Genomic DNA, 110,747 nt, shown 5'->3' on the forward strand with positions numbered 1-110,747 from the left:
GGCCAGGGGAAGCTGCAGGAGCGCGTCCCGACAGCGCCCGGCCGCGGGGCTCAGGCGATCCTGCTGCAGAACTCGTCGAAGTCCCTCTCCATGAAGAGCTCGCTCTCGATCACATCGTCCTCGGAGGGGAAGTACTGCTGGCTCTCCTCCTGCAGCGGGCCCGCGGCCACACCGGTCCCGGCGGGGCGCTGGGCGGACGGGCGGCAGGCGGGCCTGGCCTCCCCAGTACACTCCATCAGCGCCCCGCGGGCGTTCTCCAGCACCCCCAGATAGGAGTCCATGTCCAGCGGGTCCATCTCGCAGTCCGACCCGCCGCTCTCGGTACCCACCGAGTCCGAGCGCAGGTGCATGAGCTGGTACTTCTCCCGCATCAGGAACTGGTTGGTGTTGCGGGGCGCCCGCATGCCCGGCGCCCGCCGGCCCAGGACGTTGACGGGCCGCAGGGACAGCAGCACCCGGGGCCGCTGGCAGCGGCGGAAGGCGCGGCAGTGCTGCTGCAGCTGCTGCTGGTGCTGCCAGTGCTGGTAGTGGCTGTGCGTGCGGCTGCCCAGCAGCTTCCGCGACACGCCGGGGTGCCTCCCGCGCCGCCCAGGAGGCCATCGCGACCGGCTGCCGCCCCGCCGGGGCTCGCCGCCCTTCAGCGGCGGCGGGGAGGCTCCTCCGGGCACCCCCTGGCCGCGGGCGTGCTCCCAGGGCGGCCGCCGCGCCCCGCCGCACGCCGCCAGCTCCGCGCGTCGCAGCATCGCGGCTCTCACATGCTCCGGGCCGCCGGGACAGCCCCGCCGAGCACGTTCAGCGCCGCCGTCGCCCCGGTCCGCCTTCTCCCGCTTCTGCCCCCGGCTGAGCCGCCGGTTCCCAATAGCCCTGCTGCGTCCCCGCTCTCGGGGGCCTCCCGGAGCGCCTCTACCTCTTCACGATCCGCTCCGTTTTTTTCTTGAGCGGAGCCCGTTTACAGCGCATAGCCTGGCCGAAGGGCTGCGGGCTGAGGGGCAGCTTGAGCGGCTCCAAGCCGCTGCCGCGGAGAGATGGTCCCGGTACTCTCCGGCCGGCCGGCCGGCACCGGGCTGGGCTGTGCGCGCTCCGCCGGGGCACGGCGGCCCGAGGCGAGGCCCAGGGGCAGGAGTTGGGGGAGCGACCGCTGAGGGTGCGGGACACAGACCGGAACGCAACCGCCGCCCCTCGCCTAGCGGCGCGCACCCACACAGCCTACTTATACCCCCGGCACAATCCAACCGGCCGGGAGGGGGGCGCGAGGGGAGAACGGCACAGCCTCTGTTGAGCAAGCCAGTCCTCGCTAAACCTTGCCTGCCGTGCCCGGCGGGCGCGAGTGCTCTGCGGCACGACGAGTCGCGCCGGGCCGCGGGCTCGTGTCTCCCGGGCTCTCCCAGGGATTTTCCTCCCCCATCAGGCGTGTTTTGGTTTGGCTCAGCGCTGAGCGAGCGTTATTTTGTTCATCCCCTATTCACGAAGTCTGTTTACGCTCAGTGCCACGCGCCAGCGCGGTTGTTCTCCCTTTAGCGGCAGTGGCGGTACGTAAAATGCGTAAGCCGCCCATGAGATCCGGTGTGGCGTAATAGCCCGGAGTAGAGTCGCTTCTCGAGGGGGGTGTGGGGGGCATGTACGTGCCCGCCGCCGGCCGGTTGTGGCCCAGTGTGGTAGCGCCTGCTGCCCCACTTGCCCCGTGTCTCCCGCCTCAGCCTGCCGCCACCTCCGTGGAGCGGCGGTCTTTCGATGGTAGCCCACAAAATGGTGCCCGTGCCTGAGGGAGCGTGGCCGCTCCTTCCCCCTCAGCGAGCGGGGAGGGCAGGACGCGCCCGGCGGGCTGCCTCACGCCTCACGGGTTCCCTCGCATCTGCGCCGCTCCGGCGGCGGAGCGGGGAGCATCCCTTGGCCGCCGCCGATGACCGGCACAAGGCACCCCTTGAGGGACGAAGAGGCCGGTCCCCACGCGTGGCAGCCGCCGCGATAGAGGCGCTGAGGCCGGGCCGAAACGGAGAGAACAGCCAGGGTGCTAGGGCGTCTGGGGGCGCGTTTAGCTAGAGGGAAGGGGGAAGAAGGAGTGGAGTCCCCTCTTGGGGCTTTAAGGGGGTTTGTGTCTTCCCTTTAATCTTTCCAGATGCTCTTTCAAAAGTGTCTTGTGAAAAATAGAGCAGAGACATGCGTTCATACAGTTCAGGGATTGCCCCAGTTACTTGTGCTAGGCCTTGATCCCTCTGCGTGCAGCTACTGCACTACCAAATCTGACCGTGACTTCCCTATTTCCCTATGCGCCCCTTCTTCACGGTCAGTTTCTTTATGAAGAATGAGCTGAGTGTTGTGGCCCGAACAGTTTCAATTAACGGCCATGCGTAAGGACAGTAGGCTCTGATGTACTGTAATAAAGTACATGAAAAAACTCTTTACAAGTGCAAACTATTACAGGGGGGAACAGGATGGAAATCTGAATGTGTGGCAACTGCAGAGTCAACATTGTACACAACAGATTGTCAACATTTGCATTTTATTGCTTAAGAGTCCATATTTTTAAAGCAGTGTTTATGTTAAATTCCATTCAGAAATTATATGGTATTCCATTTTAAACTCCTAAAGGCCTTATCACCTGTATGTTTTATAAATTAAAGTCCAAAACTGAAGGACTTGGCACTGGAGCAAGCACAAGTCTGAAAACATGTAACCTCTGTGAAGGAGTGTGAAAGCAGGGGGAGGCTGCAGCTCTTCCAGAGTTGGTAAGTTGTATGTTTATAAATAAATAGCTCATAAAGTGCTCTGAAGCTGTTGGTGACTTTTTTCAAGTAAACTTACAGTACGGGGCGGGCATGCAGTGGGAGGGAGGGAATAAACTAAATTATCAGGAGGGATAAACTAAATTATCAGGAACTGCTGTTAAATTAAATCCACAGCTTCCTGAAGGTAATGCTCATCTGTCTGCATCGTGGAGAGAGCTTTCTGGGTATAGAAAAGGTCCATAATGTTAAGATGAGAAAAATCTCTGAATTATTTATTCTTTTCTGCATTTTGTTCCTCTCTTACCTACCTATCTTCATTACTGAATGACACTTACTAGATTTAAAAAGAACACACAACCCAGAAAACCTAAAACGTGACAGAATAAAGGTGTATAATCCAAGTCCTCCTTCTGGTTCTGAGTTGTCACAGAATATTCCTCCTTTTCCAGATATGCTTTTAGAAAGCAATATGGGTTAAAGAGATTTCTGCCACTTCAAACTTCTCTCCTGGATATAGATCATCCTGGATCCACACTGGCAGGAGTCTGCATCCTACTTATACTGGAGACCTTATGCTGACAGTCACATCCCCCAGTCTGCCCCCGTCCTGTTGGTCAGTCCTGCTTTATCTGGCCTCAGTTCACATGTTCTATGCTATTTCTCAGTTTGATTCATGGCGAGTTACTCTTTTAGGTGTTGTAGAGTGATGTATGAAATTCTGTGTAGAAAACACTCATGTGCTGCTTTGTGCAGGTGAGAATTCTGCTGAACATGACTCCCTTGTCTGCAGATGCTGCCCTATGCAGACTGCCGAGTCCTGAAAATCAGAAGTGAAAGCTAGTTTTTATCGATCCCCTACATTTGTATTGGTATAGAAGTTTTAAGAGCAATTGTAAATCGTTACACAGAGGCAGCTGAGCTGCTGAGGCTGTTGTTGATCCCAGTGCCATTCACTACACTGTGTTTGGTTAGGGGCTCAGGTGTACAGGCTGGGAAGAGAGCACATCTCACTTCACCACCTCCTGGGGCTCTCTCGCATTTTCCACTCGGAGCCTTATCCACAGCTGCTTTCAGTGCATTCTCCAGGTGGAAGGAGACGTTTTGTCATTTCACAGTGCTGTGGTTGCCAGCCAGCAGTAACATTTTTTCAACTTTTTACATTTCCTTTGACATATGGGAACCCATCTGCAAGTTTGGTTTTATTTTTCTAGTTAGGAAAGAAGGGGACTTGTGTTGCATTCACATCAGAACCAGTATCTCCAAGTCTTTCAGAGGCAAGGTGATGCTTCTGAGATATGTCCCATGAGACCCCCGTGGACCCTGGTGATGGAGAGCACCCCAGCAAAGCCGCCTGGGGTTTTGGTGTAAGCAGGTGGCTTGGGCTCCGGGCACACTTGTGGAAGGCTGTCCTGAGCTCCCACTTTATTTCACCCTCAGAATTCCAGAGGCCTGTCTTTGCGTTGTGCGCGGCGGGAACCCCGTGGCCGAGGATGTTTCACTGCCTGTGCTGCACACCCAGGGTTACCACAGCGGCCGCCCCTGCGGCTCTGCGGCCCGCGGCTCCCCTCCCCTCAGCCGGTGGCCGCCGCAGCGCCGCTCCCCTCGTAGCGGTGGCAACCACCAGACGTTCTGAGCAGCCATGTCACGGTGTGACAGGCACGCTGCCCGTTAACGCCGCAGCACAGCTCGTCCCCCACCCATACAGCCCGGCCTGCTCTGGCCAAGCAGACAGCGCAGGATGGGGGGGCGGAAACGCTTTCCGCTCTGCCCCACGCCGTCATGACTTCGCGTTCCCTGGACGTCTGCGTGCCCAATTGGAGGCCGCCTTATTGCAGCCGAAGTATGCAGCGCGCTGACTGGCCGACAGAGCCGGGTGTGCCCACCTGTGCTTCCGGTCATGCTTTCCCGGTCGCGGTTGCATCATTGTGGGACCGGCGGCGCTGAGGTGAGCGGGGATGGTCGGACCGGCTGCGGTGCGGTCCGGTCCGGTCCGGTCCGGTCCGGTCCGGTCCCTGGGCCTGCTCTCCTGGGCCCCCCGCACCTTCTGGCTGCCTCTCGCTGCCGAACGGGGTGCTAGTGAGGCTGGGAGTCCGCTCACAGGCATGAGGGCGGGGCGGTGTCGGCTACCGGGGGAGTTTTCGGGAGCGCTCCGTGCGGGCGCCGGTGCCGGGAGGCACTTTTTAGGGCGTCACAGAAAACCGGCGGCTCTTCCGTGGCTTGCCGGTCCTGCTGGCTCTCTGGTCTAAGCAGGCGGTTTGGGCTCTGGGTATGCTGCTGGTCCGCTCCCTTTCGGTGCAGCTGGTGCCTCTCTTCTCGCCGCCCGCAGCTGTGGAGCCCGTTAACGGGGAAGCGGCCGGGCTGGCTGTCCCCCTCCTGCGTTTCGGCGTTAGCGTCTTTTCAGGTGTTCCAAAATGTGTGTTGTACGTGTAACGTTGTATTTGCATATAATGTATTTTACTCCCCTGGGTGCTCTTCAGATTTGCCCCCCACCCCGGAGTTTAGTGATTACTTAAAATAGCTACTTACTAAAGGTTAACCAGCTGCCTTATTGCAGACATCAATACCCGTCGAGGTTTAATTTCATTAATTATTTGAACAAAGAATCTAAAATTCCTTGTAAGGTGTAATATGTCTTAAGCATTCCACTTCAGCATCCTTATAATAGAGGGGAAGTTTCTGAGGAAAGCACACTTTCGATTAGTGTAGCTGTGATGGGTGTGATGTTCTTGTCTTCAGCAAATGTTGCTCCCCCACCCTGGGAGCCTTCTGGGAGCTGGAGAAAGTGCGGATGTTTTCAGTTTGTTGGTGACATGCTTAGGAAGCAGCTGTCAGGTAAGGGCAGGGTTCGGCTGGCACACAGCAGCAGCGCTCGCTGAGTCAAATAGCACTAGTTTCTGTCTATTTTAAATATATAGTTCAAAGTTATTTCAGAATAACCTAGGTGGGTTTTTTTTTTTTTTACAATAATGAATTTTGCACTTTTGATCAAGGCAGTATGAAGACAAGAAGAAGAACTGCTTCACATATCATAAGACAGAGTAAAGTTGAGTTCTTGTGTAGTATGAAATATATTTGGGTCTGAACATAGTATTTATGAATCTACTCACTGTTTCAGCAAGTTTTTAATTAGTATTTCAGCATAAAAAGAAACCTTCTGTACTGGGTGACAGATGGGCTATGGTCCATCTTTGATGGTCTTTCATCTTGAGTGATATGTTGAGATGGATTAATCTTGATACACTTTCCCTAACCTGTCCTCAGGCTCATCCTGAGTAGAATTAATTTACCTGTTTAGAAATTTGAAGATGTAATTTTATAGTTTTCCCGTTTATTTTTCTGATCTGCTCACTTTGGTGTGTATTGTAAGAAAAATCTGTAATTCCTTAGTTTTGTGACCCATCAAATAGAACAGTGGAATAATCAGGCCAGGAATAATCAGTCTGCTGTGAATAGGGTGTAAATATAAATCTTCAATGTTACCATCAACCACCAAACTTCTGTGAAGAAAACCATGGTTCTGTCCTGAAGTAATTGCACTTACAAATTGCAGTACTGGGTAGACTGGCCATGAGGGTGGCAGCTTTGTATCCTTCTGGTGGTTTATATAAAGTTGTGGTTAGAGTAGGATGAGATGCCTCAGTTGAAGAGGTTTTAAAGCTATGTGTGCATGATTGGTTTGGTTTTTTCCTCACCCATTCTCAGGCCTTTGATTAGTGTTGGGAGGTTTATTCCACGTAGGGCATAGATAAGGCATTAGCCCAAGGTTTTTGGAAGCAAACCTTTGTTTGCTTAGTGTTCTGTTCCCATCTATTATTCCTTATATTTTAAACTTGGTTGTTTCCATCAGTTCTAGAAAATGAATGTTTCTGATTATCAGATGAACCGTTTACAAGATTGTTACCTCAGAAATTGCCTTGTCTCAGAGCTCAGTACCTGAAAAGGCAGAAATGGGGAGTCTGGTTCTGTGTGCATGTAGAACAGCATGCTATGTAACTCTGGGGAGGGCATCTGTAGGTGGGGAAAGAAGGCTTCTCATTTCTGAAGGGAAGTTGGTGCTTAGGTCTCTTAGGTCAAATAGTTTGTGCAAGAAGGTGCCTGGAACAAGGATTAGAGACTGCCCATAAACCCCTTGAAATTAGATTGTTTGTACACTCTTAGTTCATTCTGGTTCTCCTCTTTTCTGTTTTTCAGTTGACAAAATTAGCAATATCTTGAAATCCACTTCATTTTAACCATCTGTCTGAATGTGATGTGTGTTAAATCCAACGAATTCCTAAAATACTGGTTCACTTCAGCATTGTGACATCCTAATTGATTAAAAAAATGACTGATTAAAAAAAAATCTTACTATTGAAAATAAAACAGAAATCTGAGTTTTCTGATTTTAATGCTTGTTAATTTTTTTCTTCTAGATAAGAAGCCCAGCCTAAGTTTGAGACTGCTGTAGTACAATCTACAGAATTTGACACCTTTCCTATTGAATGTTATCTTTTAGAAAACGTGAGTGTACTTAAAAAAGTTCCCCAGTGGTGTATTGTTTCAAACTTTAATATTTCTTGTCAGCAGAAAATGAATAGAGAAGCAGGAAGACAAACCCTGCTTGTGTTTACTAATGTGTGTCCAAAGTGCTGTTTTATTAGATGCTTTTGTATAATGATTTCTGTAACATCACTTGTGATATTTTCACTCGGTCTGTGTTCTGAGTAATGAGTTGGCCTTGATTTTTTTTTTTTTTTTAAGTACCTAGATTGCTTATAGTAATGAACTATTTTGCTGTAGATATGTGGAGTTATTCATATCTCTGTCTATAAACTGATGATGCTTTTCTTGTACACAAAATTCTTTGCCTTTTTGCTCAGCTGAGGTTGAGCCTTAGACAGATTTTAGAAATGGTTTGTGTTTTAGGTCTATCTGTTTCAAATTCGGTTTTGTAACTTGAAAAAATTGACCTGTAGTGACTGTTGCATATTAATTCTCGTCAGTAATTTTTTTTTATTTCCCTAATTCTGACATAATAAACTTACGTAATATTGATCAGATTGTGTATGAATTTGTGCCCTGTGGTTACTGGACACTGGTTGGTGCGTACAGTGCTTCAGTTGGTAGGAATGGGCCGAAAGTGATGCTGTGATTTACGCATGGAGCCTGTGATATGTGAACAGCTTCCATAGCCTGGTCACAGTTACAGATCAAACCTGAAACCTGCATCCAATTTATTAGATTACAGGGACTTGACAGCTGGGCCAGTTGCCAAAACTTCTGCAGTTACCATTAGACTGCAAAGGCTGAGCTTGATAGAAGTAAAAAGTGCAGATCCTCAATCCTCAAGTCAAGTGGCTTGTAGGAAATAATGTTTAAGGCTGATTTTTGTGTTATCTCCATTGTTTCTGTGATCTTATTGCTGTGATCAAATTATTGAGAAATGGCATGGCCTCATTAGTGTTTTGAAATATGAAGAAAACTTTTGTACTGAAGAATAAGTTGTGTATGCTGTAATTTCATCTCCAGCTGCAGTGTCACGTGTGTACTAGGTTGTCCATTTCTCAATGAATTTCTTGTCTTATTTGGTAATTTGGGTTTATTAGCAGGGAGAATCACCTGTCATTTGTACAGAAAGTATGAATGGTGGGATTTGTCTGTTGGTTTCATTTTGGGGCATAGTTCATAAGTGTTCAAGCACTGAGGTAATGATTTCTCTGGTTGATGCTTATGGTTACTGTTTGAAAAAACTTAGTAAATCAGAAGACTGTCCATGTGCCATTGGTTGTAATTCTACAATGAAACCAAAACTTAAGGCTGTTCTATTGCTGAGCTCATTTTGGTGTAAGTGCCAAGGGGCAGCAGCAGTAAAGTTAGCGGTGGGCGTGCCTGTTTCTTCTCTGCTGTCATCTATTACAACCTCCTTAACTGATTTTCTTCTGTTATGGAACTCTGTCTTAAGTATCTTTATTCCCCAAAGGTTTTGCATAGTGTTTGCTGTAGCATTTTCTTGAAATGTGACCCTTTTGAATCTTTTAGCATGTCTGGAACACCAGGCAGCTCTATTGTGTGTTTCTAATGATGTTGAGAATTCTCTTCCTTATGTTGCTTATACATATTCCTTATGTTGCTTGTAGTGATTTTCGTTGACTTACCCAGAATTGAGGAATGGCTTTAGGCTCTAGTGGCCAAAATCCATCAAATAAAAAAAGACCTTCAGGAAATGGCCAGCAAGAAGTTTAGTTCTGATGTACTTGTAAAACTGAAGAAAACACCCAGAAGAGACCAGAAAGAGATTAGGAGTTTTGCCAGTTTTCTGGAAGTTAGAGCTTTTCAAGACTCAGAGCTGAGGCATTTGAACTTTTTCCAGTTCTGTTTGAATTCTTCTCATGTGCTTATCTGTCATGGCAGTGCTTTTCAACTGTGCTGTCTGAAGTCTAGCTGCTTTTAGGAGCATCTGAGAATGTTGGCTTGGCTAGATGGAAGAAACGAAAAAAGAAGCATAATAAAAAAAGTCTGTATTGAATCAAACTCTTTGGGGGGGTGGAGGGAAATGGGATGTGGTTTGGCGATATGGGTTTGGAAGACAATAAATTATGTCTGTAACTTTTTCTCACTTGTATTTTCTTTTCTCTGTTTGGTTGTTGCTGGGACAGAATGGTTCAGCAAGTTCCAGAAAACATAAACTTTCCAAAAGAGGAAGAGAAGATACTGGAACTATGGAAAAATCTGAATTGTTTCCAGGAATGCCTAAAGCAGTCAAAGAACAGACCTAGGTAAGAACCTGTTAGAAGCTGTCACAGCTGTGTGTGACAGTGCAAGGTTGGCTTAGCTGTAATTACTTTTTTATTGCCTCAGTTCTGTTAACAGCAGCTGCTCCCTTTGCAGATAGTCTTGGCTAATGCTGCTGTCGCTGTGTCAGTTACCATTTGTGCTTCACTTTGTAAAGTATCAACAGTTTTCAGGCAGTAGTAATAAAACTAATTTCCTATTTGGTGAGGTTATAAGAAAAATCTGCAGTGGCAACTCTTTCCTGTATCTGCTGGTTGTGGAGCAGCACACTGGTATTTTCAGTAGTAATCTTGGTAGAACTGGCAATCAGGAGGAACTCAATGAATTGTTCTCTTTAGTCCCACAGCCAATGTAGTACCTCTGCTGACTGATAATAGAAGAGGAAGAAATTGATGTTGTCCTATTAAGATGTAAGAAGCGTAAGCATACAGGTATCCTGTTTGAAGATTTGATGCTCAGTTTTTTAATTCAGTATGTTGTCTTGTGTTGTAGATTTAACTTCTACGATGGGCCTCCGTTTGCTACTGGGCTTCCACACTATGGCCATATTCTTGCAGGAACCATTAAAGACATAGTGACCAGATTTGCTCATCAGAGTGGTTTTCATGTTGACAGAAGATTTGGCTGGGATTGCCATGGCTTACCTGTGGTATGTGTAGTAAATCCGTCTGCAGATATTTCTGTTGGTTCCTATTTGCATGCTGTTACCTGCTTATCGATCACATTTCTGTTGCTTTCATGCCTGGTTTTTTTGATAGAAAAAAAAAAAAAGTTCTTTGTCCACTGTGTTGCTCTGGCTTTTTCCTGTGTGGTGATGTCTACTTGTGTGTGCTTCCTGTGAGTCACCTGCCCTTCTCCAGGCACCGTTAATTCCTATAAACATTTGTTCATTTGATATGTATGTGATTTTTCTGAAGATAGGAGAGAAACAATCACACCAGGGTTACCCTTTGAAGTATCTGCTTAGTTCAGGTGCAATACTCAAGAAATCTCAAAAGGATAAATGAGGCCTTTTAGCCTCTTTAGAATACACAAAGCGTGAATAAACTATCCAGGGAAATCCTGAAAGCTTTTGATGACAGCATGTTTTTTTTGTCTGGTTGTTTTCAATGCTCCCAGGAATACGAGATTGATAAGACCTTAGGCATTAAAGGGCCAGAGGATGTGGCAAAGATGGGGATTGAAGAATACAACAACCAGTGCAGAGGAATTGTGATGAGATACTCAAAGGAATGGGAGGTAAGTGAAGACTTGGTGTATATTCTGCTGTATGCTTCTAATTGTGTGTGTGCAGAAGATTTTCAGCTGGGGTGAGCTTCATTCTTCTGTCTATTTGATTACTCGCATAAATCTCATGCCTTTAGCTTCTGTCTTTTTCACTGGTGATCCTAAAAGGGGAACAGAAGGAGCATTATGGGCTCAGAACAGGGAGGCTGCTGTGATGTTCAGACAAGGTTACTTTAAGGTAACCTGAAGCTCAAAATGTCTAATTAGATATATCGAGCGTATTATAGATATCTTGAACAAGTTATTTCTTTCTTCATGTCTTCTCTGTTTGGAAAATTGAAAGTAAGATCTGAATTTGGTTTTCAAATGAGCTTCATAAAGAAAATGCAAGTTAACCTCCAGGCTTTTCTGCCTCCCTTCAGTCTTGTAATTGCTGAAGTGTAGAACTGTAGCTTGTATTTCTGGAACAGCAGAAGTTCTAGCCCTCAGTCTTCCAAGAAAATATTGGTCTAAATCTTGCATCCCATGAATATAGTGACAGGGAGAGCATTTCTCTGTGCAGGCTCTTGAGACTGAAGAGCTGTTCCAAGTAGATGGGTTAGATATTTTCTAGAGAGGCACAGGTTTGTTTTTTCCTAAGACTGAATAATATTAGTCTTATACAGAGAACCTAGTGCTTCTTAAATTTTTCCTTAGCACCGTGGCCAGAATAAAGAACATTTAGCCCAGTACTTTATTTATTGTCAGCCTAATATGTCTCTCGAGTGAAAGATGACTCTTTTCTATGGCTTTCTGGAGCTGAGGAGCGGCTCAGGTGCTTTCCCAGCTGTGCTGCTATATTGTAGTGGCAGTATGCAATAGCAAGTGCCAAAGGAAGGGTGGAAAAACAGACCGTATCTTTTCAGCCTTTGTGACATAAGGCCTTCCTAGGCCAAATAATTTTTTTTCTTTTTTTTCCCGAAGTTTATAATACCTAACAGATATTTTTATTTTCCCTCACTAATTTCTCTAGCTACATTTTTAATCTAGGTATATGCATCAAGGCATTCCTACATACAGTTTGAAGAGCATTTCTGTAATACAGTTTCCAGTAAATCTGTATCTTCACTATTGGTTGTTTCTTTTCCTAGCCAGGATAGCCCTAATTCTTTAGTTCTTCCTCATGCAGAAGCTGTTCTATGTCATCACAACCCTCTGTATGTTCTTTAGTCCTGCTGTATTTCTTTTGATTGAAATAGCGATTTCTTACTTCAGTATCACTTGCCTCTTGCCCTTGGGTGTATTCTGAAGTTGATGGCAGTATCCGAAGAAACTGCCACTGCCTTTTGCAGAATAGCTGCGGCTTAAATCTAAGCAAGTGGCTCGATGAAAAGCACAGAATTTGTTTTTTCATAAATACAACATTCGTGTATACTCTGAAATCTTGTATTTCAGAAACATCATCAATGATTCTTCGTTGCTTTTTTAAAATAGAAATAGAAAGATTAATTCTGGTTCATGTGTTGTTTTCCATAGTTGTTCCTTTTAACTTGCTGTGTCTTCAGCAACTGGTATTTTTGCAGTGCTGATTAGTCCAAATACTTAGGTCTTTTAGATGGTAAATAGATTTGTATTTTGGTTTGCGTGAAAACTTGTGCATGTTACATGTGTGTATTTTTACAGACGTATATTTTTTGATTAATAATGAAAATAATGAGATTTAAGTATCTTGTTTGTGATTTGGCTGGTAATAAATTCAGGTATTTTGGGATAGTGTTAGGCATTCCCAACATTCTTATTGGAGATAGTGTTTATTTTCTCTCTGGAGTCGCTAACGAATGTTTGAAGCTTATGAAATGTATGAAAGGTTCCTTGGATGTGTAAGACCTTTCAGAGAATCAACTTTGTGGATCCTTCTACTGATCAGTCCTAGGCTTTGGATCTTAATAGTGGGATGTCAGAGTGGCTTAAAGGTCAGAATCAAAACTGATATATTTCAGGTATTATATGAAAATATAGAGGTGAGAGACTTCATTTGCTTTGTTTTCACTTTACTGGTTTGACACTGAGCATGGTCTGTGTCTAACAGTATTGGAACAGGTGTCTGTGGTTATTTGCAGAGCGGGGGTTCTGATAGCTGTAACATTAGCAAGAGGGTACCACTTGTCCAAGTGAATCCCATAGCTAGCTTATTACTCATTAGTTTTCATACTCTGTGCCAACATATGTGACCATAATCTGTCCTGAGTCATGACTGACATCTGTCAGTCTTGTGGTTGTTGGCAGCCCTGTAATAGCTTTGTGTAGTTGGCTTTGAATAAGTTTTGATAACTTCTTGTGGCATACCAATTTCTTTCAGCATTTCTGTGTCTTCGAATTACATCATGTTTTCATATAACTGAAAGCTGATAGATTGTGTGGTCTGCATTTTGACTGTCTCTGCAGTGAGTAGCCTTAAAAATAGAAGCAAGACCACTGTAATCAAAAGCTGTTTTCAGGCACTTGAACCTCAGCTGAGCCTTGAATGATCCACCATTTCTGTCTGATGAATGACGCAAAGGATCCACCGTTCCTCTTCAGTAGCCTTGAACATGTTTGCCTGTTGTGTGACCTTGTATCTAAGCAGTTATGTTCATGGTTTCATTCTTTGCTTGTTTCATTCTTTGCCAGTGTAAATACACTCTTTGTTACTATTGCCAGGCTAAAATATTTCCTAGATGTGCTTCATTGGTATGGGACAAACATTACAGTTAATCAAGCTGTTTCACAGAATAAATATTGAAAGGTATCTTGAAAGATCACGATAAATTTCCAATTTGTGTGTTTGTTTCTTAACAGTTCAGTGTTACCAGATTAGGACGCTGGATTGATTTTGAAAATGACTATAAAACTCTTTATCCTGGGTTCATGGAGTCTGTGTGGTAAGTTAACTTACATACATTGCATATATATTTTATAAATTTGAAATGTTAAGGCTTCAATTACTGTAAAGATGTCAGTCCATATATCACTGGAACTTTGAAACATGCCAAATCCAGATAAACAGTGGACAGAGTAATTAAGGTGATGTGAAATCTCTTGATGTTGAAGTGACAGAATTAATTGCCGTGCTTTTTTTCTTCAAGATAGCAGGGTTCTTCACAATAAAATTCAACAGTAACGCTTCTACTGAGCCATGAAATCTTACTAATCTATGTCAACTTAAAAGCAATTCTGAAGATCTCCTGATATCTTCCTTGCTTGGTTTAGGAAATTACATTGTTTTTCTGCATTCTTGATGTTCTTCACACTGTCAGCTGCAGTTGCCAAACTATCCAAACTCGCTTTAGCACTAAACCTCTTCTTCAAGTCTGAATTTAGAGACTGGGAATCTGCTGTTATCTTTTTTCTTGGCAGCATAGTTTGATAACTGTCTTGGGCTCCTGGTGCAGAGCTAAGTAAAGTTTGGGTATTTTTGGCAATATATTCATGGTGACTGTTGGAATTCCAAAAGACAAGACTTACAGATTAAGGCTAATCAAATTGAGCTAACACTGAAGAGATGGCAACATTAAGTCGTTCGGGGGTAAAGTTGCAAGCTGAATAGCAGGGGAAAGTTTAGTAGAGCATATGCTGACAAAAAGCCATCGAAAAGCAAATTATGTACATATTAAAGTATTACTGATGTACTTCAATATTAGTTTTACTAATAACCTGTGATTGTATAGTTAATTACATATAGTTACATTAAAGGATTGACAGAACTTCTAGAAGTCTGTGAAACTGATGTAGAGGGCTGAAATGTCAGTGAGCATTGAAAAGACAGTGAGAAGGGAGCAGATGTTTAAGTTAGCCAAAGAAACCCTGCATATCTAAGCTAAAAAGCTGACTGACAATAAAACTTCTTTTTATAAGTTATAAAAATCCTTAGTGGCACCTAAATTCTGTTTAACTAGAATCTTCCAGGGATGGTTTAAAAAACATACTTGACTGGAACTAGCTGCAGGGTCTTTCTCAACAGCCCAAGCCTTTTGTGGTTGGTTGGTGTGCTTTTTCTGCCTTTGAAAGAAAATCTCCAGTCTTTCATCTGGCTTCCAGCAGTGACCTCCACTAATGCTTGCTCTGGATACAGACTTTAAAATACAAGGTTGGGATCTGAAATCTCTGTGGCGTGAGATTTTAGGAAATATGTAGGCAGTCAACTTCTTATTTTTTTGCTTCCTGATGCTGTTACGTTTCTGTGTAATAATGTGATGAAATACATGTTTTAAAAACAGGATTTTAAAAATGTGTTTTCTGGAAAGTCATCTCAGTCTCAAAGGGTCACATTATAGTGCTGTTGGCAGCTTGCTCTCTAGTAGAACAGGAGGTGGAACCACTGGTTTTTGCATGGAATGGCTGGAGGAGGGGCATGGGAAAGGAGCATGGGGTGCAGATTTCAAGGCTAAGGGAGCTAATGCTTAAAGAGAGCACTGTAGCTGAAGTTAGTGCTTTTGACAGGGTAATGTACAATTAAGAAATTATATTATTATCTAAGCAGTTCTAGTGCACCTCCCATACAAAGACAGGCTGAGAAAATTGGGGCTGTTCAGCCTGGAGAAGAGAAGCTACGTAGAGATCTCAGAGCAGCTTTCAGTATCTGAAGGGGGCCTACAAGGATGCTGGAGAGGGAGTCAGCTACTGTAGCAATAGGACAAGGGGTGATGGGTTTAAACTTTAAACGGGAGATTCAGATTGGATACAAGGAAGAAGCTCTTTACTGTGAGGGTGGTGAGGCACTGGCACAAGCTGTCCAAAGAAGTGGTGACTGCTCCATCCCTGGCAGTGTTCAAGGAGAGGTTTGGCTGAGTCTTGGGTGACATGGTTTAGTGGGAGGTATCCCTGCCTGTTGGCAGGCAATTGGAACTGGACAATCTGAAGGTCCTTTCCAACCCAAACCATCCTATGATTTGATATTTTTAATAGTTCTTTTTAAATATATATACAAAACCTCTTTGAGACCTTTTAGTGTCCAGCTAAGTATAAAAGAGAAACTGCAGATTAATTTCTGCACTGACTCTAACCTGGTGACCATATTGGCCTGTCGAATGGTTTTATCATTTTGTTTTGTTCTGCCTGTGGGAGTAGAATGCTGCAATTTGTGCCAGGAAAAAGTCATTGATGATAATAATGGTCGTGAGCATGGCAACCATGGATTTTTGTAGTTAAAATATGGTAAGGATTTTGTCTTTTTTTTTAATCAGCTGAACCTATCTGTTCAGGTAGAGTTTTTTGCCTCCCCCCCCCCAGCCTTTCCTGAGGCTTGCAGTTCTGGCGTGATTTCAAGTGGAATTTCTGGCTTTCTCTGAAATAGTGTTTCCAGTGGTGGCTGATTTTATTCAAATTATTTAGTCTTGAAGTAGTTAAGGACTCGGAAACCAAAGGTATCTTTGGTTTGCATAGATACTGTACAAGCTCAGGGTGCTAGAGAGTATTCTTCATTCTTTTTTCATTCGTTTCAATAATGGGTTTCTTGGAAACAACTGCTTTGTAGGCATTGTGCTGCTATGTCTTATGGTGGCTGGCAGTAGAACGCATTTGCAGGCTGGTAAATTTGAACTCAGAACAAAATTTCATCCAATGATAAAATTGTGGCATCTGTAGGTAGAGTTTTTCAGGAAATGCTGAAGGTTGGTGTCATTAGAAGGTGGTTCTGCAGAGGTTTCTCATATAAAGAAGACAGTCAGCTCTTCATGTCTGAAATAACTTTAATAGAACTTGTAAGTTCTCACTCTGCAGAATTTGTCTATCCATCCTGCAGCCAGCTTGAATCTCAATGGAAGTATGTCCTTCACTGAAAGCGGTGCAACAAGAAGGAAGTTTTTGAGCTAGCATCTAACAAACATGCAATGCAGTAATGGTTTTATTTTTTGTACAGCTCGTGAGAGTGAAATTGAGAGCAGTTTGTTGTGATCTTAAACTTTTTACTGGTCTACAGTTGGGCTGGAAGAAGCACATGAGCTTTGGGGAAAAACAGAACAAAACCAAAAAACAGCTAGTGAATTGTCTTACTGCTGCTTGCTTATTGCCAGCTCAGGCTGGCTGTGAGTTTGCATCTCGGGAGCAATTCTCCCTGGCTGCTGAGGAAACAGCCTGAGAAGTGCTGAGGAGAGGAGGAAGGGAATAGCTTTGAGGGCAGAGTGGTGACACATTGTGGGTCTGATGAGGAGTTTTTTATTTCCTCCTTGGCATGGCTTTAGGGTTAAACAGCTTCCTATCACCATCTAGTGTCTAAATTTAGCTATTGCACGTCGGGTGTAATTCAGTTCTAAAAACAGTGTTTTGATTTTCTGTGGGTTAATGATGGTGACTATAAGGTTGAGTGTTTATAGGTAAGAATCAGGGGGAAAGGCCAACAAGGCAGATATCATGCTGAGAGTCTCTCACAGACCACTCAAGCAGGATGAAGAAGGAGATGAAATATTCTGTAGGCAGCTGTGAAGTCTCACAGCCACTGCCATTGTTCCTGGGAGGTGCTTCAACTTGCCAGATATCTGCTGGAAGTATGTACAGCAGAGAGGAAACAGTCAAGGAGGTTCCTGGAGTGTGTGGAAGAGAACTTTTTGGCATAGCAGGTGAGGGAGCTAACTAGGGAAAGTGCCCTGCTGGACTTGTTGTGTGTCAGCAGTGAAGGACTTGTGGGTGATGTGATGGTTTGAGGCCATCTTGTGCACAACAGTCGTGAAATAAAGAGTTTTCAGTTCTCAGAAAAGTAAGGGGGGTGTGTGTGTGTCAGTGGAACTGATACCTTGGACTTCCAGAAGTCAGACTTTAGTCTGTGTAGGAGCCTGGTTGTTGTGGTTTAAGCCCAGCCGGTAACTCAGAACCACGCAGCCGCTCTCTCAATCCCCCTTCTTCCTCCCTCAGCTCCCAGAGGCATGGGGAGGAGAATCGAAAGAATGTAACTCCCACGGGTTGAGATAAGAACAGCCCAGTAACTAAGGTATAACACAAATCACTGCTGCTACCACCAATGATAATAATGATAAGGGAAATAACAACGGAAGGGATACAACTGCTCACCACCCTCTGACCGATACCCAGCCTGACTGAGCAGTGATCTAGCCCTTCCGGGTAACTGCCCCCAGTTTATGTAGTGGGCATGACGTGCTGTGGTATGGAATACCTCTTTGGCTAATTTGGGTCAGGTGTCCTGTCTCTGCTTCGTCCTGTCTTCCCCTCCTCCCTGGCAGAGCATGAGGCTCAGAAAGTCCTTGGTCAGACTAAACATTACTGAGTAGTAACTAAAACCATCGGTGTTATCAGCTCTGTTCCCAGGCTGAAAGTCAAAAACACAGCACTGCACCAGCTACTAAGAAGGAGAAAAAATGACTGCTGCTGCTGAACTCAGGACAGCGGTTGACAGAGTCCTTTGGGAGGCAGTCCTGGAAAGCAATGAAGCACAGGAAGGCTGGAAATAATTCAAGAAGGAAATCTTAAAGGTGCAGGAACAGGCTGTCCCCATGTGTGAAGAGGTGAACTGGTGGGGAAGATGACCAGCCTGGCTGAACAGAGAACTTTGGCTGGAACTTGGGGGAGAAAAAAGGGAGACTTTATGACCTTTGGAAGAAGGGGCAAGCAATTCAGGAGGACTACAAGGGTATCATGAGGTTATGCAGGGAGAAAATAAGGATGAAAGCCCAACTAGAGCTTAATCTGGCTACTATCATTAAAGACAATAACATAAAAAATGTTTCTATAAATGCATTGGCAACAAAAGGGCAGCTAAGGAGAATCTCCATCCTTTCTTGGATGTGGTCTTATCCAACCTAAACTGTTCTAGGGTTCTGTGTCTTGCTTATATGGTGTGAAACTACAGGTAGTGGAAACATTCCACTAAATACTCTAAGAAGGTACTCTTGACTCCTTTTTTGGTAATACTGGATAGGCTGGGGGAGAATAAGAAACATCCCTAGTTACAGTAGAAAATTGTTATTCTACATGTTGGATGACGTGGCTGTGCACTAAAACTGTGCTCTTTACTGTGGAAATGCAATATGGAGCTTCCTTTGGTGATGGGGCACTTTGTCCAGTTCTGCCTTCCTTCCAGTGGACCCATCTCATTTGTTCCAGTTTCAGTTTTCCCTTTAGGATTGTCAAGAGGGGACTTTCTTTTCTTCCCTAATTAGGTGTGGCCTTTGGCCTTGCCGCCCTGCTCTTTCTTCTGCATTAGCATCAGGCTTGGGGTGCCACTGCACCCCTTCTAAGCTGCAACTGGAGAGGTTGTAGACAACATTTGCCTTGGGTTGCCTGACTCCTTACATGTTGCTTTATTTTCATTTTGGCATGATGACTGGTGTTGGTTTTTTTTTTTTCCCATACTTTGTACTCTCAGGATGAGCTCTGCCACTCATGTCCGTGTCCAGCTGCCTCAGCCCTTCTCAGTGAGGAGGTAAATGGGGAGTCTTCTTTGAGAGGATGACTGGCAAAAAAGAAAAAAAGATCAAACCAGCTGGATTGTTACATTTTATTTTGTTTTTACTTTTCTGTGTAAGCAGCAAAAATTGTTTTCTGATTTGATTTACCCCCCCGGCATGTGTAGTTTATCTAGCACTTAACCAGAATGATTTAAGAACAATAGATTTGAAGTCCTAATAGGAATTACTGTTGCATTTTGTGTATTTTATGACTCATTATTTAGAGAGATACTTTTCAAAAAAGCGCTGTTTTGACCATTTTTTTGTACTAGCTATCTCTGATTTTTTTCATACTTGTATGTTTTTTTGTGCATTTAGTGCTCTAGTGTGCTTCTTATCTTCTTACCATTCCAGTCCTTGTTGTTTTACCTCCTTGCCTGTATTTTGAAGAAGGGCACACTGAACTCCTACTTAGTTGGATGATCTTTGGGCTAAGTCTAGCATCAAGTTTAGATATTTGTATTTTCTGCTATACAGGTGTTTTACATGTCTGGGTTGATCCAGAATCATTCTACACACTGATCCAAAGGTTTCAGCTTGGAGGGTAGTTCTGGGACAGAATGATCTCTTTATGCTGGGATCTTCAAGTTTTCACTGGCAGTTGAACATAAGACTTGACAGCTTTTGTACTTAGGATTCCTAGGCCCCAGAACAATTGCTCCTCCTGTCTGTTTGAAGGTGTCTGTCAGAAATGGTGTTCTAAAGACAGGCTGTTGGTGTTTGTTATTGGACTTAATGTTCCTCTTAGGTTTATGCTTTTTTGACTCATGTTCAGTGTTGAGTGTTTCTGTTTTTCATCCCCATGCATCTGTTTTTCATTGTTGTTTTCTTTTTGATTTCATCTTTTCTTTCAAGTGTTGCTCATGAATCACAGGAGAACCTGTTCCTCAATCTCTGCTGCTTATGGTGCTGTTTGGATGCATTCTGCTTGCTGAACTGATAGAATTTCTTTCACAGAAATTGTTATTTATCTTGACATGAACTGATGCTAGGTCACACAGCAATGATTTTTAACATTTATCTATACTACCATGGACGTGTTGCAATAATGCACTTCTAGGTCCTGCTGTTGTAATGATTTGCCCACTTTGCTTTTAGTCTTTGTCAGTAACTGAGTTTAGAATTCCTTTGTGGTGTGTTTTGGTTGTTTTGTTTTGACTTGATTTTGTTTATTTGTTTTGTTTTTACTTCATAAAGGGAAAAAGCGCTTGATGTGAGTTTGAAAAGAACTTCTCAGTGGTAGTAATAAGTACTTTGATTTTCTGGAAAGCTAGGAGCTTTCAAACCTCTAGCAAATCTTCAGATACTGAGTCTTTGCACGCAGAATCACTTGAAATCACTTGATACCCAAAAGGAATGGCATTAAGAATCTGAGAAGCTCTGAGATGAAATCCTTCTCTTTAATGTGAAGTCAGTGTGTGTGTTTGAAGAGGACAGCTTGCTTTTGCATCTGGTGGAGGATGCTGGGAAATGTTTGGTTTTGTGTGTGAATCTAAGGGTGTTTTGAGTATTGCATTGACTGATCAATATCTTTTGGAAGCAAAAGCTTCCTTTGTAGGAGTTGTATCCATGTGGTGTTTGCATGGTGTATATGTGACTTGGATCAATGAATATTGTAGCAAAGTTCTAATTTCTTTGAAATTATGCATATGGTAAGAGTAACTCACAGTCTTGGTTATTGTGTATCATCCCCTCATGACACTTTAGGAACAACAAACTTCAGTATGTATTACTCTTTTTAGAAGTTAAAGGTGCCATCCATCTTCACGGACTGGGTTTTCTGTTAATAAGTGGCCGGAATATGCATCTTGAGTTCAGTTTCCTTAACAGCATTTTTCTTCAGTAAAGGAATATGTAAGTGCTGCTCCCACAGCCAAGAGGATGCAACTATATTTATTTACATTTGAGGAGAAATGTAGCAGAAGTAGAGGAACAGGTTTTGATTTCTGACCTGTGAGAGAAAATGTTTGCTGTTTGTCAGTAGAAAGGAGACGTGTGGTTTTCTTAGCTTATTTGTTTTCAGAAAGAACCACAGTTTCATGTTTGACTTACAAACCTAGACCCTCTTTCTTGCGAATAATCAGCATTTTGCAAACATAAGGGTTAAAACATGTTTTGATGGGTTATTGTCTAAAATACCAAGTCTCAAACTTTTAAGCAAAACCTGAAATCCTCCTTTGTGTAAGTAACTCTGAATTGTTAGAACTAGGTCCACTTTTAGGAGTTACCTTGTTTTAGGTGGGCAGGAGAGTTTTATGGATGCTAGGAGGAAGCTGGTTGGGAGTCATCTCCTATATGCTGCTTCTGGTGGTCGCACAAGAGCTGTTCTTGGAAGCTTTTTTGTTAAGGAAACCAGTTTGGTGTTTCTTGAAAGAGCAGCTTTTGCAGTGACAGTGAGGGCTGTTGCATCACGCAGCAGTATTGACTCATTCATAATTCTGCTTATTATGTTGGAATGGCTGTTTGAGGGTTGGGGTTAAAAACTACAAATGAGTGAGCTCTGAAGAGGGATGTGGTTCGTAAACCCATCTCTTTGTTCAGCAATGGAACACCTGGGGAGCACTTGGTTTGCAACAGGGCAGAATTGCCACAAGAGGGAGATGCTGGCTTGGATTTTTAACTTGGCAGCTCTATGTAATGTTCACCTTTCCTGAGTTCACAGTTTTCTGAGTTTACAGTTATATTTACAGGCAAATTAAATATTCAGTGTTTCTCCGAGTAGTTTTCTTCTATGCTGTTAGTAGGCAGTGTTCTTCAGGAAGTAGAGATGTGGTGTATGTTGTCATGGACACCATGCAGGTACAGAATCATTTATTTAACAAAGTTGCTTGATTATATACTTTTAAGCTTACAAGGGTGTTATGACAAATAACCAATAAAAACCCATCGGACAAATATTCCTCTACAGGTTACTCAGTCACCACTTTTCGTAACCATTTCCTTGTTATTGTTTCTAGCTGCTACGTGCTTTAGATGCAGCAAGCTATGTTATTGCTTAGGCAATCATCGCTCTTACAGACTGCTTCTTTTTACAACTACATAGCAGTTAAGCACAAGATACCTTCTGCTCCCAGAGCTTCCTATTTGAAACAGTCTATGAGGAACAAACATAATTTTTCTCCTTGGTCTGCTTATGCGAGCACTTTGTGGTTAGTCTCGCATATGCAGCTGCATTGTGTTCTTAAAATGGTCCTCAACATAGAGATAAAGTGGAGCTTTTTTCCTATAGAGAGTTTAGTTAACTGGTTTTGATAGGCAAATAGAACACCTTCAGTGTAAGTGCTGTCACTTGTCAGTCTGTGTTAGTTATGCTCTGAGATGGAAAGCATCCATGTAAATCTTTAACTTGCACAAAAACTTCTACAGTTAACCAGCTCCAGTGTATATGCTGAAAGCTGATGAAACTATATTCACAAATGTATTTATTTTTTAATAAAGGGCTGAGTTATATTTATGCCAGTTGATAGAGTCTGTTGTAAAACAGATGCACTTACTGCTATGTGTCAAATATGGGTTAGAGATTGGGCAGCCATAACTTGCCTGTGGGTGACATTTATTACATTAAAAGTTTACTTTTGAACTGTGTATGTAAGGTAAGACACCTTCATTGGAGTGCACAGCTTTGAAAGACTTCTGAGTTTGGTACTTCCTGTGGCAGAACTTGATGCTGCTGAGGGTCTCTGATGTGTTATCTATCTTAGACTTCAGATTATGTATTTTTTCTGATGTTAGTGACTGTTAGTAGGAAATTCTGGACTTTTAGAGGCCCGTGAATGAATCTGAGTGGTCTGCATGTTTTATCAATATGAAAGCCTGTATTTTTTTCAACTGTCTGATCTGTATGGTGATAGTTATTCCAGTCAAGACACTGTGTGACTTCCATGACAGCAGGCCAGTGCATATCTTTTGATGTTCTTGTTTTGGGCTGCAGATAGAAATCAGTGCAATAGTCTGCTTGCATTTTGTGTTGTGGGTTATGATTTCAAATGTAGAAGGCAAGATGCTGACTTAAATACAGGTCCAGATTCTCAAGCTCAATGTGACAGCCTGCAAAAGGAAGTGCTGCTTGCCAGGATGGGGCTGGTTGCTTAGCAATGAGACATTTATCTGGAAAGGGACCCAGAAAAGAGATCAGGGTGGTTTGGAAACATAGTTTGAGTAAAGGAGCTTTTAAAGTCAGCTTTGTTTAACAGTTTGGATCTGGAATGTGAAATGACCAGGCTCTGCGGAGAGCGAGTCTAAGCATGCAAGTCAGTGAGACTTGATCGGCTGATATTGATGTTGTAGTAGATTGAAGTAAGGTTTGTGATCCTTTAGTAAGCTCCACAGTATTTAGATACAGAGAATCACAGGAGTTTGTCCTTCACATGAATGCCTGATGAGTTGCTGTGTGAAATTTCTTTTCCAGCTTCTGTTCATCTTGAGCATTGACACAATTTGTCATATTGTAATATTATGTGCTGTCTTGACTATTTTGAGACACTGTAAGGATCCAAATATGCTACAGGCTGTATTGAAGATTTCATAAACAGAGTTAAAGCTTAATATGAGACTGTGATTTTGGACCGGAACTGAGTCCAGGGTGAGATGAGCTGATCAAGGAGAGCATTAATGTAAACTTTGCATGGTTAGCTGTGTCCTTTTGTGAAAAATGCTCTTCAGATAGTCAGGATTTACTGAGGGTGGGTTGCCAGGTATCTAACCTGTATCTGTCTCTCTTCTGTAGCGCTAGTTGCTGTAGTAAGTAGATGCTTAAGATGATGTAATAAGTGAGTAGCCATGTTGATACATGACTTCTCTCTAAATGATGACTGATTGCAGTCTTGTTAATAGTTCAGATTTCAGGTGGTCTTTGTATTCAAGAAACTTGAAGGTTAGTCAGCAATACAGTTTTATGTTTCACCTAAACACTGTGTGCTGTGCAGTCAGTGCATGGAAAACCAAGCTGGCTGAATCAGCTAAAGGTAAAAGGAAATACAGCCGGAAATAGAGTTGCAATCAATTGATCTCTATCCTTTTGACTTGCAAATACTGCCTTTAGTTGACAATTGACTCTTTAAGAAAGGCGTTATTCAGAATGGCACTCCAGCTTAAGCAGAACCCTGTTCTGTGGTTGATTTATGAAATTTGAAATGCCAACTGCTATTTCATGTTTCTCGTTTACTTCCAGGTGGGTTTTCAAGCAACTGTATGACAAAGGACTGGTGTATAGAGGTGTTAAGGTCATGCCTTTTTCAACTGCATGCAACACCCCACTGTCAAACTTTGAGTCCCACCAGAATTACAAGGTGAGTCAGTATACATGTGCATTATACGTTGCAATCAGTTTTCTCTATTGTCTTAAGTTTGGATTTGGAAAACTAGTATTTTTTGCTTGGTGGTACATAAGCATTTTATTGCACTCCAAACTGATAGTAAAAAATTAGGCAAATGGGTTGCAAATGGGTTACTTCTAAGTATATTTTGCTGTATTTATTCAGATCACTTGATCTTAGCCTTCTTCCTCATTCTTTTTGGTTACTACCTACAGATCTATAAAGTACATACTTTGTTTTATTCTGATAAATTACTTTCACTTCCTCTCTGGGCTCTCAAGATGAGTATTGCACTGTGTTGTTTTTTCTATAGTAAATACTTGGAGGAGAGCTGTAGCTGTCCCTGTCTGTGCAGATCAGAAAAAATGAAGGTCCTTGACAGAGTTGAAGTCTTTTGTGAGGGGATTAATGGGAATTGTCAAAGGCTGTGTTTGGTTGTAGAGCACTAGGCTAATAGCTCTTCAGAGAATCATCAATTCAGATTGAGAAATTCCAGGAAATGTTTTACCTATATCGTGCGTGGTATGCTGTGTTTTAGAAGGTGTTCCTTTAAAATGAATGCTTAGATACAGTAGGTACAACTTCTGATTTGAACCAAATTTATGTTTGTATATGTGAGGGCAGAACTTGGGTCCCAGTTTTCCAAATTTCATGTTAAGTTTGTGGACAGAGGTTTCATTTCCAGTCTCCACCCAGGTCTCTCTATTTACTTAGGTTGTTACCATGGAGAGCTAGCATGAATTGCACATCTGGTCATGTTCACATCTTGCCTAAAAAAGTCCAATTTGGCCAAAAATAGCATTTAGGAAAGAAATATCAATAGACTTGTAGTACAGTGCAGTCCACAGATACTGGAGCTTTGCGTATTGCTGAGGGGTTACTAGACCATACTGAAGAATAAAGGTTTTGTGATTTAAGAAAGTGTGACCTGCAATGATACCTCGATGTTTATGACTGACAACTGCAGTAATTACTTTGCTTGTACTTACTAACTGACATTTCATACAGGCTCATTCATGAGCTTTCTTTAGCACCAAAACTATTCTGGGCTTTTTTTTGTGTGTGTGTATGCCCTTTTTCTATAGAGACTTAATGAAATATTCAGATGCCATTTCTTGCTTTAAAACCAGTAGTGTGTCTGTGGGGGGAAGGTGTGCTGCTCTGTCACTTCATGCAAAGATTATCTTCTTTGTCTGCTAGAGGTGGTATTTTGAAGACTGAAATGTTACAGGTCCATAAGCTGACATGATTTATTCTTGGCAAAACCAGTCATTTCTGGGTGTAAGGCAGCTGTTATCTTTGTCATTGTGGAAAGCAGGCTTTGGCTTCTGTTTATCCATCCTGTGAGTAGCAGGACACAATGAGAAATAAACAACATGAGAAGCAAGTTGAGAAACTGAGTTAGGCATCCAGTGTACACTTGAGTCAGCTATGTAAATAGCTTGTATTAGATTTAACTGAAGAAGTGCTTTGGATGAAAGCAGGTATACTTTTGTGAACAGATTGAAACATTATACAATGCTATTTATTTGGCAGCCTGGATATTACCTTGTTATGGCTTGCCAGTTATTTGTATCTACATGGTCAACTTAGTGCTTCAGAAAAATGAAGTGAATAGCTTACAGTGTCATTTAACAATTGGTAGAGACAGAACTGTAGTGATAGCTCCATCTTTACTTGGTATTGAGGGTGATTTGAGAGTTATGTAAGATTTATGTTTTAGTGCTGACTGCACCAGATGTTCACAGAAAATTCCCTCTGGAGCAGTCCTTAGCTCAGACATAAATAGCTGCCTGTCTCATGATGCTGTTAACTGTTCCATGGGAAACTAGAGAGCCTTGCTGTAGACATAATGAGGGGATAGGTCCTATTCGTGGTTTTAGGGTCTTTGTACCTGGCACCCGTTTTTGTTTTGGCATTTAAAATTAATAATGAATTAAAAAATAATTTTGTATTTGCAAGATTAGACTTGCTTTTTCAAGCTGCTTTTCATAATATATGCGATGTGAAGTGACTGAACAGGATTGTACTTGTCTGAAAGAAAAGCTTTGTTTTCAACTGGTTCTTTTGACTTACCTGAAGGCAAAATTTTGTAGAGTATCTGACAAAGGTCTCTTGCCCTGAGATTTTTTTTTTTTAATCTTTAAATAGTTACACTTAAATATTGATTAAAACCCTTAAATACCGTGAAATAAATATATCCTTAAATACGCTTAGGTATCTTCATCCTTAAACAGCTTCTTAATGAGAGATTGCATCTTCTTAAGCGACAGTTATTCTTCCTACTCCCTTACTGTAGAGGAAAAGGTAGGAGAAGGCTTTGTGTAGCAGTATCTGAGAAACCGCTGACTTCCTTGACAGTTGAGATTGCTTATAAACTTTTAAAATGGGATTATAAGAGTTCCTGAGGGAACTGACACAAGGCTCTGTGTTGTTCTGGCATCTAATTCCCAAAATCTCAGTTCTAATCTGAAGTTTTAACTCTGTGGCCTTGTTGAACTGACGGTTTGTGCTGATATAATGAAGGCATGTTGGGACTGGTTGTGGCTGCTGCTTCACCACTACAGTGATGAACTAGGCAAGTTGCAAGATGGGTTTTGGTGGATAGCAGTAAGAGTTACTACTTCTTAGACATTTATTTTCTCATTAATGCACAAAGTAAACTCGCATCCCTGCTTGCCCCCCTTTTAACGTTATCTTGTTTTTAAGGATGTTCAAGATCCTGCAGTGACTGTGAGCTTCCCGCTGGATGAAGATGCAAATATTTCTCTTGTTGCTTGGACCACTACTCCTTGGACCTTGCCTAGTAACTTGGCCCTTTGTGTTAATCCGGAACTGCAATATGTTAAGTTGAGAGGCAAGTGTTAACTGAAGGTGATATACAATGAACATTTCTTTCATCAGTGCGTGTGAATATGTACTTGCATTTTGTATGATAGACTGTTTTATGCTGAATTTATAGCGCTTTGCAGGGGTTGGATCAGTGTTATTTTGGAGGATGAGATTTTTCTTCCCATGTGGCTGATGATTTTTGACTGCTGGGCTCTTTTTATTTTATATGCGTTGTGAGAACTGTTCCCTGAGATGTATTTACAGATGAAATAAAGAGGAAGAGCAAATGTTTTATCTGTTGTATTAAAGTAACACTGTATTTAAGACACAGGGAAGTGTGACTGGGTGTCGCCAACTTTTCTTCTTCCCGCCTTTCCTAGGGCTCAGACTCATGAACAAGTTACTGCTATAAGACAGCTAAGTTGCAGTAAGTGAATGTCTCTCTACTCATAACCCATAATATACTCAAGCTGTCAGGTGCTAGTCTTGCATTTCTAGCACAAATGCAAGGCAAGGTACATACCCTGAGTTCCACTGTAACACTACATTTGACGATGTGCCTTGGCTTACTCATGGACAAGTTGTTGTGCCTGGCTGAATAAGTTGTACTGCGGGGAAATCTTTTTCACGAGAGCACCAGCACTTCAGGAATTGTATGCAACAGTCCATGTAGGATGCATAAACAATATAGGCTATTGCTTTTCTCCTTACTGCTTCAAGCTGTTTTCCAGGGTTTGCAGTTCCATTTTTTTTTTTTTAGTTGGCAAGGGAGTACAGAATCATAGAGTCATAGAATAGTTAGGGTTGGAAAGGACCTTAAGATCATCTAGTTCCAACCCCCCTGCCATGAGTATGTTATGATGTATCTTCCTTTTCACTTAAGAAAGGAATTTATTTTATCTTGGATATGCAATTGTCATCTAAAAAACCTTCACCCCCCAAAAAAGTAGTCAGGAATTTGTATGAAAGTACTTCTTGCATTCCTGTTTTCAGGTTCTCCCAAACGGCTTACCTTTTCTTTTTAGTGTACATTTTCTTTGTTTTAAAAGAGGGGTACGGGAAAACTATATACTCAAGTTAATGATGGCATTTAGTCTGGGGTAAAAGAATGCCAAAGGTATGATTTCCACTTCCAACATAACCCCATGAATCTAGTGTGTGTCTAAGGTAATGTTAAACATGAAAAGTTGCAGAGGACTTTACAGTGATCTACGTATGTTTGGGTTTTCTTTGTTTTAAGAGAGAAATATATTTTGATTTTCAAAGATGATCTCATGTAAAAAGAGTCACTGGATACTTTCAGAATGAACAACTACACCTGCCTGAGATGCTGAGTTTGTTGGGTTGGATGTCTTTGTCTTTAGTGTGCAAACTGCTGGCGGGATAGAGACCCTGAATAAGTTGGGAGGGTAGTAGTCTGAATGAAACTTGTTAAGAGATTAGGGTTGTTTGCAGGTAGAAAATAGGTTGTCTTCATAACATTTCACTTTTTATTTGTATTTACTTCCTTTAAAAAGAAATCCGGCATAAAATTGATTGGAATAGTAGATCTCAGAAAGGCAGCATAAAGTGCAGTCATTACCCCTGATGTCAACTTCCTAATCTTGATTTTGTGTTAATTGTTCCTCTTCCAATTGTTTCCCTCTATTTCAGTTACATACACTGAAACTTTTCAATTGCTTTTCATTGGCACAGTGATAATAAGCAAGGTAGGGTATTTCTGCCTTTTGAGCAAAAAAGCACACTGAAAATCAGTGCACTGGGTTTCATCTTGTGGTTTCTGTTCAAACTTAACTCTTGAAAAGTGTTCGTTAAGTGGCTGTATGGGGAAGAAGCAGCTGGAAACGAGTTGTCGATCAGGATTATTCTATTGGTTTTATAACTAGTATGATACCATCTTGCATAAATTGAAAGGTTTCATAATGGTGCAAATGAGGATATTAAATTGAGATTTATGGAACTTTTATTTTATATTCTAGATAGTGCCACGGGAAAGATCTACATTTTGATGGAATCCAGGCTGATAGCACTTTACAAATCTGACAGTGAATATGAGATACTTGACAGGCAAGTACATAAATTATTGCACACTTGTTAGCTTCCAGTATTTTTATAGATCAGAATTTAAGTGCTTCAAGAGGTTGGATTTTTCAGTTATGTAAAGATGGGTTTCCCTGCATATGTGTGTCTTGCAAAAATCTATAAAAGAAATGGAAATTTACTAGAATAAATTGGTCTTGCACATGAAGCTGCAAATAGAATAAAAGTTTCATTGGTTCGTTGTGTTTCTTTGAGGGGTGGGAAGGTTCTTTAGTCATTTTACTGTGGGTTTTCATAGAAAGGCATTAATTTAAAAGTCTCAAAAAAACCCCTGGAGATTGTCCAAATGCTGAATGCTTTCTGAACATTATGTAATTATTTAAAGGGAAATGGGCAAAAGCAAAACCATTGTCTTTAGGAAGCAAATACTGCTGCTATAGAGTCTTCTACCTAAGTTATGTAGTTAGTGGCAGTTAATGCTTTCTGAAGACTGCTTATTCATCTTGGTTCCATGGAAAAATAAGAATTATTTAGTAAGTCATTAAATTCTCTAGCTCCCTTAAAATATGTAGCTTAGCTTCTAAATCTTTTGTCTAAGATGTCAGCCTGTTAAGGAGGTGAAATACAGCAAATATTTTTTTTTTTTTTTACTTCAGTCTTGTGTAGTGGGTAAAAAGCCAACCAAACCTAGCAAAAACAAAACCGCAATAATTAGAAAGCAAAGACTAACATTTCTTCTGAGAACAACTATCCTCCTTCACTGCCATCACTTTTATTTTTATCCTTTTTAGTTTTACCAAGCAGTTGAAAGCTTTAAAAAATAAAAAAACATTTTAGAAAGGAGGATTCATCTTATTTCAGCTAAGCAATTACATGTATTCATTGAACTAGGGGAATATAGAGCTGGAATGTTTGCTTAAGGTGTCTACTTTGATGCCTCATACTGTGACAGTTGAGTAATTCTTATTTTGTATTTCTGCAGTGATTTCCCTTCCTCTCCCCCAACTGAATTCTCTTCATCTGTCACTTATTCTGTATTAATTTAAGCTAGTGCTCAGTTTATAAAGACGATTTTCAGTATTCATTCTTCAGGGTTGACAGAACTTCTGATCTCGAGAGTTTTTTCCTCCTTCAGAGTTACCAGTAAAACCATTGAATGGTGTCAGCATTATGGTAGTCCCTGCCAGGATACCACTTGAAATTTTCTTTCAGTATGATACTGAATTAACAATAACTCTTTTCTCAAAATGGTTGTGCATCCATGTGTACATACAGTCACCCAGTTAAAATATTTGTGTGTGCCAGAATGAGATGTCAAAGTGTCTGAAGTCCTGTTGTAACAGTAAGACTCAAATCTATTTGCTTGCTTCTTATCTAAGGTGGGTAGTCTGCCTAAAAAGAAGTAATTTGTTTTGGTGTGACTTGTTCTTGACAAATTCATATTGTATGTTCTTTAGCACTTCATTTCTTAAAAACTTTTCATCACTCAAAGTTTAATCTGGTTGTTACGTTAGTCTGACAGGTTTTTAGGTCTATTAGCATACTTGTCACTGGAAGTGGAGATACTGTGTTGTGTCCCTTTCCAGTCTTTTGAAACCTCTTCAAGTGTCTAAAAAATGAATCTTCCAAACCCACTCATTTTTCTTAAATATTTTTGAATGCATTTCCTTTAGACTTAAAGGTAGGTGTATTAAACCTCTCAATGTCTTTTTTGATCCCAAATTCTTTGTTTAGAGGAGTACAGATTTTGATTTCAGTCTTGGTTGCAGTCATTCTATATCCAGGAACGCACTGAACATTTTGGCTTTTACTGGTGTTGTGTTTTCATCAGAACTGTGAAGCACCTGCTCTTAAGACAATCATACACATGTTTCAGTTGCTGCTTATGTCCCTGGTTAGTTGTATTTTTGATCCTCTCCCTACCTGCCCCCCCCCTTTGATTTTTTTTTTACCTTTCTGTGCCTATACCTAAGGCTGCTAGCAGCTTTTATTCTCCTTGCAGAGACGTATGCTTCTTCTTTCTGTATTAATGCTGCAGTCTTCTCAAGCTGATAGATTTTTTTTTTTTAATTTTTTTTTTTTGAGCATGCTTCAATTTTTCTGTTACATGGTAAATTAGTTCTCTCAAATGTTAACTGTGTGAGATGGTTAAGTGGTGGCTGATAGGTAAATGGATCTTCTAAAGATTTAGATCTCTTTTAATAGGAGTTCATGGAAATGAACTTTCCTATTTCCACTCTTAACGTTCTTCTTTCTTTGGCTCACTTTTGAATTGTCAGATGGAAAATTCATGACATTTGCGTTATACCAGGTGGCAGGCTGAGGTCAAGGAATGATCTTAGTGAAAATTTTCTGTGTCTGAAATCATTTGAACTTCCTGAGAACTTTTGGCCTTCCCACCCTGCCTCAAATCTGACTTCTTCCAGGTGCAGATGGTAGGTTTTAGTGTGGGAGCAGATGGAAATACTTCCTTGTTTCCCTGACGAAATGACTGCTGTCTTTGTAAGAATACTTCTGATTACTTTGCACAATGATTGGTCTTAGTATATTACCCTATTTTTTGGCCTTTGAGTGGCTTGTTGTTTTATTTATAGCAGTGGTAGGTATGAAATGATTGAGCATTTTCCTCCTTTCGTGTTAAGTTTCAGTCTATTGGCTGGCATATTAAACACTTTGTCTTTTTTTTTCCCACTCTTTTCTCCTTTTGGATTCTTGAAAAGAATCCAAATAGTAAATAGTAAATCCAATAGTAAAATTGAACTACTTTTTAAAAAGCCTGTTCTAGTGCCTCATGTTCTGTGTCTGAGCCACATCTGTATGGTGGATTACTGGGATGCTTTTCTCTCATCTGATCCTGATTAAGCACCTCAAACATTCTTGATGCTGTTTGTAATATGAAACATATGAATCTGTGTCTTAAAATAGAAATCTTCCCTTTACCTGGTGGATATTATGTCAAGCTGAGTCATGTTCTTTAACTAGGCATTAAATGCTGCTTGAGTTAATTTCTGTGCAATGAAACAGCTTTGTTTCATACTTCAAAGTGGCTACACTTTGAAATAACCGAGTGTTTTATGGTTTGACCATTGCTTTGGAAGATGTGGATCAGGAAGAATACAAGGAAGGACCACAGCTGTGACATTCATTGAGCTATCCCATCTATTAGATGAAGTTGTGTTTTAACTAGACTTTTTCTTGAAAGGGATGATTTAAGTACTTTCCAACAGAGTTCTGAGCAGTAAATCCCAACCTGATCACCATCTTTGTCAACTGTTGTCAGAAGTCTGAAGAGAGCCAGGTCTACAGGCTCTGGCTCTGTTTTGCATTTCTTGTCAGGCTTAGTTGGTTCCTCAGTTCTGTCTGTGTTTGATCTTTTTCTGAGATGCCTGTGGAGAGTTTGGATGCCTAGTTTTAGGATAAGGAGTGAGGTATCTAAGCTTTAAATGCTGCAATACCCTGGATCACAGTCTCTGTGCATATAACTTGTAGGTGTTTTGGATCCATGCTTATTTAGTTCTGCTGAACACACTGAGCTCTAGGGCTCTGTTGTTATGAATATTAAATTGAAATTATGTTTTATTCAGAAGCTTCTTGCCCAGCTTTACCTGAAAGAGGTTGTTAATGATTAATTCCTACATTAATTCACAATAGTTGATTGATGCAAGACCATCGGGTACAAGCATACCTGTTGACTGTTAGCAGAGATGTATTAAGACATATTAGGGTTTTTGCCTGAGTCTAAATTGCCAAACAGGTGTAGAAATGGGAAGCAAAGTGTTAGGAAATGCTTCTTTCTTTCTTTTTTTTTTTTTTTTTCTTCACCTAATGAAGTAAAGTTCTGTTAGGGATGGGGAAAAAAAGAAATGAAAAGCAATTGTCTAGTTGTTAATTTGTGTTTGTGTAAATCCTTCTTTTCAGGTTTCCTGGCATTGCTCTTAAAGGCAAGAGGTATAAACCACTCTTTGAATATTTTATTCAGGTAAGAACAAGTTTGGTGTGTGATACAGGATACAAAGACAAAAATAAAAACCATTGTCAGCATTCCTTGTTTGTGTAATAAAAATCTTGTGTCCTAATAGCAAACCCAAGGTTATATTGAAGTACTTCAAAGTGCTAGTGAAAGGTTGAAAAAGAAAGTTCACTTTTTTCTGTTTTTCCCCTTAAGTTTTAAATATACCCAGAGTAAGAATTTGGTGATAAATTTTAGACTGCAGAGAAACTTCCAATACACGTTACTGAGTAGGCGACACGCTCTAAACTTCTCATCTGGTGAGCTTCTCTTAAGTCCACAGGTTTTGTTCTCACAAGAGAATGACTTTGTGGATAACAGTTGCAGGCATGTAGTGGTTTTCATTGAAGAGTTAAAAGCCTTTGCTAAAATAACTGCTGATACATCTGTTCTTTATGGATGTCTTCCTGTGCAGCATTTCAGCACTGCGTAAGTCTAGTGTAGTTAATAGCACCACAGATGATAATAGAATAAGAGAAGGAGTAGAGACTTTATATAGAAAAAAGGTCTGATTAAAAATGGATTAAACTTTTCAAAGAGTTGAAGTGGATTACAGTACTGCTGGACAAGCAGCTGTTATCTCCTCTAAGGGATTTGGTCATTTGTGACTACCATCTGTTCTGAAGCATGTGCTGAAGTCTGCAAAGGTGAGAGAACCTTTGTAGGGAGCAGGACTTGTTATTTCCAGAGAAAGGTCAAACACACAGCTGAATTGAAAAATGGGCCTGCAGGTATAGAGGTTTGGAATGGATACGTTCTTTGAGTCCTGCTGTACTGCTGAGGAGCAGATGGGCACCTTCTGGATTTGGTTTTTTTAGAATGTATGTCTTATCTCAAAATATCCCACTTCAGAACAAGCCAAACCTAATATTTTTCAACATACTTGATTCAGCTGTGAAAATTGTGACTGCAGCAATTTTTTCACTACTTCTGTATTAATGAATAGAAATTCTCTCTTGATTTTTCATTGCCTACATATTGCACACACTGGAAGTTAAATTGATCTTTTGTTAGCAATTTTTTACTTGATACTTACCAACTTTTTCTCTGAAGGAAATAGCGAGCATGTATGACTATACAAGCAAACTTCTTTTTTTGAAATTAGAAGGTACAGTGGGCATAAAGAAAGGAGACTATATAGAATCCTCGATTTCTTGGTTGTATCCTCACCTTAAGGAGCATATTCATTTGTAGTCTGTTAAGCACAGAACTGTGTGAAGATCTGTGACTTGAAAAGTAACTGACTATGAAGCCTTCCAGAAGGTCTTGGATTTAATCACATTTGACTCTATTTAAATGAAATACACAGCCTGGGTGTTTTAGCTATGGGAAATTATTAACTAATGTTAGGAATGTCACATCTTACTGTGTCACTTGTTTCTGATGCAGTTCTTTACTCTTGTAGTTGGCTAGTGGCTCTTCCATGTTCTTAAGAATTCTGTTTTGCTATATACATTTATACATATATATACATATATATATATATGCACCAAAACCATATTTTTGTGTTACAGTACAGAGATAAAGGTGCCTTTGCTGTGGTGGTTGACAGTTACGTGAAGGAGGAGGAAGGCACAGGTGTTGTACATCAGGCCCCCTATTTTGGTGCAGTGAGTATGAACTACATATCTAATGTTAATTTTGTTCCAACATGTGTTACTTGGCTTTCCAGCTACTGGGGACTGTCTGTTAAGGTGACTGTTATATTAAACAATCCTGCCACTTGCTATGCACAAATGTAATAATACAATGGAGCATTGTATTCTAATGAGTTCTTACACTCACTAATGCCCTTTGTGTGCTATAGTGGAAATTTTAGGTATCCCTTGATTTGGTTATTGTTGTGCTATGTGAAGTGAACTCACCAGTGTATCTTCTGAGTATCATTGATCTTAGCTTTTCTCAATGTCTGAATTTACAGCTTGGAGAAGAAATGACCTGTTGCATTGATAGTTAAAACTGGCTTTGCTAAGTGATAATTTTGGATGGTTACAGCAGTTCTGCTCAGCACAGTGCTCCTCTTCAGCATTTCAGTTTCATTACTCATTGGGCTTTTAGAGAATGAAAAAGTGCTTAGACTGCTTTTGTACTGAAACTTTACCCTTGGTGTGAAAGGATTTTGTTGCACTCCATTTCCCTCCCCCCCCCCCCAAGTCTTTACTGTCTTTTCCCTCAGTCTGTTCTTCTGAAGTTTAAGAGGGATAAATTTTCATGGATTTAAAAATTTCAGTTCTAAGACACATGAATTAAATGCACTATTTCAGGCTTATTGTCCTTTTTGTATAGTGTTCTGTCTTCAGCCATTATACAAAGATGCTCTCAAAAAACTAGCAATAGAGCTGCCAATGCCTAGCAATTAGCAATCCCTGGACCATGAGTTCTGTCATAATTTCCAGAAACTGTTGGCATTAGTAATAGTCCTCTTTGTATCCATGTTAAATATCCTATCCATAGTCTGTCTTTTTGCGTTTCTGCGTTTTTTGAAAAGGTGCATCCACTGGGGTGGTGTTTCCCTTGTCAAGATGAACGTGGGTATGAAAAGATGTCTAGCTTAATATAGCTGTGAATAAAGAAAGCTAGACTGGGCTGTAAGTTACTAGTTAATAAAGAAATTCATGGCAACTGGTGAAGTGTCTTAAGGAATCTAAAGCCTACTACTTGCACCTCAGGCACTCCCATACAGGTAAGTCCTGCAAGGACTTGACTTGAGGGTTTAGGCAGCAGACTTGATTTTGAGTCAGGAGCTCTTGCCATAGGAGATGGCATACAGGAAGACGGTAGGCTTCTAACAGAGAAGGAGCTCTGGAAGAAACTTTCCTTTGGCTGCTGTATTGTTGTGTATTTGCGCAATACAGTTTAGTTATTGAAAACTCCTTGTTGGAAAGCCTGACTGGCGAGTTAGAGCAAGGATTATCTGCCCTCTTTTGTTTGATTTTGTTATAAGCCCACACAGGTTCCTGTAAGCACAGGAGAAAAAAGTAATCTTTTGTCTCCTTGGATTCAGCAGTTATCTGTAAAACTTTTTTTTTTTTTTTTTTTTTTTAAGCCATTTCAGTATCGTTTAAAGGCATTGTAAAGAAAAAAAAAATCCCTAAAATATTAATGTCAGGGGGAAAAGTACACTAAGGTCACAAACAAAACTTTGCACTCATTAGCTAAGGAGCAGCCTGACTTTATAATGCATGATGCATAGACCTGAGTCAACTGGCTATGCTGCCTTTAGGAGGAAATTGCACAGTATATGTCACACTTAGTGCTGCTACCTTTTTCTTCTGGGATGCATGTAGTTCAGTTTTGACAACTCACTGGTTCTTTGTGTTTAGAAAAGCTCACAAAAGGGATTGGTTTAGATGCAGGAATTCATCATTGTGCAGTAGGTTCTGTATAGAATGCTAAGTGTTGCATGTGTTGGCATTAAGTATTTGCTTTCAGGCAAGCTTAGATGAAGGGAGAACTAATTGTAGACAGGACTCTCTTTGTAATTAATTGGCTTCTCTGAGACTTCCTTTACTGTGGTGTTGAAGGTGAACAGGAAAGGTAAGTGGAGCAGGAGGCAAAGGTCAAAGGAGAGGAGACAGAGCACAGTCCTTCACAGAAAGCATTGTGTCTTGTCTCTATCCCTTCTCAATATAAGTCCCTTTGATATATAGGAATAGAGAGGTAAAAGTGTTTTTTAAGTCCTGTTTACTGATACGTATTCTGTATTGCTGATTAGAAATGTATCCTTTTCCAACAAGATTTGAAGTAAGAATTCAACTTCGTTTAGTTCCCGGGTATGTAGTTTCGTTGTCTTCTGTGATGCTTTTGCCAAATACAAGCTGCCACACAATTATCGGAGCACTGTTATTTCATTTCAAAAATTAAAGCTCACAGACAAGCTTAAAGAACAAGACAAACTCTGTAAACTCATTGTACCTCCAGATTAAAATTCATTAAACATTAAAATTCAGCTACTCAGGCATTTCATCATATGTAAATTTGCCTACACTCAAAGCTTTGGTAACATTGTAATTTGCATGCAAGCCCTATATACGTCCAGTGCCTGCTCAGACTGAGTCACCAAAGTTTCATAGATGCCTTACTGTTGCACTTTACTTTTGTAATTTACTTGATTTTTGAAATATGCTGGTTTTTTTTTAATTTCATATAGGAAAGCTTTAAGTCTCATCAGTGAGCTGTTTAATAGCCTCTGCTTAATTTTCTGTATCACAACTTTTATATGTAATCTTTTGAGAGAATTAGTTGTGGCAGTGGTACAAAAGTAAACACTACGATTTCCATCCTGGAAAGAATTGAAATTTCTCTTAGCTTTCCAGTGGAGCTTAGCATTTGTGGATTTCTCTATGTGCCTGAATATATTCTTAGATTGTGGTTGCTGAGGCAAATACTCATTAAATCAAATGGCAGGTCACTCTGGAAAGCTTTTACATTCCAGTTCTTCAAAAGAAAGGAACTAGCTGCAGAAAATCAAAATAGCAAAGCCCTTTATAATTTGCTGCATCAGTGATGCAAATGGAACTGAATCACCTCTTGACCTAGGTCCTGCTTTAGCTACATTGTGAGCATGCCAAGCTTTGTAGTCCTTGCTGGCTGCTTCTTCAAAGCCTTTTACAATTCACTGCCAAATCAGGGCTGACCTTAGTTCTGTCATCTAGCCTGCATCTTAAATACTGCAGTCTGCTTGCTGTATCTCAGCAATAATAGCTGGTGAAAGCTCAGCTGGGAATGGGCTTATCTCAATTACTCTATTGACTGAAGAAGCTGGTTGACCAAGTGGAAGCTGAATAATCGTGATGGCTGTCTTCAGCTGCTGGAGAGTGGCAAGAGACCGTGGTCTAGAATAAATGAGTGCTGTAGCTGAGGTGTTGGTTTTTTTTTTTTTGTTTCTGTGTGTAATGCTTTGCTACATGAAGTAGCTAACTTCACTGTAGTTATGGATGAGTTTTGTCATTGTAAACTATACTGTGAATCAACAGGCAACATCTACCGGATCTGGCTTGAGGGAGTTGATAACTGCAGGGACTAGTGGGTAGGATAGGAAGTACAGGATGAGGACAACAGGAAGGATCTGGAAACCCTGCTCTGTCCCTCCAGAGCTGGCTTGCCTGTGTGTAGTTATGTCTAGGAAAGGAGAATTCAGCTAGCTATGAAGCACCTGCCTATTGAATGCTTATTTACACACATGCTTTTGGTGTGGTCTGCTTGATCAAGGTGGACAAACTGCTTTAGAGTGCATCTCCAACGAAATAGCTGCTGTGTTTTATGGAAGGTAAATGAGTTCTAGGCGCAGAGGAGGGGAACAGTTCATCTGCTACCGGTTTTGGCAGGAAGGATCTCTGCAGGTTCTGTTTCACGTGACATAGAACTTTGGGTTTATCCCTGAAGTCTCTGGTTTCCCCTGTTCTGTCAGAGCAGCAACACAGGAACCTCTGAGACTCAAAAAAACCTACTGACTTGATGCAGGCTTGGACAGGGCCTTTTCCTTTGAGGAAAATGAAGTGATTCTGTGAATGTGCTGAGAGTGACTGATGGGCAGCTGACCTCTTCTGCCTTCCCCTTCTACCCTCAGAAATGTTCTTTTGGCTTAGGGTAAGACAGTGGGTAGACTGGAGGTAAGATACCAATTTAATTTGACTTAAGACTTGACATTAAAATCTGAAGTTTTTCATTCCCCTACTAATTTTGTTTTCATCTTTTCTAAACTACCATTGTTATTTAGTTATGTTCAGGAAAGTCTTGTAGTGAACCTCTTTTCCTTGCCCCTTTTTTTTGTTTGTTTTTTTTTTTTTTCCTTTCCTTACTGCTACTGGAAATTAAAAATTTAAACAGGCTCACCAGGAAAATCAACTGTGGTGTTGTCCATGTGTGGTTCTCTTCCCATAGCTTTGCCTATGGACCAACAAAGATTGAGAAATGCAGATTTAAAGGCTTCGGAACATCGAGACGTTGAGAAAATGGGATTTCTTATGTGGAGTTAGATTGATTAAAAGAGCCTACCTTCTGAAAAATGCGTTCAGGCTGGTGTGCTAAACAGGCATAAGGCTCTGGCTGGTAAAGAGTATGACATGGTGCTTGTCAGTTACTTTGCTATGCAATAGTAGCCCTAAGCTGTTAACTACATTATGTGTGTATGTACACACATACATATGAATAATGTGTATGTACAGAAGCACGTGTACATATCCCCTCTACCAGGTATGAGAAAGCATATAATGCAGAAATCATAATTTCTCTGATGAATAAAACTAGAATCCTATAAAATACTTTCCTATGCACACTCAGGATTAGTGAAGGCTGAGTATTTTTGCTATTCTTGTCCAGTCATCACATTGTCTATTTAAAATTTAATTTATTTTTTCCAGGGATGGATATTTGAACCAGTATTTTGTATTTCTGTTACTTAGTGGTTGTCTGTTTTGTAGGATGATTACAGAGTCTGCATGGATTTTAATATAATTCAGAAAGATTCTGTCCCTGTTTGCCCTGTTGATGCGTCGGGCTGCTTTACGGCAGAAGTGACTGACTTTGCTGGACAGTATGTAAAGGTCAGTGGTCTTGAGAAAGCAAATTACTGCTTGATTCAAGATAATTTTTATGGCTGATGGAAGTGTTCTTTTCTTTCCTGAAGTGGCTTTGTCTCCAGTGTGTCTTTAGTAGCTGGAAAAATGAAAATATGTGTTAACATTTGCAACCATGTTGCAATTGTTAATTACCAATATCTGAAAAGTACAGAATTTGAACCATAAGTAATACAATGTATCTGGTAGTAAACTGGGAGAGTATTATCTCCTGGTTGCTTCTGCTGCAGAAGGAGTATTATTTTATCCTTGTTTCTTATGGAAGTGTTAAGCATGTAGTCTGTAGGCAAGTGTGCAGAGCCTCCCTTACCTCTGAATGACTTCTGAGCTCACAAATGTCGTCGTTAAGTTTATCCCAGCCAGTTATTGTAAGATGGCCTGTTAGGGGAGAGAAATCCAGTCACTTCCCCCCTTGGGGGATGTGTTGAAATATGAATTAACTTGCCAGGAGATGCAAGAGAATCCACATAAAAGGAACCCACAGGATTTCCAGATTGTTACAGGCATAAATCGATAGAAAGGAGTGTCTTTTTTAATTCTATATACTATGAGAACAAATTGGCTTTAGATGTTTTCCTACTGTTACAGTTTGTAGCAAAGAATATTCCTGTAACCACAATTTGCTTGAAAAAAAGACTTAAAAATTGTATTGCATTTGAACTCGAACAACTGTAATTGCTTCCTGCTATATATTAAGACAAGTAAGAGAACACTGGAGGCTACATGTTTAGCTTCTTACTGGTAGAAATCTGAACTCAAGGCTCTTGGAAAATACTCTTCTGATGCTGAAAGCTTATGAATATTGCTGTATCAGAAGTCTTTCTATTCTTTTTCCTTTCTTAATGTCATGTTGACACTTGTTTGTTCAGTAGATTGTCTTCCATTATTAATACGACCTTCACTTCCAGCTTAGAATGTAAATCCTGTATAGTTAGTAAGGTTTTATAAACTACCTTCAACTTCTGTAGTCATAATAATGTGTTATAGTGAAATCTAAATATTAGGTAAGAAGCACTTTGTGAATTTCTTCCAGAAAATCAAAAGACTCAGTAGTTAAGATATTATTTAATATGAGTTCTGGCTTCTATTACTGCTACAGAAAATTTGAATGTTATACAGTTGTGTGTATGTGGAAATAAAGTTAAGGGCAAAAAAGGGCTGATGCTGTATACTAGGATTTGGAGAGCAAGTCACTTTCCAAATTTAATGTTTTACTGTGCCTCTGCAGTAAATGCATAAATTACATAAAGCTTTTTGGATATTTTTTGTGTGTTTATGTAAAAAACATTTGTAGGGGTTTTCTTAGTTTGAGTATTGTCAGCAGATCCTTTAGGAGCTTACTGAAGTTCATACTCCAAAGAAATTTTTTTGTTCTGTTTTGTTTCTAGGATGCAGATAAGAACATCATTAAATTACTGAAAGAGAAAGGCAGACTGGTTCACAGCAGTAGTTTTAAGCACAGCTATCCTTTCTGCTGGAGGTAAGGAAAGAAGTGCATATGGCTTTGAGGGGTCTAGCTGAGTAGTTCTTCAGGTTTGTCTCATTTTTCCTCTCCCTTGACCTACTTCATTTTTTTATCAAGACTAAAAGTAGCAGGAATCAAGCTTAATATATTAGGAGAGCTCCAGTTTTGGTCTGATAATCAAGTGAATTAATTTTTTTTTTTTGCCGTGAATCTGATGAATTTAAGTGTAGAGCTGAAGATATTTTTTCTGTTATGATTTTACAGGTGTGTGTTTGTAGTTTAAATTTCTTCCTTCAGTGTTGCATGTAGTACTGCTAACTGCCTTCTGAAGGTGGCTGTAATCAGTATGAAAAGCTTATTTTCTAAGCAGCCAAGTACTAAGTATTAAAAGGATATTTTGGTACCCTTTGAATTGTATCTGAATAAGTGTATTACAGTATGCCTTTAAATGTTTGTGTTTGTACTTTCCATATATTGGAGAAAATGGCTGTATTATAGCTGTTATCTTAGTTACTTGTTTTTAATCTTGGGGACTACTTCTTTGATTAGAGTCTACTAGAGCCCAGTTGCTTATAATGTGAAAACATCTGTATTGTTGATTAAAATCCAAGTTAGCATTTATCCACTGCAGTGGTTAGTAAGTGTAATATCTAAATACGGGTTTTTTTCTGCTGCCATGCCTGAGTGGAGATCACAAACAATGGTTATGTCTCTGATCAGAAGTAGCAATTGACATGTTTTTAGTATCTGCAGGGACTTCTTTAAAAAGTTTGGGTTTTGTCAACTTAGAAATTCCAGATCAGCTCTGGAATGTCAGGTAGGTGGTTCAGCACAGTGACTGTCAGAAATCTTCCTTGTCAGACTGGGAAGTCTGCAGAGGCTGAAGGAGCCTCCATGTGCAAGTCTCTATGGGTCTTCAGTACAGTAAACTAACATAAAAAGTTTCAGTTATAAAGTTATGAGAAATACAGAGTAGGCAAATTTACTCAAGAAGTGAAGCACGTTCTTGTTAACATCCTCTCTGGTTTTTAATGTCTGCAGTTGCTACTGCAAAATTGAGAGAAACATAATAACTGAACAATGTCACATTTAAAAAGGTATCAATAATCTTTCAGTAGGAATATTGTATTAAACTTTTATTACAAGACACTTAAAAAAAGTAAAATACCTAATTTCGTATCTGAAATTACTTGAAGTCCCATCTGATGCGTACAGCAACTATACTGAAATAGCTGTGATGAAAGCTTTTCTCTCTGTCTAGCTTTAATGCTGCTAAGTGAAGCGTTTGGCAATGTGCTTTTATTTTTATTATATAGAAAGAATAGCTTTTACTTGCTTTTGAATAGCAGGATTGGTTTGTTTCTAATGGGTACATAGAGGAAGAAGGAAAATTACTCAAGTAATGAGTAATGTCCTTGGTGATATGGGACAGTTTTTGAAAAATAGCAGCCCAAAACCAAGCAAGGCTTGTGTTTTCCTTGTGTAGCAATTTAAATGAGCAGTCATGGCTGCCTGAGACAATGTGTTGTTGTTAGTCTCAGTTCTGAGACAAACCTGTAATACATAAATGCTGATTCTGTGGAACACACATAATCCTGCCACTCTGTTGACATTTTTGTTGATTGATGATAAGTTGCAGGCAGCACCTAGGAGCAAATTACCTAGTGGGAAGAACAGAACAATGGATTCTACTTGAAAAGCTCATTTCACTGCCATCACAAATCAAACCATAATTGAAATACGCTAAAAGTAGAAGAGTAGTTCTTAACTTTGAACATAGTTACAAGTTATTTTGATTAATGTAAGAAAACTTTGAAATCAGACTCTTCTACTTGCTGTGGATTGTTCATGCTTTTCCCTGAAACCAGGCAGTAGTTGAATTCTCAGGATGTTGAGATATTTTCCCTCTCTACATATCATCAAATTAGAGTCCTTCTCTACATTTTTATGGAATCATAGAATGGTTTGGATTGGAAGGGACCTTTATGCTTACCTAGTTTGACCCCCACCTGCCATGGGCAGGGATACCTTCCAAGAGACCAGGTTGCTCAGAGCCCCATCCATTTTCTTGTAATATGTAGTAATTTTATGTCAACTAAACTTTAAAATCAGAGAAGAAAACAGCAACAACATGGTAAGTACACAATAGATAGTTTTCATTTCAAATGCCCCTGCACCGGAGAAATGTTTCCCATTGCTGAAGATGGAGTGGTCAAAACCATTCTATGTCCATGTGAGATCTTGAGAGTCAGTATGACCTACGTAGCAGTTTAACTATTGACACAGCAAACGTAACTAGCATGACGGTTGAAGTGTCCATCGCAGCTACTGTGTGCCATTGTATTAGGAGGCAATATTGGGGAGCTCTGTCATTGACAGATACAGAACTTACGTCTTTTTCAAGCCAATGAAAGCAAAGTCAAGAAGCATTTTTCGCAGCATGAGGTAAATTGTCTATCACTTACCTAAATTACGAGAAAATATGATGGGAGCAAGATCACAGTAACTTGCTTTAAATGGCTGTGCATTCCAGAAAAGGAATGAGAGAACTATTGGGAGTGTGTAGTGACCATAGAGAATGATCTTTTCCAGTGTTCATGTTTTCAGGTATAAAGATTGTGTTTCAGAGAATACTAATTTTGCGGCACTGCTGGTGAACGGACACTTTGCTCAGGTGCTTTGTTTCTTTGATTCCTCTGATAGCATTCTAAAGGACGTATTAGAAGGGGAACAGAACATCATTCGGTTGAGGCAGAGAGGAATGTTTAGGCAGGAACTTTGTAAGCATCAGTCTCGGATTTAAGCTCTGTCTGGGTGTTTTTTCCCTTGTGTTGATGGAAAACACAACACAGTAAGGGGTATTTCTCGTCTGATTGTACAGCAAAGAAGTGAATCTGTTTTCCTCAACCTTCTTGCCAGTCACGGGGAACAGAAATGTGTAGGATGTCACTGGTTAGGCAGATTTTCAGTAAATTGTTCCCTTTTTATCTCCTGCTGAGGTACTGCTTGGCAGTTCAGCTAGAAGAAAGAAAATATTCGGGGAAACTGTCCCATCTTCCCCTTTTTCGCTATCTTCATATAGGTGGAAACAGTGTTCTGTGGGTGCTTCGGAGTGGTTATCAAATATAAACTGAAAGTGATCACTTGAAAGCCTGGGGAATGATTACGGCTTCTTCTGCTTGTCTGTGTTTTTTATAGATCCTTTGTATCTGAATCTACTTTGGCACTGAAGCTTGTCTTCAGTTAGCACTATCTGGCAGCTGCTTACTCCTGATGGAGGTTGGGTATCAGTTTATTGTCCCAGCACTCTTCTTGCAATATGTTAAAACCATGTGATAAACTTTTATTATCAGATTTTACTCTTCTTGTTTCCAGTAACTCAAGATCTTGTATGTGCTGGCAATTCATCATTGCTCAGCACATCTGAAACAAGATGCTCAGTGAAACCAAAATACTCTGGAGAGCTTTGTAGCTTCTAGAGTACTTCTTTTTTGCTATGATCTTGCTGCTGTGTGAGGAGTTAAATGAATTATTCTCTTTTTTAGGTGTTTGGACCTAAAATGGAGAATTGGAACATACTGGCTTAGTATGTTTGCATTAACCTAGTAGTGTTCTAGCTATTTATTTTTTACTTTGAACTCTTACCATTTCCCAAAAGGTTATAGGAACTTAACTCTTAAAATATACCAATTGGAATGTATAGATTATAAAGAAATGCCTTTTGCAGTATAGTATTAAGAGAAGCAATGTGTTGCTTTATGCTATATGAATACAGTTTTTAAGGTTTGAACAACCTTTGCTGTGTGTTTTCTTCTGTTGGTCAGGCAAGTGTATCTTTTGGAAGTGCTTCCACAGTAGGAATTTTGATTTGCATCATAATCTCTAGCAGTATGTGCATTTCTTGCTATGGATATAAGTAATATGAATTAAATTTGTAAGACGGGTCATTTACAGTATCGACTGCATATAGGAGATGAACAGCAGTTTCCCAGGGTCTTTGCTTGTGAATTATTGTCTAGCAAGTGTATTTCTAAGTTCTGAGGCAAAGTGACTTAAATGAAAGTAATATTTTAAGATACATTTTGTGGGGTGAATTGATACTAAGGGAGAATGAGCTTCCTGTCCCAGTGTTGTTGAAGCTGCTCTGTATCCATAGACAGATTTTACCTTCTGGAGCTTGGTCTCCCTTTTCAAGCTGAAAAAAATGGAAGAATGTGAAGGATCAGAAATGTCTGAATTCTCCTATAACAGGTTTTACCCACTGCTTGATTACTGGATGCTTTAGAAGGATGTATGCTACTTGAACAAATCTGTTGAAATTATGGAACTAACAAACGTGAGACTGGGTTAAGACACAATGCAGTCAGATGCTCAGAGATACGACTTTTACTAGGTAATTTAGGAGTTTGTCAGTCTGTACGCTCTGCTCCATAGTGTTTGATTTCTAAGCAATCACAAGTTCTGAAACTGAGATTGCCAGCCCATAGGGGTTTTGTTTCACTGAATTTTGAATTAAGGAATTCTACTTTTATATATTTATCTGGATCTCTCCTCCTCCTCCTGGAATGGGATGTTCTTCTAGTTAACCCTGGGTACTGTTAATTTACCTTTATGATTAATTATTATTCTTTAAAATCAAATAGTAAAAACGTAGCAAAATGTTTTCTGGCTTTTCAGTTTGATATACACATAAAGATACAGAATGAGCTCACATAGAAAGCTTAAATATGACTCATTTTAATAGCTACTGAAGTTCATTGTACTATGTAGGAACAGAAATTGCAAATTCAAGTATGGTTTGAATGTTCTTATGATTTTTCATGCTATACAAGTTCCTTAAATTGCTGGGTTTGAAGGCTTTTAAATTTTATTTATTTATTCAGGATGTGTTTTTTTTTAAATAGGAGCTCAGTGTAACAGTTTGTGTAATTTAAAAAAACAAAGCCCAACCTTTGAAACTGCAATAATATTTCAGGAACAATAAATTCAGTGAATGGAGAGGGGACTGTTGTGTACAAAAAAACTACATTGAAGAGTACTTTATAAAAAACATAGTACTGAAAATGTTTTTTGTTTTTGCTCCCTTCCCCATCACCTTACCTCTACAGGTCAGATACTCCCTTGATATACAAAGCTGTGCCAAGCTGGTTTGTAAGAGTGGAACACATGGTGGAGAAGCTACTGGAGAATAATGCCCAATGCTACTGGTAATGTCTCCTGCATTTGTATTTTTTGTTTCTTTGCTCAGAGTTGGGGATGTAGGTGCTGGAACTCTACAAAACTCTATCACCTTTAGTGTGTTAACTTACGGATTTCCATTCTGTCTTTCTGAGCCAGTGTTATTGGAATGGGGGTCGTAACCAGTTTTAAATAGTGTTTTACCTCTGGTTTTACAAACATGCCTTGAACTGATGGAGGAGTGGGGTAGTCAGCAGATACAACCTACTTAATTGCATACCAGCCCAGTGCTTGAACATGTTTGTGCACTGTTCCTCTCTTGTTTCAAGAAGGTATTCTTTGCTTGTGTAGAAACCTAGTGACAGATACATTTTCAGAGTGTAAAGTTAAATATGTATAAATAATTTACAGTGAAATACATTACAGGGTCCATTAAAAGTATCCTCAGATCATGTTATACAATCTTAAGCAATTCAGCATGAGAGAAAACAGAAAGGAAAATCAACCTTTGAGGCATAGTTAAGCCTCCCAAAAGAGTTCACTAGGGAGAAGAATTTTAGGCAGCTAAACTCTTGGTATATGATGTTCCAGAAAAATTTTTAGATCAGTGGTTTGGTTTTGGTTTTTTTTTTTTTTTTTCTTTTTCATCTAGTTGTCACAAATGCACCTTTGTCATAGGTGCATTTGAATTAAAAAACCAACCTTCCCTCAAAACAACCCCAAAAAACCCTAACCCAGCTGCCCTGGCTTGTGAAAAGTAAGCTCAGTTTCAGAGGTTTAAATAAAAAATTTCTCCTAATGGCAAAGCCAAGATCTTTATATGTCTGCAGGGAGTGTGAAAAACATTTGTGTGAAATTTATGCAGAAAACTTTAGATTATTTAAATGCACTGTTAAATTAGAAGTAAAAAGAAATTATTGCTGGTGGGAGCCATTTTGAGAGTCAGTCATGGCTTTACAGTGTGTTAGGAACAAAAGGACCTTATATTCTCCACCTCCATAAGCTTTATTTTTATTTCCCCATATTTCATAAATAACTTGTGCCTGGGAATTTGAGGCTGGGTGGGGAAAACATGGAGGTTCCAGCCTCATTCAGTTGTACTGTGTGCTGTTCCAATTGCCATTCAGTCTTTCCATATGAGTACTGTAGGGAAGCTGTGTGCCTCTGCTCAGCAATTGAGATGATGTTAAAGAAGGTGACTCAACTTTCCATGAACAATTACAGCTTATGCTGCATTTTCTTTATGGGCAGTGGTTAGCAGTTAAATTCTCTATGAGCAGCTTTTGCATAACTGCTTACGTGGTACGGGCACGGTAAATACTGAAGTATGTGGGAAAAGTTAGCGATCCATGATACAGACCATCCAAAAATGCTGCAGTGTTGGCTTACTAATAGGCACATGCCCAGTCTGGATATGTAAGAAGATTTATAGATTAGTAAGTGTTGCTTTCTGTTTTCCATAACAGGTCATACTGTGATCCTTCTCTGGGGGAAAAATAAGCTGGAGAGGGGGTGAAAGTGTTTGTTCTTAGCTTTAATTAGCTTCCTCAAGATGCTTTTACTGTTTTGATGGCTGACAGTAGACCTGCATACTTAATTTTCACATGAACATAAAAAAATCCTTAGTGATCCTGTTAAGGAAATGTTTGAATGTTTGAGATCAGCTTTGCTTTTCCAGAATCAAGGTTTCAAGAGGAAACTGCTAAGTGACCTCCACTATTCCAGAAGACATTAGTAAGAATTAGTAAACAGTTTGAACCCTGCCTTATCTACTGATTTGGGGTTTAAGTGGTGCTCTTTCTAAGCATTGAATAGTGGAGATTCAAACCAAACGTGGGAGCTGCCATTACAAAGGTTGGGTGGAAACACCAGGGCAATTGTATTAACTGGCAGTACTCAACATGCTTGGAATTAAAGTCACCATTTGTCTTTTAGGTGGTTCTTGAGTCTTAACATAATTCCATAATTGAACATAAACCTGATTCCTCAGGACTTCTCTCAAAACAGCATTAGAGATTTTGAGAATCTTTTTGTAGGGAATATGGCTACAAGTAGAGATGTCTTATTACTAAATGATTGATAAAATAAAATGAATACGTATTTCCAGTATGTGATTTCATAATTACTAGTTTGAATATTGGTATCTGTTGTTACATAAAGTTAGCTTTCAAAATCTACCTTTTTAAAAGATAAAGACATTACTTTTTAAGGTTTTCTTCTTATGTTCCCCACTGATGTCAGTTTACTTTGGGGTTTAACTTCTGAAGTTGGTGTCGTAAACATTAACCTTCTTCAATATTTATTTATTGAAATTTTGGGAGCTCCGTCCTTCCCAAAACCTACTTTTTTTTTTTTTTTTTTGCTTTTGAACAGATCTGATCTCTGAAAGTGTCACAGGAATAATACTTAGCTTTTAAAGAATTTATTTTTGGGCTCTCTGGAGCTTCAGCATGTCCTGAAAATGAGAAAATTGGGGATAAATGCTTTTCAGACTGTATTAACCTTTGCAAAATGAGTTTGACTGCATTGCTTTTTTTATTCCCATGAATGACTGATAGGTATATTGTCCCTTAAGAATAGTTGCACTTTTTATAGATTAAACATAGTTGGACAAACTTTGCAACCTGATTGCATTTCTAATTAGATTTTAATGAATTAGCCTAGTGATAAAGCCACGGGTAGTCAAAATATATTAAAGCCAGCAACAGTATCTTCACTTTTCAAAATGAATTTAACTATAGCTTTCTGGAATGATTGCATGAGTAATGTGCTAGCATTTTTGTAAAATGAGAATCATAGAATCAGTTTATCCTTGTGTTTCTAAACTGTTGTACCTTGCACTTCTGGCGGTGTATGTAGTATTTTTATACCTGCAGACCGATAGGAAAGGTTCTGTAGGGCGTATTTTGATATTTAAATATCAACTTTGAACTCTTTCAAAATTATTTTTATTTTTTTAAATCCTTCCTCACCTGAAGTTCTACTTCAGTAACTCCTGAAAGGTTTACCTAGTTTTAATTGTCGGAGACTACTGCGCTGTTCTGACGTTGCTTGCATGAGATGTGCAGCACTTGGTATAGTGGAAAGATAAGCATCAGTGGAAGAAAGGCAGTGGTAGAAGGCCGTGAGTGACTTCAAAGAAGCCAAGACTTTTGTTCTTTCATCTTCTTGACACTGAAAAATTGAAGCATTGTAATAAAGAGTTTGATGTATAGGTCCTTTGTTGAAGGAATAATTTTTTTTTTTTTTTTCCACTTTGACCACTTAAGCTGTTAGTTCTTACAGGAAATACCACGCAGAACACATCTGAAGAGCCTTTTTGCTAGAAGTGAATTTCCTGGCTTACACAGTTTGATTTTTGCACACATTTCCTGCTGTTCCTCAGCACTCTAAGACCAGGTATCTTCATATGTGTCAAACACATTAATCTTTTGAGAACCTTTTGATCTTGGTCTTTCCAATCTGTAACTAGCCATCACCTTTGTTAAGACAGCAAACTGTCTCCCACCTCTTAAAAAATGCGGTATGACCACAAATGATGCCTGCTTGTACCATAAATCCTGAGGCTGGCAGGGTCTGCAGAAGATGGGCTATAGAGCCCATCTGCAGTAGAAAGGTAGTGTTTGTTCTATGAACTTGTAATTCCTGTGCAGATGAGAAATCAGAGTTTGGGTTCAACAGAATTACAAAGCATAATGGAATTATGGCATAATTAAAGAAAATCAGTAACTGAGTCCTTTGTTTTCCTCCTTTTAGTTCTTTTTGTAGGATGTCTCATAGGTTACTTCTTTCCTAGTTTATCTTTAATAAATATATTTTATCTGCACAGATTAAAATGCATCTTGCATGTGTGTATGAGGGTTCACTTTAAACTTTTTCTTTAATATGACCATGAAATTGCGACTGTTCTTTTTAGAATCATTGATCACACTTTACTTAGGAAATGTGAATATAAATGAGGTCCTCGTTTCATTAGCCACTGTGGCATGTATAGCACGGTACTGTCACTAGATGGCAACATTTCCCGAGGAAAATACCGTTTTTGGATTCCCTGCAGGAGAAAGTAGAAAAAAAAAAATAAAGGCTGCAGGGTTTAGCCTTGTGTTTGCCTAATTTAGAGCAGTGTAAATCAGACGCTTTTATTACTGACTGTTTTCAGACATAGCTGAGGTTTAGAAGTAAATTTTTCTTGCAGTTGATTTTGATGGCTTGTGTTCTGCTGTGTCCTAATTTTTCTGTTTCCACTCAAAGCCTCTTGAGCAGAGATTGATGGTTATGTCATGAATGCAGCAGGTATCTTTTCAGTCCCAGTGAATGGTCATCAAAAGCTTGTTGTTTGCTTCAAGGAACAGCTTACTAAATAAAGACTTCAAATGTCAGTTCACTAAATTATAGTACCGTGTTCTTAGGCAGCTGGTAAATCTAGCTGCATGTGCAGTTTGTTGAATGTTTGCCACCGTTACAGGAATTTAGACATATTTATATACACAAATAAAAGTGAATGTTAAGTGGTAATGCTGTATAAAAGTATTTTCTAACTATAAGTGTTAAAATACTCCAAAGGAAACTGCAGAAAGAAGAAAAGTGAAAGCTGGCTTCGGTGTCTGAGGGTTTTGGCCATTGGTGATAAGATTAAGAATTTTAATAGCAATTAGCATGGTGCCTGGGTCGCTCAAAATCTAGCAGGTATTTTTAATGAGTATCACAAAATTGGAGGTCAGGACTTCACTTCATCTTGGCTTGTCGGGCAGCTGCGTGGTGCTGACGGCAGCGGGGCTGTGATGCAGTCTGCAGCAGCATTGCAGTCTCACGCCAAAGTGTGGGTTGCTATGGGAACCAGGATAAAAGAGCAAAGAAAAACATTGCTATATCAAAATGATTGAAAGCACTATTCATTTAGCAAATGTAAGCCTCATATAAGCAGAAAATACTCTTGCAGTGTTAGAGGCCACCCGAACTCGTATGTGTATAAGCTTGTGCACCATTCTAATAAGCTTTCATGAATTGAGAAGGAGAAAGAGTCCGCTGCAGTGGAAATTGTGTGCTTTCAAACAGCTGACTTTTCTTCTCTTCTTCTCTCCTTCCTCCTGCCTTTCCCAATGTTTAATTAGGTCCATGATATAGATGGGTGCTAATTAAAGGGTCAGAAGGGCAGGAATAGTTGCTTATTTTATCTCCTTGAATTAAAAACCATTAAAAATCAATTTGAGGGCATGTTAAAGGAGGCTTGTTATTAGGGTAAATTAACATAATGGAATTTGAGACTTTCTCTTCTAAGGCTTGGTTAATATTTAAAAGGAAAAGCAAGTTCTACACATAAACCAAAAAAACCCCCCCACCCATCTGTTATGGTGTGAAATTAAAGAAATCCATATTTAGTTAAATGACATACTTAGCTTTGGTTTTACTGTTCCAAATCAGCTATCCTTGTGGAAGGAAAACTTTTTCCTTTCCAGAAATACAAGTGATTCTTGATTTCAGGTGTTGGTTTAAAAGTTACCAGCTTGCCAAATGGAAGGATAGCTCTGGGACCATCTTCTCAGAACCAAATATAACAGGTGCTGTGTACTGATGTGGTGTTAGATCTCCTCATTCACACTATTTGAGGTAGTGTTTTGTGTATCAAGTTTATGCTCTGACTCTTATGGGACTGTTTTTCAAATAATTCATAAGCTAAGAGCTTTCTTAAATTACTAGTTATAAATCTTATCCAATTTATAAAGTAGCTGTGGTTTTTCTAAGAATGTCATAAAATAGTAAGAATGGTAAAGAGTGAGAAAGGATTAGCGCATCTTTATGTAACATCTTATACAGCTTTTAGTGGTAAATTGATGATAAAATGTATGAGGCAAAACCTGCTGTGGCAGTATTTGACAGCTCTTTATTTCAGCAGTGTTGTTTGTGCTTACAGAAAAGAGGGACAGTACTGCTTTGAGATGGAGGTTCTGTATGCTCTGACTAGGGCAAGGTGAGCCAGCTCGCAGAGTCATGCAGAGCACATCTGAGCTTTGAAATGAGTAGTAAGTTGAGGTCAGTATTTGCAGTTCTGTTATGAGCACAAGAGATATACTTCAAAATATAAGTACAGAAAGGGAATAGATGTCTTAATCCGTTTTAAGTTTCCTTCTGGATTATGTAATAATTGAGATTTATTTTGTTAAATCCTGTACATTTATCTTCTGGAAACAAGTCAGAAAGCAAATATGCTCATTTTAATGGATGCTGTTCCTTTTGTATTAATTGGTGATGAGAAGTCACTGGCTCAGCAGCCATGGTAACTTGCTGTTAGCACACCCATTCATGCTCTGGGATTGAAGATGGTCGCTAATGCGCTATTTTTAAGTCCATGCCCACTTTGCTTGTGTGACTTGGATGCTGAGTAGTACATAGACTTTGAAGGCAAAGAGAATGGTTTCTGTTGTAATAAGCAAATAAGTGTTGTTAAAGGACTGGATTTTGTTTTGCGCTTCATGGGGTTTCTTTTTGCTTGGTAAATGAAATTTTTATTTTAGATGCAAAGAAAATGAGTAGCTACCAAGAAAGGATGTGGGAGTTCTCTTTGCAGAGGACTTGGCAATACATGAATTTAGCAAGGCCCTAAATCTGCTTAAAAATGGGAAGAAACAGTCAAAAGTGGACATACAAATCTGGAGCAAATTAATGATTTTCATAATCTCTAAACTTGTTATAACAATGTTTTGATGTTGGGGAGAATAAGGCAGAAATCAACATTCAAATCATTGAGACTGATGTAGTTTCATTCAACATCTTTCTAATTCATGATTCAACAAATCATGTATTCCTTTGTGTTGTGAAGTTCAATTCCCTGAACTTCAGCTTTTCAGCTGCTGAAATGTCTGCATCCTAAAGTTTATTTAGTGCACTATCCTGGGTGCCAAGAAAGTAGAAATCGCTGTCACCCCACCTTATTCTGCATGCATGAATCAAGAGCTTCATGACCTGCTGAGACAGCAGGCTCCTTAACCTTGCTAAGTGTTTGAGAAAGAAGTATGAAATCTTATCTGTGTCATTTTGCAGAGAAATGTGAAGGTCGAAACCAACACAAATTGTAGGCCAATTGGGAAATAAAATACCCGTTTCTAACAGTTTTAGCAACTGCAGCAGGATTGTGTTAGGGGGGAAGTTGCTGCTTTGGGTTTCACTTGCAGGCTTGTGGAGCTGCTTAGTGCTGGAGTTTGAACTTTTCTGAGTTCTGCATTTGTGCAGCGTCATTAGCAGTGGACTGCTCTAAATGGGCTGTAGCGCTCATCAGCTTGCTTGTCATACCCAGCTGCAAATGCAGTGGTATGAATGTACTGAATATACTGAAACCTGCCCTTTCAACCTGAAGGGAGTTTGTGGTAGATACCTGATTAGACACGAAACGTGTGTGTATTGGCATGTGGGAAAGGGCTGCTTTTCATATATCTTTCTGGTGTAAAATATGACTGTTTATGTGGGTGGCCTTTCGGTTCTGTCTTTTTCTTACTGTTTTTAAAGCTTCTAAATATCATGAAGTCCTAGACTGGTTTGGGTTAGAAGGAACCTTAAAGCTTCTCCAGTTCCAAGCTCCTGTCACGGGCAGGGACACCTTCCACTAGAGCAGGTTGCTCCAAGCCCCTGTGTCCAACCTGGCCTTGAGCACTGCCAGGGATGGGGCAGCCACAGCTTCTCTGGGCACTTTGTGCCAGCGCCTCAGCACCTCACATGGAAGAACTTCCTAAAATCTAATCTAAACCTCTCCTCTGTCAGGTTAAAGCCATTCCCCTTGTCCTGTCCCTACAGGCCCTTGTAAGAAGTCCCTCTCCATAGTTCTTGTCAGCCCCTTTAGGTATTGGAAGTCTGCTCTGATGTCTCCCTGAAGGATTCTGTCATGCAGAGGTCAGTGTGTGGCAAACTGTGCAACCATTAATTTTCACGGGACTGTCAGCTCTTGGGTTTAGGCAAGCAGGTTTTTTTAACACAGCCGCAAATGTCCTGAAAGCTAAGGGCCGGTGTCAGTAGTGATTCACTGTTTTATCACAGTGCTATCAGAGTCACAGTTTTCTGCAGTGTACCTGGGAATACAGATGGACGATTTAACTGGGAATTATGAGGAAGGCTGTGGGCTGATAGGACTAAACACGGTATAGCTCGTTTCAGGGTGAGGCCAGGTTTCCACTGGATAGGAGAAAAGGAAGCAGAATATCACTGGGGGATGGCATTGCTCTGGCTGCCCCTCACTCTCCTTAGTTGTGTAAAACAAACAGACCTTCATTGCTTTGTGTAGATGGAAGAGTACTTCCTTAAGTAATAATACATACCTGTGGCAGGATGCTATCTTTCTGAAAATTTAACAAGAGAAGTACACTGAGAACATAGAGGAGGATTAAAATAAAAAAAAAAACCCTCTAGAAACTCTAACCTGGAGTTGGTGTAACACAATGATCAGGTGTTAGTAACAACATGGTTGAGAATACTTTGTTCTGTCTTCCCAGCCCAGTGAAATATTGAAATAGAAGGTACCTGTGATCTTTTATTTTTTATTTCTTCTTTCTGTTTCCTTACGTAGGTAAGTCAGAAGTGTCAGACTGAGATATCTGTAGCTATATCTAGTGAGAATAAATAAATGGGCTCCAGCCTTAAAGAGCCATGTGAGTGGCAAGGCTGTTCTCTGCTGCAGGTAGCTCCTCTAGCTTGTTCCCAGTTGGATGCTGTATCTGCTGTTTGGTGTGTGGGCAGCATCTGTGCAGTGGTAAGAACCAGTTGTTCTAAGTAACAGTTTCTTTGAGTGATGGGCTCAGAATGTGTCTGAGATACAGGCTCCTTTTATTTTATTTGATGGCTGTGTCAGTGTTCTTTGTATTGTACTTCTAAAGAGCCATAAATCATTGTTTCAAATGTGGTTCGTAGTAGATCAAGTGGTTTGTGTTTTATGTTCCAGTAAAAACTGGCAGCAGGATCAGACAATTTTACTGGAAGAGGTAAATTATATGCTTTCATAGCTGAGAGAGACCAATCACACCGCATACATTTTTGTGGTTAATGTCCACTTTGGGGATAAAAATTAATTTTTCATGCATGTTTTGAGGAGGCAGAGTTGAAACTCTTAGCGTTTTAATGTCACCAGGGGATTGTTTCAGCCTCTAGCTGTGTTAAATAGGACTCATAATTTCAGCTAATCAGGGTCTAACAAGTTCTGAAAAATGGAAACTAGTTCGGGGTGGTGTAAAGAGACATTTTCCATATTAGTGGAATGTTGGGCAAATGCTAAGGATCTTTGTACAGTTTCCACTTGTGTTTGGAGAGGGGGTGTCTGAAGGTCATCACAAAAAGTTACCAGTAATGAGTCCCACTCTAAAACAACTTGTGAAAGCCTGTATACGTTTTTAAACTTTAGGGATACGGATGTCATGTGAAATATTACTCACCAAGTTTGTTTAAAACCTTTTTTTATATCACATTTTTGTTGAAGACATGTTACAGAAGGTAACTGCAGCTGAAAGTAAATACAGAATAACTAGTGAGCCTATGGAACTTCAGGGTGATATTTAGCAAGTCTTTTAACAGTAGTTTTTATCCACCTGAGACAATACTCGCATCAAAAAGCCCTCGGATCTCCACATGGCATGCATCATCATGGGTGAAACTTTGTGAAAGACAGTAGCTTTCATTTCCATCAGTAGACTTTTTAGGAATGCTCACTCTTACATTGTAAATCTCTTGCTGCTGGACCAAGTCCTGCCCTTGAGTGTCATGTGAATCCATTCTCTTTCCTCTAAAGGATTCTTTCATCTTTTTTACTCTTGGGGCTGATCTGTGATTAAAAATCATTCTTCTTCAGAAAATTTGATAAACACAAAGAGCTTCCTAAACAAAAGGAAGAAGAGACCTTGTGTGTTCTGTAGTTTGGCTGCTCCTCCTTTAGAAACTCTGTGTCTCTAAATCCAGCTCAAACTTTGGGAAGGGCCCTTCTGGTTACACTGAGAGAAAACAACAACAGGAAAACTTGCCATGGTTTGCTTAATAACTCAGTTCTAGAGTTATTTGTATTACTGTTTCTGTTTATTCACAGCTTCTGTGCCTGAATATCACTGGCTTAGGGTTATTCTTTCATTTGAGGTTGGTCTTCTTACGTGTTTCTTTAGGCACGAAGGGAATGTATTGTTGATCTCAAAACCCATTGCTTTTCCTCATCTGCTATATAATCATTGTATAAATACTTAATTGTATACATCATAAAAGAAAGCTACTGGCTCCTGATCAAACCATCAGGCCATTTAGCATACCCAGGGATCACGAGATTCTCTGAGCTCCAAGACATTTCCATATGATGAAAATTTGTCTTTAACATCCCTCAGAGCCAATTAGTGCTCAGAATAAGTTTTTAGCAAGCATTGATAGGGTTTTATATTCGGCAGATATCAGATATGTGTGTGTTGGTTTTTAATGGAGAATTAAAAGTGTAGATGATAAATAGCATGAAAATAGTTGTTTTTATTTTTGTGGGTTTTTTTTTTTTTTTTTTTTTGATACATCAACCTGAGATGTCTTTATTCTCAGCGTCTAAAAGTAACGTGCAGGTACCTGGATGTTCATGCATAATGCAAGGTGCCTTTTGGTGCCTTTACTCCTTTTGAAACTTTGAAACTGTGATTTCATTCAGCATCCAAATCAGTAACTGGCATTTCTTTCTGTATGTAAAATAGAGCAGTAGTACTGTTATCCACGATTAGCAGTAGTCCTCTAGTGGTGGACTGTTCTGAGGACTTCTGGCCACTGTTGCACCCTTCAATGAATTTATTGTGAAATATGTTGCACATATTTCACAGAATCCTAGAATGGTTTGGGTTGGAAGGGACCTTAAAGCTCATCCAGTTCCAACCCCCACCACAGGCAGGGACACCTTCCACTAGACCAGGTTGCTCCAAGCCCCAACCAGCCTGGCCTTGAATACTGCTGAAAGTCAAAACTGCACCAGCTACTAAGAAGGATTAAAAATGACTTCTGAACCCAGGACAAGCCCCTTTAGGAATTTGAAAAATATCATAAGGGAGTAAGATTAAAATGCTAATTTTAATTTCTACAATTTACCTGAATATCAAAGTAAGAAAGAAAGGCAGGAGAAATGGTGTTTTGTGTTTTGGCAGCAAGTCTATAGGCCTTGCAGCAGCCAGTGCTGTAATAGAATGGGCTCTGATTCACGCATTATGCAGAAATTAACTTGCTTTATGGATAAAATCAAAATAACCGTTCTTACTAGCTTTCTTTTAAGTGGAATGCAGTGATAAAATAATACTTTTCTTACTTTTGGAACAGGGTTCCAGATTTTGTGAGGGAGAAGCGTTTCGGGAACTGGCTTAAAGACGCACGAGATTGGGCTATATCTAGGAACCGGTACTGGGGAACACCTATCCCTCTGTGGGTCAGTGATGATTTTGAGGAGGTAAGAAACCAAAAGTTTCCAGTTAACAGAAAAGTTTATCTGTGTATGCTTATTTTGATGCTGTTACATCTTCAGCTGCTGCAGTCTTAAGTTCTATTAATATATCTTAACAGTGCATATTTATCTGTAGTAGGTGATAGATATAGGTATATATATACATGCATCTGTGTGATCGTATGTGTTTCCTTTTCAGTTCCCTGAAAACTTCAAGCATTTTTTCATGGGTTTTATCTTAGCATTAATCTTATCTTTCCCAGAAGAATTTGTGGTGATGGTAAATTAATGGAAACAAAGAATACAAATATACAGCAGAATGTAAAAATGTGAATTTAGTGGAATAATGGAAGTACATGATGGGAATGCTGGAAATGAGGGGTTTGGAACTCTATGGTACCCTGCAGTTATCAAGATAACTGCATAAGTGAATGAATACTTTACATACTTTTCGAAGTCAAGCCTCTAAAGTTTAAAACTGTTTCTGAAGCATCCCAAGCATCTCATTTGATGACAAAATTTTTACTTTTAAGATGTGGATGACCTCGACTAGGAAAATGTCTTCTTGAAAAGTATTTTACTGCCTTAAGCTGCACTGTTGCATAGAAGTGCACCATAAAGCATTTTTTATTTCCTCTTTAGTGCAAATCTTGTGGATAGGCAGGAGATATTGGGAGCGGGAGGGAGATACTCATTGCAATTATGATTTAAGTATCTAAGAAAACCTTCGCATTTGAATTCTCTTTATGCTGTGTGTTTGTAAATTACTGGCAGACCAAGTCCTTCTGTCTCTCATGTAACAGTTAAAGTTTAGATTGAAGGCTGACAGTTTATGTCTAAAAACTTTTAATAATATGAATTTAAGTCCCTTTTTTGGTATAACAGGTTTTTTAGACAGAGAAAAGGCTTTCAGTTTTGTGCTAAAGTATTTCAAGGCTTCATTCTACAGCTGAGAAAGATTATGTAAAGGTTACATGACTCCCACTCCTTGCCTCTAATAATGTTTCATTTTCTGTCCAGTCTCCCCATGTCCGTATTCCTGTATGTACAGATTTGTTTGGGTTTTTAGGTTTGATTTGTTTGCCTTTAATAACAATATGATGTCTAGCTTGGAAGATAGACCTTTCCTTCCTCAGGGCTTGGTGTTCTGAATAATGACAGAAATACTAACAGGCCTATTATGTTTATCCATAGATTTATACATTTCTTCTTAGTCCAGAGTCTGAGTGTCATGCTTCAATAGTCCAGTATGGCTTCTGAACAACACTATATTTCAATCTAGGGTTGGTTTTAATATTTACTCTCTTTTTATGCATGTGGGATATAACTTGAAAACTAAATACCGTTGGAACTGATGTGGAGCTTAAGGCTGAAGTGACATCTGCTCTCATATAGAAATAATAGTCACTCAGAATTTCCTGACTTCAGTTTCACTGCAGCCTAGTGTTATGCAGAGCCTCTTCATGTCTCGTTCTCAAAAGAACACTGTCGCATGCAATTATGCTGTGCATATTAAATCCTGGAGAAGTAATAACAGTTCCTTATTTAATATACAGGAAGGTGAATTAATTGGTATTAAAGTGAATTTTTATTACAAATCCAGATCTGGTTTCCCACAATTTTATCTTTTATTTTAGTTTTCTTTTAGCATAGTTATCAGGTAGAGACACATAATGGAAGTTAAATTTCAAAGCTTGTGTTTGTTACCACATTTTTACAGTCAGTTTGTCATATTAACCTCTCGAATACAAATGATTTTCTCAGTGGAGGAACGCATTTAATATGGATTAGATAATAACGTTTGTTTTAATGTAGCACCCAAATTGGTAAAGTGGACATAGGCTATTTTTGTAGGACTTGCATATAAATTATAGTGTGAAATATTCAGTGATGTTACGGAAAGTCTCCCTTTCATTGCTTGTCACTTACGTAATCTGTTAACCCTCCACCAGTTCTGGTGCCCTTGGTCTTTCACGACAGGTTTGGAAGAAGAGGGCTCTAGCTGTGCTAGAAGGGTGAAGGACCTTCCTTACGTCTGTTTCTGGTCTGCTTTGAGGTTGTGTTAAGAATGCCACTTCTAGCTGACCTTCTCAGACATTTCTTCTAATTTCTGTTCAGAAGTTGCTTTCTAAAGATCCCAGAGTGTCTTGGTGATACACTGATACACTACATGGACTTCTTGCTTTATATGAACACTGCTTATTCTTCGATTATAGGTACTAAACAGAACTGAAATAACAAACCAATAAAAGCAAATATTTTTATTTAATAAGGGACTGCAGAGCTATGTCACAGGAACACTGAGGTCCACAAATGCTGCTGGGTGGTTTTATTCTTCCTGTTTACATGGATAATCCCAGATGTAATGCTAATGTTAATTTTGCTAGAAGTATTTAACCTTGACCTCTGATTTCACATTAGGTCTCAGTGATGCTGAAACAGAGTTGAACAGCACCCAGTCCCAGCCTATTTATCTCAGTCTTTGCTGTCTGCTATTAAGTGTTGATATAGCTAGCTATGTAGTTGATGTGGCTGAAAAATAAAATGGAGGAGGAAAAAGGGATTTTTAGGGAAAGAGGCCAGGCTACTGAAGGAGACATTGGAATTGAAAAAATGTATCCGAAAGAACAGCTTTAATTTGAGGGCATAAACCTGTTTGTTCTTTGCAGAAATGAGTGAGTGCGGCCTAATGAGGGATTGGCGTTGATTAACATCTACTCACTGTGTTGTTCTCTTGCCTTCAAGTATCTAATGAGCTATCCTTGGGGCAGAGTAGCTCCATCCTTCTGACTTGGACAGGGACAGTCTTATTCAGTATGGTGGTATCTGTGTTCCTCTGGTGCCTGCTGGATTCTTCATGTGAATTTGAGGTTATTTCTATGAGTATGTTCTGCTGGGTGCAGTTCTGCAGATGCATCCAGTATTCAGAATTTTACTTAAGTATTATAATGCTTGATTCGAAAAGCAGCAACTAATGGGCAGGTTTTAACCCAGAGCACAGTGTGAAAGTATGCTCAAATATTAAGGTTAGTTCAGATGAAGTAATCGGTGTATCCAAGGCTATTTTTTACCCATGCAGCTATTAAAACCTTTTCTTCTACCAGCAGTGATGAACTAAGTACCTCCTGCCTGCTCAATTGTTACAGGGCCAACACAGTGAATAAAGAACAGATCTGTGTTAAAAATAGTTTGTTGATAAAGGCATGTTTTTAACTGGGATCAGTCTCCTGGTGTAGGTTGCTGTGTAAACTGCAGACTTGTACTTGATTATTGTAATGACTGTGATGCTTCAATTCTTAAAGAAAAATAAGCCAAATACATAATGAAGTAGTTTTGAAACATATTTTTCCCATTAAAAAAAATGATTAGTAATGCAGATCAGCAGTTGAATCAGACTAGGAAAATTGCAGCTTAAAAACCAGATCAGACAGAGTCTCTATCTTGTCTGTATTCATGACAAGTTTTTGGAATTAAATGCACCAAAATCTTTTTGTTAGTCACAGTTTCTGTGTCTGTATATATATGCATTTATTTAAGACTAGCTGTAAGAATTGAGCAGTACTCTGACTTATTGTATCCCAAGAGCAACTTAGAAAGTTATCTTATATGAAAAATGTCTAGCCTGCTTACAGCTTCTTTATGTTGGTACATATAACTCCTTCCCTGTCAGATCTATCAAAAACCATTTTTTTTTTTTCCATGGAATGAGACCAATAGCATGTAGGACGGGCTCTCCAAAATCCAGACAGGGACTGCAGCTTGTGGCTCATGAATCCTGCCAGATAAGAGAGGGCCAAAGAGCTTGGGGAGGATTAAACTTGATTAAAACATAAAGCCAAGATAGCCTTTCTTTTCTCTTCCTCTCCTACATGCAGTTTGTCAGGGTAATTTGTTTCAGCAACATTTCATGATATCAATGCAAATCTATTACTGAAACCTTTTGCTTTTTTTTTTTTTTTTTTAAGATAGTATGATATTTTCATTGATGCAATAGACCCCAGAAAAGTCTGTACCTTTCTTAATAACTCCTTTGTTAGCAGTGACACTGCTTTTCACTTTAAATAAGATGCCACTGATATGAACAGTTTAGTGTACCTGGAATGGAACACTTACATGCAATTATGAGCAATTTAGCTGCTTTGCTTACCTTACCTTCAGAAGAGGAACCTGGGATCTGAAACTCCTATCTATATAGAAGTCAGGATTATTGGATTTTCAGAGGCGATTGTGTTTTGGGGAAAAAAACCCACCGTTTTTGATATCTGACAGCATGCTTGTTCTTCAAAGTCTCCAATTATTCTGACATGAATTATATTAAATCAGGGCAGTGGTCTGTAGCATCAGTTAGTACTTGGTTAGATTGAAGAAGAGGACCTTGTACAAAATTTTTGTTGCTTTTCAGCTGTATCAGCTGTATCATCAGAAGATACTGACTGACTTACACGTCTCCTGTCTAACATAAAAAAAAAAGAAAGAAAATTGCTACTGTGTGGAAATAACTGTTTAAATTTCTGGAGTGTTTCTTACAGGTAGTTTGTATTGGTTCAGTGGCAGAGTTGGAAGAGCTGTCCGGTGTGAAAGTCACTGACCTCCATCGAGAAAGGTTGGTCTCAGAGACTTTTAATTAGTTATGTAAAATAGCTGAACAGAATAGGAAATACTGTCTTTCTTTCACTAACCCTGGGAAACAGATTTAAGGAAAACAGAAGTAGTAAGACTTGTGATTAACATGCATCAGTTTTCCTTTCTTGTCTTAAACACTGATAATATAAAAAAAATTAAACCCTCTAAAATAAAAATTGACAAAGGAAATGCTGACCTTTTAGAAGAATCATTAAAAGTGTTATGTTACCTCTTTGTGCTAATTCTTGTTTTTGTTTAGAATTTGTCAATCTTTTTCTTTCCCATAGTATTGATCACCTAACAATCCCATCACACTGTGGCAAGGGCTTACTGCACCGGGTCCCTGAAGTTTTTGATTGCTGGTTTGAGAGTGGAAGCATGCCTTATGCACAAGTCCATTATCCATTTGAAAACAAAAGAGAACTTGAAGATGCTTTCCCTGCTGACTTCATTGCTGAAGGCATTGACCAAACCCGAGGATGGTAATTTTCTGCCACCATATTATATGTTCTTGCCCTGTGTCTAGCACAGTTACATCTGGTTGAACCTTTAATGTTGTATAGGGAAGTGTATGATTTCTTTTTTTTTCCCCTCAGTAAAAATGCAAGGTATTCTAAGGCTTGGTGACAAAGTTTTGGAATTCGTGTTTATTCTGGTTTTGAAGTTTGAGGCTGGTTGTTGGCTGTGAAAACTGACAGGTTTTTAAGATGAATTTTTGTTTTTTTTTTTTTTCCTTGAGTAGGACATTTGACTATATACAAGTAGAACTGTTTCATCCAGTAACTTGAGTTACTAGTTAAATAAACTAATATGCAGGGATTGTGAGAATGAAGACCTTAAGCCCACTGTAGAGGAGGATCAAGTTCGATATCCTCTTACAAACCTGAATGTGCACAAGTGAAGTTCCTGACAACTAGAAAAAGGGAAATGTAAGCCCCATTTTCAAGTAGAGGAAAATGGAAGACACAGGGAACTACACACCAGTCAGTCTCACCTCTGTGCCTGGCAAAATCTTCACTAGGGACTGTAGTGCTAGGACATGGGGTAATGAGTTAAAACTTGAGCAGGGAAAGTTTAGATTAAAGGAAGAAGTTCTTTATTGTGAGGGTGGTGAGGCACTGGAGCAGGTTGCCCATGGAAGTTGTGAATGCCCCATCCCTGCAGTGTTCAAGGCCAGGTTGGACGAAGTCTTGGGTGACATGGGTGACATATATGGTGTCCTTACCCATGGCAGGGGGGTTGATCTTTAGGTCCTTTCTAACCCACACCATTCTATGATTCTATGACCTCCATTTGCCCACTCCTCTACTCCTCCAACAAACCAGTCAGCCAACGCAAAGACAGCAGTAAGAGGTGGGCTTTTGCATGCTGATGAGGTTGAAAAGGTTTATACGTACTCTCAAAGCCAGGGGGCTTGAGCAAGGAAAACTTGAAGCATGATGCTACATGAAAAATAGGTTTCAAGAATCAAGTTAAAGGTGTCTTCACTTTACAACCCATTTCTTTTGATGTGAAAAATTATCTAGATCTTCCAAACAAAGTTATATTTTCAAGTTTGGCAGTTAAGGAGGGACCACTGAAGTCTCACTCGGTGAAATATGGACTCCTTGGGGCATATTAAATACTTGTCAGAATATAGCTGCACCTTACCTGTTTACTGCTATGCAGGATTTTTGCAGTGGGTCCTCAAAGCAGTACTGCACATAGCTCAGCATTAGCACAGTCTCATGAACTTAAAAATGGCTTCTTGCATGTATAGTGATTTCTTTTCTCATTTTCTTTTTTTTCTTTTCACCCCCCAAAAGTAGTCTTTGCTAGCCCATCTGTTTGTGCTCTCCACAATTTTATGTAGATTCATAGAAAGGTTTGGTTATATCACACCTTATTAGTCATGGTGCTTTTCAGTGTGATGTTGAGCTACGTGTCTTTGTGGAGTTAGGTTTTTTACTATTGTTTTGGCTGACATATCTATCGTACATATGTGTGTATATATAGATATATATATCTGTATCGCAAGGACATGACTAGAAGCAGACAGATTTGGTGAATTGTTAAGCAGCAGAGATGTTGAGGAAGTTGTCAGAAACGTGTATGTGGACAAGATATTTCAAAAATAAGGTGCAGAGATATTCCTTTAAAATATTCAGAGGGAATGAGGTGAATTTTTTAAAAGGATAATCTGAGAAAGAATGAGAAGGGTTGTAAAAATTATGTGTAAACCTTTGGAGGATCTCAAAAAGTCTTGTAAATGTCATCAACTAAGGTACCTCATTGCTGAGGCTCATCAGGTTTGATAAGGCCAATAATATTAAACTTGTGAAGAGTACTTGGATGTGTTATTTTCAGTGCCAATGGTCTGTTTGTACAATTTTCCCAATGCAAACACTATTGAAATCTCTTCTAGTTGGTTCTACTTATCTCTTTTTAATTGCTATTGCGCCTGCCTCTAGTAAGAGAATTTGCAACCAGCTTGCAGGAAGTGATGGGAGTTTGTCCATGAGGTGCTTTCAACTAAATACTAAAGAAGTACTGCTGTGTTTGTAACAAACTGTTAGTCTTGCAGGCTTGAGGTGTCAATCATCGGAGTAAATGCTCAGATAATTGTCTTTAGGGGAGATCTTGAGTGCATGTGTTTGTCTGCTGGTAATGTTGGTCAAAATTCATGAAATTAATTAATCAAATGCAGTTGAATAAAGAGAATTTGCATCTTGCCATGTGCATTGAGGTGATTGAGAGTTAAAAGCCTGTTAGACATAAGCATCAGAGTTGTCCCATAAGCCACTTAATAAATGCAGTAATCGACACTGCAGCCTTTACAGAGCTTTGGACCTTCAAGTGTCAGAATAATGCTATTGCAATTATAGGCAGCTTTTTGATAAAAACAACTTTGGAAAATACAGATGGAATTCCCTCCTCCCGAAGTGTTTCTGTGCTAAATCTTCATGCAAATGCATAGTTCTGAGGAATAACCTCCTGTGTCTTATTCTAAATCAGTTAGCTTTTCTATATCATCTGCTCTTTTAAGGTTGCTAAGCAATCATCAGTGCAATATTCATTTTTAACCAGGAAAGCTGTGGCCCACCTTCCAGTTATTTTCTTAAAAGTAATTACTAGCGGTGCAGTTGCAGAAGCTGATAGATAGCTCCTTTGGTGAAGGTTCCACCTCCTGAGTATGAAATTATCACATCCTCTTGCACTTCCACTTATTTTCTCAGATACAATCATTATTGACATACTGAATCATAGGTGCCTGTGCATGCTTCAACCTTGGTTTCTTAACAAGTTCTAGGCAGTTCATAGTCTTACTGTAAACACACCTAATGGTGTGTGGGGGAAACCCCTACTGCCTGTTGCTGTGGGGAATGCTTACATTCTTCTGTTTTCTAGTGATGGCTGATTTAATTTGTTTGAATGGAAGGAGGTTCTGCTCACTTTTGCTAACTTGGTTTTATGCTCCTGACAGTAAAATCTCTTCAGTCTGCTAGGCTGAAGAATGCGCACATTAACAGACACAGAGACATGCACAGAGTGTGCCAGTCCTGTCTGCCATATTTGTTCTGGATGGATCCTGAGTTCAGAGGTTTACAGGGAGCAGACAGGGAGCTTGTTCAGGGAAGAGTTCTTATTTTCTGTATTGGAAGTGAAAAAGCTACATTTTTCCCATTCACAACCTTCCTAATGACTACTGCTGCAGTTTTTCAGCTGCCTTGGAGTAATAGATCACAGCTGAGCAAATAGCACAATACTCTACAAAGAGGAAAAATGTCTACCTACAATAAGCTCCTCTTCTGAGCCTTTGCAATGTAAATGTTTGGCATACTTAAAATTTAACTTTGCTATAGTAAAACAACATAATGAAAATTTTCTTTTGTAATGAAAGGCATGCAGACATTAGCTTGGTGTTTTTAGAAAGTGATGTTTATGTTGTCTCTTGTTTCAGGTTCTACACCTTGCTGGTGCTGTCCACTGCTCTTTTTGGAAGGCCTCCTTTCAAGAATGTAATTGTGAATGGCCTTGTTCTTGCCAGGTTGGTATGTCAGTCACTTCTTTCCCTAACAGATTTTTAGTTAACAGATTTTTCAGAAAAGTCTCTACAAATCGTAAATTAAATCTGAAATGGGCTTTGGAGCTGTTAAGACTTGTTAGGGAGATATTGGTGTTCCAGGAGATAAACCTCAGGATCTCAGGTGCCTTAAACATCCCAGCTGCCTGCTACCCTAGGTTCTTTCTAGCAGGATTAGTCCTTCCTAGAGAGAGAAAATGAGTATTAAAATAGGAAAGACTAGGAAATAACTGATACTTGTTATGCAGAGTAAAGGGGATTATAAATGTAGTTTTAGGTGCAATTTTAAATAAGTTAGTTCTGTTGGTTTTTGTTTATTTTCAAATAAAGCTCTGCCAGTTGGCTGGAGGGATTGATTCGAAACAAGTGCATCTTCCCTCAGCTTTGGTAGGAAAGACACATTTCCTGCTGAGATTTATAAATTGGGAGCCTCTAGGGTTGTTTTGTGGGTTTTTTTGGTTTTGTTTTCAGTTGCTCTCATGTGCTCAACAGTCATATTGAAATGATGTACTAATATCTAATTGTGTCTGTGCTACCAAGAACAAAAAAAGGACAGAAAAACTAAGCTGGATTTGAAGGCCTTTTTTTCATTATCTGTGTATTACAAGAATTCTGAGAACTTAGGCCTACATTATGATTTTTTTCTAGTGATGGACAAAAAATGAGTAAAAGGAAGAAGAATTACCCAGATCCAATGAGTATTGTAAATAGTTATGGAGCTGATGCACTAAGGTAGGTTTTCCCTAATTAATGTACAATCTGATATGCTGGATTTCTGTTCATAGCAGACACGTACCAGGAGTGCTTGTGTGGTGTTGACTGTAGTAGGAAGTAAGTTAAGTTTGAAACTTTAGACCACTATGGCAGCGAGGTAGCTGAAAGAGTGTACCACTTAAAAGAACTGGCAATTGTTACAGTTCTGGACTTTCTGTACCCTTGTCTTACCTCCCTCAAGTCTGTTAACAACCAAAGCTGCTGTACTGACTTGGAGGCCTTTTGCCAGAAAGTGTGTGTCAACTTGGTACGGAATACTTCCACTGAAGCCAGCACTCTCTGCTATTGCAGCTAATAGTCTGAGCTGACCCATTGAAAATTTGTATAACATCTTTTGAGCACAATACTATTAGTCTGCTGTTAAATCACTACTTTAGGAAAGGATTAGTGTATAATGCACTGAAGTGTTTGTTTGATGCTTTTGTTATACATTTCCTAAAAACAAAGTGTTTATTTGGTGAAAGGATATAATATGTACCTAATAGTAGTGAAACCAGAAAAGCAGAAGTGAAGCAGCCTAATGTGTGTATATATGTTGTATATATGCATGTTGTGTGTGTGTGTGTGTGTATATCATCCTGGCCAAACAGAGATTAAACACAGTTCCAGTGCTTAACTAAAATTATACTAACTGGTTTAGACCTCACAGCAGTCTTCCAATGTCAGAAGGGAGCCTACAAGGATGGCGAAGAGAGACTCTTTATTAGGGACAATATATATAGCTGTAGGACATGTAGGAATAGGGCAAGGGGTGATGGGTTCAAACTTACTCAGGGGAAGTTCAAATTATATCTAAGGAAGAAGTTCTTTACTGTGAGGGTGGTGAGGCACTGGAATGTGCTGCCCAAAGAAATGGTAAATTCTCCATCCCTGGCAGTGTTCAAGGCCAGGTTGGACAGAGCCTTGGGTGACACGGTCTAGTGTGAGGCATCCCTGCCCATGGAAGTGGGGTTGGAAAACTATCGCACATGTTGAACTGTATGTTACAATTGTGCAAGGTAATGACTGGGCTGAATGAAAGCTTAGTGTACCATGGGTTTTGGTTTATTTCAGGAAGATAGTGGTTGGATGCTCTAGGTAATGAAAAGAAATAGATGTGAAACTCATTATTTCAAGCTTTAGCATTTTAAAGACCTAGTAATTCATCTTCTCATATATGTTTACAATGGAGAGTTGGGTAGATTTCTTAAATTTGATCAAGATTGTCCTTTACAAATAATCAAGGTGTATTAGGAGAATATCAATGAATTGGTAGCTGCAACAATGTGGGTGAAAAGGGTTGGAGTTACTCAAATTGGAGTTTTTTAAATCACAGATGATGTCTCTGTTTGAAAAATTCTCCCCCCCCCTTTTTTTTTTTTTTTTTTTAGAAAACAAAAAAAAAATCTCAAATACCAGAAGTTACACTTCCATTATTCATGGTTTTTTGATTTCTAAAAGCTAATTCATTTTTCTTCCTGTGTACTCATTCTTTAATGTCACATTTATTTATACATACACCCACATAGAGAGCAAAAAGCATCACAGACTAGGTTCATTTATGGAAGGAGCTCTGCGATTCACTTGCCTCTGCTTACTCACTGAAGCACTTGATCTGTTCTGTTTATAGAAAAAGCTACTACTGAGTTTTTTAGCTTGGCACTGTTTCCCTGCAGAGTTACTTTAGCTTTTGCAGTATAGTGTGTCTGTGTGTGTGTGTATATATATATATTTATTGGTTTTTTAAACAACAACTTTGAAGTCTTCTCAGCAGTAGCTTGATAAATAGATAGCAGAAATTATAGGTGTAAATTGTTTAAGTGAATATGGAATTGAATGGAAAGAGTGAAGAGAAGAAAAAACAGCACAGTAAATCTAACAACCCAGCTTCAGATGTCATGAAACTTGAATCCTGTGTGAAATCTGTAAGAACTACCTGGTCTAGTGGAAGGTGTCCCTGCCCACAGCAGGGGATTGTATCTAGATGACGTTTAAGATCCCTTCCAACCCAAACCAGTCTATGATTCTATAAATTGTCAAAACCAGTTATATTTCAATATTGCTAAGACCTATGACTTGAGTAGTTGGATAGCTGTCAAAGCTGAAGTATGTCAGAAAGAGAATTTGCTGGTCTTAGTATTTACAAGCCTTTTACTTTTATATATCCTGAGATAAGTGTTCCTGTTAGATGTGATGTGTTACATTCTCCTCTCAATCTGTTCTCAAAATGCAGGAGAAACTGCATAATGGCATAGACTGCTGCTCTAGAGAGACAAAATGGTTTCTCATATATTGTTAGGAAACTTGGTAATACTGGTTTGATTTGAGAAAGGTTTTATGTTCTTCCCAATGAGTAATATCACTAGGTATAACTAAATTGATAGAACTCCTCTTTTATCAAGTGCCTTACTTATCTTTCCATACAATCATTGAATGATTAGGGTTGGAAAGGACCTTAACATCATCTAGTTCCAACTGGATGTCCCTGTCCCATGGGCAGGGATGCCTCACACTAGACCATGTCACCCAAGGCTCTGTCCAACCTGGCCTTGAACACTGCCAGGGATGGAGCATTTACCACTTCTTTGGGCAACCTGTTCTAGGACCTCACCACCCTCACGGTAAAAACTTCTTTATATCTAATCTGAACTTCCCCTGTTTAAACCCATTGCCCCTTTTCCTATTGCTGTTGCCCCTGATGAAGAGTCTCTCTCCGGCATCTTTGTAGGCCCCCTTCAGATATTGGAAGGCTACTATGACGAGTGTAAGTATTTCTGTATTGGAATAATTCAGGAAATTACTATTCTTTTAACTTTTACTTATTGTAAGCCAGTGTAGAGCTGCTATGTTTTAAAACCACAGCTAAACAAAAAAACCCCAACCTAACCAACACTTCCCCCCCACAGAAACAAAAAAACCTTAACCCGCACAAAACCAAAACTGTAGCCTTAGAGAGCTCCTTTGGTTATTTAGTTCAATTGCTCATGCAAACAACTGTTTTAAGAAGACTTCTGATAGATTCTTAAGTGAGTGCTGCTCACTTAAGCAATTAGGGGATTGCAGTTAGCAATTAAGGGGATCCTTCATTGGTCTGATTAGTTGGCATTGCAGCCTCCTGAGCAGGAAAGTAGTGGAGGGAATATTTGAAGTAGTTGTTACTCTGGGTAAATCCCAAACTGGTAAAAGGCCTGGAATATCTTGGTGTACCCTGGGGTCAGACTAGCTCTGTATTAAGATTAAAGTTATGTTTGACTTCTGAAATAAAGAGTAATAAGCATACAGATAAGTGTGATTGAAAGTTTAGTTTAAATATATGCCTATAAGTTCTAGTTTAATTTAGGGACTTATTCATTATCATGCCTAGTTGTTCTGTACTGTAAATTCATAATTTGAATTCAGATATAATATTTAAAGGTTTTTTTTCCCCCACCACAATACTGAAAATGCCTATTTCTATGCTGCATTACTGTTTACTCTGGCAACTTTATTTTTATGTATTCTTATTTACCCAAGAAGCCCTCTCCTGAAGAATTGATAGTCTGGTATTCTTGAATGTGCTGTGTTAAACCCCATTAAGATTTTAGAGCCTCCTAAAGGAAGTCATTGTAAAGATGTATTAGTTTAGAATCATGATTTTAAAAGCTGATAAAATGTGACATAATGAGTAAATAAATTTCTGTTGAGAAATACACCAGTCTTTAAAATAAAATGTTTGGGGTTTTTTTTCATATTTGGAAAATTAAATGAAGTGTATCTAAATCAAGTTTATATTCAAGTTTTTTTGGTGCGTGGGTAACACCTGCTTTCTTTTTGAGTTAATTTGATAGATACTTCTTTTTCTCTGCAGACACAATATTTGTTTAAGGAAGAAGATGGGATGAAGTATAGTGATGATTCTTTGTAAACTCAGAACTAGCAAGGAAGCCGGGGCTGTGTCTGTCTCTGTGTAATGAGGAACTTATAGCTTGAGAGAGAGTGACTTGAGGAGGATCTCCCTAGACAGGGTGGATTTAATGTATAGATGAGAACCCCTTTGGCTGACTTGGGCCATGATTGTATGAGGAGCTGCTGCTGATATAGTAGTCAACATCATCTGAATCCTCTGCTGTGCTCTGTCTGCTGTTTCAGGAGCTGAAGCACATTTGTATTGATCAGAGGTGTATCCTTTGTTGTCTTTTGGCACTGTTTTTCCTTAAAAGTATTTATTTATTTCTGCTCTTTGATTTTGATCTGCTTGTTTTGCCTTGCTCCTTAGCCCTGTGTTTGCAGTGGGTGCAAAGCTTTTTGTAAATGAGGAAATGAGCTAGATGGAATAGAAAGGTACTTCTTCATTGTTTAGGAGTTCAAAATATTACCACAACAATAGGTGCCATTCTAAATAGCATAGAATCACAGACCGGTTTGGGTTGGAAGAGACCTTAAAGCTTTAGTTTCTGTGGGCAGGGACACCTTCCTCTAGACCAGGTTACTCAAAGCCTCTTCCAGTCTAGTCTACTAATTCCGCGCACCCACTTCTTGTTTTAGACTGTAATAGCATCTGAGCATGTTTTATCATCTCAATTAGCTTCTAGGGTAAAAAAGAAAAAAAATAAATCAAGTTCCGTAAGCAGTATCATAAAAATAGTCCTGTCCACTAGGAAGTAAATTGTCATATATTCAGTATGTTACATGCTTACAGTACTGTTTTCCTCAGAATTCTTAATGTGAAACTGTTCCCTTGGGTATGTCTCTTGCTGTGCAGCTCTCTAGGGTTTACTGTACATTTCAGTGCATTTCTACTGGTATACGTAGTTTTAAGCTGTTGAGTACTGTCTTCTTATTTTGCAGGTTATACCTGATCAACTCTCCTGTGGTAAGAGCAGAAAACCTGAGATTTAAAGAGGAAGGAGTAAGGGATATACTGAAAGATGTCTTCCTGCCCTGGTACAATGCATATCGCTTTCTCGCTCAGAATGTTCAGATCCTGCAACATAAGGTACAGATCTCTTGAATGTGGAAAAACAAAGTGGAAGGGGCTTTGTGCTTTTTCCAGTGTTAGAGTGAATTAGCACTGTAGAGAAATTCAGTTTGGAAGGGAGGTTTGGACTCTGACTCTGGAGGTCATCTGATCTTTACCTCCTTGTTTAAAGCAAGTCTGACTTCAAAGTTAGGTCAGGTTGTATATATTTGTTGTGAATTCCTATGGTGTTTGCTGTTTGTTTCCTGTTTTATAAAGCTATAACCACCCTGCATTTTTCTGTCCTTGACCAAGCTTATTCTACAGAAAGGAGGAGTGGAAGGTAGGGGCCTGTCAAGACGTAACAGCTATCCTTTCTCAGATTAGGCTGTTCTTGATTCCCTCTTATTTGAGGTAAATGTGATGCTATTGCATCTGTTGATAGGGACTTTGAGTCTGTGGGGTTAATACATACTAAGCAATTATCTGCTGTCAGTCACCTTGCTGGTAGCACCAGTTAAAAGCCAGGTACCATGTGTGCTTGAGGGAATCCTTCTGAAATGTCCATACTAAGCCTTGCTGGTTTGTTACTAATTCTTACCAGTGATTGTGTAGTAGCTTGGAGTCAGCAGGTGTCACTAATACTGCTTTGAGTGCTGCTGCTGCTTTTTCTTTACCATTGCCCCATGCTGTGTAGTCAGGAATGGCTGTGTTGTAGGAACGATGCCATCAGAGGACATTGCTTAGCAGCATACAGACCTAACACAAATGCAACTGCAAATAAGTAAAGAAAAGAAAGCTATTTTCAGTATTGGCTGCTGTGACGATTTCTTGAGCTAACTCATTTACTGTAACTTTAATTATGAATCTGCATTAAAATGTTTAACTGGGGAATACTTGATAGTGAATACATTAGCAGCAGCCAGAAGATTTTTGTCTTTAACATGACAGTTAATTTTTCTTAAATTTAAATACAACTTTGGGGGTTGGGGGAAGAAATGGAATGGGAAGAAAGGCAAGTCATCATAAAAGCAATAATGCTTTTGAAGTCTACTGAAAGTGCTGAGTGACTGACATGAGTTTCTACCCTTTCAAAATCAAAGCAAGATTCAAATTTCTTTTTGATAGTAAATTTTCATTTAAATTGAATATTTTGTGCGTATATTGTATAGTTTCTATTGAAACCAATTTTTATCTTTCAGCTGAGATTAATGGTAGAAGATTACCACATCTTAGTGCAGACTTACGTGGAAGAATGGGAACTAAGTGAAAAAGTTTGAACCTTGTACTACACAAGAAATTACAGTAGCAGCCTAGTCACTGTGGACAGCTGAAGCAATAAAGGCATCTGACTTCAGTAAATAGCACAGTAAATAGCTGACTGAAATAAATGGTTTCATCTTTTTAACAACACCTTTTGGGAAGAAAATCTGGTAACTTGAGATCCTAATATTTAAGGATCTTTTCTTAGGATCCCTAGACAGCATTCATCAGGCAAACTTACTCCCTGCCCAAAAATATACCTCATGTTTTCCTGTCTGAGCTTTGAATTATCTACAGTGCTTTGCAGCTTTTTGCTCAGATCCCAGTAGATCTTGCAAGGTCAGCCGAATTGGAGATGGGATACCCCAGTGGAAAATCCAGGTGCCTAAGCAGATAGTTTTGGTAGTTCAACAGAAGTAATTTTTCTTTCTAGATAGATTGTGAAACCATTCCTGTGCACCATATTAGGCAAAATAATGTGCTATTGGAGGTGATAGTGCTAGATTTCATGCAGAGGCTTGAACAACTTTTTCATTGTATTCTGCCCTCTGCAACAGAGAAGCAACAATCTCAATGTTGTGGGTGATGCCTAATAGTAATCTTATACTTGCTGTAATTACCACAGTAACTGTAGTTGGTTGAATGATTGCTGACCTCACACTGGGATTGCTGTGTTTCTGGGTGTGCAGAGGTATTTCTTCCCTAAGAATCTTGTCCTTGAAACTACGTAAGTGGGTGTATAATTACTGAGTTAAGTAATCCCGACAGATCTTTTTCATTTGGACTTGGGGGGAAGGGCAAGCCCAAGACTCTTATAACCAGATATTAAATACTGATCGTGAATCACAGAATCCCAAGGGTTGGAAGGGACCTCAAAAGATCATCTAGTCCAACCCCCCCGCAAGAGCAGGGTAACCTACAGTACATCACACAGGAACTTGTCCAGGCAGGCCTTGAATATCTCCAGTGTAGGAGACTCCACAACCCCCCTGGGCAACCTGTTCCAGTGCTCTGTCACTCTTACAGTAAAGAAGTTCTTCCTGATGTTAACGTGGAACTTCCTATGCTCCAGTTTACACCCATTGCCCCTTGTCTAAAAGAACATTAAACCTCTTATTTTCAACCAGTCATAAGAAGATTCACATGGAAAAAAGAGTCAGACTGTTGGCACTGACAAATGTGGCTACTTGTGGTTTTGCTTGCAATTTCTCAGATGGGTGCAAACATGAGTGTTCTGGAAAGCAACAAAATGCCCTATATGCATGTTGGATGCTGAAAGATTCCACCTGTTTTTTTTTAGGTTGTTTTCTTTCATGTTTTAATCTGTGGAAATTGTCACATGCTGTTAACAATAATACAATCTTCATCTGCCCTTTTGCCATATATAATTCATCTACATAGTACCTTTTCTGCAAATGCTTCAGATCCTCCTAGATGAAGGAGTTAGGTATATGCGAGCGTGCTGCCCTGTGTCTGGACGCTGTGGCTTACACTGCACACAAGGGAAGAACAACTGCATATTGTTGTGTGCTGTACTTCTCTGTACCTGCTTTAACAGATCAAAATAACAGGCCTCCTTTGTAGTTGAAGGTGTAGTGTGGTGAAATCAGCAGCCGTGGGAGTCAGGTGTTCCTCAGCTGCTTGTCTTACTAATTCTCTTAGCTTATTCTCTTCTGGAATTTCATGTCCTCTCCTTGGAAACCCATGTAACACAGCGAAGGTGACAAAATACTAGTGGCTGACAGGTGGTTTGATATAGAAGCTTGAATATATACCCTTATGACTTGAAAAATGTGTTTTGTGTTTTTATGTTGATGATAGGATGAGGGACGAGAATTCCTTTACAATGAGAATACAGTTAAGGAGAGCAATAACATCATGGATAAATGGATTCTTTCTTTCACCCAATCACTCATTCAGTTCTTCAAAGCTGAAATGGCAGGTATGCACGTTTGGCTGGGTGTGTGTGCAGGTGATTCATTTTTGATGAGAGAACTAGCCATTTCATCCAGAGATTTACAGATTCCTCTTGAGAATTACAGTCCAGATAAAAAGAAAGAAATCTTTAACCAGCTACCATAATACGTGGAATGCTGCTTTCATGCTTGTTAATACAAATTTTGCTGTTCTTGTTCATGAGATTTCAAAAAGTGATGAAGCTGTTTTTTTTTTTCGTCATGGCTAATGCTATGAGCTCAGTGACGTAGCTTGATGCTGTAACATCTGAAGTGCTTGGAGCAATTAATACTATTATAATAGTAACTGAAAGACAGCAGTGAAAAGGAAGCCAAATAGAATTTGGGGAAGCTGTAAAAAAAAAAAAAAAAAAAAGGATAAAATGGGCAGTGCTCAAGTCAGCTAAATAAAATAAATTTGAGAGGTACCTGAGCATGGGGAAGAATTTTTTCCCAAGCATGGTTCTGTTAATGTGGTTTATGAATAAACAAACAACCCCCAAAGCCGGTGATAAGAAGTTGCCCTCAGAAGAATTTTTAGAAGCCTTCCACAGGTGTGTTTGGGCTTGATGAAGGAAACCATTAGTGGGAAGATGGATAATGAGGACACGGCTGAATTTGAGGGCACAGGACAGTCCTCCACTGTTTCAGTCATTTCTGTATTCCCCCTTCTTAGACTGGCATGATATTGACTCTCCCCAAAGATCACTAAGATGAGTTTGTTTTGCTACAGTGTTTATCCAGGTCATTTTGGTAATAACAAAATTCAGGTGAGGTCATCTAAGAACATTTCATTAAAGGAAGAAAGAATCCTCAAGCTACCAAAACCTGGAATACGATAAAGGCTGTGGGCTGTTGATGAAAATGTGGCTTCATCCTAGAAGTTTTGTCCTTGAAATTCAGTGGTGGTATGGGAGTTTCATCTGTTGCCACGCAGTTAATACGCATAACCTATGCAAGTTTATGTGCTGCATGTAAAGAGCAGCACATAACACCTTTGAGGGATAGTGGAAAACTCATTTGTGAGTGTGTACCTGGGATCTTGGATTAGTGCATGGTTTAAACAAACAGTATTTGCAGAAAGATGAGTGTGGGGCTAGAAACTTGAATTCTCTGCTCTGGTTTTCTAAGTGAAGATGAAGCTAATAAAAATGGTTATGTCAGCTGACATCTTTACATAGCAAGAACATTGTTCCAAGCAGAAGAAAATGCTTGCTGGAAAATGACAAATGACTTTCAAGCTGGTGTTGGTGTTAAATGCTATTGTCTTCTATTAGATAAATATAACATGATGCACTCATCAGATGAGTGAGACCTGTTACTTGCAAGTGATTAATAAACATTTTTTCAATTTATTTTTCTGCATAAACTCTGAATTCAGTCAGACAGGTATTAGTGAGATGCAGTAAATTGGTATATGGTGACATGATACTCACGCTATGGCTTGAAGTAGGAGAAATGCTAGTAAGAGGCAAGGGAAGATGAAAAAATAATAAACATGCAGAAGCTGTTGTAGATGTGACACGATGCAAGCAAAAATAAATGATTGCCAAATAATGCCATGCAACTCTTACTGCAAAGTGCATAAAATGGTATGTTGTCTCTGCTATGTCTAAAACATAGCTGAGGCAGTGGTGCTGAAGGGATGTTTGGGCTGTCTGTCAAAGTAACGGGACAGTCTGCACTGAAATGTGCTCTTCTTGCATGTGTGTGTGTGATCAAGAAGACATAAGCGTGAAACTCTGAATTTCAAGGAGATGCCACTAACCAGAAAAATGTTGCAATTGAGCTTAGGTTCTTCCATTTAGTCAAGTGTATCTTATAGTGGAGGTACCTTTTACACTGATTGCCTGCCTCTAGAAAAAAGTTCCCATTAAGGAAAACTTAGTTAATTCTGCCCCAGTTTTTACTAGTAACTCGGATAGCCAGCAGTATTTCAGCCTGCATGGAGTCCCTGTCAGTTTGGTATTGACCTCACTTGACTAGACTGAGGGTGGGAAGAGCAACGTACCTGTGCACACTCCCAGCTTTGGGATGCTTTAGGGAGCCTAGGAAAACTTCAGAAAGGTATAATAACCCTCTGCTAATCCTGGCCTGGGAGAGCTTTTGACTTCCTAGATTGGATGCAGTTGGAGAATAGGACACACGTATTAGAAAGCAGTGTCACTTCAGTTATTCATGGAAAACTGCAAATGTTTTGAAACCATACGTGTGTTTGTATGAGGGATTTTACTGTGGTGTCTTATGTGGTTCCATAGGTGCCCAAAACTGGAGCTGCAAAACGTGCTCTCTTCAGAATTGTTGGGTAGATGTGCACCAATAACCTCTTCATCAGCTGCTGGTGCAGATAACTTAGCTTCACTTTGATGATAACACATTTATCCACATGAATTATTAGCTAGTAAGTAGTATAGTTTCTCCACTCAACCTCATCTTTTACGATGGAAACTTCCAGGAGTTGGGCCCTTTGATAAACAGGCCAAGTACAAAAATATCAGGAGGATATTATGGAGAGTAATAGGGCAAACAATCCTTTGTGTTTTAAGGGTAGGTTAAAATTCTGTAGTTAAAAACCAGTAAATTGAAAGCATTGTGTATATGTTTCTATGTACATGCCACGGCTTTTTCTTGAGTCATGAAATAGTAAGATTTCACCGTTTGGTTTATGAACCAGGATTACAGCTATTAAGGGGAGAAATGCATACTTCCAGGCTAACTTAGTGTATCTACAAGAGAATCATCCCTGAAGGGTCTGTTTTTGAGGTTTTCGTTTGGTTTTAACCAGTCTAACTACATGTTGCATAGCTAGAAGAGAGCTGGGAATTTTTAAGGAATACTTATTCCCACATTATTTATGTCTTCCCCCCAATGCCATGAATCTTCTGAGCATTTCCTTTTTAGGTTTAAATACCAGTACTATGCCTTTAAAAGGACTTCTATTTTAGAAAGTGCAGTGAAAAATGTGTTGGAGCTTTTAAAGCAAAGATCTTTTTATTCAGTAGGTTCTTGATTAATGAAACTGATTCAGAATAGAGATCAAAAAGCTCTTTGCTTTTAAAGATGTTATACACAGGTTTTTCCTTAGAAAATGGAGTCCTATTTAAGGTACATCCCACCAATTCTCTCATGAACAACTGAAATTTGTTTTCCCAGTTGCATAGTGATGCTTGTGGTGACCTTCTTTTTGTGTTGGCAGTTCTCCATGATTTGAAGTTACCCAGAACTTGAAAATGCAGCTATGTTTATCTTCTTACCTTGTCAGGCTTGCTGTGACTTCATATTCTTTTAGCCTTACTGTATTACTTTGAAAAATAAAGATTGCAATTAACTGAGGGAGAATTGATTGAAATAGGTGTCTCATTTTAAATCTGGCCAACAAGAGAGACAGTGTTGGCAGTAATTAATAAAATATCATTGTATGATTCCACAATGATTTCTCTTAAACGTCTAGTGACTTGGCTGTATTTACAGCATGTGCAAATCTAGGATTTGTCAAATCCTTTGCGATTAATAGTCTCTTATCCACTATCCTCTTTACGAGTCAGATAAAAGCATAAGGCTTCCATAATGCTTGTCCCTGTAGGATTAGGGAAGCAATTTGATGGTGGATGTGTTTGTCTTGAAGCATGAGAATTGATAATGTGCAATTTCAAAATACAGTTTTAACATAATAGTATGTCTAGTTGCTTTTTTGATCTTACATACATGCTTCTGCTCAAGTATTATGTTTAACACCAGAGCTGCAAATGATAATGTCTTTCTCTAAATGGGGAGCTTGTGGCAGAGGGCAAATATTAACTGCAGTAAACACTTTTCCTTGTAGCTTACCGTCTGTACACTGTAGTCCCTCGATTAGTGAAGTTTGTTGATATTCTGACCAACTGGTATGTTAGAATGAATCGCAGAAGACTAAAGGTAGGTACCTACTTCTGCAGTCTTGTGCTGTAAATAGAATCCTAGCAGTCTATGTTAATTTAGTGCATAGCAGCTTGTGTTACACAAAATCTTTATGCTGCATTTTAAATTGTATCAGTTTGTACCTGGTAGTGAGAATGAGACGTTGGCTTTTATCTCCTCATCTTTGCTTTATGAGGAAAACCAACCAACCAACAAACTGCCCAGTAATTCTGTTTCACTTGCTGGATGGGATCGAGCAAAATGAATACAGTTTGGAAACCAGTTTATTACATAAAAAATATAAAATTTTTGAAGTTTATTGTCATGAGCTTACTTATCCTAAAATTGCAATTGCTGTTTTTTATGATTGCTTCAAATAGGGTGAGAATGGGACTGAAGACTGCATTATGGCCTTGGAAACCTTGTTTAGTGTTTTGTTCTCCATGTGCAGACTTATGGTAAGGGAATTACAGCCCACTGTAACTATCTAATGTTTTTAATGCAGCTAACCTAAAAGCGTGCTGCTTTGTGTTGTAGTTGACCATAGAAACTAGGGGTACAGAGACTGAACATGTGGGGAGAAAAAACCCATACTGCTGTTGATTTCTGTGGCACAGGTTTTCTTCCTTCCCCTTTTCTTTGCTTATCTGCCCTGTGGTAGTATAAAGGCCTACTGTATCACCTGACTGATAAAAAGACATGATTTTTGTCTGACATCTAAAAGTAACACGTAAATGTCAGGAAGGAGGTGAATAAGTAGCAGCAATTTCCTCATTTATTTCAGTCTGCATTTTGAATAACATCACAGTTCTGCACTGAAGACACAGTGAAAGCATTGTTTTTGCTGAACTATCCTTATGCAATTCATAAGTATTACTGATTCATAATGTACAATAAAGATGATGATTCTGTGCAACATTACAGGCACCATATACTCCGTTTATCACTGAGCTGATGTACCAGAATCTGAAGACACTTATTGATCCGGCCTCAGTTCAGGAAAAGAATATTGAAAGCATCCACTACCTCATGCTTCCCCAAGTGAGGTGAGAGCCAGCTGCTGTGTGGGAAAATGGGGTTTTGGTTTGGTTGGGTTTTCCTTGGTTGATTGTGGTTGTTTTGTTGGTATTGTTTTGCTTTTGTGGGTATTTTTTTTTTTCCTGTTCTTTTCATGGAACAGTGCTCCTTCACTTACTTGTATTTGGAAATGTTTTGCATAACAAGAAAACAAGCTGCTTTAATGTGAATATTCCTTTGCCTGGGGGAGAATTTTAGGATGGTAGTTAACACATTCTTTCCTATAAGCAAAAAAATGCTTAAGTTTTGATGAAGCTGTCATTAACGCTAGCCTCTTTGCTGTAGGATAGCATTTTCCTAGCGGTACACTTCACACACCACTGTGTTAGCTGGGAATTTTCTTTTCCCTCCACATTTAGGCAGTGGACTTATGCTAGGTTAAAGGATTGTAGATAGGAAGGAAAACAATTAGGAGGAATGCATGTGCTCAGCTCATGTTTCTTTATGGTGGGCAAGGCATATCCTTTTACTCTTCAAAATCTTCACTGACTAGAAGCTATAATGGCTACCTATGAAGGGCCCAAAAGGATTATAGAACTTCCTTGTAGGCCCTATGAGGAAGAACGTGTGCTTCTCCCTATCTCGAGGCCTTTCTTAGTGAATGCTGATGCCAGATCCCACAAGGATTGGAATTATTGTTTTGTGTTGACCACATATGGGGCCAGCAGATTGAGTTCTTTTGGCTTCAGGTCAAGAATTTAGGCCATTGTCCAGAGACTGCCACTTCCTTGTAAGAGGATGCATCATATGAGAGAGTGCTTACCAGATGGATTGTTTCTTTGGATGCTGATGGGTGAGGCTTATTTTGTAAGTGCCAGGGTGTCTCAAAAAGGTTTGGGTCCATGGTGGTTGTACTAGATGTATGCTCTGGGTTATCTATAGTATCAACGCAACCCAGGCAGAATTTGGCAACTGAAGTTGGTTTGGGCAGGGCTTTTTGTTGGTTGGGTTTTGTTTTGTTTTTTTAATTTGATTTTTAATATTTAAGAGAGACTGAGAGCGATGCTGGTATTACAGTAATGAGTTGCTCATTAGTGCTTTGATATGCTACAGTAGTGGATTAAGTTAGTGCCTGCATTACAATCTAGTATTGGTCACTGAATGGAAGAGAAGCAAAGTTTCCTTTTGCATTACAGCTCAGTTTGACAACCCTTAAGGACAAGGGACCTGACCTTGATATTTTATGTGCCTGCTCAAAAATGTAAACCTCCCAGTAATGAAGTTTCTTTTATGTGTACTATATCCTTTGAGGAAGGCACTGATAGCTTTAATAAGTGACAGTTACTGCACCAGGGAGTTTGGGATTGACATAATGACGGTGCTGATTTTCTGTTCCCTGGGAAAGTGCTGTAAAGAATATGTAATCAAAGAATGCAAAACTCATCAGTGAGCTATCAGGAATGGTTCTGAGCTCCTGTAGAATGGAGTAATGTAGCAGTAGTGAGCTATTTGCAGGAGCTCATTTAATGCATGGGCTTAGCATGAGCATTTAGAAGTGGCTTAGTCACCTGTTATTCCTATTAGTGCTAACTGACTTGCTGCCGCATCATGTAAACATAAGATGTACTTGTCTTGTACTTTGGATTTTTGACTTCTACTAGTTTGTGTAATTTACTGGATCCCCTATGTATCAGTTGTGCCCTTTGTCAGATAGAAAAAGATGTTTTCAGAACTCAATTATTGTTGAAGTTTGAGAGTTTCACTTTGATTTGCTAAGCACAGCATTGCATTATTGTTTGAATATTTTTCTGATGATTGCATAGGGACAACATTGTCAGTTAATAAAAATAGATCTTTTTTGATGCAGTTAAATAAAATACTACTCTAGTAATATGGTGTGTAGGTACAGATAAAGCTAAGGGACTTGACCACTTTCACAGCTGAACTTGACTCAGTACTTGTGTTACCAAACCCCACTCAGTTATTAGTGTCTGAACAGATTGGTTGCATTAATTACATTTTGTGGCTATTCATGCAGTCCCTGAAGACCATTCTCATTTTGTGGCTCCACAATGTTGTTAAATAATGGCAAGTAATATTGAAATACTGCCACATTATGCTATATTAGTCCTTCTGGGAACAAAATCTTGTATCTCACAGTTTACATGATTTCAAGGTTTTGGAGAACCATGCTGGAAGACTGGCTTTTGGAAGAAAAGCTTCAAAATAGGTAGTAAGATCTTAATCAAAGTCCTAATGCAGAACACAGAGATGTTTCATTTGTAAGTTTTGCTTTGCCAGTTCTGTTTTTCTAGACAGTTCTGGTTGGATATATGGTTTTCATTCCAGTGCTTTTTGCTACTTACAGCTAATGACTTTGTTCATTTTATTCACAACTGTCTCTTGAACCTGTACCTCAGGTCTTGAGATGACACTTGTGTGGTTTTAAAGGACCTGCTCAATTTATGCAGCTGCTCAGGAAATCAAGAAAACCACATTTTTGGAACTGTTGGCTGCTTGTACATTGGAAACAAGACCTGAATGTTGGCTTACTCAAAAAGACACACAAACACCCCCCAGCCCCCCAACCCTGCCTTGCCTGAAAATGGAAGGCTGTCAAAATGGTGAAGCCAGGAAAGATGGCAAGACTGTCTAAAAATTCAAGCTAAAATCTAGAATTCCTGGAAAAGTTTATAAATTGAGATCCAGTGAGTCGGTTGTTTTATAGTTATTTCATTGTCATTGTAAGTATCCTATTTAAAATATCTTCTTGCATCTTCTTAGGATATTATTAATGTAAATCTTACTTTTCATTGGATATTAATAGAATAGGTAGTATGACTCAATCCGTCATCTCCATCTTGTGAGAGATGCTAACAAAAGATGATTTAAAAATAACTCTGTTTTTTGTTTTCAGCACTTTATTTCCTCGTCTTCTCCACAAAGAGAAGAAAAACCTGTTTGTTCATTTTTCAGATTGCTCCATCAGGGCATATTTGTGTCTCTTGTAGAGAATTTCAGAGAAGGGGTAAAATGTTTTCAATCTGTGCAAACAGAATGAAATGAAGCAATATAATATTTCCTTTTTGATCTAGGGAGGATCTCATTGACAAAAGAATTGAAAGTGCCGTTTCTTGTTTGCAGTCTGTTATTGAGCTTGGACGAGTAATCAGGGACAGAAAAACCATTCCAGTAAAGGTTAGAGCTCTTTACCATCTCTTATCAATACATTGGGAATGTGCAATAGCTTTGTAACTTTGGGATAAACCTGAGAAAATTGCATAATGAAGTTTGGAATGGCAAATAGTTCAACAATAAAAACACTTCAAATAATAAATAATTTCTGAAGTTTTTCCATTTTTAGTTGGAAGGACAAAAGTTTGTTTATTTTCCTTCTCCCCAGTATCCTTTGAAAGAAGTAGTTGTTATCCATCAAGACCCAGAGGCTCTGGAAAACATCAGACCTTTAGAGAAGTATATACTTGAGGTAAGAACATCAGGAATGTGATGCTTAGCTGGACTGTGTTTATTGGTTACCTAAACAAACGAACCTCAAACCTTCCCTGTTGGTGTTTTTAACAAGTCACTAGGTAAAATTAGAGTTGTAATGAAAGGGGATAGCACTGGGTACTGTGCACAGAAATGAAGGTGAAATGGGTGATGATCCTTTGTCAGTTGTGTTATTGAGAGATACTAAATTCCTCAAACTGACCACATGGGACTAAGAGGCTATTAGAAATGTTCTTGATCAGGGAAAGGAAAAAAAACAGTTTCTGAATGAAAATAAGACAATAGTCAACTACGTGTCATCCAAGGGATGGATTGCAAAATTTGTGATCTCCTTCAGGAGATTATAACCAGTTTGACAGTAAATGGAAGGGTTGATGGAGAGAAAGAGTGAGGGGACAAGTCAAGATTTTTGCAGGATGTTCTTTAGGAAATAAAATGTCAAATAAATGTTGGTCTGTCCAACTTCTTACACTCATATGCTCCTGTATGCCACTGCAGTAGTCTTGTAATGTGTGTCCGTTAGAGAAATGCAGCCTGCCCTGCTTCTAAATCTTTGTTTGGATAAAAGCCCCATCATTCAAAAGAGAAGTAACCCATCTTGGATTTTGGAGCTTAACTTGCCAAAATTGACTGTACTTTCTGCCTTTAGTCAGTCACGTAGAAATCCATAGTATTTCAAGAAGTGAAATAAAAAAGGAGTTTGTTCATAGATAATTTATATGCTTATACTATAAACAAATATTTTAAACTTCAGTACTGCATTTCAGAAGCTGTAGTGAAAGCAAGAAGCCTGTTACTTTTGCTTAAAAGACAGTAGAGTGGGCTTTATTTAGTCCTTATGTTAAATTAAATTTCATTGCAAACAGACTTTATATGCATCTTTCACATCTATGATGTACAAGAGAAATCAAACAATAAAAGACAGTAGTGAGAAGGAAGTGTTTCAGCTACAGTATTTTTATTCTAAAAGAAAAGGGAGGGTGAAGGGAAGTTACTATGCCGATATGCCCCTTTTCTAGGCGTTGGGGCCTCCAAAACATGTTTGCAAAAGAGTGATTCTTACTACTTAAGTTTGTCATGATCATGCCTTTGATCATAACGTTTGAGATATGCTATGAGATGTTATGAGATATGCTATGTGTAATTTTTCAGTGCTAGCAGTTTAGGGGCTTTATAATTGCTTTGCTGAACAGGAGGTTAGAGGTAATGTCATCTCCACTGCAAGACCAGGGGCTTTTCAGAACCACTCTGAAAGGCAGTGAGGGAAGAAGGAAGACTGGTTAAGCAATGCTGTTCTTTTTGAGCAGACTTCATTTCCTCTTGCTGCAGTCATCTGTTGCTGGGATTGATGATCCCTTTTCACCCAAATGTTTCACTGTGTTCCTTGGGGAGATAAGCCATGACTTAATCTTTGTATTTGTTTTGGGGAGGAAGGAATTGCATTTTGAATAGGGGCTCTTAGCTAAGAAAGCAGAATCCTAAAGGAACTGATTTGGTGTTGATGTTGGGCATTAGACTTTGAATATAAATTGGGGATTATCTCATTACAATAATTTCTGGGTATTAATCTGGATTTTCACATGAATCCTTCCCATATACAGTCTTGTTGTATTTGTGTGTGGCTCTTAATTCAATGAGGCAGAATATACACCAGCTTTTTTAACTCAGATGAGAACTGAAGGCGTGGTCTTGCAAAACAAAACGCAGAGGCAGTTGTTTGGAAGATCTTCTCCATTCAAGACCTAGTAAGAAAGTTTCTGAGGAAGGGATACTAGCCTCAGTGCGAGGTCCTTGATAGCAAAGTTAACTGCAGTGCAATACAAAACCTAACGATTCCCCCAAAATACCAACTTCCTTAACTGTTACAAGAGATTTCATGTAGAAGTCTTGATGCAGTTTCTGCATGCCTGTGAACTACAAGCTTAGCCTTCTCATGTCTTGCCCTCTCAAATCTGCATGTTAGAAACAATCTCTGTTTAAAGGAGCTGAAACTAGAAGGAAAAAAAATTTTGAATAGCAATGTAGCAATTGAACAGCTATCTGAGCTGTTCGTGAAAGGCCTCCTTCCCTTTCCTCCTGTGATAATGCACCTGGAGAGGTGAGCCATAGAGTGTACTTTTCATTATCCTCTGAAGTCTGCCCTCTTCCTCTACTGTAAGTGCTTATAGCTCACTTAGATTACTGTTACAACTTCATTCTTTGTCCTATTTTGCCGCCAGCATACTTCCCAGATACTGACATATTAGTGCACAGGTTGTGTATGTCTAAATACAGTAATTGGGTGGGAAATGCAGGAATTCTTTGCAGTTCAGAGTGGTTCCTTTCCTTCAGCTCCATCTGTAATGTTGAAACTTTGAATCTGACACTGTAGAGGAACTTGTCTGGTTTCCATCTTCAGGAAATTCTTTCCATGGTGTATCACCTTAGGACCTCTGTACGTCTTAAGAGCTGATACAGTATAGGACTGATGGGTTCAGCAATATGTCTTTAGTTTGTGTTTCTGTTTAATGGTCTCTGGTTTATTCAATAAAATGTATCTCTACTAATAACTGACATTTTACCTTTCTGTCATCTTTTGTTTGTCAGAATCTGCCACTTTCCAGGTCAGTTTGTATATATGTTCATGAAAGAATCAGTTCCAGTGGCGAGAAATTCTTTATCATAATAACCACTGGCAGTACAGTGTCTAAAGTGTTTTTCCCTTGTCTAGAAATGGCACGGCCAAATGGCATGGCCCTTATAGTGTGCCTGCCTTTGGTAGGTGAAGGATTCCTCCTTCCTTTTAAAAAGGTATTTTCAGGGGGTTGTATAACAGAACATTTAGGCACTTGCTTAAAATGAGATGCCAAGCAAGATCAGCTGCTTCACCTTGACAGAGAGAACAGAAGTCTGTGCCTACCCGTGCAAGATCAACTCACCTTGCTTGTCTTGGTGAGAGCAACTGTGTCAGTCAAAGAAGTCAAGAGATGACTGAAGCAGCAGAGAACCTCTTAAACTCCTATTTATGTATTACTCCGGCAATACCATCTTTCCCCTAGCCTAAACATACATCTGAAGAAAGCTTCTAAAAATTCTGCTGGGGGTGACTTAAAAGCGCTGGCTGAGGGAGTCATGGCTCAGTGCACACGATTTCTACATCACTGGTGTGTGCTGCTTGCTTTTAGTTACTGTGGGACTTAAATTCTTTAGAATTGCACACTAAATGAATTTTAATTAAATCTGAATTGATTTGGAGTGGGATTGGAAGGCTTTTCTGTCATGTTAGTGTATGGATTATTTCTCTTAAACTTGGCAGTTACGATGCTTCCCTTCAGAATTACTATTATTATTAATCATTTTGACACCTGAATCTTTTCAGTAGCACATCGCTGTGAAATTTAGGTTAGTGTCTACCACTTTTTCTTGATCTGAAAACTGGATCTGTGGATTTTACAGAATCCATTTTGAAGGGAGATGAGGTTTGCTTACTCAAATTACTTCCAGAGAGATAGCTGACAAAAATTTGCTGTCAACTTCTCCAGCTTGTAAAAGGTAACAAAGGAACCTAAAAATTCAACAAATTATTACATAAGTTGATTGTACAAAAGCGTTATAACTTCTATTAATTTGCTACTGCAAACAAAGTTAAGGTATTGCTGACTTATGAGGAAATGAGTTACAACAAACTCAAATACCTTTATGGAAGCACAAATAAAAAAATACTATGTTCCTATTTTTATTACATATCTTTAAATTCAACAGTTAATACTGAAACTTAGTGTATGTTTTACTGTATTGCACACCAATCAATCTTGAGTGGTTCAGAGCTAAAGAGGTCAATGAATGCAGGTAGACTGGGTATGTTGTGCTGTGTTTGCAGCTTTGTTCATCAACCTCCTACATATTCAGAGCTTTAGAGCCTTTAGTTATTGCCGGAAGTGTGTTTCTGGTAAATTTACAGCTCTCAGAGGTAATCTGTAAGAAAAATTGATGCCATTTAATTTCATGCAGTTGCTGACAAAAGAATTTGAAAAATATACTAGTCAATTCTTGGAAAATTTCATTCAGAACTTTTTCAGAAGCAGCTGTAGTCTTTGATCTGCAGTCTGACTTTTTCATCAGCAGCATATATCAAATCATTTAAGTAAGGGGATTTTAATATTAGAACTGCCCAGAGTACACAGTTGTCATGCAAAAACAGCAAAAAAAAAAATTAATTGGAAGGCTTTTAGCAACTGAGCATAGTGGCATTTTATTCATTAGTGTTTGAGGCCTCTTACAAGTTTAGTTCAGGACTTCTCTTCCTAACTTCTTCCAGTGAAAGGTTTTATCTGAATAAGTTTTACTTTATGTACAGTTAAATCGTGTTTGCATCCAACCTTTGTATACTCTGCAAAGTATACAAACTCCCATCCCTATGTATGGTTATAATAAATCGGAGAAAATTGACTTTCCATCACATCTAAGGTCTACCAGGATTTCATCACATGAGTGGTGTTACAGTAACATGGTAGACTGAGTCCACAAAGGGGCTGAATTAACAATGCATTAACTGTGGCAGTGTGTGGTCCTTCAGTGTTTTGTTTCTTACAGTATTACAAAATCAGTATTTATTTTCTTTTTTAGGATGTTGGCTTAGAGAGCCCAGACCAGCTGAAGCACAGCACTGGCATTTCTTTTTCTGTGTTCTGAGAACTGGCTATAGTTGGGTTACTGGTCAATCTGATTGCGTCTGGCATGTGGCACCAGGAAAAGGCCCCTGTAACATAAGAAATGCCTCCATATATACAGGTCTTCTGACCAGTGATGGGAAGGAGTGGTTGCTTCAGTCTGTGTGTATGAGGCTTGAAAGATGTGTTAAGGTGCTGATTTTGATTTATTAAGAAGATAAAACTGTAACTATTTTAAGTCGAAGCACTATATTGAAGAAGTTATAAATGGACCTAGGATACAGACTTGCCTTTGTTTTTCAAGCATCATTCTGTTTTTTTGATTGGTAATGTATTCAGAAGAATGGTTTCCCAATCTAATTAGCATAGAAAACTTTTCCTGATGGAATGGATAAATTACATACAAGCCAAATCAGGCCCAAAGTTATCTTTCAATTTATGCTGGTTTTTTGGATTATTATTTCTTTCCCCACAAGGTCACCATTTGCTACTTGTGTGCTCATTTCCAGCAGCACCCCATGAAAACTGAATTTCTGAAGTACAGAATTTTCATTAGATTTCCTAAAAGATAAATTAAATAAAATTAGATTCAGTTATATTCTTGGCTCCTCTTATGTCAGTAGGACTTCCTAGGGAATTAGACTGTAGCTCAGAGGCTATGTTTAAGCATTACTTCCCAGTCTTTATGTTTGGCTACTTGCTAGCCCTGTCGTGCTGATGCTACCATTTACTTCTGCTTCCTAACTGACTTAGAGTAGCTTCCTTGCCAGATGCACTTGGCGATTCTGTATCACATTGATGTGAACTCTAACAACCTCCTGGTGGAGATTTAAACACAAAATGCTTCAAGTATGGGGCAACCTGACAGACAAAACACACTGAATTACAGTGAATATGCTTCAGATGCATGCAGGTTTGCACTTGTGGAAGATTTGCGTGTTGGCAATTAAAACTTCCAAGATCTCTCCTTGGTACCATCACACTAAGAATAGAGAGTGAGGCTGCGTGAAATTGGAAATTGAGGTATCGGGTGCTGTCTTCTTTGTGTTTCTTACTTGGCTTTACAAAGCAGGGCAAAACAAGGCTCCCTTGGAGCCACAAAATAACACTGGGATGCAGTACTCTTGCTTACAGGAGGTATATAAAGACATTATTTCTTGGTGTTATTAATAATGTGTGCAATGCATTTGTTCTTTGGACAGAATTAAGTGTGGAATAGAGATGTTTGCTGTGTATTTTCAAATTTGGCATTGTATGATGGTCTGGGTGTGCAGGAAGGTTTGTGGGATTATTTTCTTTTAATGGTGGTGTTTAATGTGCTTATTTGATGAAGAAAATAATTTGTAATTAGGAACATAAGAAGTGACTTAGTGGTTTGGACTCATGGTTCATCTAGCTCATCGTGCTGTCTCCTGCAATGATAGAATCCGTTTAGAGAAAGCACAAGCATCTGGCCACTTGGGTAGACTCCTGTCGTAGTCACCATCTGCAGCTATTGTATTTGGGGCATGCGCCTGTCTGTTCCTTTTAATGTCTTTTCATGTACCTGGTGTTAGGATTTTAATTCCTTTTTGAACTTGGGGTACTCTCCTGCTTACCTCCTCTTGTGACATTAAGTACTGAAGGTTAGCTACTTACGTATCTCTTGCAAACCAATCTCCCACTGTTTCCACTGTGTGCTTCTTTACTTGAGGGGTTGTTTGAGGATTTGGTGAATAACAGTTTTACATTCCTTACCCAGCTCTTTCATAGTTTCTTAAACCTTGATCATATTCTCCTTCAGGTTTTTTCTCACCAGAATTCTAGCACTGATCTTTTACTTTATAAACATGGGCACAGTCTGTAGTGGCAAAATAACATCCTTGGTCTGGGACCTCTCCTGAAGTTAATGGGAGCTTTATAAGCTTTTTGGGCTGCTCTGGCACACTGATCTTGTGCTATGGAGGAAAGAAGTCCTTCTTGGCAAGGTGGTTTCTCGTATAGTAAACAAAAGAAACAATAACTAAAGAGATGAAATGAGGCAGCAGCATTTGTACAACTTAAACCATAAAACTTTGATTACAGATTTCTGACTAAACGCATAGTCCTTTCAGTCTATTTCAGCACAATTTTTCTTCCTGAATTTTGCCAGGCCATTCTCTAATGCCTTTGTACATAAAGGTAATAGTTTTATCTCCTCAGATAGTTGTAATGGTAAAATAAAAAGGGCTGTTGAATAGGGATCTGATTTCAGTTGAGGGCTGACTGGTATCTGCTAATAACAGAGAAATGTCTATCTAAAGGTTGAGGAGAAGGATGGGGCCTTCTTCTGAAGGCCAGTTTCAGTATTAGACAGGTTTATTTGCTCTTGCAGTGTTGGCAAGTTCTTTAGTTCACAGAGGCAGCCATGTAAAAGATAAACAGCTGGGGACTTACAACTTCCCTAGTGCTGTGGCCCTGGATTTGTATCTTTGCCACAGCTGTTGGAGGTGGCTGTTCTTTAACTTATTTTTTTTTTTCTCTTGATGTATTTATATAGGAGCTTAATGTACGTCAAGTAACGCTATCTGCTGATAAAGAGAAATATGGAGTCCGACTGAGAGCAGAACCAGATCACATGGTGCTTGGGAAGCGCTTGAAAGGCGCGTTTAAGCTTGTCATGGCTGCAATCAAAGAGCTGAAGAGCGAGCAGCTGGAGGAATTCCAGGAGACAGGTATGTAATGGTACAAACCACTAAACTATGGCAATGTTGACAAAAAAGGGAATCCAAAATTCTTTGGCTCATCAGAGAAAAAACTCGAGGAATTGCTCCTGATTTTTGTATATCAATTGAGCTTTTTCAGGAACAACTGCACAAGTATCCCCCTGTGGGCTTAGGGAGACTGTAGGCCTACTTCCCTGCTCTTGGTACCCTATTAAATTTTATGTTCATGAGACTAGGAGAAAAGTTGGGGTTTTTTTATTTCACTGACAGTAGATGATCAGTGGCCATGTATGCTTATCTTAACACTGTTCTCCTGCTTAAGTGTTAGTGTAAGGCCAAGATGAAGGGGAGGCTAAGCTGTTCTGTACGACTGAATCATACTTGAGCTGAGTATACATGCAATAGCTTTTATTCTAAAAGCATTGCTTCAATTCCAGGTTTACAAGTGGGTGTGAATTTTCCAGCTCTGTCAATGTACTTAACTGCTGGAATGTGAATTTTCATTTCGTTGAATATACAGGTTATTTGTAAGTTTTATTCTGGTTCATTCAGATGATACACAATAGCTGAAGCATCTGCATTTGAGTGAGCTCTGCTTGTATGAAAAATCTGACTGTGGGATAGTTCAATCTTTCTTATCAGTGCTTAACTGCTATCCACAGTATCACAAATACACTGCTTTGAACGTTTTTCAAGTCTGATAAGTGTTTAAAGCTTTTTGAATTTAAAAGAACTTTTTTTACTCTGGTTCTAAGAGATGCTCTTCCCCTGCCAATTCTGCAGGCACCATTGTTGTAGAAGGACATGAACTCCATGGGGAAGATCTTCGTCTCATGTATCAGGTCACAGGAGGATCTACACAGTTTGAGGCACATTCAGATGCGCAGGTAGTGTATTGGTCTTTTCTTCTTTTTGATTAAGGGAAGTATTTCTCAAAGTAATATGAAAATGGTGTGGTGAAAGCTGGGGTGTTTTGTTTGTTCAGACAGTTCAGCAAATTCCAGGAGCCTATCTTCTGAATTTTGGAGATGTCACAAGTACTTTTAAGAGTGAGGAGCTCTATAAACGTGGACCTGAGCTTCTGAGCAAGTCACACCAGCTTGTTTCAAGTTTGTGACCTCTTCAACTGTCTTCTGTGTGTTACCTCAGGTTTTAGTTCTGCTAGATGTTACCCCAGACCAGTCCATGGTGGATGAAGGAGTTGCACGGGAAGTGATTAATCGCATCCAGAAGCTTCGCAAAAAGGTTAGGAAGCAGTGCTTTGCAACAAGACATTTTACTTTTAAGCAATCTTTGGGCAGTATACAGCAGATGCTGTATCTTTTTAAATAAACATATAGCCCTGTATCATTTACTCCCCATATATAACTTTAACTGACATAAATGATTACAAATAACTATTTTGATTTTTGAATTCACATATTAAGTAGCTACAGTTGAACAATGAGCTTGATATGCAGCATTAATAGTGAATTAACTAATTCATGTATGTTACTGAGCTCCTCTTGTTTTCTATCATCAGCCACATAGCAGAGATACAGTTCCATTTAAGCTGCTCTGGGGCCTGCATGCTTCCGGACAAGAGTTAGGTTCTGTTCTGGCTCGGTTCCTGTGTGTTATGTCATCCAGGCTGGTGAGAACTGAGATGTCTGAGCCTAGGACTGTCCAAAGAAACAAACTTGTGTCTTAGCATATTGCAGGAGGCATTTCTGGGACCAATTTGTATACCTACATGAATGATTCCACTCTAAATTGTTCTCATCATACATACAAATGATGCTGTTGGACCTTGGCACAAAGCACTTTGAAATAAATGTAACTTCCCTCTCTCCACAGTACTAATCCAGGAAGAGCTGTGCTTGCTATCTCCATTTTGTGCCAAGAAAGCATGGTCACTGTGGAGGCAGTGTCAAGTCTGAAAAGCCTTTATTTTGGAGAGAACATTAAGTAATATTTAAATTGGTACAAATTGTTCTAAAGATTTCAGAATCTTCAAGTTAGAGCCAAACAAACAAACAAAAAGTCAACCAGCCAAACAAAAAACCACAAACACAAATCAATCTTCTGTTCCCTGATGCGCATGTTACGAACATGGAACGTGTTGTTCTGTGACACATGCAGGGTTTTCCTACTTGACTAACTTGGTGGCAGTGCAGTAGAATTTCTATCTCTTTCACATTTTGGCTTGAAGAAATCTTGCAAGAGCTCTAAATGATGTGTAGGGAGAATTTTCACGGGACGTGTTTTTGGGAAAAGATATCTGTAGAGTTAAGACAGCATGAATCTTCAGTATAAGACTGAAAAATGACAAATTTGTACCAGAATAGTTTGGTTTTATTTATGTGTGTATGTGTACATAATAAAAAACCCTACATAGATTTATTTTTGTATAAAATAAACACAGGAGGGAATGTGGCCATGAGAAGAAAACTGTCTCCTAAGTTACTGGATGATTAAATTTACTTCCATAATGACATAAAGCTGAAATTCATTCTCACTTACATCAGTATCAAAGTACTTAATCTTGCTTAATAGTTAACGTGATGCTAATGTGCATTTATTCTGTCGTTCTTTCATTCCTACTCCTGTTATAAATGTGTATATGTAGTGAAAACCACACATTCCAGATCCACAGTAACTATTACTGGCATTAGGGCAGTCATTATTTTTAGCAGATTTGGGAAATCAAGTTTCCTTGGTGCTGCTATCTTTCACTTGATTTTCTTACTGAAGCAGCATGTTGCTCTAATAAACTTTAATAAGCATATCATTTGCATGAGCTGCTCTTTTTGTGAAGTATATGTTACTGCGTGAGCTGTGACAGAACTAGTATGAAAACTTTAAAGTCTGGTCACCACCTTCCAAAACAATGCCAGAGTGTCTTGGAGGCTGCTGGGTGTTAAGAAAATGTCACTGGTTGAGCAAATCTTCAGTAAAGAGACAGAGGTTTAATTTCAGGCAAACAGGGTGTGTAAATGCTGGAAAAATCCTTGTGCATCAAGAAAAGCTTTTTAATAAATTTGGTAGGCTTCCAGCTCACCAAAGGGGTGAGTTGGTAGGTGAATGTGAAAGTGAAACTTTTTGAGTAAGGTACACTATTTGGACATTATCTTCTGACAAAAGAATTGTTTTATTCTAAAGCCTTTGTAGAAACTTCTAACAAATGTCTGGTAAATGTCTAAGATACTTTATTTTCTTTAACAAGTATTCTTTTGGTTTGTGCATGTGAAAATCATCTTGCTGTCTGATATATTTGGTATATCCTACAGCGAAACCTGGTTCCTACTGATGAGATTACAGTGTACTACAGAGCACATCCAGAAGGTGACTACCTGGATACTGTTATTAAGGAACATACAGATTTCATTTTTGCAACAATAAAGGCTGCCCTGAAGCCTTACCCGGTGCCTACCTCAAAAGAAGTTCTTATCCAGGAAACAACCCAAGTAAGAAGGAAAAAACCTTGACTGCATAGTTCATTTTATCTGCTTTTAACTGAACAAAGTGCTTCAATTACAGAAAAAGTGAACGTCAGTATTTATTTGTGGGGTATAGTGGGTATTTTCATATGTCTGAATCTCCATATTAGTATTTTTGGCTTAACAAAGAAGAATTGGGTTCTGTATGTGTAGTGTGTTTGAAAATGAAGCTGCTTGAATACCAAATTAACTGGTTTAGGTAGTTGTTTATGTAAGCTTAATACACATTGTAATTTGTATTTGGATTAGTGCATTGTTTACATAGCAAAAATATTGCTGCTCTGATCTCTTTAAGTTAATAGGGTTTTTTATTAGAAATGTTCTCCTTGGAGGCTCTATTTTCCCTTTTGGCTTAAGACCAGCTTCACTTACTAATGTTTGTTTGTTTTTTCTCCCCTGTGTTGCTGAAGTTCAGTCTGGTAACAGTGCAGTTCTGCAGATTGCTTATTCTTGCAGCAGCAGATTTGAACCATTTCCTTTGTTTTCTTTGTTTCTTCTTACATGTTTGGAGAATGCTTTTGCCATGGCTTTATTCAAATTTACTTTATTCAAAAGACATTCCTATCTGAATTGTCAATGAAATATTATTCAGTCCGTGCTAGACTGGGAAGACAAGAAGATATATCAGGCTTACAACTTGGATTTACAGAATGGCTTGGAGATCTGAAAATAGGTGAAAGGAAAGCACATATTTTATCCATCTTAATATAACAGTATGTGTAAAAGGAAATGTTTTACACTTAATTACACTTCTGAAGTTGTACAGATTGGAAACAAAGCTCTGTTTGGCCTTTTTCAAAGCCATTAATTTATTATGAAATTTTAAAGCTTATTAATTTAATCTAGTGACAAGCATATGGAAAAACACTACATGAAAGTGGAGAATACTGTGGTTGAGAAATCAATGACAATACTTTGCAGTGTTTTCTAAGTACTTATTTGATTGGTGGACAGTTTGATGTTAAAGTCAACATCAAATCTAAATTATAATGTAAAAGCAGCTGGAAAAAATGTGTAGTTCTGGGAAACACTTGTCTGATTGCCTCTGAAATTGCCTAGTGCATGAGCTGTAAGGTTGGCTGCTGTGTCTTTGTCTGAAAGATTATATGCCTGTGCAAGTATGTTTTCCCCCCACTGCTGTTTTTCTGTTTCCTGAATCATAATTGAACAGATTCTAGTGAAGAAAAACATTGTGGAAAGCTGAAACATCAGTCTGTTGGATTAATTTTAAATAATGCTGTCCACATAAAGATGGATTCTTGCCCTTACAGAAGGTTTTATGGGTATAATTGATAGCTTTGTTGGGATGACAGCAAAAAACAGACATCAGTCAGTTTTGGGGGTGATAAGCTAGTGTGAATTGGTGGTAGGAGGTTTGTGGGTCAGGCTATGCGTTTGCACAGATGTCAAGTTTGAGACTGGGAACACCTAAAAAAAATTAACTGAGGTACCACTATATATGATAGATAGTTCTGTGTGGCTGTTGTGATTGATGACCAAGCTGATAAAAATGTCATCATCTTGCAGTGGTCCTATAGCTGAGAGCTTGAAATCTTAGGCATGAGATTTGTTTAATGGGGCACAAAACCTTTAGCAGGGAGTTATTGCAAGTTCCATGTACCAAAGCTATACAGTTTATGTATGGTAATTGAGCCAAAGAAAAACTAAATGTAGAGTTGTTTGTTATTATTTTAATTTAAGGAATCTCAATCACTGCGAAGTACCTCCATGCAGAGTCAAGCTGTGTCTTTGCAGCATGGTCTGCTAGCTGCACATTTAGCTAGTTACTGTGCATACAGATTTGGTGTCCCTCTGAACTGGTGGTCATGTACTACAACTTTCAAATAGAGATTGTAGAGGGAAACAAATAACAGAGCTTAAAGCAACTGTAAAGTCTTCGTTGTGAAGTCTTGCCTCCTGGGACTGCTCAGGGCAGATGTTTGACTCTGTACTCCCTGTTCTACTGCAACAAGCTTGTTGCAGTAAGAGCAATGAATAAACATACCTGAAATTAAAGAACCCTTTGATAGAAATCCTGTGAAGTTTGGCTTTTTGTAGAGAGTTGAGGATAGCTGCAGCTGTTGCCAGTGAATTTGTAGTTTGGTGCATCAGATGTGGCTGCAGTTAATGGTCTTTAGTCATAACTGTGTGGCATTTTGTACTAGCAGCTTCAGATAGTAAGACCGTGGAGATGCAAGTTCAAGTTGAGTTGTGCATCAGCTGTGTTCTGTTGGTGGGTGCTGATAAGCAGCACTGAGATGGAGAATTCTTTAGTGACCATTACACGCTTTCAGGTATAAAAGCAAATGCAAGTTAAAAGAGCAAAGTGTGTAACTCCACATGTGAGTGCATAAGTTAGCTGTGACAGGATCATTATACCAAATTTCTTGAAGTTATTAAAAGGAGTAACAGAAGTGTGCATGATGTTGAATATGTGTGGATACTGAGACAAAAAGGAAATGCAGTCTGTCCTTTCTACAAGTATTTTGATTACATTCAGGATGATTTTTGCTGTGTAATTATCCTGATTCAATTTTTGATACAAGGCTTTAACTATAACCTCCTGTCCCTGAGACTTGCTGTGAAAAACACAACAAAAAACCCACCAGCAGTTCCTTGAAAATACTGGGACAGAGCAGCAGCTACTTGAAAAATGAATATTTAATTGCTTGTAGAATAGATAAACGCAGGATGAGATTTGCTGCTCCATCAGTGTTTTTCCCTACTTCATCATAGTAGCTCAGTAAAGAGCAGCACTTCTAAGTTTGTCTGGTCACCTTTTGGACTGTGACTCTTGCCAAAGACTGCCTCTGAGTTTACAGAAAAAAGGGCTTAAATAGCCACTTAGTACCAATTAATTGTTCATTGAAGTGATTTCTGAATGACATTTGTTTAATTAAACGTTTTTAATTAAGAAATCTTTTAAAGTGTAGTTCTTGTGAAAATTGGTGTAGGTGCAGGAGTAATTCCTGCCTGTACTTAGTTCAGGAAAATACCTGTGCTTGGAAAAAACATATTTTTAAACAGCTGTGGCTTAAGGCCTCTAGAGAATAAGCCTGTTTCTGTATTATTGCTGCAGATCCTCAAGTCTCTTCATCCAGTCTCTCATTTGCGCAGCAAAATACACTTTACATTCTTGATGGTTTGTTTCAAGCTGTAGTTGATTCACTAGTAGCTACCGGGGAGATAGTCACAAAGGCTGACTTGATACAGGGCAGCTGCTCCCCCTGGTTGTGCTCAGCAGCCCTGGGAGGCAGATGAAAGCTTCTCCAGGCAGTGACGGAACAGGGCCCTGTTTTCAGATGCTCTGAACCACTTCTGGAAGAGTGTGCCTCTTGAGTACATTGGGATTGTATTTGGCAGACTGTGATCACTGTGCATCACTTATGAAAATTAGACTGTTTATTCCTCTGTTTTTCTTATGTTAAAATACTGTTGTACCTTTAACATGTATTAAAGACAAATTTGTATTTGAAGTGCTCTGTCTCTGAAGGAGAGGTAAAAGTCGCTCTTATATTGTAAGTCATGTTTAGTATAGTACGACACGATCTTAATGTTTAAGGAAAAGATTTTGTGTTTAATAGAACAGTATTAAAATAATCATAATATTTCTCTTTCTTCAGCTGAAGGGATCAGAGCTAGAAATTACACTTGTCAGAGGTGGTTTGTGTCAGGATGTTGGTCCAGCCTGTGCCTACGTCAACCTCAAAGTTTATGTTAATGGGACAGAGCAAGGTAGGAATGTATGAGGTTTGATTTGCCAGCAGTGGTGGTAAAAGGTTGTTTAGAAAAGTGTGATGAGTTTTCGGAGCTGTGAATTTGTTTGAAAAGTGGTGCAAACTCCCTTCCAATAGTAGCTTTAAATAACTCTTGAAAATAAATTCATTAAAAGCAAACCCACATTTTGTCCATGATGTCTGCTTATGTGGACCTGAGGTAAAACTTGGGTGTGCACATGAATTATTTATATTCTGCAGAGGGGTTTATATGTGAATATCTGTGTGGGGGCATACACACTCCATGTCTCTGTGTGTGCAGTCACCCAAGTGCAGAGTGTGTACCTGGGGCATTGTTAATTCTTGAAGTAGTACTGCAGACATAGGTGATGCCTTTCTGTGAGATACCGCTTTAGAGAAACTTGGATATTAAGTACAGTGCTAAAAAGAGTACTTAAAACTAGAGAATACAATGGCTATGGCTTGGATAGTGAAAAGGTGAGTGCAGTGATATCATTAAAAGTATTAGAAGGGCGAGTTGTATATTAAAAGGAGAAAAAACTGCACTCTCTGGACTCTTTTTTTTCCTACCTGTGTTTACAGTTTATATATCAGCGTAATAGTGCTTTTTTTTTAATGTGGCTACAAAGCTGCTTACTGGGAATAACAGTGAATGTAACCAAGCTGGTGAATGTTTCAGAGGGCATGCGGTCTCTTGGTTTTTAATATAATACTAGATTTTAACTCAGTGATGTAAGAATTTTGATTGCTTTGTCAATAAAAACAAATTTAACTTCCATACTCCAAATCTGAAGTACACTTGAGTCCATTTCCCTGTTTTCTTTCCTCTTTCCTTTCTTACTAAAAAACTGCCAGTGTTGTCAGTTAGTAGTTAGCCTAGAAACTCACTAGAAGCAATTTGCAAAAGTCATTAAAAAATCATTAAAACTCGGATGTTGCTTTCAAACTGTACTTTAATTTCTCAATTTTGGTTTTTAGATGGTGTGTTGCTGCTGGAAAATCCAAAAGGAGATAATACCTTGAACTTCACTGGACTTGTAGATGCCGTCTCCTGCATTTTTGGTCTTAAAAATTCAAAATTGACAGTTTTTAATGGAAAAACAGGTAAATGGAGTATGACAAAATTGAAATGTTTTCTAGCAGCAGCTAGGAGTTATTTACTGTATAATTATTTACTGTATAATTTTATATATATATGTATATATATACAAAATTGACTAGAAAATGTGTAAGGAAATTGTATATTTTGTAGTACTTAGCTTAAGAGACTGTGTTTGTAGTCACATCAGAATGTTTCCAAAAGCTGCTGCTAAATGATGCTCGGCTTTTCTGTTACCTTGGTTCACTGCAGTTCTCATTGGGCCAAAATCTGATTTGTTTCAGACAGCGTTTCCATCAGGTCCAGGCTATGCTTTATATTGGTGGCAAGCTGCCATCAGGTTTTGCATGCTGCCTTTTTTTTTCCCTAATGCCTCAGTGGGCAGAGTGAGAACTTCAGTTGATGCAAACTTCTATCTGTAGAAGATAAAAATGTTGCTTTTTCACCCGAGAGAAACCTGAGGATCTCTGCATTTCTTCTAATTTAGAAAAATCTATGGAATATTTTTGCACCTTGAAGTTGGCCTCTGTTAGGGCACAAGAATATTAAGCATCTTCTATGGCTTATGCACAGACTTGCAGGCTGTCTCACAGTTTGGTGCATTACAAAGATAATATAGCTGAAACGGAAGAAAAACATGAAAGATGTTGCAGTTCATGACTAGGAGACCCTAGCAGCAGACTGGTGTTCTCTTCCCCGAGATGAAGATGCTGGTTTATTATTACATTACGCATAATATTTCAGTACATTAGAACAAGTTACAACTTAAAAATCAGCAAACTCAGAACAGGATTAAACTGATAACCAAACACTGTAGTGAAGGAGATGCAGAGATCAGAGCACTTAACAGCAGCCATGCCAGTGCCTTCAGCAGCCACTGAAGAGATTTTTCAACAGTAATAGTAAACCCTTTGTATGGTCTTGGTGTTACTACAACCTTCATCTGTTTCCACACCATTCATATTCAATCTAAATGGGTGATAAAGAAAAGACAAAATACTTCAGAAATGGTAACTGGACAGATACAGAAACTGTGCTAGTGGGTTTTCATGGCAATATGGCAGCAACTAAGGGGAAGATGCTTTAGTTTGCTGTTATGAAAGGCTGCTTCGGGGTGCCCATGGGACTGAGAAGGATCACCAGGTTGTGTCTACCTGCAGTGTCAGAAGGGAAATAGTGTTACTTGTGGCTGTGATGGCACAGTTAGTGTTACCGTTGCTGTCTTTGGTTTTCTTACTTGCCTTTTCCTGAAGGTATTGCTAGACGAATGTTTTGGGGGTTTTTATATCTGATGTAATCTGTTACCTTGCTGTGATAAAACCTCTTTCAGTGTGGTGCTCAGCTGAAGTGAATAGTTCTATCATACAAAATGATTATGCTTTGCTTTCAGTTATAGATGATTTGTAGGAAAATTTGGAGCCCTCTATATCTTCTTCAAGTTTCAGTTATGTTTTAAAGGAGAAAGTAGTTTTTCTTGAAATCCTTTTCCAAAAAGTAGTGATATACTTCGTAACAATGTGGTATGTGCCAGTACAATTTATTGCCATCACACATATTAAGGAATGACCTGCTAAGGTCAAAAAGGGTTGGGAAACTCATCTCAGTAAGATTATAAGCAGTTTGATTCCTCATTTATTTCTTCTGCCTCAAACAGGACAAAAGGATGCAGCATAAATCTATTAATGCTGAATTCATTAAAAAAGGGAGAGAATATGAACCTTCCCTCTTCTTCCAAGGTTTTTTCCTGTTGTAGTAACAAAGGCTTTATGTCTTTCCATGTCACTTTTGTTCTGGGACTTCCTATCTTGGTATGCTGATTTTAAACTTTCACTCTTTGTAAGTGGTCTGGGCAGAGCAGTGTTTTGCTTCTTTCCCTGCCCGCTTATTAACAGCATGGGAATTCCCTTGGAAACATTAGATTATCAAATTCACTTTTGTTGCAATTTGGCAGAGATCTTACCCAAGTATTGATCAGCAGAAGATATGGCCCCCTGAGGAGTCAGGGTTGGAGGCATGTACAATGCAAATAGATATTCAAGATGTTAGAGAACTGAAATTCATGATATTTGGTTTGGATGCAATCCCTTTGCTTTTCAGCCCAGCCTTTGCACAGGTAATGTTAGGTAAGGCCTAATGGTGGTTCCAGGGTTTCCTTAGGTGAGGCAGGAGGTTGGTATCTACCACTGTGTCTGGGAGGAACTGGAAGGAAAGGTCATGCACTCAGGGCAAATTGTTGCTGAATTGTTCCCATGTGTGGTAGCAAAATTGTGACCCACTAAAACCATATTTCTGGCTCCTTATTTTCCTTCCTGTGGTTTTTAGGGCTGTCCACTTTACTTGCAGTAATTTATTATTTTGTTTTCTAATTGTAAGGAAGATTTACTTAAGGTTGCATAATGGCAGTTCTTGTATTAAGGCAGGCTAAAATATGTCCCTGTTTCTTAGTGCAACATTGAAATAATGGGATAAACATTTGCTTCCCAACAGTGTATCGATGTATTTTGAGTAACTGCACAAACACTGAGCAAGGCCCTGGGATTTATACTGACCTTCAGAAACTGAGAATTTAAAGGAAGGGGCTGGGTTCAAGTCAGATGGTAAAAACACTTGTGTGGGACTTCCGTTTTGCTCTAGGTTGCTGAAAAGTTTCTAAGCTTATTGAAAATATTTTTTGACTTGCACTTGGCTTTTGTGGAGGCAGCCCATAGTGAAGAAGTCCTAATAAAAAAATCGGTTTGTTCATCTTGAGGGAATAAATGAAACCATAAATCATGTAGGGCATAAAAAAAGGGGGGAGGGGGAGAGGAAGATGGAAGGTGAGGCAAAAATCGCCTCACAAGCTTCTTAGTCCATGTCTTATTTCATCTTTATGATTTACAGTTGGCTTTTTCTTTTTATTATCTTATTCTTAGCACTGTTTTCTGAACAAGAATACAAAAAGATTTCTTTTAATCTTCAATTTTTAAAAGGCCATGGGGCTGAAGGCACCTTAGGAGAGCGTTACCACTTAAATCTCAGCTGCAAGGAGAGCTTGACTTTAAAAGTGATTTTAATATTGATGAGCACTTGTAATAGCTGTTTGTTTTCAAGTGTGTTGTTATAGATGAAAAAACGATCCATTTTCTTCTTGCTGTTGCTCTTATTAGAGGGCTGTACAAACTGACTCCATTGGCAGCACTGTGCAGGAGCCCTTCATTGTGAAAATGTCAGTGGTCCTGTAATGCAACATACCAGGTTTGTTGGTGATGCAAATGGCCATTACTGTAGCTGCTGCGTTGTTGTGCTGCATCCATCTGCAGAGATACCAGCAGCTGGGTATTGCCAGACCCAAAGTTCCTTGAGCAGCAAGTTTCTGGCTCTCTTGCACACTGCTCAGGGTGCTGTGTCCTACTGTGACCCAGGAACGGTGTGTGAATGGCATGCAGTGCTGCTTTAGGGTTACACTAGGAAAAATCTGCTGTTAATTCAGCTATTTTCTTGCTTTCCTGTAAGTAAAAACAAAAGCAAAGTACCTTCTCTGCTTGAGGATGGGCCTTGCACCTCAGATGTACCAAGGAAGTGTTTGGGTAGCCAGCAATGGCATTCTTGACACGTGAAATTTAGAAGCTTTGCCTTTTTCTTTAAAGATACATAAAAGCATTGTTTTTTAAAAGCTAGGCTTTTAGAATCTTAGAGGTAGTCTGAGGTTTTCATCCTTCCTTGGTGCGGTCTCATAAGCCTTCCACAGTGCATCGAGCTTTGATGTTCTGTGGCAGTTGGCAAAATTTGGAGAGCTTGTAGCCTGTGATTGCTTTTCACCTTTTGGGGGCAGGGTGTTTGGTTTTTGTTTGGGTGGTTTTTTTTGAGTTTTTATTGTTGTTGGGGTTTTTGTGTGTGTTGTGGGTTTCTTTGGGGTTTTTATTTCATTTTTAAGTTCGGAGGCATCCCTGGAACAAGGAATGCCACTTCTGCCCCTTTGAAATTGGCTGAGATGAACTGATGGAAAGTAAGCTTTGTAAAGTCTGGGCTCTGTGACATGCAAATACAGCTGACATGGGATCAAAACCTCTTGGAAAGAGGTGACAGATGTGCCTGTTCTACGTGTACAGGCAATGCACAGTTCTTACAAGAAGTTAAATTTACTAACTCTTCCTGGATTTGTTTTCTGTTGTTTGTAGCAGAGTGGTGGTATTTCTTCTTATCTTTAATGTTGCAGCTCTCACGACCTCTGTAACAGAGAGGTTCACGTATGCAGTACAATATGCTGCCCTACGTGTTTAATCTGTGTTACAGAAACATCATTAGCTTCTCAGCTGAATGCTGTCACGGTGCTGGAGCTACTTCTAAAATCCTTTCCGATACACGTCCTGTTCTGGGTCTGCTTATCCACCCTTTTCTAAATACATGTAGCTGGTTTAATCTGCTGAATCATCATCTCCTGTTGGCATCAAACACAAGCATTGTGGCGGAGGGCATTATTTGTGAGCTGAGCTGCCACTGATTTCACATGTGTTGTTATCTGGAGTTGGATGAGGGAAATACCCTGATGTTGCGTAATAACGCATACCCCACGTTGTTTCAGCTAGGGAAGTCAGGGTGCTGGCAGTCTTAATTTAATGAGATAAAAGTGGTTGATTTAATGAATAATTTCTTGCTTGTTTTAAGTTTTTTAACTATTTTTGTTGCCTTAGTGATCATACTGTATATGTGCATGAGAGCTACTTTCAACAGCAGATGAAGTGCTCCGTGTTGTTAAGAAAACAAAATATTTGTGCACAATTCCACTTTTCAAAATGGAAAAATGCTCTTTCCTGAGGAGGGAATTGCAAGGAGGGAAACGCTTCCACAGTGGAGTCAGTAGTTAGGACTCGTTGGGTGCTAATTGAATGAGGCCTGGACCTCAGCTTCTCTGTAATGGTCTGACCGGTCTCATTTTCTTTTTCAGAACTGCTAAACAAAACTGACTTGCTGAGTCTCAGCGGAAAGACTCTACATGTGACAGCAGGGGCAGCACCTGACCTGCCCAGCTCTGCTGAGGCTCTCCTCTGCCAGTACATCAACTTGCAGCTAGTGAATGCAAAGCCACAAGGTGGGTAGGACACTGCTTCTCATTTACGGACTGAGTTTCTTGTGACACCATCACTCACTGATGGAGATAAGTATACATTTTCGTGGTAGATGGTGACTTCGGATTTTTCCTAGTATTTACTTTCTAATAAACACAATCTTTATATGTAGCTTTTCTCCCTCTTTTCATAAAGGAAAAGCAGAGCCAGTTTGAGGTAAGGGCAGCATTTAAACAGGAGTCCTTCAGCATTTTCCTGTTTCTGACCATCAGCTCACCTGTGCTGCTTATTTTAAAAGGCTGAGTCTAAACCGATCAAAAAAGAATTGAGGCACCAACTCTACCAAGGCATTGTAAACAGCCAGTGAAACATTTCTTAGTGCTGTTTAAAAGATAAATGAGTTGTATTGTTAACCTGATCTGGGGTATAGATATGTGTATGTAATTCTGTTTCAGAGCTGTCAATCTTTTAACTTCTACTCTGAAACCTCACACTGAAACAGCTGTGGTGTTAGTACCTTGCTCTTAATCTCTGCCCTGTATGAGTCCTGTCTGGACTTTCCATGTGTCGTCTTAACTGACACTACTGAGATCCCTACTTGGGCCAAAAATGTGGGTTTTTTACTGGGATTTGATCATCGGAAGGTGCTTTGTGAGCTTCTTTAATGGTTTGTGTGTCCTGTTGAGCTCTTTGATGTTCCCCAGTCTCTAGGTTATCTAGTTGACTCATGTAAAGAATTCTGCAGAATTTTCTTTGTGAAGCTGTTAATAATCACTTCTGATAATAGTGTACTTCTAGAATTCATTACCTTATTTCATGAATATTTGTAAGTAGATTGGTATTGGTATTGCTCAGCACTATAAAGAAATAGAGACGAAATGGAAGAAGAAATCTTAAAGTTCAGTTTTCCAAGATAATTGAAACAATACTATTCCTCACCAATAGTAATTCAACTGTTTCTCCTGTTCAGAATGTCAGAAAGGAACAGTGGGAACACTTCTAATGGAAAACCCTGTTGGAAAGAATGGATTGACGTACCAAGGTCTTTTACATGAAACGGCGAAAGTCTTTGGGCTCAGAAGCAGGAGGCTAAAATTGTTCCTTGATGAAGCACAAACTCAGGGTAAGCACAAACTTTTGGTTTGCTTGTTCAAGGATACCTGGAAGTTTTTGTTGAGGAGCAGCTAATGCAGCCTGAGATCTAGTTTAACTACTAAATACACACTGTTCACGCATTGGTTTCTACTTTTGCCAGGTAATTCAATATTTATTTTGTAAATCCTTTAAGCACACATACATGTAGATATGCAAAGTTCTAGTGGACTCCCTTCATGAATAGGCCAAGACAAGTTCTGTAGAAGTTTCTTCTTTTCAAATGGAAAGGTCACTTAGCAATGCAGATGGTAGTTACGTGCTGCTGTGACTAAGGAGAGAGTGAATCTCCTCCCGGAAGTGATTGAATCTAAGGTGTGAATATTTTAAGAGCCTGTTCATGTTTTTTCGGTTACATTTGTATTGTTCAGATATTTTTTCCCCTTCCTTTTGGAAAAGGGGAGTGGGTGGAAAAGAGTATTGGATCTATTTTAGAGTTGTGTGAGTAGGTCAGACTTGGTTGGGTGCAGCAGCTGCAATTCATTCAGGATACCTGGGAAGCAGGAAGCTTTATCACATAGTCACAGATCTGAAATGTTAAAGAATCTTCCAAAACTGCAGACAGATGGTGAGGCTTAGAAACAGAAACCTCTGATTCATGAGACAGATAAGACTGAAGATGTAGCCACCTGTAGTGCTAAGAAATTGGACCCAAGAAAGATTTTGGACTTCATTTTACAGAAAGAATGGGTTGTAAACAACATGGTAAAAACCAAACAGGTATTTCTGTGTATTTAGAGAAACTTAGCTCTTCAAATAAAACAATGCAAAGGATTCTGTCTCCCATGAATCGCAGTGGCATGATTCGAAAGTGGTTTGGGAGGGGTACATGGCACTTATCCTTGAGTTATCATATGCCGGGTTACCTGTCCAGAAGCTAGCTAGGATGGGATGAATTCTTCAGGAAGTACCCCTCACCTGATGAGGGGAGGAGGAGCGGAGCTTTTGTGTAGCTGGCCACAGCTGGGGTCATTTTGCTGCCTCCTGAGCTGAGGGAGCAGATTGGAACCTGAGCAAGTAAGGTGTGGGTGCTTTTGTCATGGGTTTTTGGTTGTCTTTTATTTCGTGTGACCTGAACTCTCTTTATTCAAAAGCCGTTTTCTAAGTTAAGTGGATCTCAAATGTTGATGAGACTTTCTAGTGATAGCTTGAGCTAATACTAAAAATAATGTGCTGAATGGTGTTCACAGCGATCTGAAGACTGTAATGTTCAGAAACGGCACGAGGTGTAAGAACCAAGTACATCAACCACACTTTATTGCATAACCAAAAAATGGATTCATGTGTGAAACCTTGTGGACTCAAAATTCAGCCATTCAGGAGCAACGGATGCTATACACATTCGTGTTTGGTTTCTATCATTATTACAGGGCAAAAGGGGTTCACAGCAGCAGCATGTGGGTTAGTGAAGGTACAAAAATAAGTAGTGTAGGAAACTTGAGTTTTGAAAGAGGGAAGTAAGTGACAAAGCAGGAAAATGTGTAGCTCTCAGTTTAAGTGAGGATTTTTAAAATGTCTTAAAAGGGAAATCAGTTGCATCACTAGAACGTATTTGTAGTATAAATTCTCAAGAACTATTTAAACTTTAATTAAAGTGTATAAAGTGACAGTTCACAATGATGTGAAAGATCTGCCTGGTCTGTAGTTCCCTGGGTCTTCCATTTTTCCATTCTTGAAAATGGGGGTTATATTTCCATTTCTCCAGTCGTCAGGAGCTTCGCCTGACTGCCGTCATTTTTCAAATATCATGGACAGTGGCTTAGCAACTTCATTCATCAGCTCCTTCCAGACCCATGGACTTGTGCGTGTTCAGGTTCTTAAGATGGTCTCGAACCAGATCCTCTCCTGCAGTGGGCCCAAGCTCTTCATTCACACAGTCCCTGTGTCTGCCTTCCAAGACTTGGGTGGTGCGGTCAGAGCCTTTGCCAGTGAAGACCGAGGCAAAGAAGTCACTCAGAACCTCAGCCTTCTCCAAATCCAGGGTAGCCAGTTCTCCTGGTAGCTTCCAGAAAGGACCCACTTTATCCCTAGTCTGTCTTTTGTTTGCTACATACCTATAAAATCCCTTTCTGTTATCTTTCACATCCCTAGCCAGACTCAATTCTAACTGGGCCTTAGCTTTCCTGACCTGGTCCCTAGCTTCCTGGACAACATCCCTGTATCCCTGTATTCTTCCCAGGCTGCCTGTCCTTGCTTCTACCTTTTATAAGCTTCTTTTTTTCCCCTCTAAGTTTCCTCAGCAGCTCCTTATCGATCATCTCTTCCACTGTAGCACATGATTCTTTAATTCATAGATAGTCTGGATTGAAGTTTAAAAGCTATATGCTCAGACTAAAAATGAAAGGTTTATCAAAGAAAGATTGGGGCTTCAATGCTAGGAGTGCGCATGCTGTTATATGGCAACAAAGCAACAAAGCTCCCTGCTGCCATTTCTAGAATCAGCTTTCACTTGGACATCCTGTTACTTATAACTGGACTGCTCTGACACTAACTCCATGGGTTGCTTCACAGACTTGCTTCCCTTACCACCACTGCCTCAGTCTCCCTCCACTGGAGGGGAGCCCAGGTTAGGGCACATGGATATCTGACATCAGTTCTATGATATAGTGCAGTGCACTTACAAAATCCTTTGTACTGCAAAACCACCCAGCCATTCTGAATGTTGACCTGTTGTGCTCATACCAGTGCCAAATTTAAAGTGATCTTTTTATTTGCAAGTGTCGACAGAGATTCGAGTGCGCAGGGTTAACAATGCAACCCTGATGCCTGTTTGCTGTGGTTTCAGTGCATGTATTTGTACTTCGAAGTTTCTTAGTAGAGAGACCTCTGGTATATTTGTTAATCAGATTATATTTGTTCCAAAGCTGTGCTTCCCAGTACTAAAACCAGTCTGCTTTGTTACTGGGGTAGTTTGCTTAAGCTACTGGGCACTGAGAAGCGTTGAGCCTTGTAAGCATCTGACTTCTCAGGAAAAATGCTCTGTAAGGTGGCAAGAACAGTGAAAGATTTCCAGTTCCTACCACCTTTGTGAGTGACTTTCTGCAACCACAAAGTGCTGTTACTCTCTGTTTGTGTTTCATAAATAATTATAAATCCTGAAACAGCCTGTTGGAAGTATGCAGTGTCCTTACAAGAGGTTTTGTGGTGAGACTTTATCCTATTACTGTTCTGAACTATGTGCGTATAGCTGTGAAAAGACTTAAGGAATTGATCTGGTATGGCATGAAATTCCTCAGGCATGCTCTCCCAGATCGCAACATTCTTTTTTATAGCAGATGCTACTACAATCCTTGCTTGAGTATAAAACTCAAGTTGGTGTTTGCACGTTCTTACTGTGCTCCTTCCCATGTAGGTTCTGTATTCTGTTCTGTATTCTGTCAGAGGTGGGACATCAGAGGTACTGGATATCTGTATGGCCATTCTGACTGCTCTTCAGTGTATGGTGTTGTATTGTGAATACTGGCTTCATATCATTGCATTATAATATAATTTGTCTGAACTTGATGTTGGTCTATGTGGGCGTGAAACTGGGAGCTGTGGGCTGATTTAGGCTTTCAAAAAAATTTTACTTTATAACCTAGAAGGGTATCTTAAACCCTTGGAGCAGCAGTCCTGCCATGTGGTGAGCCTTCCTTTAATGCACTGTGCTTGAACAGGAAGGAGTTTTGAGCTGAGCAGTTTCTGTCCTAGTTCCATTTTGATTGAACCAGCAGAACTACGTGAATTGAAAAGAAGTGTGTGCTCATAGTCTTACCCGTACGCAAGAGCACTGACTGTGTTCTGTTTCTCTGTTTTCTTGGTTTAGAGATCACAAAGAACATCTCCATGAAGAACTTGAACATGAAGACTCTGTATGTTCGTGTCATACCCACCACAGCTGAATACTGAGAATTCCATTTTTATGAATAAGACCATGTAGACTTTTTTTTTTCCACAAAAACTGAAGGCAGATTAAATGAATAGGCTTCTAGATTAACATCCAAGTTGTGTGTATGGTACTTTCAACATCTCAAGTTGCACACAGGTTGTTATCTACAAGTGCATGTCTAATATGCTGCTCTTTGGTTTCAAATACAATGTATTTTCATTATGTTACCTTATGATACTGTAAAAGCTGGTCAGAAGAATGTCTGAACTACTTAACCTTAGATATCTATGCAGTAATTTGCCTGAAAGAAATGGGACTAGTACCTCAGCGATGCTGTTCTCTGCCTATCCTTTATGCGGAGAGCATCTTTCCTTTTCTAAACTATGGGTTACCTACAAGGCTCTATGAGATAGATATCTCATGTGACAAATAGCTTTGAAACTTGTTTAAGGGTTACCCTCTTTTGTTCATTCATACTAGCCGGATTGTCATGAAGTGTGTGGCTGTTGGTTTAAAATACTCCCTAATTTCAACACCTGAAACAATAAATTTGCTTCATCTCCAAACTGTTGTTTCCCTGACTTCAGAGTACTTTTGCTTCCTTACATTTTCTAAAGAAGATAAGGCTTGGCACAACGTGTAGGTCGGGAAAACCTGCAGAAGCTTGAAATCTGAAAATGTCCAGACTGAATGCCAGTGACTGGATTGTGACACTGACAGGTTTGGGGGGTTTTGTTTGTTTAGGGTTTGGGGGCTGGATTGTTCACTTTGGTTTCAGATTTAAAAGCATTTTTAGTTTTAAATTAGTGTTGGGGTTTTAGTTTTTATAATGGTCAGTACAACTTGCCAAATGTTTTACTATTAACTTGTGCATCTGTAGGCAAATAAAAGAAGAGGCTACCTTTCTCAGTTTGAGGATGGTTTTTGACTAGTTAACTTAAACTAGAAACTTAAGCACACTTAAGTTTCGCTGCATTTCAAGAGTGTTGTTAATCAATGTTGGAACTCGCAGTGTGCTGAACTGGAGAAGATACTCGTGCACA

At 39.3% G+C, this 110,747-nt stretch overlaps 1 protein-coding gene and 1 non-coding gene across 2 annotated transcripts; both read left to right on the plus strand.

The window, feature by feature from the left end:
- The first annotated feature begins 4,569 nt into the window (after positions 1-4,569).
- On the plus strand, positions 4,570-110,270 carry IARS1 (isoleucyl-tRNA synthetase 1). Its single transcript, XM_065687863.1, has 35 exons — positions 4,570-4,671; positions 7,139-7,226; positions 9,362-9,481; positions 9,990-10,146; positions 10,617-10,736; positions 13,542-13,624; positions 24,309-24,426; positions 27,163-27,310; positions 29,265-29,352; positions 33,244-33,304; positions 34,849-34,944; positions 39,757-39,879; positions 41,301-41,392; positions 46,486-46,584; positions 57,854-57,980; positions 62,504-62,577; positions 62,885-63,079; positions 66,538-66,624; positions 67,309-67,392; positions 72,241-72,388; positions 75,434-75,554; positions 79,391-79,482; positions 79,845-79,922; positions 80,389-80,510; positions 83,577-83,679; positions 83,885-83,968; positions 91,159-91,333; positions 92,108-92,211; positions 92,474-92,569; positions 94,594-94,770; positions 98,427-98,538; positions 99,519-99,644; positions 104,564-104,707; positions 105,655-105,807; positions 109,642-110,270. The coding sequence occupies exons 3-35, from the start codon at positions 9,363-9,365 to the stop codon at positions 109,722-109,724; spliced, it is 3,789 nt and encodes a 1,262-aa protein (XP_065543935.1). The 5' UTR covers positions 4,570-4,671; positions 7,139-7,226; position 9,362; the 3' UTR covers positions 109,725-110,270.
- Positions 7,782-7,916, plus strand: LOC136018582 (small nucleolar RNA SNORA84). The gene has a single exon (XR_010614490.1). It is a non-coding gene; the product is annotated as a small nucleolar RNA SNORA84 (small nucleolar RNA).
- Positions 110,271-110,747: the final 477 nt, after the last annotated feature.

Source organism: Lathamus discolor, chromosome 7 (genome assembly GCF_037157495.1).
Source record: "Lathamus discolor isolate bLatDis1 chromosome 7, bLatDis1.hap1, whole genome shotgun sequence".
NCBI lineage: Eukaryota > Metazoa > Chordata > Aves > Psittaciformes > Psittacidae > Lathamus > Lathamus discolor.

Bases quoted from the DNA above. Each gene is read 5' to 3' on its own strand.
- IARS1 (XM_065687863.1), top strand. From the start codon at position 9,363: ATGGTTCAGCAAGTTCCAGAAAACATAAACTTTCCAAAAGAGGAAGAG. The intron at 34,945-39,756 runs GTGAGTATGAAC...TCTGTTTTGTAG, and splicing joins AGGCCCCCTATTTTGGTGCA to GATGATTACAGAGTCTGCAT. The intron at 80,511-83,576 runs GTGAGAGCCAGC...TTTTTGATCTAG, and splicing joins CTCATGCTTCCCCAAGTGAG to GGAGGATCTCATTGACAAAA.